This window comes from Neoarius graeffei, chromosome 9 (assembly GCF_027579695.1).
Source record: "Neoarius graeffei isolate fNeoGra1 chromosome 9, fNeoGra1.pri, whole genome shotgun sequence".
NCBI lineage: Eukaryota > Metazoa > Chordata > Actinopteri > Siluriformes > Ariidae > Neoarius > Neoarius graeffei.
The window spans coordinates 89,725,769-89,869,947 of record NC_083577.1 but is presented as its reverse complement, the minus strand read 5'-3'; the positions used below and the strand labels follow the sequence as shown (position 1 = coordinate 89,869,947).

Genomic DNA, 144,179 nt, shown 5'->3' with positions numbered 1-144,179 from the left:
GAAAGACAGGAAGGGATTTGGCTATTGGTGGCATGGTGGTGTAGTGGTTAGCACTGTCGCCTCACAGCAAGAAAGTTCTAGGTTCGAGCCCACTGGCTGATGGGGGCCTTTCTGTGTAGAGTTTGCATGTTCTCCCTATGTCTGCATGGGTGTGCTCTGGTTTCCCTCACAGTCCAAAGTCATGCAAGTTAGATTAATTGGTGGCTCAAAATTGACTGTGAGTGTAAATTATAATATCATATACTGTCAATGATTATCATATAATATCAGTAAATGATTCAAGGAATCTGGAGGAATTTTGGTGTGTAAAGGGCAAAGTGCTCAAGCCTAATCTGAACACCCGTGATCTCCAATCCCTCAGATGGCGCTGCATCAAGAACCATAATTCATCTATTCCTGATAGGACCACATGGGCTCAGGATTACTTTGGCAAACCTTTGTCAAGCTACAATACAGAGTTACATCCACAAATGCCAGTTAAAACTTTACTGTGTATAAAGAAGCCTTATGTTAACTGTGTCCAGAAGCACCGTCGACTTTTCTGGGCTCAGAGGCGTCTGGGATGGACAATCACACAGTGGAAACATGTATTGTGGTCAGATGAATCAGTATTCCAGGTTTTTTTTGGAAGAAATGGACACTGTGTGGTCTGGACCAAAGACAAAAAGGACCATCCAGACTCTTAACAGGAACAAGTCCAAAAGCCAGGGTGTGCCATGGTATGGGGTTGTGTCAGTGCCCTTGGCAAAGGTAACTTACACTTCTGTGATGGAGCATTAATGCAGAAAAGTACACTGAGATTTTGGAACAACATATACTATCTTCAAGATGACATCTTTTCCAGGGAGATTTCAACAAGACAATGTAAAACCACATTCTGCACACATTACAAAGGTGTGGCTGTGGAAGAAGAGGGCATGTCCCCTCTGTCCCCAATAGAGAATATGTGGAGAATTAAGAAATGAAAAATATGACAATGACGACCCCGTACTGTTGCACATTTTAAGACCTGTTTACAGGAAGAATGGGACAAAATAACACCTGAAACACTTCATCACTTGGTGTCTTCAGGCCCTAAACATCTCAGTCTTGTGAGAAGGAGGAATGGAAACATTTTAAATGATGTGTTTTGCTGTTCTAACTTTGTTTGAAATGTGTTGCAGGAATCAAAACTGAAATAAGTGTTTATTTTGAAAATCAAATAAAATTCATGAGCTAAAACATCAAATAATCCATCCATCCATTTTCTTCTACTTATCTGAAGTTGGGGCACAGTGGCAGCAGGCTAAGCAGGGTATTCCAGCCATCCCTCTTCCCAGCAATGCTTTCCAGTTCCTCCTAGGGATCCCAAGGCACTCCCAGGCCAGATGAGATATATAATCTCTCCAGTGTGTTCTGGGTCTACCTCGAGGTCTCCTTCCAGTTGGACATGCCCGGAAAACCTCCAAAGGAAGGTGCCCATGAGGCATCCTAATCAGATGCCTGAACCACCTCAGCTGACTCCTTTCGACATGAAGGAGCAACAGCTCTACTCCGAGATCCCTTTGGATGTCTGAGCTCCTCACCCTATCTCTAAGGGTGACCACAGCCACCCTATGGAGAAAGCTAATTTCAGCTGCTTGTATCCTTGATCTTATCCTTTTGGTTACTACCCAAAGTTCATGACCAGAGCTAAGGGTTGTAAAGTAGATTGACTGGTAAATTGAAAGCTTTGCCTTCTGGCTCAGTTCCTTCTTCACCATAACAGTCTGGTACAATGCCCACATTACTGCTGGTGACCCAATCCACCTGTCCATCTCACTCTCCATTTTACCATCACTCGTGAACAAGACCCCGAGATACTTGAACTCCTTCACTTGGGGCAGCAACTCACTCCCAACCTGGAGGGAGAACTCCGCTGTTTTCCAGGAAAGAACCATGGCCTCAGACTTGGAAGTGCTGACTCACATCCCAGCCGCTTCACTCTCAGCTGCAAACTATCCCAGTGCATGCTGAAGGTCACACTCTGAAGAAGCCAACAGAACCACATCATCTGCAAAGAGCACAGATGCAATTCTGAGGTTCCCAAACCAGACACCCTCCTCACTCCAGCTGTGCCTTGAGATCCCATCCATGAATATCACAAACAGGGGCAGCGACAAGGGGCAGCCTTGGCGGAGTCCAACACCCACCGGGAATGTGTTTTACTTTGTGCCGAAAATACGGACACAGCTCATACTTTGGTTGTACAAGGAGCAGATGGCTCATAGCAACAACCCCAATATCTCATACTCCCGCAGTGCCCCCCAAAAAAGCCCCTATGGAACGCGGTCATAAGCCTTTTCCAAATCTACAAAACACATGTAGACTGGCTGGTCATACTCCCATGAATCCCCCAACAACTCTGCCAGGATAAAGAGCTGGTCCACTGTTCCACGGCCAGGATGGAATGTGCATTGCTCCTCCTGAATCTGAGGTTCAAAAATCAGTCGGAGCCTCCTTTCCAGCACCCTAGAGTAAACTTTCCTGGGGAGGCTGAGCAGTGTGATACCCCTATAACTGGAGCACACTCTCCAGTCTCCCTTTTTCAAAAGAAGAACCACCACCACAGTCTGCTACTCCACACTTTACCCAAACTCCACGTACATGACACTGAAGAGGCATGTCAGCAAAGACAGCCCAACAATATCCAGAGCCTTCAGCATCTCAGAGTGAATCTCATCCACCCCTGGTGCCTTGCCACAGAGGAGTTTCTTGACTGCCTCAATGACCTCTGCCAGAGATATGGGTGAAACTTCCCCCGAGTCCTCAGACTCCACCTCCTCCATGGAGGACGTGTGGGATGGGTTAAGAAGATACATCAAATAATGCGCTGTTGTATTGTTTTGAGTGCAATACAAGTCAAACTTATATATATATATATATATATATATATATATATATATATATATATATATATATATATACAACCACAATTCCAAAAAAGTTGGGACAAAGTACAAATTGTAAATAAAAACGGAATGCAATGATGTGGAAGTTTCAAAATTCCATATTTTATTCAGAATAGAACATAGATGACATATCAAATGTTTAAACTGAGAAAATGTATCATTTAAAGAGAAAAATTAGGTGATTTTAAATTTCATGACAACAACACATCTCAAAAAAGTTGGGACAAGGCCATGTTTACCACTGTGAGACATCCCCTTTTCTCTTTACAACAGTCTGTAAACGTCTGGGGACTGAGGAGACAAGTTGCTCAAGTTTAGGGATAGGAATGTTAACCCATTCTTGTCTAATGTAGGATTCTAGTTGCTCAACTGTCTTAGGTCTTTTTTGTCGTCTCTTCTGTTTTATGATGCGCCAAATGTTTTCTGTGGGTGAAAGATCTGGACTGCAGGCTGGCCAGTTCAGTACCCGGACCCTTCTTCTATGCAGCCATGATGCTGTAATTGATGCAGTATGTGGTTTGGCATTGTCATGTTGGAAAATGCAAGGTCTTCCCTGAAAGAGACGTCGTCTGGATAGGAGCATATGTTGCTCTAGAACCTGGATATACCTTTCAGCATTGATGATGTCTTTCCAGATGTGTAAGCTGCCCATGCCACACGCACTAATGCAACCCCATACCATCAGAGATGCAGACTTCTGAACTGAGCGCTGACAACAACTTGGGTCGTCCTTCTCCTCTTTAGTCCGAATGACACAGCATCCCTGATTTCCATAAAGAACTTCAAATTTTGATTCGTCTGACCACAGAACAGTTTTCCACTTTGCTACAGTCCATTTTAAATGAGCCTTGGCCCAGAGAAGACGTCTGCGCTTCTGGATCATGTTTAGATACGGATTCTTCTTTGAACTATAGAGTTTTAGCTGGCAACGGTGGCTGGCACGGTGAATAGTGTTCACAGCTAATGTTTTCTGGAAATATTCCTGAGCCCATTTTGTGATTTACAATACAGAAGCATGCCTGTATGTGATGCAGTGCCGTCTAAGGGCCCAAAGATCACGGGCACCCAGTATGGTTTTCTGGCCTTGACCCTTACGCACAGAGATTCTTCCAGATTCTCTGAATCTTTTGATGATATTATGCACTGTAGATGATGATATGTTCAAACTCTTTGCAATTTTACACTGTCGAACTCCTTTCTGATATTGCTCCACTATTTGTCGGCGCAGAATTAGGGGGATTGGTGATCCTCTTCCCATCTTTACTTCTGATAGCCGCTGCCACTCCAAGATGCTCTTTTTCTGTTGTGAATACAATATCAGTTTTTGAGATTTGTAAATTATTTCATTCCGTTTTTATTTACAATTTGTACTTTGTCCCAATTTTTTTGGAATCGGGGTTTTGTGTATATATATATATATATATATATATATATATATATATATATGTGTGTGTGTGTGTGTTAATGCATGTTTAGACTGGCCTGTCACAAACACTGTACTCCCTTGGGGATGAAAACAGTTCTCTCTCTCTCTCTCTCTCTCTCTCACACACAGTTAAACACACAGTGGAGATGAAAATACTCTGCCCTGACAGAGTTTTTAATTTGGGGCCGGTTTGAGGCCCGCTGTAGGGTCAGAAGCAGGACACCAGAAGTCCTGTTTACTGTCCAGCTGCTGAATAACATGTCTGATCACACACACGCACACACACATGCACGCGTTCAGAGAGAGAAAGAGAGAGAGATGAATTAAACAGAGATTGTTTCTAATAGCTTGATGTTAATGCCTTATTGTAGATCATTGTACTGTTTTATGGTTTTTATTCTTTTGTTTTAATCAATATTTCCTTGCTTTTTAATATACTAAAATAATTTTGAATGTTTTCATTGTTATGTCAAATCCTTGGCTCAATTAAAATATACTGCACTTAATAATAATAATAATAATAATAATAATAATAATAATAATATTAATAATAATAATAGAATCAGAATCAGAATATATTGCCATTGTACAGAGTACAATGAAATTAAAAACTTAGCCTTAAAGGGCTGATGACACGAACATGACTCTATGCAATTTCTTAAATAAACTATACAAATCAAATCAAATCAAATCAAGTTTATTTGTACAGCGCTTTTAACAATAAACATTGTCGCAAAGCAGCTTTACAGAATTTGAACGACTTAAAACATGAGCTAATTTTATCCCTAATCTATCCCCAATGAGCAAGCCTGTGGCGACGGTGGCAAGGAAAAACTCCCTCAGACGACATGAGGAAGAAACCTCGAGAGGAACCAGACTCAAAAGGGAACCCATCCTCATTTGGGCAACAACAGACAGCCTGACTATAATATTAACAGTTTTAACAGGTATAACCCTCAACTGTCCTCATGGGGCCGTCCTTCACAGGAGTGGGGCGATAAAACTCCGACCAGACACAGGGCACCAGGATGGATCAAGCAGGTCCGAGGGGCAGAAGAGGCCAGCATCTCAATCCCAGGATCAACATGTAACTCAGAGGGACAGAGGGGGGGGGGGGGGGGGGGGGGGGGGGGGAGAGAGAGAAAGAAAACATGTTGTTAGGTATGCCCTAAAAATGACAAGTATTAAATCTGTGTGGTAGGCTCGCAGAGACGAGAGTCTTTACATCAGGCATGACACACAATGGCATGTTAATATGGTAAAAAAAAATATATCATGACCTGCTCTGGCTGGATGCTTGATTGGGTGATGGGAGCACACTCCTCACCAATGATGAGATGCAGATGGGACCCTTAGGGCTGGCCAAGACAATTCAGTTACATTTCACCGGGTCTGGGACATGCGACAGAATGTCTGACGGCCGATTCCCTGCAGGCTACGATAGCCAGTCGAGGTCCACACCGTCTCCACCAAAAGATTTCCTGTTGACTCCATGTAACTCAGAGGGACAGATTTGGAGTGGGGGGGGAGAGAAAGAAAACACAGGTGGTTAGGTATGCCCGATGTCACCTGAATAAGTAGGAACAGTATACATATTGCACCGAGTACAAGCAGGGACTCCGGCAACTAACTATGACAGCATAACTAAAAGGAGAGAGCCAGAAGGTAACACAGGCATGAGGGAGCCCCGGGACATAAAGCAGCCAGCCACTGCACCGTCAACAAACTCGAGTGAGCAAGCGAGTGGGGACTGACAGCATCCATACATCCCAGTTTACCAAAACACTCTATGTCTGAGGACCCTCCAGATCTACTCCTTTACCTCATAAACATCATTAATAAAAGGCTTGACTAAACAGATATGTTTTCAGCCTAGACTTAAATGCTGAGACTGTGTCTGATTCCCGAACATTACTTGGAGGGCTGTTCCATAACAGTGGGGCTTTGTAAGAAAAGGCTCTGCCCCCTGATGTAGCCTTCACTATACGAGGTACCAGCAGATAGCCTGCACCTTTTGATCTAAGTAGGCGTGGCGGGTCATAGAGGAGCAGAAGTTCACTCAGGTACTGTGGTGCGAGACCATTTAGTGCTTTAAAGGTCAATAGTAGTATTTTATAATCAATACGAAATTTGATTGGGAGCCAATGCAGTGTGGATAAGACAGGCGTGATGTGGTCATATTTTCTTGTTCTAGTAAGGACTCTTGCTGCGGCATTTTGAACTAACTGGAGCTTGTTTATGCACTTATTGGAACATCCAGACAGTAAGGCATTACAATAATCCAACCTGGAGGTAACGAAAGCATGGACTAGTTTTTCTGCATCATGCAATGACATTAAATTTCTTATCTTTGCAATATTTCTGAGATGAAAGAAAGCTATCCGGGTGATGTTATCAATGTGAGTTTCGAATGAAAGACTGGGGTCAATAATCACTCCGAGGTCTTTTACTGCTGCACATGAAGAAACAGAAAGGCCATCCAGAGTTACTGTGTAATCAGAAAACTTACTTCTAGCTGTATGTGGTCCTAGCACAAGTACTTCAGTCTTGTCAGAGTTAAGCAGAAGGAAATTTATAAGCATCCAGTGTCTAATGTCCTTCACACATTCCTCAATTCTATTAAGCTGGTGTCTCTCATCAGGTTTTGCAGAGACATACAACTGTGTGTCATCAGCATAACAGTGGAAACTAATACAATGTTTACGAATAATATCGCCCAGAGGTAACATATATAGAGAAAAAAGCAGTGGACCCAAGACAGAACCTTGTGGAACACCAAACTTTACCTCGGTACGTCTAGAAATATCACCATTTATATCAACATACTGATAACGATCAGTTAGATAAGACCTGAGCCAGGAGAGGGCCATTCCCTTAACTCCCACAACATTTTCTAGTCTATCCAGAAGAATGGAATGATCAATGGTATCAAATGCTGCACTAAGGTCAAGCAACACAAGTAGCGAGACACAGCCCTGATCAGACGCCAACAGTAGGTCGTTTACTACTTTAACCAGTGCTGTCTCTGTGCTATGATGAGGTCTAAATCCTGACTGATACATTTCATGGATGTTATTCCTATGTAAATATGAGCATAACTGCTGTGCCACAGCTTTTTCAAGGATCTTGGAGATAAAGGGGAGGTTTGATATTGGCCGATAATTGGACAGCTGACAGGGATCAAGGTCAGGTTTTTTAATCAGGGGTTTGATAACTGCTAGTTTAAAGGATTTGGGTACATAGCCAATCATAAGAGAAGAATTTATTATTTTTAGAAGCGGTTCAATTACTCCAGGCATTATCTGTTTGAATAGATGTGTCGGTAAGGGATCTAGTACGCAAGTTGAGGCTTTTGATGTAGAGATTAATGAAAGTAATTCAGTTTCTTTTAGGGGAGTAAAACATTCTAACTGATGATCTGATACAGTTATATTGTTAACTACGAGGTCACTTTCATTGTCTAACCTTAAATTAGTAGTTTGAATTTTTTGTCGGATATTCTCAATTTTGTCATTAAAAAAATTCATGAAGTCGTTGCTACTCCATACTGCAGGTGTGCATGTGTCTATAGTGGACTTATTCCTGGTTAATTTTGCTACAGTATTAAATAGGAATCTAGGATTATTTTTGTTATCTTCTATTAGGGAGGAGAGATATGTTGATCTCGCAGCACTAAGAGCTTTTCTATACTTCAGGAAGCTCTCCTTCCACGCCAATTTGAACACTACCAATTTTGTTTGACGCCATTTACGTTCCAATTTTCGAGTGGTCTGTTTTAAAGTGCGAGTGTCATCATTATACCAGGATGCTAATTTTTTGTCTCTGACCATTTTCCTTTTTAGAGGAGCTACATTATCTAAAGTATGGCGGAATGTTGACTCTAAGCATTCAGTTGCCTGATCGAGTTCTGCAGGGGCTGACAGTGACCCAATCAAAGTTGACAGCTCTGGGAGATCATTTATAAAGCTCTGTGCAGTAGTTGACGTGAAAGTACGTTTAATACAGTAGCGTGGTGAGGTGCATATATTATTACTCAGACATATTTTGAATGAGATGAGACAATGATCTGAGATAACTTCAGACTGTGGAAGTATGACTATATTGTCTACGTTTAATCTGAATGTTAGTATTAGATCAAGGGTGTGACCACCATTATGGGTCGGTCCTATGACATTCTGCTTAATCCCGACTGAATCTAAGATGGACACAAACGCTGTTTTTAAAGGGTCTTCTGGGTTATCAAAGTGAATATTAAAATCTCCGACAACTAAAGCTTTGTCTAAGGAAATAACCAAATCTGAGATAAAATCTGCAAATTCAGAAAGAAACTCAGAATATGACCCCGGGGGCCTGTAAATAATAAGTAATGGAATTAACTGGGTAGACTTATTTTTCGAGGCTACATACATTATATGAGTATGAAGAACTTCAAATGTATTAAATTTATAACCAGGTTTGTGTGTTACACCTAGATAATCGTTATAAATAACCGCGACGCCTCCTCCTCTGCCAGTTAGACGAGGCTGGTGTATATAACTGTATCCAGGAGGACTCGCTTCATTTAATGCTATATATTCATTTGGCTTAATCCATGTTTCAGTTAAACACAGTACATTAAACTCCTGATCAGTAATGAGTTCATTAACCATTAGCGCTTTAGATGTAAGAGATCTAATATTTAATAGCCCCACCTTTAGATCAAAGGTGCTGGCAGCAGCTGTACAGTCAGTCTGATCTAATTTTATATTGATTAGGTTACTGGAACAAACTCTCTGAAAATTTCTACCTTTTTGTTGAGCTCGGGGAACAGACACAGTCTCGATGTAGTGAGCCCTGAGTGACGACTCTGTGCAGCTAGCAGACAGTCGGTTTAGCCTGTTCGTCTGCTCCCTGGCCTTGGCTCTGGATTGTCAGAAATTAACTAGGCCTGTTCTGAGACTATGACCTATGCTGCAGGAAATGAGAGCAGCACCTTCCCGAGTGGGATGGATACCGTCCCGCCCTAACAGGCCAGCAGTGCCCTCAAAATTAGCCCAATTATCTATAAAGCCCACACTGTTTTCAGAGCACCACCTGGACAGCCAGCAGTTCAGCGACCATAACCTGCTGTAAGCTACATCGCCACGCCGCATTGGGATGGGGCCAGAGCATACTACAGCATCGGACATCGCCTTCGCTAATTTAAACACCTCTACAAAGTTACTCTTAGTAACCTCAGACTGACGAAGGCGTATATCATTAGCTCCTGCATGGATAACTATCTTTGAGAACCTGTGCTTGCCTAGGACCCTAAGATTACCTGCTATGTCCGGCGCCCTGGCTCCCGGTATACACCTGACTAAAGCTGCTGGTGCCCCTAAAGGCTGAGCTAATTTCACGTGCCGTATGATAGAGTCCCCTATAACCAGAGCTCTTTCAGGTTTCTCAGTGGGTGCATCACTAAGGAGAGCAAACCTGTTCGACACGTGACGCGGAGAGGAGTGGTGCTCCCGTGGGCGAGCCTCAGCGGTAGCTTTGGCTCTACGCTTATGCCGCCGAGCCGTCACCCATTCGCCCCGCTGTAAGGGCTCTAATGCCGGAGTTGGGGGATTGCTAACTCCACCTAGGGCGTCCAGACTTTCCCTAACAGAAACTACACTGTTCTCACGCTCACTAACCTGCTCTAAAGCCTGGACACGCGCTTCTAGCACTGAAATCTTCTCCGTCAGAGAGCTAACTAATCTGCACTTATCACAAGTAAAGCTAATAGAGCTATCGCTAGTGACGGAGGAAGAATGACTAAACATCCTGCACTCAGCACACTGAACAGGCTGAAGGTGTGCCATGATGAAAAGATTCACGTACCTTAAATGAAGATCTGTTGATATTAAAGCAGATCAGATGTGGATGGCCTCCGCTTGTGGACTTTACACAGGAGGAGAGAAAAAGAAAGCTTCCGGTCTCGGCGTTCTTCCGAAAAAAGAAAGAGAAAAAACCGGAAAAAAAAACCGGAAAAAGGAAAGCGAAAGTGAAAAGTACAAAAATGAAAGCGACAGTATAATAAAAATGAAGACGATACTGGAAATTTATTTATAGAAAAAAAGTTAAAAAAGGATTAGTAATTAACGCCGGCACTCGCGGGAAAAAGGACTCGGCGCGAACAACTCAGGAAGTTACAACATGGCAAACATGTTAGATTTCTGTTATAATTACATGAAAAGAAGCTGTTGTTACACGAATATCCAACTTTTAATTGCACAGCGCAAGAAAACTGGGTCCGTGGCTCGCGGCCATGTTGTGACGTCAGCGGAAGAACACGCTGCGGTTCACTGGCTGTTCTACTCTGGTTCTACTCAATGGAAACGGCGCATGAAAACGCCGGTGAACTCTCTAGTGCTAGCTCTTCCTCTTCTGGGAGTCTAGAATTGTCTTGATCTCTTCCGAATAGAATCTATGATAGCCTACCCTCTTTACCCTTTGCCTCTCGTTGCTAGGCGGCAGTTACATGAAAGCCGCAAGCTTTCACAAGCAAATACATGACTGATATCACGCCGACTTTATGATTACATTTATGATTATCATGTAGAATCTATAGCTCTACTTACCTTTATCTTATGTCGTTTCACAACACATGTTCTGACAGGAGGACTGTCTTTGGATCCGGCATAACTACTAGTAGACCCCCTCCGGAATACTGGCAGTGTTGCCAGATTGGGAGGTTTCCTGCCCAGTTGGGCAGTTTCAAGTGCATTTTGGTGGGTTTTGAACATATTTTGGGCTGGAAAACGTCAGCAGTATCTGTTGCCAGATACTGCTGACGTTTTCCAGCCCAAAATATGTTCAAAACCCACCAAAATGCACTTGAAACCGCCCAACTGGGTGGGAAACCTCCCAATCTGGCAACACTGTGTAGGCACTGCTGATGGTAATAACACACGTTTGTGCTGAACTGAACACCCAAGAGATTCTTTTAAGCTGGGAAGGGTGTCAAAACAATCCAAATCGAAGTGTTCAGAGCACAGGACGGCTGTTGGTGAGGGCTCCCACTTGTCACAAGTGCACCTGACTTGCTTCACCCACTCCGCATGCAGCTCGGGATCTCTGGGAAACTTGAATAAACTTACCCCATCCTTGTGGGTTTTGGAGCAAAAGCCGGCAACACAACGCGAAGGCATAATAACTATATATATATATATATATATATATATATATATATATATATATATAAATATATATATATATATATATATATATATATAAATATATATATATATATATATATATATATATATATAATGTATAATTATAATATATATATATATATATATATATATATATATATATATATATATATATATAATGTATAATTATAATATATGTATAATTATAATAATGTATAATAATGTATAATAAAAATACTAATAATGATAAACTGAACACCTGTCGCATCAACAACAAACTGGTAAGTTAGGAGGAAGGTTCTTTCGCTGACGTCATATAGCTCCTCCTCCTCTTTCGTCTCCTGGGTGCTGCAGCCCCGTCAAATTTGCCCAAATAGCTGCGTTTTTTATCATAACTTGTAAAATAGGCGCCTTTGTGAATTAATATATGGATCATCGGGAATTACTTTTAATGTTATAAAACATTGCCAAAGATGTCAAAAACGTGTCATCAGCACTTTAAGTGCAAGGACCACATAAAAATAAAACATACACCAAAACAATGTACGACACAATATACATTTAAAAAGTTACATAAATATGTATTGCATTTGTATTATTGCACTGTTAAAATAATAAATATTGCAAAATCAATCAAGGATGAAGTTAGTGCATGTTTGCATTCAGCAAAGTTATGACTCTAGGGATGAAACTGTTCTTGAGTCTGTTAGTCCTGGACTTGATGCACCTGTAGCACTTCCCAGAGGGCATCAGGTCAAACAGATGGTGGCTCGGGTGAGAACTATCCTTGACAATGTTTCTCGCTCTGGTGAGGCAGCGAGAGTTGTAGATGTCATCCAAGGTGGAGAAAGGGTGGCCAATGATTTTCTGTGCTGTTTTAACCACTCCCTGCAACCTCTTCCTGTCTGCTTCAGTGCAGCTGGCGTACCACACAGAGATGCAGTACGTCAACAGGCTCTCAATGCAGGATTTGTAGAAGGTCTCTAGCAGCTTACAATCCAGGTTGTTCTTCCTGAGCACCCCCAGGAAGTGTAGTTGCTGCTGGGCCTTCTTGATGACTGCCATGGTGTTTGCAGACCAGCAGAGGTCTGCAAAGATGAGGGTGTGGAGATACCTGAAGATGTCAAGTCAAGTTTATTTGTATGGTGCTTTTAACAATAAACATCGTCCCAAAGCAGCTACACAGAATTTGAATGACTTAAAATATGAGCTAATTTTATCCCTACTCTATCCCCAATGAGCAAGCCTGTGGGGACGGTGGCAAGGAAAAACTCCCTCAGATGACATGAGGAAGAAACCTTGAGAGGAACCAGACTCAAAAGGGAACCCATCCTCATTTGGGCAACAACAGACAACATGACTATAACATTAACAGTCCTAACATAAAGTCAGCTTCGTTGATGCTATAAACCCCCCACCGACAGAAACCCGAGCGCAAAAAATGTTCATGACAACCGTAGTCCCAAAGTCAGCAAATCAACTGCAGCCCTAAAGTCAGCAAGTCAACTGCAGTCCTAAGGTCAGCAAGTCAACTGCAGTCCTAAAGTCAGCAAGCCAACTGCAGTCCTAAAGTCATAAAAGCACCACTGCAAGAGTCCAGAGCGTCCTCTAGGCGTGACCCCCAACTGTTCACATGGGGCCACCCTCCACAGGAGTGATGTGATGAGACTCCAACCAGACACAGGGCACCAGGATGGATCAGGCAGGTCCGAGGAGCAGAAGAGGTTCAGCATCTCGATCCCAGGACCGACATGTAACTCAGAGGGACAGATTGGGGGGGAGAAAAAAAACACAGGTTGTTAGGTATGCCCAATGTAACCTGAATAAGTAGGAACAGTATACATATTGCACTGAGTACAAGCAGGGACTCCGGCAACTAACTAGGATAGCATAACTAAAAGAGGAGAGCCAGAAGGTAACACAGGCATGAGGGAGCCCTGGGACATAAAGCAGCCAGCCATGACACTGTCAACAAACTCGAGTGAGCATCCATACATCCCAGTTTACCAAAACACTCTATGTCTGAGGACCCTTCAGATCTACACCTTTACCTCATAAACACCATTAACAAAAGGCTTGACTAAACAGATATGTTTTCAGCCGAGACTTAAACACTGAGACTGTGTCTAATTCCCGAACTCTACTTGGAAGGCTGTTCCATAACTGTGGGGCTTTGTAAGAAAAGGCTCCTCCCCCTGATGTAGCCTTCACTATACGAGGTACCAGCAGATAGCCTGCACCTATTGATCTAAGTAGGCGTGGTGGGTCATAGAGGACCAGAAGTTCACTCAGGTACTGTGGTGCGAGACCATTCAGTGCTTTAAAGGTCAATAGTAGTATTTTATAATCAATACGAAATTTGATTGGGAACCAATGCAGTGTGGATAAGACAGGGGTGATGGGGTCATATTTTCTAGTTCTAGTAAGGACTCTGGCTGCTGCATTTTGAACTAACTGGAGCTTGTTTATGCACTTATTGGAACATCCAGACAGCAAGGCATGACAATAATCCAAACTGGAGGTAACGAAAGCATGAACTAGTTTTTCTGCGTCATGGAGTGACATGAAATTTCTTATCTTAGCAATATTTCTGAGATGAAAGAAATCTATCCAGATGATGTTATCAATGTGAGTTTCAAATGAAAGACTGGGGTTAATAATCACTCCGAGGTCTTTTACTGCTGCACGTGAAGAAACAGAAAGGCCATCCAGAGTTACTGTGTAATCAGAAAACTTACTTCTAGCTGCATGTGATCCTAGTACAAGTACTTCAGTATTGTCAGAGTTAAGCAGAAGGAAATTAATAAGCATCCAGTGTCAAATGTCCTTTACAAATTCCTCAATTCTATTAAGCTGGTGTCTCTTATCAGGTTTTGCAGAAACATACAACTGTGTGTCATCAGCATAACAGTGGAAACTAATACAATGTTTACGAATAATATCACCCAGAGGTAACATTTATAAAGAAGAAAGCAGTGGACCCAAGACAGAATCTTATGGAACACCAAACTTTACCTCAGTATGTCTAGAAAAATCACCATTTACATCAACATACTGATAGCGATCAGTTAAATAAGAGCTGAGCCAGGAGAGGGCCATTCCCTTAACTCCCACAACATTTTCTAGTCTATCCAGAAGAATGGAATGATCAATGGTATCAAATGCTGCACTAAGCTCAAGCAACACAAGCAGCAAGACACAGCCCTGATCAGACGCCAACAGTAGGTCGTTTACTACTTTAACCAGTGCTGTCTCTGTGCTATGATGAGGTCTAAATCCTGACTGATACATTTCATGGATGTTATTCCTATGTAAATATGAGTATAACTGCTGTGCCACAGCAGTTTCAAGGATCTTGGAGATAAAGGGGAGGTTTGATATCGGCCTATAATTGGACAGCAGACAGGGATCAAGGTCAGGTTTTTTAATCAGGGGTTTGATAACTGCTAGTCTAAAGGATTTGGGTACATAGCCAATCATAAGAGAAGAATTTATTATTTTAAGAAGTGGTTCAATTACTTCAGGTATTATCTGTTTGAATAGACGTGTAGGTAAGGGATCTAGTACACAAGTTGAGGCTTTTGATGCCGAGATTAATGAAAGTAATTCAGTTTCTCTAAGGGGAGTAAAACATTCTAATTGCTGATCTGATACAGTTATATTGTTAACTACAGGGTCACTTATATTGTTTGACGTTAAATTAGTAGGTTTAAATTTTTGTCGGATATTCTCAATTTTGTCATTAAAAAAATTCGGGTGTGCATGTGTCTATAGTGGACTTATTCCTGGTTAATTTTGCTACAGTATTAAATAGGAATCTCAGATTATTTTTGTTATTTTCTATTAGTCAGGAGAGGTATGTTGATCTAGCAGCACTAAGAGCTTTTCTATACTTCAGGAAGCTCTCCTTCCATGCTAATTTGAACACTACCAATTTTGTTTGACACTATTTATGTTCCAATTTTCGAGTGGTCTGTTTTAATATGCGAGTGTCATCATTATACCAGGGTGCTAATTTTATGTCTCTGACCTTTTTCCTTTTTAGAGGAGCTACATTATCTAAGGTATGGCGGAACGTTGACTCTAAGCATTCAGTTGCCTGATCAAGTTCTGCAGGGGCTGACAGTGACCCAATCAAAGTTGATTACTCTGGGAGATCATTTATAAAGCTCTGTGCAGTAGTTGACGTGAATGTACGTTTAATACAGTAGTGTGGTGAGGTGCATATATTATTACTCAGACATATTTTGAATGAGATGAGATAATGATCTGAGATAACTTCAGACTGTGGAAGTATGACTATATTTTCTATGTTTAACCCGAATGTTAGTATTAGATTGAGGGTGTGACCACCATTATGGGTCGGTCCCATGACATTCTGATTAATCCCTACTGAATCTAAAATGGACACAAATGCTGTTTTCAAAGGGTCTTCTGGGTTATCGAAGTGAATATTAAAATCTCCTGTGTTGAGCCATGCGCCTGTGAAGTGGTTGCTTTGTCTCCCCAATATATTGCGTTTGTTCCTGTTATCCTCCTTGTCCGTTATGTTCCTTTTTCTGCTCTTGATTGGCGATTGGGTTGCGCATGCACATTCTGTGCTACGCACTTCCTGGTTCCCGAGTTGTTTGCAATGAGTCTTTTTTTCTGCTCTTTCTGCTTTTTCTCAAGAGCAGAAAAAGGAACAGAATGGACAAGGAGGATAACAGGAACAAACCCAAGAACATTGTCATTCCCTACATTTCTGGTCTATCTGAGAAACTCAGGAGGATCTTCTACAAACACAACATTCCGGTACATTTCAGACCCAGTAACACTCTGAAGCAGAAACTGGTCCACCCTAAGGACAGAATACCCAGACACAAACAGGACAACGTAGTGTATGCCATTCAGTGCAGTGAGGAATGCACGGACTCGTATATTGGGGAGACAAAGCAACCACTTCACAGGCGCATGGCTCAACACACGAGAGCCAGTTCCTCAGGCCAGGACTCTGCTGTCTACCTTCATCTTAACAACAAAGGACACTCATTTCAGGATTGCAACTTACGCATTTTAGCCAGAGAGGATCATTGGTATGAGCGAGGAGTTAAAGAAGCCATTTTTGTCAACCTGGAATGGCCATCACTGAACAGAGGTGGGGGTCTAAGGCCAAGTTTACATTAGACTGTATCTATCTTGTTTTCTTCGCGGATGCACTTTCCGTTTACATTAAAACGCCTGGAAACTCCGGGAAACGGGAATCCGCCAGGGTCCACGTATTCAATCCAGATCGTGTCAGCTCCGGTGCTGTGTAAACATTGAGAATACACGGATACGCGGATACGCTGTGCTGAGCTCTAGCTGGCGTCGTCATTGGACAACGTCACTGTGACATCCACCTTCCTGATTCACTGGCGTTGGTCATGTGACGCGACTGCTGAAAAACGGCGCGGACTTCCGCCTTGTATCACCTTTCATTAAAGAGTATAAAAGTATGAAAATACTGCAAATACTGAAGCAAATACTGCCCATTGTGTAGTTATGATTGTCTTTAGGCTTGCTATCCTTCTACTTGCAAGTGGTAAGTGATATGCGCTGGGATCACACACACAGTGGCTCAGTCCCGAATCACTGCTTGTGCGCTATACTCGCGCGCTCTGTGAGCTGCGCAGGGCCGGAGTGCGCACCCTCCAGAGGGCACTCGCTGTTCAGGGCGGAGTGATTTGGAGCGCAGGATGCCTGCGGAGCCGAGCGTATCCGTGTATTGGTGTTGCTGTGTGCATGCGAATCGTGTATTGGTGTTGCTGTGTGCACGCTAATCGTTTTAAAAACGTTAATCTGATGATCCGCTGATACGGTCTAATGTAAACCCCACCTAAGACATCATTTATCACCCACCTACAATGCAGTCCTTGGCACACTTCCCAGACAACTGAATGCACACCAAAACCCAGCTGTTTTCAGTCACTACGTTTACATGCACATAGAGAGAATCGAATTTCTGCCATTGCTCGACTGAAATCGAAGTTCAAAATGCCATGTATACACCTTAATTTGGCTGAAATTGAACCGAACTTGATTTCTTGGAATCGAGCAACACAACCTAGTTTATGCGATTTCTGCCGAGCTACTTTGTGCATGTAAACCCTATCGAGCTAGTTGTCGAGCTACTTCCAGAAGTGACGAGTGACGAGACCACAAGTGGGAAACACAACAGCCTCGGTTGGCATGACAACGAATCATGACAACGGCATGAATCTTTTCTTTTTGTGGCATTGTTTGCACTGTTAAAATTTAGCTCACTTACTGTATCACCAAATACATCTGTACAGCTGTTGCATAGCTGTGAATTGTGTACATAAACAAGTCACTGTATTTGTGTGTATATATATATATATATATATATATATATATATATATATGTGTGTGTCCAACATCTGAAGAATGTCAATAAAAACAAAACAATTGAACTTTTTGTGTGTTTATTAAGACATAAGTTAAATTGTAAGCAAAAAAAAATTTTTTTGTAAGCAAAAAATGGACTTTAGAAAAATATTATTGTGCAAAATAAGTTGTCTTACAAAACAGTGGTCTGCGCCGGACAGTTTGTAGCCATACAGTCTGTTAGAGCAAGCCTAACAGCTTGAACACGGAACTGCTAGTGTTGCCAGATTGGGGGTTTTAAGTGCATTTTAGCGGATTTGAACATGTTTTGGGCTGGAAAACGTCAGCAGTATCTGGCAACACTATAGCTCTTCTTCATGACGACAACCGGAAGTGTACCAACACGATGGGGCGTGTAGCACCACGTGTGGCTCGGGTGCACAATGCACCTTGCACAATAGCCCGATTTCACTTGTGCATGTAGGATTGGATTTCTCTGGCACCCCTGCTGGGACCCTTTGCTCGATTACCAACAGCAGCTCGATTTGGACATGCATGTAAATGTAGTCACTGACTCACAGGAGGACAGAGAGAATCAGCATTCCATTGATCACCCTAACGGGCAATCCATTGATCATCCTAACGGGCAATCCATTGATCATCCTAACGACTCTCGAGGCCGTTCACAACCAGCCCCCAGTTGACCCACACCAACAGGATGACTCAATGACACCTTAGATGAGCTTTTCATCCATGAGAGGATAAATACCTGATGCTCCCTACTAGTCAGACAGAACTGAAGAAGCCTTTCGGATGAGAGGTGAAACATCTTCAAGAATCTTCAAGCAAGTCCAGTTGCTCTCTTTTACCACCCACAGTTTACCATGACCTGGATGAATGAGAATCTTCACAGACACCTGACTAAAGCTGCTGGTGCCCCTAAAGGCTGAGCTAATTTCACATGCTGTAATGATAGAGTCCCCTATAACCAGAGCTCTTTCAGGTTTCTCAGCAGGTGCATCACTAAGGAGAGTAAACCTGTTCGACACATGACGCGGAGAGGAGTGGTGCTCCCGTGGGTGAGCCTCAGCGGTAGCTTTGGCTCTACGCTTATGCCACCAAGTCATCACCCATTCACCCCGCTGTAAGGGCTCTAATGCCAGAGTTGGGTGATTGCTAACTCCACCTAGGGCATCCAGACTTTTCCCTACAGAAACTACACTGTTCTCATTCTCACTGGCCTTCTCTAAAGCCTGAACACACGCTTTTAGCACTATAATCTTCTCCGTCAGAGAGCTAACTAATCTGCACTTATCACAAATAAAGCTATCACTAGCGACAGAGGAAGAATGACTAAACATCCTACACTCAGCACTCTGAACAGGCTGAAGGTGTGCCATGATGAAAGGATTCACATACCTTAATCAAAGATCTGTTGATATTAAAGCAGATCCAATGTGGATGGCCTCCTCTTGTGGTCTTTACGCAGGAGGAGAAAAAAAGAAAATGTCCGGTCTCTGCATTCTTCTGAAAGAAGAGAGAAAAAATAAGTGGAAAAAGGAAAGTGAAAGTGGAAAGTACAAAACAGAAAGCGACAGTACAATAAAAATGAAGAGGATACTGGAAAATTATTCGTAGAAAAAAAATTAGTAATTAACGCCAACACCCGCGGAAAAAAAGACTCATCGCAAACAACTCGGGAACCAGGAAGTGTGTAGCACAGAATGTGCATGTGCAACCCAATCGCCAATCAACAATCAACAAAGATGTGGACCCTCTCTACACAGTCTCCATTAATATAGAGAGGAGTGAGGTCAGCCCTGTTCTTCCTGAAGTCGACAATGATTTCTTTAGATTTTGTGGTATTCAGTAACAGGTTATTTGCTGTGCACCACTGTACACCACTCTGTCAGCTTCAGGACCTCGCTCCTGTACAGTAGTTCACCTCATTACCTCCTGAGATCAGCCCAACCACAGTGGTGTCATCAGCAAATTTAATAATGGTGTTTCCAGAGTAGGTGGGGGTGGAGTCATGTTTGTAAAGAGAATAGAGTAGGGGGCTCAGCACACATCCCTGGGGAGAGCCGGTGCTGAGTGTGTGGGAGGAGGAAAGGTGGAGGCTGAGTTTCACTGTCCGTGGGCAATTTGTCAGGAAGTCCTTTATCCAGGAACAGGTGTGTGAGGGAAAGCCTAAATCCAGTAGCTTGACAACCAGTATGTCTGGGATGATGGTATTAAAAGCATGCAGACGATTCAGGTGTATGGGTTGTCTGGTGCTGACCCAGAGACAAAACACCACCCAGCAGCACCCTGAATGACCAAGCAGCCATTGTTAGGGAGAGCACTGCTTGTTCCACATGGAGAGGAGCCTAGAAAAGGTGGCTTAACCAAAGCTTGTCTCCATCAACCCCCAGTTGGCTAGCTGCAGTCAACGGGCATCTTCCAAGCGGTCGAGCATAAAAGAAATCAAAGAAAACTACAAAAACAACCTATCCACCCACCTTGGTGGGTATGAAAGGTTTCAAACTCACATGCTGGAATATCAGAACCATGCTTGACACCAAAGATGGTGGTTGCCCAGAACGATGATCTGCTCTTATAGCACAAGAACTCTTTAGACTAAGCATTGACATTGCTGCTTTTAGTGAAGTCTGCCTCCCAGAGGAAGGCAGCCTCACAGAACATGGAGCTGGATATACCTTGTACTGGTTGGGCAAGCCAGCAATGGAGAGACACCTTGCAGGTGTCGGCTTCATGATCAGGGACTCCATTGCAGCCAAGCTTGAAACCCTACCTACAGGTCACTCAAACTGCCTCATATCCATCTGTATCCCCCTCCTAAATTAACAGTAGGCCATGCTGATCAGTGTGTATGCTCCGACTCTTCAAGCAGAACCTGCTAAGAAGGATGAGTTCTACTCTGACATGCAGAAGCTCTTGCAAAACACTCCTGTGAATGGCAAGGTCTTTATCCTTGGTGATTTTAATGCTAGGGTTGGTCGTGAGTCAGAAGCCTGGAAAGGAGTACTTGGAAAACACAGTGTTGAAACTGCAACGACAGCGGCAGTCTGCTTCTGGAGTTTTGTGCTGAACAGTAACTCACCATTACAAACACCATTTATCAACAAAGAGACAGGCTGAAAACAACGTGGATGCATCCCAGGTCGAAACACTGGCATCTTATTGATTACATCCTAGTGCACCAGTGTGACCTCAAGGATGTCCTACACACCAGAGTGATGCCAAGTGCAGAGTGCCATATTGATCACCGCCTAGTTAGCTGCACTCTTCGCCTGCAGCTTAAGCTAAAACCAAAAAGAGGGTGAGCCCCAAGGAAAAATCTAAATGTTCGGAGCCTTCAGTCTGCTGAAGTAAAGGCAAACTTCCAGGCAAGCCTACAGTCAAGACTTGAGGAAACACACTGTCAAACTGACCCTTCCCCAGAAGTGCTGTGGGAACATCTGAAAATTACCATCCTACAGACATCGGAGGAAATACTTGGGTTCAATACAAAGAAGAACAGAGACTGGTTTGATGAGAACAATGTAGAAATCCAGGAATTGCTGGCAAAGAAAAGATCTGCACACCAGGCTCACTTAGCACAGCCATCTTGTCCCACAAAGAAAGCAACTTTCTGTCTTGCATGCAGCAACCTACAGCACAAGCTTTGTGAGATCAAAAAAGAATGGTGGACAAACATCACAGCGAAAACACAGCTCTGTGCGGATACAGGGGACTACAGAGGATTCTACGAAGCCCTCAAAGCGGTATACGGCCCCACACACCATGTCCAAAGCCCGCTGTGCAGCACTGACAGACAGTCACTGCTCACAGACACGGCATCTATCCTGACTCGCTGGCCACAACAATTCCAGAAGCTCTTCAGCACCAACCAAAAAGTTCAGAACCCAGTAATCCTCCGTATTCCACAACAGCCACTGAAAATAGAACTGGATGACATACCTACACTCCAAGACACCATCAAGGCAATAGGCCAGCTGAAAAGTGGAAAGGCTGCAGGAGTTGACAGTATTCCACCAGAAGTATGGAAATACGGGGGACCGGCACTGCACACCAAACTCCACGAACTCCTCGTCTGCTGCTGGGAACAGGGAAAACTACCTCAGGATCTCCAAGATGCAATAATCATCACCTTATACAAGAACAAGGAGGAGAAGTCTGACTGTTCCAACTACCGTGGGATCACTCTACTGTCCATAGCTGGCAAAATCCTTGCAAGAATACTGCTAAACAGGCTAGTGCCTGCAGTTGCAGAACAACATCTCCCTGAGAGTTAGTGTGGGTTCAGAGCTAACAGGAGTACTACTGACATGGTCTTTGTTCTCAGACAACTCTAAGAGAAATGTCGAGAACAGAACAAGAGACTGTACGTAATGTTTGCCGACCTCACCAAAGTATTTGATACTGTCAGCAGGAAAGGTCTCTGGCAAATAACGGAATGACTTGGCTGCCCCCCAAAGTTTCTCAACATGGTCATCCAACTCCATGAGGACCAGCATGGCCAAATTAGACACAGCAACAACTTCTCAGAGCCTTTCCCCATTGCCAATGGTGTCAAGCAGGGCTGCATCCTTGCTCCCACTCTCTTCACCATCTTCTTCAGTATGATGCTCCAGCAGGCCACAGAGGATCTGGATGACGAAGACTGTGTCTACATCCGGTATCGTACTGATGGCAGTCTATTTAATCTAAGATGACTACAGGCCCACACAAAGACACTGGAACAACTGATCCAAGAGTTACTGTTTGCCAATGATGCAGCACTTGTAGCCCACACTGAGGCTGCTCTGCAACACATAACAACCTGCTTCACAGAGTCCTCACAACTCTTTGGTCTGGAAGTCTGCTTGAAAAAGACTGAAGTTCTGTACCAACCTCTACCCCAAGAAGCATACCATGGCCCACACATCACCATCGGTCAGACAAAGCTGAAAACAGTCCACCAGTTCACCTACTTGGAGAGTGCCATTTCATCAGATACAAAGCTGGACAAGGAAATTGACAACAGACTGGCGAAAGCAAGCAGCACCTTTGGAAGACTATACAAAAGAGTATGGAAGAACAGACACCTGAAGAAATGCACCAAGATCAGCATATACCAAACGGTGGTACTGACAACACTCCTCTACGGTGCTGAGATGTGGGTCATCTACCGTCGCCACTTACGACTTCTGGAATGCTTCCACCAACGCTGCCTCTGCTGCATCCTCAACATCCACTGGAGCAACTCTGTCACCAACATCAAAGTCCTTGAAGAGGCAGAGGTAACTAGCATTGAGGCCATGCTGCTGAGGACACAGCTACACTGGGCTGGGCATGTCTCTAGAATGGAGGATCATTGCCTACCCAAGATCGTGCTGTATGGTGAGCTGTCCTCTGGTCACCGAGGCACAGGGGCTCCAAAGAAGTGATACAAAGACAATCTGAAAAGAATACTGAAGGACTGTTGTATCGATCACCGCCAGTGGTCAACATTGGCTACTGATCAAGTAGCTTGGAGACATATAATTTACCAGGCTACTTCCTCCTTTGAAGAGAGGCAAAGGTCTGAAGCAGCAGACAAAAGAAGAAGAAGGAAGGACCGTAACACCAAAACCAATGAAACAAACCCTACAGCCCAGACCTTCTCCTGTAACTTCTGCAGCTGGATCTGTCATTCTTACATTGGGCTGTTGAGCCATTAGAGGAGCTGCAGTAGCCATGGGCAACCCTCCCACTGATCTTTGTAATAGAAGCCGTGCCATACACAGTCTACGAAGAGCATTCTCACATAGCTCCCCTGCTGCTCCAGATGGCACAGGGCAGTGTGTTGAACTGTGATGATTGTGTCTTCAGTAGATCTGTTTGCATGGTAGTCATACTGGTGTGGGTCAAAGCTGGGAGGGAGACAGGCTTTGAGTTGATGTTGAACCAGCCTCTCAAAGCACTTTGTGATGACAGGTGTAAGAGCAACTGGACGATAGTCCTTGAGGCTGTCTATGGTAGGCTTCTTTGGAACAGAGATGATTGTGGATGATTTCAGGCAGAATGGGACGATAGCTTATGACAGGGAGAGGTTGAGGTAAATATTCATGACAGCTGGTTGGCACATGCCTTGAGCACCTTCCCTGGCACTCTGTTTGGGCCAGCAGCTTTCCTGGGGTTCCCTGCCCTGAGCACCCACATCACGTCATGCTCCTCGACAGTTGGGGGGGGGGGGGGGGGCTGGGTGCTAGTGCAGGCAGTGGTGGAGTGGCTGTGTGCTGTTGTGTCTCAAAACGTGCAAAAAAGCAGTTCAGCTCCTCTACCAGCAACACATCTGAGCCTCCAGGTGTCACTACATGGCCTCTGTAGTTGGTAATGCTGTGTAAGCCCTGCCATACCTGCTGTGGGTTGTTATCTAAGAGATGGTTCTCTATCTTCTTCTTATAGTCCACCTTAGCCTCCCTTATTCCTCTATTCAGATCAGCTCAGGCTGCACTATACAGTCACCTGAACTGAATGCTGAGTCTTGGGCTGTGAGGAGCATGTGGACATGGCTGGCCATCCAGGGTTTCTCATTGGGGAAGACATGTATGCATTTAACCACAGTGACATTTTCTCAATACAGAACTTGATGTAGGCTAGGACAGACTCTGTATATATTGACAGGTCCTCATGTTTAAATACTTCCCACACAGTGTGTTCAAAACAGTCCTGTAACAGAGAGTGCAGCCTCGGGCCAGACTGCGTGGTGATCACCGCCTGACGGGGGTGTATGCTGGAGCAAGCAGCAGGGAAAGATGAGATGACTGGCCTAGGTGAGGGAGGGGAATAGGTCTGTATGCATGTTTGATGTTTGAATAAACATGGTCCAGAGTATTCTTCCCTCTACTTGGGCACCTCACATGCTGGTAAAAAGCTGGGAGTACTGATTTCAGTTCAGCCTGATTTAAATTGCCAGCTAGATAATGAGCACCATCGGGATGGCTATATTGCTGCTTGTTTATAGCATTTAGCAGGTGTGTGAGAGCTGTGCTAGCATTAGCATCAGGTGGTATGTATACAGCAGTCACAATAACTACTGTTAGCTCTCTTGGAAGAAAAAAGGGATGGCATTTGACTGACATACTCCAAATCGGGAAAAGTGTGGCTATCTATTATGGTGCTGTTACTAACCCAGTCATTATGCATGTAAATACAGAGCCTTCCTCCTCTACTCTTACCTGAGTCCTGGTTTCTGTCACAGAGGTGGAGTGTGTGGTCTGCTAGCTGCACAGTAGCATCGGGGATTTGCGGGTGAAGCCAACTCTCCATTATGATCAGGATGCAGCAGTTATGGACGGAGTGGTTCCCAGCAAGAAACAGTTCCAATTCGTCCATTTTGTGGACCATGGATCTGGCATTGGTAAGTAATATGCTGGGAAGAGGAGGCTTGTAAGGTTGTTTTCTGAGTTTAGCCAGGAGTCTGGCCCTACAGCCTTGCTTCTGTTTTCTCTCCCTCCGCCGTCTTCATCATCTGCCAGGCCCAATAATGATCAATGGAGAGCCCAGAGGTCTCATTACCTTGTCCAGTATGTTGTGTATACAGTAAAAATCACTCGAGACCAGTAACTTGCATTGAAAATGGATGTCCAGCAGGTCTTGTCAAGTGTAATGTCAGTCTGCAGAAAGATGTGTACAGAGAACACACTGAAGACACACAAAAATGCACAAAAAGGGAAAGCCTAGAGCCGCTGCGAACATGCATGCTGCCATCACACCATGCACCAGCTGGACTGGTGATGTTAATAATAATAATTATTATTATTATTAAAAATAATAATAATAATATAGGGCGGCACGGTGGTGTAGTGGTTAGCGCTGTCGCCTCACAGCAAGAAGGTCCTGGGTTCGAGCCCCGGGGCCGGCGAGGGCCTTTCTGTGTGGAGTTTGCATGTTCTCCCCGTGTCCGCGTGGGTTTCCTCCGGGTGCTCCGGTTTCCCCCACAGTCCAAAGACATGCAGGTTAGGTTAACCGGTGACTCTAAATTGAGCGTAGGTGTGAATGTGAGTGTGAATGGTTGTCTGTGTCTATGTGTCAGCCCTGTGATGACCTGGCGACTTGTCCAGGGTGTACCCCGCCTTTCGCCCGTAGTCAGCTGGGATAGGCTCCAGCTTGCCTGCGACCCTGTAGAAGGATAAAGCGGCTAGAGATAATGAGATGAGATGAGATAATAATAATAATAATAATAATTATTATTATTCATTCATCTTCAGTTAGTGTGTTACTTTGATCAGGGTGGATCCAGGAACACTGGGTGTGAAGTGGGAATACACCACAGAAGGGACACTGGGACATGAGCACCATGCACACACACTCTCTGTCTCTCATTCATCCATCCATTATCTGTGGCCGCTTATCCTGTCCTACAGGGTCGCAGGCAAGCTGGAGCCTATCCCAGCTGACTACGGGCGAGAGGTGGGGAACACTCTGGACAAGTTGCCAGATCATCGCAGGGCTGACACATAGACACATACAACCATTCACACTCACATTCACACCTACGGTCAATTTAGAGCCACCAATTAGCCTAATCTGCATGCCTTTGGACTGTGGGGGAAACCAGAGCACCCGGGGGAAACCCATGCAGACACGGGGAGAGCATGCAAACACCACACAGAAAGGTCCTCGTTGGCTGCTGGGCTCGAACCCAGAGAACTTGGAAGAAATCTACAGAGACATAAGGAGAACATGAAACCCTGGTGCTGTGAGACAACAATGCTTCTTCATCATATTTATAGTAGTAGTACAGTGGTGCTTGAAAGTTTGTGAACCCTTTAGAATTGTCTATGTTTCTGCAAAAATATGACCTAAAACATCATCAGATATTCACACAAGTCCTGAAAGTACATAAAGAGAACCCAGTTAAACAAATGAGGCAAAAATATTCTACTTGGTCATTTATTTATTGAGGAAAATGATCCAATATTACATGTGAGTGGCAGAAGTATGTGAACCTCTAGGATTAGCAGTTATTTTGAAGGTGAAATTAGAGTCAGGTGTTTTCAATCAATGGGATGACAATCAGGTGTGAGTGGACACCCTGTTTTATTTAAAGAACAGGGATCTATCAAAGTTTGATCTTCACTTGTGGAAGTGTATCAGGGCATGAACAAAGGAGATTTATAAGGACCTCAGAAAAAGCATTGTTGATGCTCATCAGGCTGGAAAAGGTTACAAAACCATCTCTAAAGAGTTTGGACTCCACCAATCCACAGTCAGATAGATTGTGTACAAATGGAGGAAATTCAAGACCATCGTTACCCTCCCCAGGAGTGGTCAACCAACAAAGATCACTCCAAGAGCAAGGCGTGTAATAGTTGGCAAGGTCACAAAGGACCCCAGGGTAACTTCTAAGCAACTGAAGGCCTCTCTCACATTAGCTAATGTTAATGCTCATAAGTCCACCATCAGGAGAACACTGAACAACAATGGTGTGCATGACAGGGTTGCAAGGAGAAAGCCACTGCTCTCCAAAAAGAACATTGCTGCTCATCTGCAGTTTGCTAAAGATCACATGGACAAGCCAGAAGGCTATTGGAAAAATGTTTTGTGGACAGATGAGACCAAAATAGAACTTTTTGGTTTAAATGAGAAGTGTTATGTTTGGAGAAAGGAAAACACTGCATTCCAGCATAAGAACCTTATCCCATCTGTGAAACATGGTGGGGATAGTATCATAGTTTGGTCCTGTTTTGCTGCATCTGGACCAGGATGGGTGGCATGGTGGTGTAGTGGTTAGCGCTGTCGCCTCACAGCAAGAAGCTTCCGGGTTCAAGCCCAGTGACCGGCGAGGGCCTTTCGGTGTGGAGTTTGCATGTTCTCCCCGTGTCAATGTGGGTTTCCTCTGGGTGCTCCAGTTTCCCCCACAATCCAAAGACATGCAGTTAGGTTGACGTGGGGCGGCCTTGGGCTGAAGTGCCCTTGAGCAATGTACCTAACTCCTGACTGCTCCCTGGGTGCTCTGGTGTGGCTGCCCACTGCTCTGGGTGTGTGTGCGTGTTCACTGATTCAGATGGGTTAAATGCAGAGGATGTATTTCACTGTGCTTGAAATGTGCATGTGACAATTAAAGGTTTCTTCTTCTTCTTCTTCTTCTAGGATGGCTTGCCATCATTGATGGAACAATGAATTCTGAATTATACCAGCGAATTCTTAAGGAAAATATCAGGACATCTGTCCATGAACTGAATCTCAAGAGAAGGTGGGTCATGCAGCAAGACAACGACCCTAAGCACACAAGTCGTTCTACCAAAGAATGGTTAAAGAAGAATAAAGTTGATGTTTTGGAATGGCCAAGTCAAATTCCTGACCTTAATCCATTTGAAATGTTGTGGAAGGACCTGAAGCGAGCAGTTCATTTGAGGAAACCCACCAACATCCCAGAGTTGAAACTCTTCTGTACGGAAGAATGGCCTAAAATTCCTTCAAGCCGGTGTGCAGGACTGATCAACAGTTACCGGAAATGTTTAGTTGCAGTTATTGCTGCACAAGGGGGTGACACGAGATACTGAAAGCAAAGGTTCACATACTTTTGCCACTCACAGATATGTAATATTGGATCATTTTCCTCAATAAATAAATTTCCAAGTACAACCCCGATTCCAAAAAAGTTGGGACAAAGTATAAATTGTAAAAAAAAATGGAATGCAATGATGTGGAAGTTTCAAAATTCCATATTTTATTCAGAATAGAACATAGATGACATATCAAATGTTTAAACTGAGAAAATGTATCATTTAAAGAGAAAAATTAGGTGATTTTAAATTTCATGACAACAACACATCTCAAAAAAGTTGGGACAAGGCCATGTTTCCCACTGTGAGACATCCCCTTTTCTCTTTACAACAGTCTGTAAGCGTCTGGGGACTGAGGAGACAAGTTGCTCAAGTTTAGGGATAGGAATGTTAACCCATTCTTGTCTAATGTAGGATTCTAGTTACTCAACTGTCTTAGGTCTTTTTTGTCGTATCTTCCGTTTTATGATGCGCCAAATGTTTTCTATGGGTGAAAGATCTGGACTGCAGGCTGGCCAGTTCAGTACCCGGACCCTTCTTCTATGCAGCCATGATGCTGTCATTGATACAGTATGTGGTTTGGCATTGTCATGTTGGAAAATGCAAGGTCTTCCCTGAAAAAGATGTCGTCTGGATGGGAGCATATGTTGCTCTAGAACCTGGATATACCTTTCAGCATTGATGGTGTCTTTCCAGATGTGTAAGCTGCCCATGCCACACGCACTAATGCAACCCCATACCATCAGAAATGCAGGCTTCTGAACTGAGCGCAGATAACAACTTGGGTCGTCCTTCTCCTCTTTAGTCCGAATGACACGGCGTCCCTGATTTCCATAAAGAACTTCAAAATTTTGATTCGTCTGACCACAGAACAGTTTTCCACTTTGCCACAGTCCATTTTAAATGAGCCTTGGCCCAGAGAAGACGTCTGCGCTCCTGGATCATGTTTAGATACGGCTTCTTCTTTGAACTATAGGGTTTTAGCTGGCAACGGCGGATGGCACGGTGAATTGTGTTCACAGATAATGTTCTCTGGAAATATTCCTGAGCCCATTTTGTGATTTCCAATACAGAAGCATGCCTGTATGTGATGCAGTGCCGTCTAAGGGCCCGAAGATCACGGGCAGCCAGTATGGTTTTCCGGCCTTGACCCTTACGCACAGAGATTCTTCCAGATTCTCTGAATCTTTTGATGATATTATGCACTGTAGATGATGATATATTCAAACTCTTTGCAATTTTACACTGTCGAACTCCTTTCTGATATTGCTCCACTATTTGTCGGCGCAGAATTAGGGGGATTGGTGATCCTCTTCCCATCTTTACTTCTGAGAGCCACTGCCACTCCAAGATGTTCTTTTTATACCCAGTCATGCTAATGACCTATTGCCAATTGACCTAATGAGTTGCAATTTGGTCCTCCAGCTGTTCCTTTTTTGTACCTTTAACTTTTCCAGCCTCTTATTGCCCCTGTCCCAACTTTTTTGAGATGTGTTGCTCTCATGAAATTTCAAATGAGCCAATATTTGGCATGAAATTTCAAAATGTCTCACTTTCGACATTTGATATGTTGTCTATGTTCTATTGTGAATACAATATTAGTTTTTGAGATTTGTAAATTATTGCATTCCGTTTTTATTTACAATTTGTACTTTGCCCCAACTTTTTTGGCATTGGGGTTGTAGAATATTTTTGTCTAATTTCTTTAACTGGATTCTCTTTATTTACTTTTTGGACTTGTGTGAAAATCTGACGATGATGTTTTAGGTTATACTTATGCAGAAATATAGAACATTCTAAAGGGTTCACAAACTTTCAAGCACCACTGTAAGGCAGGACACATGAAAAGCTGAAGACATACAGGAGTGAGGTGGGAGTTCTAACCTTTAGATGACTTTATTGTTTCTATGGAGGATCTATGTATCTTGTCTGGACCTTGCGACATGCATTGGAGTCTCTTAGATCCCTTGTGGATACCCATACTCGGTCCCCAGGAGATTAAATGGATGTTTACCGTCTGTGTCTGTCTGCGTATTGCTTTTAGTTTAGGGCTACCTGTTCCAGTCACTGATGCACTCCCTTCCACACCTGTTCACTTCTATTGAACCATGAATCCACTGTTGGAATTTGAGCAGGTGAGTCATCCTAAGGAAATGAGAGTGCCTGGTTACCAAGGACACATTGGAATGGGGTGAATTGTGTGGCTGAATGCTTCACGGAGTTCTGGGTGTACTCAACCCAGGGGAGGTATTGCACCCAATCCCTTGGGTTTTACATGCAGTAGACATGGAGGAAACACATGATCTCTTGGTTGGCATGTTCCACTCGGCCATTGGATTGAGGGTGGTACCCAGATGTTAGGCTAATCAAGCCCCCCAGATTGTCCTTGAATTTGGCCCAAACTCTGGAAATGAATTGTGGGCCTCGGTCACTACTGATGTCCTCTGGAAGGCCATAATAATGGAACATATGCATGAACCGGAGTTCTGCTTTCTCGAAAGCGATGGGTAGACCTGGCAGGGGACTGAGTTTTAGTGCTTTTGAGAATCTATCAATAATGAATAGGATAACAGTGTTTCCTTGTGACTTGGGTAATCTGTGATAAAATCGATGGCAAAATGGGACCAGGGTCTCTGAGGTATGGGTAGTGGACAAAGTTCACCTGCTGGGGGATGGAGGTTTGGGCACAGGTTGAACAAGAGCAGACAAAGTCATTGACCTCCAACATCATGTTTTCCCAACAGTACTTGTTCTTGAGCAGCTGGCAGGTGCACTGACTGCTGGGATGTCCTGTGGCCTTAGATGCGTGTGCCCAGATTGTGAGCTTGCCTCATAGTTGAGCCAGAATATATATAAGACCAGAAGGACAGGTTACTGGGGGGGCTGTGTGATTGGGCTTGGTTTATCTCCTTGTCTTCTTCCGATGTAATGGCCTGGATAAAGCACTCGGGTGATAGGATAGGAGTGGGTTCAGTACTAGGGTTGGAGGCATTATGGATATGAGACAGAACATTGGCTTTGGTCTTCTTGGAGCCAAGACGGTAAGACACAATCTGAAGCAGGTAAAAAGCAGAGCCCACCTAGTCTGATGGGGATTGAGTATCTTGCCTGTCTTCAGGTACTCTAGGTTCTTATGGTCAGTTAAGATGGTGAAAGGATGTTTTGCCCCTTCCAGCCAGTGCCTCCAATCCTCCAGTGCCAGCTTCATGGTGAGGAGTTCCCAGTTGATAATATCATAATTTTGTTCTGCTGAGGTCAGTTTCTTTGAAAAAAAAAAAGATGACAGGGTGTAGTTTGGGCTTTTCTCCAGAGCATTGTGATAACACTCCTACCCCTGTTTCTGATGCATCAACCTCTATCATGAACAGGATACTTGGGTCCAGATGTTACAGAATAGGGGGTGAGGTGAAGGTAGTTTTGAGATGCTTAGTGGCTTCAATGGTGGCCTGTTTCCACTGTAGATGCTTGGGAACTTTCTTTAGCAGGGTTGTGAGGGGTGATGCTATGGAGCTGAAGTTTCTGATGAAATAATGATAGAAATTCACAAGGCCCAGAAAATGTTGTAGTTCCTTGATGATTGTGGGAGGTTGCCAAGAAGTGATGGTGGATACTTTGTTGTTGTCCATGCTGACACTTTCCACACTAATCATGTACCAAAGAAATGAAATTTGGTGAAGGTGTAATTCACATTTTTCTGCTTTGACGTATAAGTTGTTCTTGAGGAGCCGGCCTTGCTTAGGTCAGCCCACTGACTTTTATCTGACCGCTCCATTAGCACATGATTTAGTGATTTGTCTTGTATGAGTCCACTCTACAGTGGTGCTTGAAAGTTTGTGAACCCTTTATAATTTTCTATATTTCTGCATAAATATGACCTAAAACATCATCAGATTTTCACACAAGTCCTAAAAGTAGATAAAGAGAACCCAGATAAACAAATGAGACAAAAATATTATACTTGGTCATTTATTTATTGAGGAAAATGATCCAATATTACATATCTTTGAGTGGCAAAAGTATGTGAAACTTTGCTTTCAGTATCTGGTGTGACCCCCTTGTGCAGCAATAACTGCAGGTAAACGTTTATGGTAACTGTTGATCAGTCCTGCACACCGGCTTTGAGGAATTTTAGCCCATTTCTCTGTACAGAACAGCTTCAACTCTGGGATGTTGGTGGGTTTCCTCACATGAACTGCTCGCTTCAGGTCCTTCCACAACATTTCCATTGGATTAAGGTCAGGACTTTGACTTGGCCATTCCAAAACATCAATTTTATTCTTCTTTAATCATTCTTTGGTAGAACGACTTGTGTGCTTAGGGTCGTTGTCTTGCTGCATGACCCACCTTCTCTTGAGATTCAGTTCATGGACAGATGTCCTGACATTTTCCTTAAGAATTCACTGGTATAATTCATAATTCCCTGTTCCATAAATGATGGCAAGCCTTCCTGGCCCAGATGCAGCAAAACAAGCCCCAATCATGATACTACCACCACCATGTTTCACAGATGGGATAAGGTTCTTATGCTGGAATGTAGTGTTTTCCTTTCTCCAAACATAATGCTTCTCATTGAAACCCAAAAGTTCTATTTTGGTCTCATCCATCCACAAAACATTTTTCCAATAGCCTTCTGGCTTGTCCATGTGATCTTTAGCAAACTGCAGATGAGCAGCAACGTTCTTTTTGGAGAGCAGTGGCTTTCTCCTTGCAACCCTGTCATGCACACCATTGTTGTTCAGTGTTCTCCTGATGGTGGACTCATGAACATTAACATTAGGCAATGTGAGAGAGGCCTTCAGTTGCTTAGAATTTACCCTGGGGTCCTTTGTGACCTCACAGACTATTACACACCTTGCTCTTAGAATGATCTTTGTTGGTCGACCACTCCTGGGGAGGGTAACAATGGTCTTGAATTTCCTCCATTTGTACACAATCTGTCTGACTGTGGATTGGTGGAGTCCAAACTCTTTAGAGATGGTTTTGTAACCTTTTCCAGCCTAATGAGCATCAACAATGCTTTTACTGAGGTCCTCAGAAATCTCCTTTGTTCGTGCCATGATACACTTCCACAAACATGTGTTGTGAAGATCAGACTTTGATAGATCCCTGTTCTTTAAATAAAACAGGTTGCCCACTCACACCTGATTGTCATCCCATTGATTGAAAACACCTGACACTAATTTCACCTTTAAATTAACTGCTAATCCTAGAGGTTCACATACTTCTGCCACTCACAGATATGTAATATTGGATCATTTTCCTCAATAAATAAATGATCAAGTAGAATATGTTTTTGTCTCATTTGTTTAACTGGGTTCTCTTTATCTACTTTTAGGACTTGTGTGAAAATCTGATGAGTTTTAGGTCATATTTATGCAGAGATATAGAAAATTCTAGAGGGTTCACAAACTTTCAAACACCATTGTACTTCGATTGCTGGTGGAAGATGTAAGTACGGAAGAGGGCAGCCTACTTACACTCTGGCTTGGGATTAGCACCCTCATGCTGCAGACCTTCATACCTGCTAAAGTTCCCCTGCAATCATCGAATCAGTATCAGTGTCATACACCTGGGCCACCCCCAGATCAAACTTGCTTCCCGGAATTCAAGAACCCTGTCTGATGACACCACCACCACCAAATGCCAGGCTCCCGAATGCTGATCAGTGCTCTTTGCCGCTGAACTCAAGAGGTTCAATATAGATGTCGCCTGCCTCAGCGAATGCCATTTGCCCAAAGAGGGTGTGTGACAGTGGGGGCTTGGTCAAGCGTCGGTCTGTGACAGGAGGGCGGAGTCAGGGAATGTAAGTGGCAGAATCACTACACCTGATGTTAGTTAACCTGTGTTTGTGTGTCTTCCCCAGTGACCGCGCCCTATATAAGGAGAGAGAGAGCAGAGGAAGAGAGCTCTCTCCCCAACCAGATGACTTATGTGTGTGTGTATGCGTGTGGCTGGAAGAGTGTGTTTGCGACTGAAAAGTGCAAATAAAAAGTTTTTTGGAACTCAGTTCTGGCCTGCCGTACTTCTGTGCTCCACCCACCCGCTCTGATTTCCGCAGTGGTGCCGAAACCCGGGACGGAGCACAGAGGAGAACAGCCCCATGGAATCCTCCCCCTTCGCAGACCTGATCCACACCCTCACCACGGCCCACCAGGCGCTGCTCGCCCTCCGAAAGGAGCAAGAACAATGGTTCAAGGCCCTGGTGCTGGCGCAACAGGAAGATCGTCAGGTGTTCCGGCACCTCCTCGCGTCAGCGGGGTCCACCATCTCCACCGCTGCGGGCCCACTCCACCTCACCCTAATGAAGATGGGTCTGCATGACGACCCTGAGGCCTTCCTCACACTATTTGAACAAGCAGCAGAGGCCTCGGGGTGGCCGGTGGAACAGTGCACGGCGCGCCTCCTCCCCCTGCTAACGGGCGAGTCGCAGCTGGCCGTGCTACAGCTCCCCACCGACAGCCGGCTGGTCTATGTGGACCTGCGCCGGGCCGTCCTCCAGCGTGTGGGGCTCACCCCCGATCAACATCATCAGCACTTCCGCACTCTGCGCCTAGAGGAAGTCAGCCGCCCATTCACGTTTGGCCAGCAACTCCGGGACGCCTGCAGGCGGTGGCTGAGGGCTGACAACTTTGACACTGAGGGAGTTGTCGACCTGGTGGCACTGGAGCAGTTCATCGCGCAACTTCCCAAAGGAACGGCGGAGTGGGTCCAGTGCCATCACCCGGCGTCGCTGGATCAGGCCATTGAGTTGGCGGAGGATCATTTGGCGGCTGTTCCCATGGCAGGATCACAGATCCCCTCTTCACTTCTCTCCTCTCTCTCTCTCTCTCTCTCTCTCTCTCCCTCCCCTTCTGTGTCTCGTCCTCGTCCCGTTCCCCCACCACGGAGGCGGGGGCCGGCTCCCTCACAGCCGGTCCACCGCACCCGTGGTGCCCTCCCATTTCCCGCTTCCATGTCTGTCTCTCCCCCCCCCCCCCCAGGTGAGTGAGCCCCAGAGTACCAGTGCAGAGAGAAAGCCCGGGCCAGTTTGCTGGCGCTGCGGGGAGCCGGGGCACCTCCAGCATCAATGCTCGGCAAAGGAGGTGGGTGTGGTGGTCTGGATCCCTGACGCGCCAGGAGCCGCCCTCGATCGGGCTGGAGCGTATCGCATACCGGTGAGTATCCACGTCATCTCCCGAGTCGGAATCCCCAAAGAGATTCTGACTGATCAAGGCACTGTTTGGGGTGCCCACTACATTCCAGCGGCTGATGGACAGGGTCCTCTGCCCCCACGCCACCTACGCGGCCACATACTTAGATGACAAAATAATCTATAGTAATGACTGGCCGTGGCATATGCAACACCTGAGGGCCATCCTTGGGTCGCTGAGGCGAGCGGGTCTCACGGCCAACCCGAAGAAGTGTGCGATTGGGTGGGTGGAAGTACGGTATCTGGGCTTCCACTTGGGCAATGGGCAGGTGCATCCCCAAATTAATAAGACGGCAGCAATTGCGGCCTGCCCAAGGCCCAAGACCAAAAAAAGGGGTGAGACAGTTCCTGGGGCTGGCTGGCTACTATTGTAGGTTTATACCTAATTATTCGGACGTCACCAGCCCGCTGACTGATCTCACTAAAAAGGGGGCACCAGATCCGGTCCAGTGGACGGAGCAATGCCAGCGGGCTTTTTCTGAGGTAAAGGCTGCACTGTGTGGGGGGCCCACTGTTACACTCCCCTGACTTTTCTCTCCCCTTTATATTGCAGACGGACACGTTGGACAGAGGGCTGGGGGCTGTTTTGTCCCAGGAGGTGGAGGATCGCCCAGTGCTGTATATCAGCAGGAATCTGTTAGTGCTTGAGGGGCGCTACAGCACAATCGAGAAGGAGTGCCTAGCCATCAAGTGGGCGGTCCTCGCCCACCGCTACTACCTGCTGGGACGCCCTTTCACCCTCTGTTTGGACCACGCACCCCTCCAGTGGCTCCACTGCATGAAGGATGCCAACGCGTGGATCACCCATTGGTATCTGGCACTCCAACCCTTTAACTTCAAAGTGGTCCACAGGCCGGGGGTGCAGATGATCATGGTGGAGTTCCTCTCCCGTCAAGGGGGGGGTGTCGGCTGTGGGCCAGATGGCTGCCCGGCCTGAGTCGGGCGGTTGGGGTATGTGGCAGTGGGGGCATGGTCAAGCGTCGGTCTGTGACAGGAGGGTGGAGTCAGGGAAGGTAAGTGGCAGAATCACTACACCTGATGTTAGTTAACCTGTATTTGTGTGTCTTCCCCAGTGACCACACCCTATATAAGGAGAGAGAGAGAGCAGAGGAAGAAAGCTCTCTCCCCAACCAGATGACTTATGTGTGTGTGTATGCATGTGGCTGGGAGAGTGTGTTTGCGACTGAAAAGTGCAAATAAAAAGTTTTTTGGAACTCAGTTCTGGCCTGCCGTACTTCTGTGCTCCACCCACCTGTGCAAAGTTCTACAATGACATTTTTTGTAAGGCAACCTCATTTTTTCTATACTCTTACCAGTCTTAGCAGCTTGTAAAAACAATGTTATTTACTGCTTTATATAAAGAAATACAATTAATATTATGCAGAATTTAGTTCAGCCTTTTGGTCTGGCCCGCCACAAAATTTTCTGTTTCTCATGTGGCCCCATGGAAAAAATAATTGCCCACCCCTGGTTTAAGGTCTTGCAAACAAGAGAAGTGCTGCAGTACCGGGAATCTTCAGACCTGAAGGTTGCTGAGATTAGATTAGATTAGATAAACCTTTATTGATCCCTTTGGGAGGGTTCCCTCAGGGAAATTAAGATTCCAGCAGCATCATTACAGATAAACAGAAAAAAGAAATAGAGAAAACTTCTAGATAAATTAAAATAAATTAAGTATTTACATATACAAATATAAAAAGAATAAGATATGGGGAAGAGAGGAAGGGGGAGAGAGAGGAGGGGGAAGGGGAGGGGGAAGGGGAGGGGGCAGCAGGAGAGATATTGCACTTTATATTGCACATTGTCCGGTATTGCTTATTGTCAGGCTAGGCTACTGCTCCTTCCCATCCTCTGTCCTCCTGTTACCCCTCCTCCCCCCCAGAGAGGAGTTGTACAGTCTGATGGCATGAGGGACTAAGGAGTTTTTGAGTCTGTTCGTCCTGCACTTGGGAAGGAGCATTCTGTCACTGAACAGGCTCCTCTGGTTGCTGATGACGGTGTGCAAATCATCCATGATGTTCAATAATTTGTCCATAGACCTCTTCTCTGCTACCATCACCAGAGAGTCCAGCTTCATGCCGACCAGAGAGCCGGCCCACCTGATCAGTTTGTCCAGCCTGGATGTGTCCTTCTTGAATATACTGCCCCCCCAGCACACCACGGTGTAATACAGGACACTGGCCACCACAGACTGATAGAACATCCACAGGAGTTTCCTGCAGATGCTAAATGACTGCAGCCTCCTAAGGAAGTATAGCCTGTTCTGTCCCTTCCTGTATAAGTGATTGGTGTTGCAAGTCCAGTCCAGCTTGCTGTCCAGCCACAGCCCGAGGTACTTGTAGGAATCCACAGCCTCCACCTCAACTCCCTTGATCAGAACTGGTCGTGACCTTGGTCTGGACCTCCCAAAGTCAATGACCAGCTCCTTGGTCTTCGAGGTGTTGAGCTGCAGATGGTTCCTGTTGCACCACACAGCAAAGTCTCTCACCAGGCTCCTATACTCCTCCTCTCTGTCATCACTGATACACCCAATGATGGCTGTGTCATTGGCAAACTTCTGAATGTGACACAGCTCCGAATTGTAGCAGAAGTCCGCGGTGTACAGGGTGAAGAGAAGAGGGGCCAGCACCATGCCCTGGGGTGCGCCGGTGCTGCTAATCACAGTGTCAGATGTGATATCCTTCAGCCTGATGTACTGCGGCCTGTCAGTGAGGTAGCTGGAGATCCAGGTGACCAAGCAGGGGTCCACTCACATCCTGTTCAGTTTGTCCTGAAGCAATAGGGGCTGGATGGTGTTGAAGGCACTCGAGAAGTCCAAGAAGAGGATCCTCACTGTACCATTTCCCTTATCCAGATGTGAGTGGGCTCTGTGTAGCAGGTAGAGGATGGTGTCTTTCACACCGACACCTGCCCAGTACACGAACTGCAGACAGTCCTGGGCAGGAGTGGCAGTTAGGACTGGAAGAAAGTGGAGAGCAGAGGCTGGGGTGGAAGGAGCCGAGGCATGCTTGCACCATAAGGTGCTGGTGGGAGTGATTGCCAGGGGAAGAGCTGGTCTTGGGAGCTTGGAAGTTCCCAGGTTTGACAGAGTTCAAGGAAGGGAGTGAAGACAGCTGATCCAAGAGGAGATCAGAGCAGTGGTGGAGGATGAGAGGATGGGGAGAGCAGTGGCGATGAGACAACAAGGTGCCTGGACCAAATGGGAGCAGGCAATAGAGCGTAAGATCACGTGGAATGATCTTTGGAAGATGCATCCACATACCATGAAGTTCCTCATCCAAGCTGTTTATGACATCCTTCCAAGTCCATCCAATTTGCACCACTGGGGCATTGTAAAACAACCATCCTGCCCCCTCTGTGGGAAAAGAGGCTCCCTGGAACACATCATGAGCTGCCTCCCAAGAGCCCTTGCTGATGGCTGCTATCAGTGGTGGCATGACCAGGTCCTGTGAGCAATTGCCAAGGCAATCTGCAGCTCCATCAACATCTGCCGGAAGATAGGGCTAAGCAGAAGCATCACCCAGTTTGTCAAGGAGGGTGAAGGAGCAAGAGAACATCATAAGCCATTAGGGCTGCTCTTCACTGCTCAGGATTGGAACATGGAGGCAGACCTTGGCAAACAGCTCAAGTTCCGACCCCACATCACGGAGTCCACATTCCGATCAGACATCGTTCTGTGGTCAGACTCAGCAAAGCAGGTCCTCATGCTCGAGCTCACCATGCCATGGGAGGAGTGGATGGAGGAGGCCCATGAGTGGAAGAAGAGTAAATATGAGTACTTAAAAATCAGCTGCCAAAACAGAGGCTGGAGAGCCAAGTGTTGGCCTGTGGAGGTTGGGTGTCGTGGCTTTGCAGGCCAGTCACTCTGCAGTGCATACACGATACTTGGCATAATGGGAGAGAGACGGAGGAGAGCCACTGCTACCACCATAGACGTCGCTGAAAAGGCGTCAAGATGGCTGTGGCTCAAGAGAGTAGATCTGTGGGTTGCTGCTAGGGCACAGGCTGGGGTCTGATCAGCCTCGGTTGGGTCGCCTGGGCGAGGGTGTATGATGTGTGAAAGACTCGAAATACCCTGTGACCCCAGGTAACATCACTGATGATGTGCCCTAGCATAGCATAAAGTACATGATATATCTAACAGAGCAGCTTGGTGACACCATAGCTTCCAGGTTGGAAAGCATCACAATTTCCAGTCTTGAGGACCATTGGGTGTTTGTCTGTGACACTCTGTATTCCTCAGCCTTGGAGATCTTAGGGCTGCAAAAGTGGCACCACCGTGACTGGCTTGATGAGAATAATGAAGCTATCAAGAACTTACTGGAAGAGAAGCACAGCAGCTTCCAGGCAGTCCTCTGCAATAACTCGCCAAGCAATCATCAGCACTACAGAGCAGCGAGGATTAGTTGCCAAAGAAAACTACAGTGAATGCAAAATCAGTGGTGCCTTGACCATGCTAGAGAGGTGAAAGCATATGTTGAGAGACATGATGACAAGAATTTCTTTAAGGCCATGAAACTGGTTTCTCAGTGACATACATCCGGTCTCAGTTCCATCAATGATGTAAACAGCAATCATCTTATGGAAAAAGCTGACATCCTATCTTGCTGGAGAGAACATTTTGCTACCCTCCTTTACTAGCCAAATGGTGCTGACCTTTCAGTCCTGGATGACATCCCGCAGGAAGAAATCCTCACTGACCTCAAAGATCCACCAACAACCCTTGAGGTCACAAAAACTCTGCAGCAGTTCTCCAATGGCAAGGCCCCAGGCCCAGACGCGATCCCTGCAGAGGTCCTTAAAGCTGGAGGGCAGCATGTTGTGAATGACCTGCACAAGCTTCTGCTTATTTTGATTGATTGATTGATTGATTACTTTATTCTGAACAATAAAGAAGAAAGATATAAAAATAAAAATTTAAATAAAAAATACAAAAATCAAAACATCATCATAAACAAACAGAATAGCGTAGCCACAAGGCAATAACATAATGTTCAGAAAGGATTAGGAAGAAGTAATAACTTATCCAATCCTAACCCTCTATACCACCGCTAATCAAATGTCACTTTCCACCATAATAAACTATATATACAAAAGAAAACAAAAGCAATAAACAAAAAAGAAAACATACCAACATATCAAAACATACCGACATGGTATAATATTGACCAAATCAAATCATATATACAGATACTTATGTTATGCATATAGACACACATACAATACATATATACAGTACATACATATACACATACCTATAACTATACACTAAATACAAGAAGACCAGTCACAGACTTACTCTCAATTTCATCATCACCTATATAGTCTGCCTGTCCTCATTCTCATATATTTTTATTAACATGTTTTTATATAATTTTTTTAACAGTTTTATGTTGGTGCTATTTTTGAGTTCATTTTCCAGACCATTCCACAATTTCACCCCACAGACTGTTATGCACATACTTTTCAGGGTTGTTCTAACATTTACTCTCTTAAAATTCATTTCCCCTCTCAGGTTATACCCACCCTGCCTTTCCATAAACGTATTTTGTACCTCACCCGGAAGAAGGTTATGTCTTGCTTTATACATAATTTGTGCAGTCTTGTGTTTAACCAGATCAGTGAATTTCAGAGTGTGTGCTTTTACGAATAATGCCTTTGTATGCTCAAGATATCCCATATTATTGACAATTCTTATTGCTCTTTTTTGTAATGTGCATAACGGCTGCAGGTTAGATTTGTAGGTATTACCCCATATCTCCACACAGTAGTTCAAATATGGAAGTATGAGTGCATTATACAGAGTATGTAGTGATTTATAGTCCAGAATGTGTCTTGATTTCCCCAAAATTGCAGTAATCTTTGCTATTTTTGCTTTAACATGATTAATATGTGGTTTCCAGCAGACTTTATGATCAACAATCACACCCAGAAATTTTATTTCATAAACTCTTTCTATGGTTATGTTGTCAATTTTCAATTCAACTTGAGGATTAGACTTATATTTTCCAAATAACATAATCTTTGTTTTACTCAAATTCAATGACAATTTGTTTACGTTAAACCACCTTTTTAATTTATTCATTTCGGTTGTGATTGTTTCCATAAGCTGCTGTGCATTGAACAGTGCTTATGACTTGGGATGAAGAACGAGTGCCACAAGACTTTAGAAATGGACACATTGTATCACTCTTCAAGAAGAGCTGTCATTTCACCTGCAGCAATTTCAGAGGCATCACGCTTCTCTCAGTTGTAGGGAAGCTATATGCTTGAGTGATCCTGAACTGCATCTGGCCCATCATCAAGACACACATTCCTGAGGCACAATGCAGTTTCAGAAGTGGCTGCTCAACAAATGACATGATGTTCTGTATGCATCAAATGCTGGAAAAGTGTCATGAGCAGAACCAGCAGCTCCATGTCATCTTTATTGACCTTGTCAAAGCTTTTGACAGTGTAGACAGAACACTCATATAGAACATCCTACTCAAGATCGGCATCCTGGCCAAAATTGTTAACATCATCAGAAGCTTCCATGATGGCATGCACACCAAAGTCTGCATCAGTGGGGAATTAACAGACCCCTTCAAGGTTACCAGCAGTCTGAAGCAGGGATGTATCTTGGCACCAACCCTATTCATCCTGTTCTTCTCCTATGTTCTTTGTCATGCTCACAAGCCAATGCTGGACTTTGGCCTAGACATACGCCACAAGATGGATGGCAAGCTGTTCAACCTGTGCCACCTCAAGTCTAAGTCCATTACAACATATAGGCTTAGTGACTTTCTATATGCTGACAATGCAGCACTATGCACTTCCACCCAAGACTCTTCAAAATGCAGCCACAGCATTGCATGACTTGTGCAAATCTTGGGGCCTCAACATCAGTAAGCCCAAAATGTAAGTCATGCATGTTCAGTGCTCTGAATCACCCCCAATCCTGCTTGACAACTTCCAGTTGAAGAGAGCACCTAATGCATGATGAGCCATGTGAGTGACAAACAGAGCAATGCTCTTGACATGAAGGGCACTGTTCTAAATGTTCAGTGGGAGAGTGCAAGTGGTGTCCAGTCCCTTCCCAATGGGACTGCCATCAACGGTCTTTAGCCTCACGGGTTGTTGAAGGTGGGTATGTTGAGCCTTTGGACTGTCTCAAGACTGATGAAGTTGCTTTCTGCCCCTGAGGCTATGAAGGCAGAAAGGACATGGGTTGAGTCTGGTAGTTTCAGCAGCATGTGCATTTTAAATTACTGCATGGAAGTGGGTTTATGACTCACTGAGTTGGTGGAGCCGGCTTTGGCCTGACAGGAACCCTCTCATCTGGGCTTGGGTGGTTGGACAGGGCAAGTAGCAAGTAGGTGACCAGGCTCCCCACAGTAAAAACTTAACCTCTCATGATGTCTCCTCTCCCTTTCAGAACGTAGAGTGCGGGCATGGGAGATCTCCATCAGTGTTGGGGACTCTGGCAGTGGAGAAATGGCTGGAGAGTGCCAAACTGAAGGCTGGTTTTGGAGCAGATGATCTGATTTTATAGCCAGATCAATAAGTGAGTAGAGCGTGAGTTATTCATCATGACATGCCAGTTCTGTGAGCACTTCAGGGTTTAATCCCTGCCGGAACATTTCTTTTAGTGCTGGTTCATTCCTTCTGCTGCCAGTTGCTAGTGTGTGAAATTCTAGGCCATACTCTGCTACTCTCCTCTCTCCCTGTTGGATAGTCAACAGTTTCTCCCCAACTTCTACTCCTTCAGGCTGATGGTCAAAAACTCATTTAAACATTTCCACAAAGCAATCATAGGAGGAAGTGTGCTCACCACCACATTGCCAGATGGCACTCGTCCATTTCATGGCCTTGCTGGTGAGGAGGTTAATGAATTGAGCCACCTTTTGTTCTCCAGTGGTGCTAGTGAGGGTTGAGAAGAACAACAAACAGTGAAGAAGGAAGTCCTTGTGCTCAGAAACCTCCCCAGAATATTTTTCAGGTCAAGACACCATGGTGGCTGCATTCGTGGATGATGCAGGGCATGTCAGGAGGGCCTGCGAGACAACAGCAGTTCATTGAGACATACTAGTATTTAGCTCACTCAACATCTGTTGATGTTCTCCCAACAAGCGTCCCTGTGCATTGAGAACTGTTTACTTCAACTCCTCTGCTGCATCCATTGAGGTGAAGCATCCTGTCAAGGTGCAGGCACTTACAGATGCAGGTGCAGGGGAGAGTGGGTGCATCACAAACTGTAGTCCTAATCCAAATCGCAAGGTGGAAGACGTGTTCAGGGTCAGGCAAGGGTCTGTCGAGGGTCGGTCGATTTGCTAACAGAATGCCAGAGGGCAGGCAGGTAGTCGTAGTCAGGAATAAATATAAGAGAAAGTCAAAGCACTAGTAGTCAGGAAGAATAATGAAGAAGAAGAAGAGGAAACCTTTATTTGTCACATGCACACTTCAATTCATCCTCTGCATTTAACCCATCTGAAGCACTGAACACACACACACCCAGAGCAGTGGGCAGCCCAGAGCACCCGGGGAGCAGTACCTTGCTCAAGGGCACCTCAGCTCAAGGCCGCCCCACGTCAACCTAACTGCATGTCTTTGGATTGTGGGGGAAACAGGAGCACCTGGAGGAAACCCACAAAGACAGAGGGAGAACATGCAAACTCCACACAGAAAGGCCCTCGCTGGCCGCTGGGTTCAAACCCAGAACCTTCTTGCTGTGAGGCGACCGTGCTAACCACTACATCACCGTGCTGCCCAGAAGGCTTGGTATGATCAGACATGGGGACACAGAATGATACTTCACACAGAGGTGAGTGTTTTGAAAGCTTAATACTCTGGGCAGCACAGTGGTGTAGAGGTTAGCACTATCACCTCACAGCAAGAAGGTTCGGAGTTTGAGCCCAGCGGCTAATGGGGACATTTTTGTGTGGAGTTTGCATGTTGTCTATGTGGGTTTTTTCCAGGTGCTCTGGGTTACCCCCACAGTTCAAAGACATGCGGTTAGGTTAACTTGAGTACCCCCAACTGCTCCCCGGGCACTATAGTATAGCTGCCCACTGCTCTGGGTACAGCAGTGCTTGAACATTTGTGAACCCTTTGGAATTTTCTATATTTTTGCATAAATATGACCTAAAACATCATCAGATTTTCACACAAGTCCTAAAAGTAGATAAAGAGAACCCAGATAAACAAATGAGACAAAAAATATTCTACTTAGTCATTTATTTATTGAGGAAAATGATACAATATTACAAATCTGTGAGAGGCAAAAGAATGTGAACCTTTGCTTTCAGAATCTGGTGTGACCCCCTTGTGCAGCAATAACTACAACTAAACATTTCTGGTAACTGTTGCTCAGTCCTGAACACCGGCTTGGAGGAATTTTAGGCCATTTCTCCATACAGAACAGCTTCAACTCTGGGATGTTGGTGGGTTTCCTCACATGAACTGCTCACTTCAGGTCCTTCCACAATATTTCGATTGGATTAAGGTCAGGACTTTGACTTGGCCATTCCAAAACATTAACTTTATTCTTCTTTAACCATTCTTTGGTAGAATGACTCGTGTGCTTAGGGTCATTGTCTTGCTGCATGACCCACCGTCTCTTGAGATTCAGTTCATGGACAGATGTCCTGACATTTTCTTTTAGAATTTGCTGGTATAATTCAGAATTCAGTGTTTCATCAATGATGGCAAGCCGTCCTGTCCCAGATGCAACAAAACAGGCCCAAACCATACTACCACCACCATGTTTCACAGATGGGATATGGTTCTTATGCTGGAATGCAGTGTTTTCCTTTCTCCAAACATAATGCTTCTCATTTACACCAAAAAGTTCTATTTTGGTCTCATCCATCCACAAAACATTTTTCCAATAGGCTTCTGGCTTGTCCATGTGATCTTTAGCAAACTGCAGACGAGCAGCAATGTTCTTTTTGGAGAGCAGTGGCTTTCTCCTTGCAACCATGCCATGCACATCATTGTTATTCAGTGTTCTCCTAATGGTGGACTCATGAACATTAACATTAGCCAATGTGAGAGAGGCCTTCAGTTGCTTAGAAGTTACCCCGGGGTCCTTTGTGACCTCACCGACTATTACACGCCTTGCTCTTGGAGTGATCTTTGTTGGTCGACCACTCCTGGGGAGGGTAACAATGGTCTTGAATTTCCTCCATTTGTACACAATCTGTCTGACTGTGGATTGGTGGAGTCCAAACTCTTTAGAAATGGTTTTGTAACCTTTTCCAGCCTGATGAGCATCAACAACAATTTATTCTGAGGTCCTCAGAAATCTCCTTTGTTCGTGCTATGATACACTTCCACAAACGCGTTGTGAGGATCAGACTTTGATAGATCCCTGTTCTTTAAATAAAACAGGGGGCCCACTCACACCTGATTGTCATCCCATTGATTGAAAACACCTGACTCTAATTTCACCTTCAAATTAACTGCTAATCCTAGAGGTTCACATACTTTTGCCACTCACAGATATGTAATATTGGATCATTTTCCTCAATAAATAAATGACCAAGTAGAATATGTTTTTGTCTCATTTGTTTAACTGGGTTCTCTTTATCTACTTTTAAGACTTTTCTGGAAATCTGATGATGTTTTAGGCCATATTTATGCAGAAATATAGAAAATTCTAAAGGGTTCACAACCTTTCAAGCACAACTGGATGTGGTCATTGCTCACGTGTGTGTGTGTGTGTGTGTGTGTGTGTGTGTGTGTGTGTGTGTGTGTGTGTGTGTGTGTGCATGTGTGTGTTCACTGCTTCAGATGGGTTAAATTCAGAGGATGACGTTCACTGTGCTTGAGTGTGCATGTGACAAATAAAGGCTTCTTCTTAAGTAGAGCAGTAATTAGCCATAGTCTGGAGTGGCCATGCTTGGATGCCACTCTGAACATTGATTTTCTGCATTGTTACTGAGTGCAAGCATGGACTCTGGCAAGACTAACTATGACAGCATAACTAAAAAGGAGACCCAGAAGGTAATATAGATATGAGGGAGCCCTGGAACATAAAGCAGTAGCCACTCCACCATCAACAAACCCAAGTGAATGCATGAGATTGGGGGGAGGTGCGCAACACCATCCATACATACCAGTTTACCAAAACACTCTATGCCTGTGGACCCTCCAGTTCTGCTCCTTTACCTACAAAAAAGTGATTAGCAAAAGGCTTGACAAAAAAGATATGTTTTCAGCCTAAACTTAAACAATGAGACTGTGTCTGAGTCCCAAACACGACTTGGAAGACTATTCCATAACTGTGGGGCTTTGTAAGAAAAGCCTCTGCCCCTGATGTTGCCTTCACCATTTGTGGTATCAACAGATAGCTTGCAACTATTGATCTAAGTAGGCATGGCAGATCATAAAAGAGCAGAAGTTCACTCAGGTACTGTATCATGAAAACATTCAGTGCTTTATAGGTTAGTTGTAGTATTTTATAATCAATGCAAAATTTGATTGGGAGCCAGTGCAATGTGGATAAGATAGGGGTGATGTGGTCATATCTTCTGGTTCTAGTAAGGACTCTTACTGCTGCATTTTTGACTAATTGGGGCTTGTTTATGCACTTGTTGGAACATCCAGACAATAAGGCATTACAATGATCCAACCTTGAGGCAACAAAGGCATGAACTAGTTTCTCTACGTTGTGTAGTAGACACAGTTGTCTTGTCAGAATTAAGTAGAAGGAAGTTAATAAGCATCCAGTAACGAATGAACTTCACACGTTCGTCAATTTTATTAAGCTGTTGTCTCTCATCTGGCTTTGCTGAAACATACAACTGTGTGTCATCAGGATAACAGTGGAAACTAATACCATGCTCACTAATAATATCACGCAGCGGTAACATATATAAAGAACAAAGCAGTGGGCCTAAGACAGAACTTTGTGGAACACCAAATTTTACCTTAGTATGCATAGAAACTGATAGTGATCAGTTAAATAAGTCCTGAGCCAGGAGAGGGCCATTCGCTTAACTCCCACAACATTTTCTCATTTATCAAGGAGAATGGTATGATCAGTGGTGTCAAAGGCTGAACTAAGGTCAAGCAATACAATCAGGGAGACAGCCCTGATCAGAGGCCAATAGTACAGTGGTGCTTGAAAGTTTGTGAACCCTTTAGAATTTTCTATGTTTCTGCATAAATATGACCTAAAACATCATCAGATTTTCACACAAGTCCTAAAAGTAGATAAAAAGAACCCAGTTAAACAAATGAGACAAAATATTATACTTGGTCATTTATTTATTGAGGAAAATGATCCAAAATTACATATCTGTGAGTGGCAAAAGTATGTGAACCTCTAGGATGAGCAGTTAATTTGAAGGTGAAATTAGAGTCAGGTGTTTTCAATCAATGGGATGACAATCAGGTGTGAGTGGACACCCTGTTTTATTTAAAGAACATGGATCTATCAAAGTCTAATCTTCACAACACATGTTTGTGGAAGTGTATCATGGCATGAACAAAGAAGGTTTCTGAGGACCTCAGAAAAAGCATTGTTGATGCTCATCAGGCTGGAAAAGGTTACAAAACCATCTCTAAAGAGTTTGGACTCCACTAATCCACAGTCAGACAGATTGTGTACAAATGGAGGAAATTCAAACCACTGTTAACCTCCCCAGGAGTGGTTGACCAACAAAGATCACTCCAAGAGCAAGGTGTGTAATAGTCAGCAAGGCCACAAAGGACCCCAGGGTAACTTCTAAGCAACTGAAGGCCTCTCTCACATTGGCTAATATTAATGCTCATGAGTCCACCATCAGAAGAACACTGAACAACAATGATCTGCATGGCATGGTTGCAAGGAGAAAGCCACTGCTCTCCAGAAAGAACATTGCTGCTCATCTGCAGTTGCTAAAGATCATGTGGACAAACCAGAAGGCTATTGGAAAAATGTTTTGTGGATGGATGAGACCAAAATAGAACTTTTTGGTTTAAATGAGAAGTGTTATGTTTGGAGAAAGGAAAACACTGCATTCCAGCATATGAACCTTATCCCATCTGTGAAACATGGTGGTGGTAGTATCATGGTTTGGGCCTGTTTTGCTGCATCTGGGCCAGGACGGCTTGCCATCATTGATGGAACAGTGATTTATGAATTATACCAGCAAATTCTAAAGGAAAATGTCAGGACATCTGTCCATGAACTGAATCTCAAGAGAAGGTAGGTCATGCAGCAAGACAACGACCCTAAGCACACAAGTCGTTCTACCAAAGAATAATTAAAGAAGAATAAAGTTAATGTTTTGGAATGGCCAAGTCAAAGTCCTGACCTTAATCCTCATCTCATCTCATTATCTCTAGCCGCTTTATCCTTCTACAGGGTCGCAGGCAAGCTGGAGCCTAACCCAGCTGACTATGGGCGAAAGGCGGGGTACACCCTGGACAAGTCACCAGGTCATCACAGGGCTGACACATAGACACAGACAACCATTCACACCTACGGTCAATTTAGAGTCACCAGTTAACCTAACCTGCATGTCTTTGGACTGTGGGGGAAACCCAATTGAAATAATGTGGAAGGACCTGAAGCGAGCAGTTCATGTGAGGAAACCCACCAACATCCCAGAATTGAAGCTGTTCTGTACGGAGGAACGGGCTAAAATTCCTCCAAGCCGGTGTGCAGGACTGATCAACAGTTACCGGAAACATTTAGTCGCAGTTGTTGCTGCACAAGGGGGTCACACCAGATTCTGAAAGCAAAGGTTCATATACTTTTGCCACTCACAGATATGTAATATTGGATAATTTTCCTCAATAAATAAATGACCAACTATAATATTTTATCTCATTTTTTAAAACTAGGTTCTCTTTATCTACTTTTAGGACTTGTGTGAAAATCTGATGATGTTTTTGGTCATATTTATGCAGAAATGTAGAAAATTCTAAAGGCTTCACAAACTTTCAAGCACCACTGTTGATCATTTACTACTTTAACCAGTGCTGTCTTTGTGCTGTGATGTCTAAATCCTGACTGATACACTTCATGGATGCTATTCCTATGTAGACATCAGCATAAGTGCTGTGCAACAGCTTTTTCTAGGATCTTGAAGGTAAAGGGGAAGTTTGATATTGGCCTATAATTGGACAGCTGACAGGGGTCAAGGTCAAGTTTTTTTCATTAGGGCTTTGATAATTGCTAGCTTAAACTGTTAGCTTCTATCCATCCATTTTACTCTCCATCCATCCATCCATCCATCCATCCATCCATCCATCCATCCATCCATCCATCCATCTGCATTACTGTCCATCCATCTTACTGTCCATCCATCCATCCATCCATGCTTCCATATTACTGCCCATTCATACATCTGTTCATTCATCCATGAATCTTAATTCCATCCATCTATTTTACTATCCATCTTCTTGTCTATCTATCCATCCATCCATCCATCCATCCTATTCTCCTCCATTTATCCACCTACCTTACTGTCCGTCCAACCATCCACCCATAAATGACTACAAGTCTCACCAAATCATTTTCATACTTAGTTTATTATTATTATTATTATTATTATTATTCTCAAATATTAAATTATCCACAAAATACAAATAACTTATACATTTAAACTTAAAACATTATACAATTTTAAATAATAATAAAAAAAAAACCTAGAAAAGAAATGTATATTATGGGCAGAGACAAAATTTCATGTCAGTCATTTGTGGAGAACAGAGCTGCTCTGAATGTGCAAACAGTTCCACTGAGGATGATGCAGTTCATGTCCAAGACACAAAATGTAGGATCAACTCAAACACTTAGTGCTTTTGTCCAATGAATCATGAGGAGCTGTGTGTTTGTTTTCGCCAGCAAAATTCCCCTTGGTGTTAGGATAGGTTTCCCCACTTGCGCTTGTCGTGCTGCAGGTCATCGTTACGAGATTACAGTGCAACTAAAGAGCCGAGGATTTGAGGTTCATCCATGGAGTAAAGATTATAATTCGGTGATCATCATAGTCTTTTAAAAGAGAAAGTGTTCCTGTCACATTCATGCCTCATTCTTCCATCATGTTACCCTCATTATAAAGCTCCTCTATGATGGCTATGAAGCCACTATGATGTCGACCAGCTAGGTAATTGATTATGTAATGAGTACAGGTGTATCATCATATTGTTTATAGTAGAGAATCAATAATAAACTACAGCATTTGAATCCTGGATGATGCAACTGTGCGTTTTAGCTGGGTGCCAATATTTATGCTTGAAACAGCACAATGATGTACATGCTTCACACTGGCTTCATATGATTGTTGGCTAGGATGGGCAGTTAGCTTTTGAGAAAATGGCATCACAGGGACTTCTTCAGTTTTTAAAGAACCCCTAAAGAACCCTTGAAGGACCTGAGGAGGGTTTATGGTAGGTGTGCTGCTCCAGGATTTACACTACATTACTGTTAGCTTTGTGGAGAAGCTCCTTATAAACTGAACTTCATGGTTTCCATGGTAATCATTGTTAATTAGCATGGCAACATTAATTAGGGGGTGGTACAAATTTTCTGAAAAATAAAAATGCCCAAAGAAGAAAAATGATGTGCCTGTTTGTATCAGAATCCATGTGGGTATGATTTACAGTCTGGAAAATCCAGTAATCACCAAAAAGTTTGTGGCACACATTAAAACATAAACATGTAGGAATAAGCCAAAGGCTCTGTGCATAGTGGATAAATATGGTGGATGCATTTTTCTCTTCCTCATCCTGTAAGTACCAGAGGTCCACTCATCTCCATTGTGGCTATGCTGATATCTTTACAGATAAGCATTAAAGGTTAACAATGTTTTTGAGTGCTCTCTAGTGATCATTCACAATATTTTTGCATTAGTAACCTTAACTTATTTCATTGAAAAATACTTTTGCTCTGAAATAACACAGTGCAGAACTACTGAGAGTGGACTCATTGTGGGGTGAACAGGTGTGCACCAGGGGGTGGAGTTACATGTAGCGTACACCAGTTTTTACATTCCACCAAGTGGTTCTTTATTTTCTATTCCACTACAGAGAACAGAATGCTCACAGTCCGTTGGGAAAATGTCTGACATCTCTCATCCATCATCTTTGTCCTGCCCTTTTGTCTCTCCCCATCATCGGACATTTATATATTTACTTGTTTATACATGTTTTAGCTGATGTCACTTGCAGACACTGACCCACTCGTTTATCCTGCACTCCTCACACACAACATAGCAGCACCAGTGAAACTTGCAGTTGCAGCGTTCACGTCGTGTCTGCTGCAGGATGTTGTGTCCCCGCCCACAGCACAGGCTCTCACAGTTGTCCATGCCCTGGCTCGTCTTGTTGCAGATGCGTCCTTGTGTCCCTGCTGAGTCTGACCCGATGTCCTTTTCACAGAAATCTGGAGACTTCTCAAAGTAGACGAGCTCATTGGCATTGTTGCGTCGCCGCTGGTGCTGTGGGGGATGGTGGTGATGGTGGTTTTGATGATTGTGATGATGGTGGTGGTGGTGCTGATGCTGAGGTACATGCTCCACTTGGCCTGTGTTGCGGTTGTGTGTTTTGATCAGTGCAGCTACGTTGAAGCGCTCCTTCAGCAGCGAGCCCACTAGCCGGAAATCAGGGGTGACCTGCCAACATGTCTTCAGCTGGCAGCTTCCTGATGTGCCATGACATTTACACTTCCGCCGCATGTGATCCAACACCACCTAGGAGACATGACACAACCATCAACTACTAAGACGGAATAGCCAGTGAAATAGAGTTTGATCACAGCAGAGAGTGAATGGAAATTGTGTTTTGAAATGAAGCTTTATTGCCTATGCTGAGTTGAAATAGTTCCTCTCCACAGCTGGACCATGACCTTGCATCACATGCATAATGAAGCAGGGGGCAGGGTTTGGAAAAGATTTAGGCTCTACACTAACAAACAGATAAATATGTAAATATATGAACCAATCAGGGTGCTCCGGTTTCCCCCCCAGTCCAAAGACATGCAGGTTAGGTTAACTGGTGACTCTAAATTGAGCGTAGGTGTGAATGTGAGTGTGAATGGTTGTCTGTGTCTATGTGTCAGCCCTGCGATGACCTGGCGACTTGTCCAGGGTGTACCCCACCTCTTGCCCATAGTCAGCTGGGATAGGCTCCAGCTTGCCTGCAACCCTGTGGGACAGGATAAGTGGCTACAGAAAATGGATGGCTGGACCAGTCAGAACATTGCATTACAGGCATTTCACAGATGCTCTTATCCAGAGCAATATACAACATACCCAGAGCAGCAGTTTGGGGTTCAGTGCCTTGCTCAAGAGCACTTCAGCCATTCCTGCTGGTTCAGGGAATTGAAATAGCAAACTTTTGGTCCTAAAGCTGCTTCTCTAACCATTAGGCCATGGAACAGGAAGTAGATTTATTTTGTTCTCTGTTGAGAATTAAGTCAAGTGAACCTGCTATAATGAAAAAATTGAGACGTAATCTGGTATAATCTCAGGCCAATGACTTGTCTATCCCTGATAACCCACAGTACGTTGTGTGTGTGTGTGTAAACTTAGTCCTCCCTTCCTTCGTCTGTCAGCTTCACTGACCAACTCTCAGATCCAATTACTGAGAGGAAACGAGGGCCACCCTCACTCACACACACACACACACACACACACACACACACACACACACACACACACACACACACACTCAAAAAGCTCAGAAATCCAGTTCTACTGCATTGCGTTTCAGCAAAAAATGCATACAGTTTTCATGACTGTATCTAAACAACCATTATTATTATCACCTATAATAAACAGTGCTGATGTGAACTCCTCCCCAATGTAAAGTGCTTAATGCTCATTGGATAAATCTGTGATTGCTCAAGTGTCACACAAACGTAGCCAAGTGTGCATGTATTAGTCTACTACATAAGACACATAGTTCCCCAGTCGAGGGTTTAGAGAATATGGGAGTATTTAGGACACAGCCAGTTTGGAACGTGCCTAAAAGTTCTTACGCCTCTGTGATAGAACTACTATAAAAGTTCAAATAAAATACAAACAGTTCTCTGTAACCTCTGAGTGAAGCTCTCATTACCACTGCAGCAGCGGAGGAAGTGGACATGCCTGCTCATGTCCTGTGATCAGAGAAAAGGCGGCAGCTCTGATTGAAACTTTTCCCTACAACAGCACCTGGGGGCTCAGATGGTGGGGACCTGATGTAGAAACTGAACCTGATGTGTGAAACAGGAAGTACAATAGCAGTTTGGAGAATCAGTGGGGTTTGGGACAGTCCCACAGTGAACCGATGATCCTGTTTATGTGGACTATATAGAGAATAGAATGTGTAGATTGGGACACGCCCACAGTGGACTGATGATGGTGTTTACGTGGACTGTACAGTGACTAGGGAATGAGAAGTCAATTCCAATATGTGGTATGTGTTCCAGCTAAGTCTTTGAGGAGTGTGTGTGTGTGTGTGTGTGTGTGTGTGAGGTTTTGAAAGGAACACCCCATCAGCCTCATCAAAGCAGGCACGTATCACATTTTGAGAAGTGCATCAAGAGCAGTTAGATGGTGACCAAACAGGCAAATGACAGACACATTCAGCCCTGAATCAGATCTCTCACACACACAAACCTTGTTTCACCAGAGGGTATTATTATTATTATTAAAGTAGTGGCAAAAGATGCAATGTTCCTAAAGTGTGTGTGTGTGTGTGTATGTGTGTGTGTGTGTATGCCCCGCGGTCTGAGTTTGTTCCCAGCATGGTGTGTTTGATCTCAGTGTGGTGCTGCTTTATAGAAAACTCGGTTCCTCTCTCCTGCAATTAACCAGCCAGATGTTCTTCTGCTCTCTTTCTGGACCAATCAACATGCCATACACTGTGCAACACACTCTCTCTCTCTCTCTCTCTCTCTCTCTCTTTCTCCCCCCAACTTTATCATAGAGATTTATGAGCTCCTGTATGTTTTTGTCTCTGAGTGTTTAATGTACACATGCTGTTTTATTAGAATTAATACTTCCTGTAATGTGCACACACACACACACACACACACACACACACAAACACTTACTGATCTGTGTTTGTAATTGTTCCCCTGTGATCGGAGAGTAGGAAGGTGAAACAATTATGTGTGTGTGTGTGTTTGAGAAATGGCCAGCAGCTGTAATCAGGAGTGTTTGGTGTGATGACCAGAGGGTGGGCATGAGGAGGTATGTTAACCCCAATGACCACACTGCATTCCTCACTTCCTGACAGAGAGGCGGGACTTAAACTCTTACACCTGCACATCTTCTCTCTCTCAGCTCTCACACAGCCACCATCTTTTACCCACAATCCTCTTCTGTCAGGCCATATCATATATTTAATACATTACATTAGAGATGTCTGTTTTGGATTCCAATTCCCAGAATGCACTGCAGCCTCCACTGTTCAGAAGATTGCTTAGTTCGTGAACTTGCTTACCAATTAGGCTCTCAGGTGGGCACTGGCAGTATGGGACAGAGGATGGGAGTCTCTCACTTCTTACGAGAGCTTCATTGAAATGTTCCGCAGAGTGTTTGACCATGCCCCTGAAGGGAAAGAAATCAGGGAACAGCTGCTCACCATTAAACCATGGAGAAAACCTGCAGCAGAATATGACCTCAAATTTTGTAGACTCATGGCTGGGAGTGGATGGAATGAGATGATGTTTAAGGCTGTGTTTCTTCAGGTGCTAAACGCTGAGGTGCTCACTGAACTGGCCTGTAGGGATGATCAAGAAACCCTTAACTTGCTCGTTGACCTGGCTATCAGGCTGGTCTCATTCACAATCACTCCACATATCAAGTTTCCACCGCTCTAACCAGTGCAACAGACAGCTTACCAAGTTAACCCTGGCTGACCAAGACAGAACAAGAAAGGAGTGGGTATGTTTCCACTGTGGGGCTCTGAACCCCACTGTGGGGCTTTGTGACCCAGTGCCCCACCTGTGGGTCAAGCCCAAGCTCTTCCTCCTTGGCTGGGAAGGACAACACCTCTTCAAAATCTCCTTCAGTGAGTTCTTTTCAATTTATCTCTCACCAGTCATTGTCATTCAATATTCAGATAAGACACTCAGGATCTTTCTTTACTCTCGCAGCCTTGATTGTCTTCTTGCAGACTTGGTCAACCACACCCCCTCGAAACCAGATTTATCCATTATCCATCACAGAACAACAAGCTATGGAGAATTATGTACAGGATGCTCTCTAGCAGGGATAGATCAACCCATCCACCTCCCCAGCTTCTGCAGGTTTTTTCTTTGTATAGATTATAGATGGTTAAACCAAATTTCAGTAAAATACCCCTATCCCTTACTATTACTTCCATCTGCTCTAGAACACCTTTACTTGGCCAAAATCTTCACAAAACTTAACTTACACAGTGCATATAACCTCGTGATCATTTGCCATTGGGAAGAGTGGAACACAGCATTTCGCACCACCTCTGGCAACTTGAGATTCTGTGTAATGCTGTATGAGCTTTTGCTTTCTCCCCTTAGTGCTCCAGTGTCTTACTAATGATGTCCTCAGAAAAATTGTGATTGCTTACATAGATGACATAATACTTTACTCTCCTGTCCTGGAAAGCCATGTCATCCATGTCAAACAGGTGCAGTGCCATCTCCTTGAGCACCAACTTTAAGTAAAGGGTGAAAAATGTGAGTTCCACATTCCTCCCATCTCATTTCTGGGGTATAATATTAGTCAGAAGGTAACTGCAGTCACTGAATGACCTGCCCCACAGATTGTGAAGGAATCATGAACTCCTGCCAGTCAAGCTCACCTTGGGGGAATGGCACCACTGACTAGAGGGTAAGGTTCATCCATTCAAAAGCTTCATGGATCACAAAAACCTTGAGTCTGTCAAAACTGTGAAAGGCCTCAATCCACGACAAATCCACTGGGTGCTCTTTTTCACTAGATTTAACTTCATGATCTTCAGACCAGGTTCCAAGAACACCAAGGTGGATTCTCTATCCTGCATCTAGCCCTCAGACACTCAAGTCAAGGCTAAGAACCCATACTCCCTTTCTACTGTTTTTGTCCAAGCCATCATCTGGGATATTGACAGGGAGGTTGCCAGTTCCATGGCTCATCAGGTACCCTCTACATGTCCTCCTGAGTTCACAGTGTGATGTGAAGGTGAGTTTACTGCACCTTGTGGAGGTGAGTTTATAATGTGATGTGAAGGTGAGTTTACTGCACCTTGTGGAGGTGAGTTCACAGTGTGATGTGAAGGTGAGTTTACCGCACCTTGTGGAGGTGAGTTTATAGTGTGATGTGAAGGTGAGTTTACCGCACCTTGTGGAGGTGAGTTTATGATGCACTGTGGAATTGAGCTCATTGTTTATTGTGGAGGTGAGTTTATGGCAGTAAAAGCTGAGATCATGATTGCAGGATAGTGAGGTGAGAGGAGACGTGTGACAGGTTGATGGTCCTTCTTTCAGTATGTTGAACTTGTTAGGCACTGATCCTTGATGCGGCATGTGCTTCTGCTCCTCTGCTGCTAATCTCCTGCCAGCAACATGTTTCAGGTGCATATTGTTTTTTGTTTCCACTTTATCTCTCCTCCTTGTTTCCTCCTCTCATGTTCACACTCAGCCTAAATGGCTGCCATGTTTCTGAACACCATCCCACCAGCTACATGTCGTATCAACAAACTCACAGCTCCCAGCTCCCTTTTTCTTCTCTCCAACAAAAACAGCAGCCGTGTTAATCACATGTGGCAATGAGAGTGCTGTGATGAGCCAGAAATCAATCACTCTAAAATACACAATGCTGAAACATGACCTTAAATGTCCTGGCTCTTCTGTGCCAGCTTAGACAAGAGAATGAGTGCTAAGGCAGGCTAACACCAACTAAAATAACTCCAACTGTAGTTCTAGTGCCACATCTTAAATGTATGTGATTTTTCTATAATGGGGATTATTGCTGGAGCGTTTTTCCTGTGCATGCAACTCTAGCAAACAGGAAAGTTTGGTTGGTTCTCATGAAGGAGAACCCATGAACACTGTGTGACACATGTCATGAGACATGCATTGTGTAAGATATTTTCACTGCAAGTTCTTGTACCAATAAAATGGGTACATGATGAGGTACCAATTATGGTACTTGATGCCCAGCCTGAAGCGACATGTGTACTCTCTTTCACATACACAGCACACACACACACGAGCTCATGTGAAGTAAACCACAGAGCACCAACTACAGAAGCCTGGAATGGTATGAAGAAACTTGGACTGGTACAAAGAAACTTGGACTGATATGCTGTAACTTAGAATGACACGCTGTAATGATTTGTGTAACTTGAACTGACATTCTATAACCTGGAATAACTTGCTTTACCACTATATTAACCTGTCATAGCTCAGATTATGACATTATATCCAATGATAAGTGTGAAATTTAACCCTTTGGTGACTGACCCCTTGAAAATGGTTCCTCCAGGAACCATGACATTTCAGTTGTCAAGACAACGGAAAAACTAAAATACAAATACAAGAGCATTTTGTTTTGTGCACAAGAGCATTGTGACGTATCTTTCTGTTTTTGTATTTTAGTTTTTCCGTTGTCTTGACAACTGAAATGTCATTGTTCCTGGAGGAACCATTTTCAAGGGGTCAGTCACCAAAGGGTTAATAGCAGTAACATCAGTAGGGGGCGTGTCTATCAATTTACATTATTACATCATTATGAGGTTAATTTGAATAGCAATATTATTCCTAATGAAGCTATACAATAGAATGCCTTTACTGTTACTGCACAAATGTACAACGAAATTTAGTTCATCAGAGGAGAGCAAAGCCGCTGCATATGTGTGCGCTGCCACTCTTGAGTACTTCAGCCCAAGGTCATGTTAATCTAACTGCATGTCTTTGAACTGTGGGGGAAACCAGAGCACCCAGAGGAAACCCATGCACAGGTGCGGTTTTAAGGGATGTCAAAAGGTGGCAGTTGCCACTGAAAAAATATGTCTTGCCACCCCAGTTGCCCCCCTATTTTATAAAGAATTATTTATTAAAACACATTTTTGAAATTCAATTATCTATCTACAGAGATACTAAGCCCTCATCTCATCTCTACCTACTGTTATTTAGGTTATTTCACACCCCACCCCACCCCCGGAATTTTGAAATGGTTTCACCCAGAGAGAGACGTTCTTCTGTTGTGATTCTTCTGAATGCTCAACTTCTGATGAGGCAACGTGCTGGAGCAAAGAGGTTGGTCAAAGTGTTTTCACCTGATAGAACACAGTCTTGTCCTTTCTATGTTAAATGCATTTTGGTACTCAATTATTCTTTTAGCCCAGCTATGTTCATTATCAATATTTTTTATATTGGTCAGTCAGCAACTAGACTAGCATGCTAGTCTTGCTCCGCTAGCATAGAAGCTTTAGTTAGCTATCTGTCCCATGATCTGTAGCTATACCTGTAAGTTATGTTTTACTTTCTGTGTATGCTAGGCAACAAAATGAAAGCTAACAGTTTTGTAAAGTGATAGGCTTTAGAAAGTAAACAACTTGTGTGTTGTGCAGGGGTGAAAGTTAGCCGGTCCTGGCCGGTCCGGCGTACCACTAAAAGATTTGGCCATACCGGATTGAAAAATATATACTGTCTCTGAAAAAAAAAAGCACTTTCAGCATAACAACACACCTGCTAATGTCAATTTACCAAAAGCAACACGTTTACTCAATATACATTGCATATAACTCGTTCTGACCTGTCTCTGAATTATGTCTGAAGTGAATTCCTTCCGTGTTTCACTCGACAGACAGCGTGCGAGATAGTGCACGTAGCCCACTGCTTAACCATCTTGCGCCAATGTGCGCAGCTGGTATCCAAAGTGTTTTAGTAGACAGACGTTTGTTGCAAAGCCTCCCAAATAAAAACAACATATACAGAAGCATATGTTGATGTTTCAATATTCTGTTATGTGTGCAGTGTTTCGCTGGACAAACAACGAGCGAGCTACAGCGCGCATACAGCTTAACCAGATCTTGTGCTATAACGTGCACAGCTGGTAATCAAAGTGTTTTAGCAGACAAACGTTAGTTGCAAAGTCTCCCCAATAAAAAGGCATATAAAGAAACGTGTTAATGTTTCACGATAGGCTATTTAAAAATTACTTTGATCAGAATTTGTAAATCGAGTGGAAGTTGGGGCAAAGATTCTAGATTATTGTCTGGTTGGAGCGAGCAGAGTAACTAGGCTACCAATGCATAGCACGCACACTGAGAACACGCACACTTTCTCAAACGTTCCGACACACCCGTGGGAAAATACAAAGCAGACATCCCAAGTCTCCCAGAAGTTCCGGGAGCCTCCCGCATATTGATAATGGCTCCCTGATACCCACAAATTGGAGAATATCTCCCGTAATCTAGAGCAAGCGAGCAAGAGCGTGCGTGCGAAACATTAATGTCTGCATTGTGCATATGACGGAGTGCGCGAGAGAGACTGCGTGTGTGCCTGTTAGACAATAATAAATCTCATCTCATCTCATTATCTCTAGCCGCTTTATCCTTCTACAGGGTCGCAGGCAAGCTGGAGCCTATCCCAGCTGACTACGGGCGAAAGGCGGGGTACACCCTGGACAAGTCGCCAGGTCATCACAGGGCTGACACATAGACACAGACAACCATTCACACTCACATTCACACCTACGCTCAATTTAGAGTCACCAGTTAACCTAACCTGCATGTCTTTGGACTGTGGGGGAAACCGGAGCACCCGGAGGAAACCCACGCGGACACGGGGAGAACATGCAAACTCCACACAGAAAGGCCCTCGCCGGCCCCGGGGCTCGAACCCAGGACCTTCTTGCTGTGAGGCGACAGCGCTAACCACTACACCACCATGCCGCCACAATAATAAATAATTAGGTGTATTTTTTGGCGTGCACTGCGTGCATGCACTATGATTCAAAATAATAGTACTGGCAAGAAATAAAAGTTACTTTCACCCCTGTCTACAATTTGCATAAACTGCTGCATCGGCAACCTATGCCCCCCTCTTGGAACCTATGCCCCTCCTTTGCCACCCTAAGGAAAAATCTCTGGAGCCGCCACTGCCCACGCAGACAACATGCAAACTCCACACAGAAAGGCCCCCATTGGTTGCTGGGCTTGAACCCAGAACCTTCTTGCTGTGAGGTGAAAGTACTAACCGCTTTCACCATCGTGCTGCCCGTAGTGGGCCAACTATAAAAGGTCATTTCTTGAATAATGCTTACTTTCAGACTGTTGGATCAGGTTGGTAATTATTATAGTACCATACCATGTAAACTAATCCCACCCCAATAAGGCTGACCGGTAACTCACACTAATCCAGACTCTCAACTGTTGTTAAGAAAAAAAAAAATCTTGATTAATCATGTCAAACGCACCTTAACATCCTGATGCCAGAGAACCCAAACTAAACACATTTCACCCAAAACATCAACATGAGACAAAGACCTGCAGAATGAACATCAACATGTCCCACCTCAGTGTGTTTGTTTGTGTGTAACAGGAAAATAGCTTTATGGCTCATTTTGTGCTAGCGTGTACAAGTTGAGCATCTCCGACACAAATCAAGGCTTCTAGTGTGTATAATTATTATATATTTATCTACTCTTTTATTTTTCTTTACAGTAAAAATATTTGCATTGATATTCATTATGAGTTAGTGCTCAGAATGCATCCACAACTTTGAACATTCTGAGACGTATGAGTTTGGCTAAGAAGATCTGACCAATACATAAACAGCAAAATAAGGGCACTGCGATGTGTACTGGTGTGTGTATGTGCATAAGGAAATAGTTTCATGGCTCATTGAGTGTCCGAAGTGGATGACCAGTCAGTTCAGAAGAAAAGCCACCCCCTATTATCTCCCATATGTTTTGTCTGAACAATCAAGCGGAGCAGGAATGGACTGATGGAATGATATAGGGAGAAATTACACCGGAGGGAAGCAGCAAACAATGAACAGTTTCCCACAGTGGGAGCAAGCTGAGCACAGACACACCACGCCTCCATTATATCCTGTAAAATGCAATATCATGTTCATCTCATATCATTTCTTATCATCACACTCTTATCTAATAACAAACAATGGATGGTAATGAAGAAGGACATTTAATCAGGTAAACTCTGAACTGCAAGTGTGTCCAAGAAGCACAATCCAATTATGAAATACACTGGTGCTTGAAAGTTTGTGAACCCTTTAGAATTTTCTATATTTCTGCATAAATATGACCGAAAACGTCATCAGATTTTCACACAAGTCCTAAAAGTAGATAAAGAGAACCCAGTTAAACAAATGAGACAAAAATATTATACTTGGTCATTTATTTATTGAGGAAAATGATCCAATATTACATATCTGTGAGTGGCAAAAGTATGTGAACTTCTAGGATTAGCAGTTAATTTGAAGGTGAAATTAGAGTCAGGTGTTTTCAATCAGGGGGTTGACAATCAGGTATGATTGGGCACCCTGTTTTATTTAAAGAACAGGGATCTATCAAAGTCTAATCTTGACAACACACGTTTGTGGAAGTGTATCATGGCACGAACAAAGAAGGTTTCTGAGGACCTCAGAAAAAGCATTGTTGATGCTCATCAGGCTGGAAAAGGTTACAAAACCATCTCTAAAGAGTTTGGACTCCACCAATCCACAGTCAGACAGATTGTGTACAAATGGAGGAAATTCAAGACCATTGTTACCCTCCCCAGGAGTGGTCAACCAACAAAGATCACTCCAAGAGCAAGGCGTGTAAAAGTCAGTGAGGTTACAAAGGACCCCAGGGTAACTTCTAAGCAACTGAAGGCCTCTCTCACATTGGCAAATGTTAATGCTCATGAGTCCACCATCAGGAGAACACTGAACAACAATGGTGTGCATGGCAGTGTTGCAAGGAGAAAGCCACTGCTCTCCAAAAAGAACATTGCTGTTCATCTGCAGTTTGCTAAAGATCATGTGGACAAGCCAGAAGGCTATTGGAAAAATGTTTTGTGGGCGGATGAGACCAAAATAGAACTTTTTGGTTTAAATGAGAAGTGTTATGTTTGGAGGAAGGAAAACACTACATTCCAGCATAAGAACCTTATCCCATCTGTGAAACATGGTGGTGGTAGTATCCTGGTTTGGGTCCATCTTGCTGTATTTGGGCCAGGACGGCTTGCCATCATTGATGGAACAATGAATTCTGAATTATACCAGCGAATTCTAAAGGAAAATGTCAGGACATCTGTCCATGAACTGAATCTCAAGAGAAGGTGGGTAATGCAGCAAGACAATGACCCTGAGCACAAAAGTCATTCTACCAAAGAATGGTTAAAGAAGAATAAAGTTAATGTTTTGGAATGGCCAAGTAAAAGTCCTGACCTTAATCCAATGGAAACGTTGTGGAAGGACCTGAAGCGAGCAGTTCATGTGCGGAAACCCACCAACATCCCAGAGTTGAAGCTGTTCTGTACAGAGGAATGGGCTAAAATTCCTCCAAGCCGGTGTGCAGGACTGATCAACAGTTACCGGAAACGTTTAGTTGCAGTTATTGCTGCACAAGGGGGTCACACCAGATACTGAAAGCAAAGGTTCACATACTTTTGCCACTCACAGATATGTAATATTGGATCATTTTCTTCAATAAATAAATGACCAAGTATAATATTTTTGTCTCATTTGTTTAACTGGGTTCTCTTTATCTACTTTTAGGACTTGTGTGAAAATCTGATAATGTTTTCGGTCATACCGTAAAATACCAAATAATAGCCCGGGCGATTATTTGTCTCAATCACGTAAGAGACCCGGCGCGTATTAGAGACTAGGCGGCTATTTGGAACAGGCGATTAATTCCTTCTTCACAAACACCTTCCCCAAAATCTACCTCAAAACGGGGAAAAAAATCATTCTCAGATAGGCCTACTTTTAACCAGTATAACTTACAGTTTGTTTAGAGTTAGATTACAGATAGCACGGTGCCGACTTCGGGGAATTTTGAAGACGCAGAATGCATCTTCGCATGGCACAGTCGGGGTGGATAAAGGATAAATCACACACCTTTTCCTGTTAATGACTAGTTAAGCGCATGCTTTACAAAATAATCAAGAAACCACACCATTGTCTGTGCGCAGCACTGTGATTTAATTACTCTGCAAAGTTATGGTCACTTGCTATCACCCTCACCCATGCAGCCTCCACCCTTTGCGCTTCGCGATGTCTGTCAATCTGAAATTGCATGGAGGGCGCGACGTTGAAGCAACATAATTAGGGTGCGAAGTGTCAAACCAAAGGGTTTTTTCTTATGCTGAAAAATAAGTGACCTGCAGTGGCTACATACTGTCATCTTGCATCACGTTTCTCTCCAAGACGTCTCCCTATTTGGCGGATATGAGCCTATTCCCCGAGTGAGTTGGTACGGTGGCTCGACCCCGTAGAAAACTTAAAGTTCGGATGAAAGTTAGTTGAATAGGTTACTGACTTGTAGGCTACATGTTGCCTGCCTGACGCGTGCTTCTGCCCAACTTGCACGACAGATTACTTGTTGAAAAGGCCCCTTGGATTAGATTGGCCGCGAGCAGACTGAAATGCATGTTAGAACGCTCTCGCCTTTTTTGTAAAGCGTCTTCCAGATCCGAATGGGTAAGGGCAAGTGAAATGGTATAAGGTCTTTAATAAAACTCAGTGTGTGCTTTGACGCATGCATTCGGCAATTTAGGTCGTTTAACAGAAGCAGCAGTCCAACCTTGGAAACCCGCAGTCCTCAATGTCACCACACACGCTGGCTTTCGTTGGGTATACCCAAAGGGGTGGCTAAGACATCTGTCAAAAGTTACGGAGTTGCATTCCTCAAGAAATATTACGGTAGACCAAGATTATACCATTGAAATGGCATGTTTATTATCACGTAACAAAATGTTGTAAACAGTATTATAGAAATAATTTCATTCATTCATTCATTCATTCATTCATATTGTTTCGGTAGAAAACTATGCAATGCAAAATCGTTTAAACACCAGAAAACCAGAAAAGTGCTGGGCCTCAAGATTCTAGATAGAACGTTCGGACGCTTTTTTTTTTTTTTTTAAGACCCCGGCGAGTATTCGGAACCGGCCTTTATTTGTCACAACACACGCGTACACCCGGCCGTTAAAGGGAACTCGGCGGTTAATTGGAACTCGGCTATTATTTGGTATTTTACGGTATTTATGCAGAAATATAGAAAATTCTAAAGGGTTCACAAATTTTCAAGCACCACTGTAATGTGTTTCGATAAAAGTTCATGTGATTTGCCAATGTGTGTAAAAATCTGATTTAATACCATAAAACTTAAACTATATGTATTTGGCCTGATGGTTAGAGAAGCAACTTTGGGAACGAAATATTGCCAGTTCAATTCCCTGGACCAGCAGGAATGGCTGAAGTGCCCTCGAGGAAGGCACCTAACCCCCAACTGCTCCCCAGGCTGCTCGGGTATGTTGTATGTCACTGTGGATAAGAGTGTCTGCTAAATGCCATTAATGTAATAATATTTACCTATATAATCCAAATTGATACATTATAGTCCTGATACATCATACTCCAGATAGATACTGATATTCCAAATTGTTACTGATGCATGATAGTCCAGATCCATACATTATAGTCCAGATTGATCCATCCTGATGCCCTACTTCTGGCTGGAGTCTCATCACATCGCTCCTGTGGAGGATGGCCCCATATGGACAGTCTAAAGACACACTTTGAAGATGGCTCTGAACACTTACAGTTTTGCTAGAATGGCTGAGAAATACAATCACCATAAAAACTTTAGTACTGCAGTTGTCATGAACAGCTTTACACTCAAGTCTCCATCAATGAACAGTTGATAACTTCAAAAAAATAGACTTCATGCTAAAACTATAGTGAATCTCCTGGTTACACAGTTGTACTTTGTGACTCTATTGGACACAGTTATAGAAGTGACTTATTTATAATCACACTATCTGTTATCACCCAGATGAGGATCGGTTCCCTTTTGAGTCTGGTTCCTCTCAAGTTTCTTCCTCATGTCATCTCAGGGAGTTTTTCCTCACCACTGGCACCTTAGGCTTGCTCATCAGGGATAAATAAATTTATTAGGGATAAATTTATTAGTTTATATGTTTATTTTTTTCTAAAGCTGCTTTGTGACAATGTCTATTGTTAAAATTCTATACATCTCATTATCTCTAGCCGCTTTATCCTTCTACAGGGTCGCAGGCAAGCTGGAGCCTATCCCAGCTGACTATGGGCAAAAGGCGGGGTACACCCTGGACAAGTCGCCAGGTCATCACAGGGCTGACACATAGACACAGACAACCATTCACACTCACATTCACACCTACGCTCAATTTAGAGTCACCAGTTAACCTAACCTGCATGTCTTTGGACTGTGGGGGAAACCCACGCGGACAACATGCAAACTCCACACAGAAAGGCCCTCGCCGGCCCCGGGGCTCGAACCCAGGACCTTCTTGCTGCGAGGCAACAGCACTAACCACTACACCACCGTGCCGCCCAAATTCTATACAAATAAATTGAAATAAATATACAACCCCGATTCCAAAAAAGTTGGGACAAAGTACAAATTGTAAATAAAAATGGAATGCAATAATTTACAAATCTCAAAACTGATATTGTATTCACAATAGAACATAGACAACATATCAAATGTCGAAAGTGAGACATTTTGAAATTTCATGCCAAATATTGGCTCATTTGAAATTTCATGACAGCAACACATCTCAAAAAAGTTGGGACAGGGGCAATAAGAGGCTGGAAAAGTTAAGGTACAAAAAAGGAACAGCTGGAGGACCAAATTGCAACTCATTAGGTCAATTGGCAATAGGTCATTAACATGACTGGGTATAAAAAGAGCATCTTGGAGTGGCAGCGGCTCTCAGAAGTAAAGATGGGAAGAGGATCACCAATCCCCCTAATTCTGCGCCGACAAATAGTGGAGCAATATCAGAAAGGAGTTCGACAGTGTAAAATTGCAAAGAGTTTGAACATATCATCATCTACAGTGCATAATATCATCAAAAGATTCAGAGAATCTGGAAGAATCTCTGTGCATAAGGGTCAAGGCTGGAAAACCATACTGGGTGCCCGTGATCTTCGGGCCCTTAGATGGCACTGCATCACATACAGGCATGCTTCTGTATTGGAAATCACAAAATGGGCTCAGGAATATTTCCAGAGAACATTATCTGTGAACACAATTCACCGTGCCATCCGCCGTTGCCAGCTACAACTCTATAGTTCAAAGAAGAAGCCGTATCTAAACATGATCCAGAAGCGCAGACATCTTCTCTGGGCCAAGGCTCATTTAAAATGGACTGTGGCAAAGTGGAAAACTGGTCTGTGGTCAGACGAATCAAAATTTGAAGTTCTTTATGGAAATCAGGGATGCCGTGTCATTCGGACTAAAGAGGAGAAGGACGACCCAAGTTGTTATCAGCGCTCAGTTCAGAAGCCTGCATCTCTGATGGTATGGGGTTGCTTTAGTGCGTGTGGCATGGGCAGCTTACACATCTGGAAAGACACCATCAATGCTGAAAGGTATATCCAGGTTCTAGAGCAACATATGCTCCCATCCAGACGACGTCTCTTTCAGGGAAGACCTTGCATTTTCCAACATGACAATGCCAAACCACATACTGCATCAATTACAGCATCATGGCTGCGTAGAAGAAGGGTCCGAGTACTGAACTGGCCAGCCTGCAGTCCAGATCTTTCACCCATAGAAAACATTTGGCGCATCATAAAACGGAAGGTATGACAAAAAAGACCTAAGACAGTTGAGCAACTAGAATCCTACATTAGACAAGAATGGGTTAACATTCCTATCCCTAAACTTGAGCAACTTGTCTCCTCAGTCCCTAGACGTTTACAGACTGTTGTAAAGAGAAAAGGGGATGTCTCACAGTGGTAAACATGGCCTTGTCCCAACTTTTTTGAGATTTGTTGTCATGAAATTTAAAATCACCTAATTGTTCTCTTTAAATGATACATTTTCTCAGTTTAAACATTTGATATGTCATCTATGTTCTATTCTGAATAAAATATGGAATTTTGAAACTTCCACATCATTGCATTCTGTTTTTATTTACAATTTGTACTTTGTCCCAACTTTTTTGGAATTGGGGTTGTAATCTGGATTGACACATTATAGTCCAGATTGATACGTGGTAGTCTGGATTCATACACCGTAGACAGGATGATCATTGTTTATGTTTAAATTGAGTCTTATGTTTAATTTGACATTTTAATCTAACTCTTAAGTAGTAACTTACTACTCTAACTCTGAAGTAGTAACTTTAACCATAATGCTAAGTCTAACAAAAGGTCTAATTATATTAGCATAACTGAGCATAAATTTCAAGATGGCACTGTGCTAGTGGCAGCCTGTTGCAGCAGCCTGTTGCAGATGGGTGGCACGGTGGTGTAGTGGTTAGCACGGTTGCCTCACAGCAAGAAGGTTCCGGGTTTGAACTGGTGAGGGCCTTTCTGTGTGGAGTTTGCATGTTCTCCCCATGTCTGCGTGGGTTTCCTCCGGGTGCTCTGGTTTCCTCCGCAATCCAAAGACATGCAGTTAGGTTGACGTGGGGTGGCCTTGGGCTGAGGTGCCCTTGAGCAAGGTACCTGACCCCTAACTGCTCCCCGGGCGCTCTGGTGTGGCTGCCCACTGCTCTGAGTGTGTGTGCATGTGTTCACTGCTTCAGATGGGTTTAATGCAGAGGATGAATTTCACTGTGCTTGAAGTGTGCATGTGACAAATAAAGGTTTCTTCTTCTTAATGTCTTGTGTGTGGTTCTTTTTTTGTATTTTCTTGTGTTTTCTGTCATGTTCTTATTTGTCAAACACTTCACTGGTAAAACTTTTCATGCTATAATGGATACTGTGTGGCTGAACCAATCTCTTCCTGGGACTTCTAACTTTTGTTATGTTGGGTCACCAAACCAATGGCTGCAGGAGTATTGTTTACTTCCATGACCAACTGATAGTGCTCTCCAAACCCACTCTCCTGCACAGAATGAGACCCCAAATGCCTGATGATTTCAAGTGGAGATGCTGGGGATGCAGGGCTGGTTCACTGAAGGAGGAGGAACTACAAACCATTTCTTCCCTAAATTGTAATGGGGAACGTGAGGTCTCTGGTAAGATGGACAGGCTTGCGGTGCTGACAAGGGCACAGCAGGAATATTTGGAATACAGTATCATGTGTTTCACTGAGACTTGACTGCAGGAACATATTTCAGACTCCAGCTCCACTGTCCCCAGCTTTCAGACTGTACAAGCTGACAGATTGAGGACTAAGCCATAGGAAGAAAGGAAGGGGGATTGCAGCGCTTGTGAACAACAGATGGTGTCATCCTGGGCATGTTACTGTGAAGGAGCATTTCTGCAGCCTGGACATTGAACTGTTAACTGCAAGTTTGTGCACATACTATTTTCCGAGGGAGTTCACATGCACCATTATTGTTGCCATTTACATTCCATCAACAGCTGATAGCAATGTGGTGTGTGATGTCATCAATTCAGTTGCTTCCAGACTACAAACACAACACCCTAATGCCTTCAGAGTGATTTCTAGAGACTTTAACCATACTACTCTCTCTTCCGCACTTCCAACTTTTCAGCAATTTGATAACTGTCCCACCAGAGACAATAAAATGTTGGATTTACTTTATGCAAAGTAAGAGATGCACACAACTCCATGGCTCTCCACAATTTAGTACTTCTGGACTGCACCTACACCCCCATTGTTCAGCAGCAGCCTGTAACCACAAGGGCTGTGAGGAGGCGGTCAGAGGAAGTGAATGAGACTATGCAGGGGTGTTTTGAAGCCATAGACTGGGACATGCTCTGTAAGCCCCATGGAGCTGACATCAATTCCATGACTAACTGCATAACAGAGTACACTAACTTCTGTGTTGATAACACCATAACCCCCAGGACAGTGCGATGCTTCCCAATAATTAGCCCTGGATCAGGAATGAGCTGAAGGAGCTGCAGAACAGGATGAAGAGACCCTTCAGAGATGGGGACAGAGGTACTGAGGAGTGTGCAGAGGGAGGTGAAAATGAGCTTGAGGGAGAGAAAGGAGGCATACAGGTGAAAGCCGACAAGCTCCAGCAAAACAACATGAGGGATGTGTAATCAGGAATGAAGACAATCACAGGGTTTAGACTGAGGGAAGGCTGAATAGAGCCAATACATTGAATGTGTTCTTCAACAGGTTCAGCACAGGACCCTCAGCTGTCTCCTCCCCTACTCCCTCTCCCATCAGCCACACAGACCCTACACCCTCCCTGCTCCCACAGATGCCTCCTTCTCACACCTCCTTAGTGATCAAGATCAAAGACATTGTGCTCTGCCCCACACCCCTTAAGCCCTACCATGAACTTCAACTTCAACACATCTCAATCAACCTCTTCTCCCATGCCAGGAAACACTGGGCCCTGATCTACCTCCTCCACTTCCCTGTCTACAGTATTTCCAGTAATCAGCTGAAGAGACAGCTGAGAGACTGCACCAGAACAAAGCCTCAGGGCCCTGAAGGCCTGTGTGGGACAGCTGTGTGGGGTTCTTCAGCACCTCTTCAACCTTAGCCTGAGTCAGAAGGTTCCAGTGCTGTGGAAGATTATCTGCCTTGTTTTGGTGCCAAATAAGTCTTCTCCTTCTGCCTTCAATGACTATAGACCAGTTGCCTTAACATCCCATATCATGAATATCCTGGAGAAATTGGTTTTGGCCCATTTCAGACCTCAGCTGATCACTTCTCAAGACCTACTACAGTTTGCCCACTGCCCTGGGATTGGTGTTGAGTATGCCTTCATTTACCTGCTTCAGTGAGCCCATTCTCACCTGGACAAAGCTGGCAGTACTGTGAGGATCATGTTTGTTTGTTTTTTTAATGTATTTATTATTATTATTATTATTATTTTTTTTTATTTCTCCAGTGCCTTTAACACAATCCTTCCCATACTGCTGCTAGAGAAACTCCAAAAGATGCAGGTAGACACCTTCACAACATCCTGGATTATTAACTACCTAACAGACAGACCACAGTTTGTGTGACTGAGGGGATGTGTGTCTGAACAGGTGGTTAGAAGAAGAATAAATGTATTTATCACATGTACACTTAAGCACAGTGAAATTCCTCTCTGCATTTAACCCATCTGAAGCATTGAACAGATACATGTTAGCAATGAGCACACACACACACACACACACACAGAGCAGTGGGCAGCTATGCTACAGAGCCCTGGGAGCAGTTGGGGGTGAGCTGCCTTGTTCAAGGGCACTTCAGCCCAAGGCCACCCAATGTGAACCTAACCACATCTTTGAACCGGAGAACCTGGAGGAAACCAACACAAACATGGGGAGAACATACAAAATCCACACAGAAAGACCCCTGTCAGCCACTGGGCTCGAACCCAGAACCTTCTTGCTGTGAAGCAACAGTGCCAACCACTACACCACCGTGCCACCCACCTGGAACACAGAACTCCACAGAGGACTGTACTCTCAGCTTTCCTCTTCAGGCTGCATACCTCAGACTTCCAGGACAACTCAGAGTCCTGTCATTTACAGAAATTCTCAGATGATTCTACAGTTATGGGGTGTCTCAGTGGTCAAAAGGAGACTGAGTACAGAGAACTGGTGGACCACTTTGTGCCATAGTGGGAACAAACTTCTCTTAAACGTGGCCAAAACAAAGGAGACAGTTGTGGATTTTAGGAGGAGGACCTGGACTAGGTTGAACACAATTTCCATCCTAGGAGAAGAGGTCTAGGTGGTGGAGGGATACGGATACCTGTGTGTTGACCTTGACAACAGACTGGACTGGAAATGCAACACTGAGACTACAGGAGACTACAGGAAGGGACAGAGCTGACTGTACTTTTTGAGGAAGTTAAGGTCCTTCAATGTGTGCAGCAAAATGTTGCATGTATTTTACCAGTCTGTTGTTCTTAGTGCAATTTTCTTTGCAGCTATATGTTAGGGGCCACAGCATCAGAGCCAGTGACACTAAGAAACTGAACAAGTTGGTAAAGAGGCTCGGTGCTGAGGACTGCTCTGGAGCCCTGAGAGTTGGTTGTTGAGAGAAGGATGTTGCACAAACTGCTCAACATAATGGACAACACTTGCATGAACTTGTCCTACACAAACTACTAGTCAGACAGCAGAAGGTTTTCTGTCAGAGGCTCCTTCAACTGCTCTAACAAGGCCCACTACAGGAAGTCATTCCTTCCCACTGCAATAATAATAATATATAATGATTCTTATTTGTGCTGGGAGGGGAGACTTATTCTCTGAATGATATTGCACATTGCATAATTAATGTGCATATTCTAGTTTTTAATTGCACAGTGTTTATTCAATTATTATTCTATTTTCTACTATTTTAGTCTATTGTTTATCTAGTAGTATCAGTTTGTATAGATATACATTTGTAAATATTTTAAAGCCCATTTCATTGTCTGCATTGTGGAAGTTATGTGTGTTTTGTGGATTATGTGAATTTGCTGATGCAACACTGCAATTTCACTTTGGGGATAAAAAGTAATCAATCAATCAATCCCTGACATTTCACAATGAAACCCACCAACAAGGAGTTGGCAAGGAACAGCATGTACTGGTACATTCCTAATCCCACCCTACTCCGTGTGTGTGTGTGCGTGCACGGGTGTGTGTGTGCATGTGTGTGTGTGTGGTAGGGGAGTGCAGCTGTTTGCTTTAGCCTAAGCCTGTAATTGTGAATGTGTTGCTACTGGTTAAAGCATCTGAGGGGGTTTTCGGTGCAGATGAAACAGACATGTGCTGCAGGTAATCGAGCACGGATAAGGGGTGTGTGTGTGAACAAACTCTTCCTGTTCATTTACACACTGCCACAAGTCTCTATGCTTTACATAAAACAAATCTGGAGCACAAAACCACAGTAACGACCATCATGCCAAGTGTTTAATGTCCATGAAATCTGAGCATCAAAGTCAGATCAAAAAGTGTGTGTGTGTGTGTGTGTGTGTGAGAGAGAGAGAGAGAGAGAGAGAGTAAAGAAGTGCTCATCTTTGAAACATCATTTAAACACACAGTGAAAAGAACAGAAATCTGATCCACCTTCTATACACTCAAACACCTGATTCATACGTACTACATGCCCATTGTGTGTGTGTGTGTGTGTGTGTGTAGTACTTAGTGAGCATGTACTCTGACGTAGTTACATACATGACCTATATAATATATTGTACATAACCTGAGAAACGCCCACATTTTCACACATTCCAACCTCAGACATGCCCTCATTTCTATACATAACCTGAAGGGTGACAATATTTTTCTGTCACTCACTCACACACACACACACACACACACACACACACTGAGTAAAAAGTTTGTACATGTCTGCTCATCCATAGGTGTTTATGTATTGTGACTATTCAATATATTGTAGAACAGTGCTGAAGAAAATAAAAGTATGAAATACTTTTTGCAAAAGTATTCACCCCTCCTTGGTGTTTGTCCTGTTTTATTGCATTACAAGCTGGAATTAAAGTGGATTTTTGGAGGGTTAGCACCATTTGATTTACACAACATGCCGACCACTTTAAAGGTGCACATTGTTGTTTAATTGTGACACAAACAATAATTAAGATGACAAAACAGAAATCTGGACTGTGCATAGGTATTCACCCCCCCAAAGTCAATACTTTGTAGAGCCACCTTTTGCTGCAATTACAGCTGCAAGTCTCTTGAGGTATGTCTCTATTAGCTTAGCACATCTAGCCACTGGGATTTTTGCCCATTCCTCAAGGCAAAACTGCTCCAACTCCTTCAAATTAGATGGGTGATGTTGGTGTACAGCCATCTTCAAGTTATGCCACAGATTCTCAATTGGATTGAGGTCTGGGCTTTGACTCAGCCATTCCAAGACATTTAAATGTTTCCCTTTAAATCACGCCAGTGCAGCTTTAGCAGTATGTTTAGGGTCATTGTCTTGCTGGAACTTGAACCTTTGTCCCAGTCTCAAACCTCTGGCTGAGTCAAACAGGTTTTTCTCCAGAATTGCCCTGTATTTAGTGCCAGCCATCTTTCCTTCAGTCCTGACCAGCTTTCCTGTCCCTGCAGATGAAAAACATCCCCACAGCATGATGCTGCCACCACCATGCTTCACTGTAGGAATGGTGTTCTCAGGGTGTTGGGTTTGCGCCACATATGGCATTTCCCATGATGGCCAAAAAGATCAATTTTAGTCTCATTTGACCAGAGAATCTTCTTCCATGTGTTTGGGGAGTCTGCCACATGCTGTTGGGCAAATTCCAAATGTGTTTTCTTAAGCAATGGCTTTTTTTTCTGGCCACTCTTCCATAAAGCCCCGCCCACTCTGTGGAGTGTATGGCTTAAAGTGGTCCTATGGACAGATACTCCCATCTTCACTGTGGATCTTTGCAGTGCTTTCAGTGTTGTCTTTGGTGTTTTTGTTGCATCTCTGATTAATGCCCTCCTTGCCTGGTCTGTGAGTTTTGGTGGATGGCCTTCTCTTGTCAAGTTTGTAGTGGTGCCATATTCTTTCCATTTTGCTATAATGGATTTAATGGTGCTCCTGAGGATATTCAAAGTTTGGGATATTTTTTATAACCCAACCCTGATCTATACTTCTCCACAACTTTGTCTCTGACCTGTTTGGAGGCTCCTTGGTTGTCTTGTTGCTTGCTTAGTAGTGTAGCAGAGTCAGGGTCCTTCCAGAACAGGTTGATTTATACAGACATCATGTGACAGATCATGTGACACTTTGATTGCACACAGGTGGATCTTAATAAACTAATTATGTAACTTATGAAGTGAATTGGTTGGACCAGTTTTTATTTAGGGGTTTCATACAAAAGGGGGTGAATACCTATGCACCTTCCAGATTTATGTTTTTTCATCTTAATTATTGTTTGTGTCACGATAAAACAACAATTTGCACCTTTAAAGTTGTCGGCATGTTGTGTAAATCAAATGGTGCTAACCCTCCAAACATCCATTTTAATTCCAGCTTGTAATGCAACAAAACAGGACAAACACCAAGGGGGATGAAAACTTTTGCAAGACACTGAATAATCTGGAACATATCTGGAATTATGTGCTGAACAAAAAAATATTAAAAACAAAATGTGTTTGATATTTTAGATTCTTCAGAATATCCAGCATTTACCTTGATGATGCTTTACACACTATTGGCATTATCTTAACCAGCTTCATGATGTAGTCACCTGGAGCACTTTTCAATTAACAGGTGTGTCTCGTCAAAACATAATTAGTGGATGAGCTTCTTGCCTTCTTAATGCATTTGAGATCAAACAGTAAATAGTAAACAATAAAAATACAGTAAATAGCCCTGTTCAACACCACAACTATAGTAATCCATATAGCATTATGTCAAGAACCACACAACTAAGTAAAGAGAAATGACATCCATCCTTACTTTAAGACATGAAGGTCTCTCAATCTGGTGGCACAGTGGTGTAGTGGTTAGCACTGTCACCTCACAGCAAGAAGGTTCTGGGTTTGAGCCCAGCAGTCGATGGGGGCCTTTCTGTGTGGAGTTTGCATGTTCTCCCCATGTCTGCGTGGGTTTCCTCCGGGTGCTCCGGTTTCCCCCACAGTCCAAAGACATGCAGGTTAGGCTAACTGGTGGCTCTAAATTGACCGTAGGTGTGAGTGGTTGTTTGTCTCTATGTGTCAGCCCTGAAATGATCTGGTGACTTGTCCAGGATGTACCCTGCCTCTTGCCTATAGTCAGCTGGGATAGGCTCCAGCTTGCCCACGACCCTGCACAGGATAAGCGGTCATGGATAATGGATGGATGGAGGTCTGTCAATCCAGATAATTGCAAGAATTTTGTATGTATCAAATGGAATTTCAAAAAAACATCAAATCCTCTGATGAAACTGGCTCTCCTGAGAACCATCCCAGGAAAGGAAGACCAAGACTTACTTCAACTGAGAGGATCAGTTCATTAGAATTATGAGCCTCAGAAATCACCAATTAACATCACCTCAGATGAGAGCCGACATGAATGCTTCACAGAGTTCAAATATCAGACATATCTCAACATCTGAACATCAACTGTTAGGAGGACACTGCATGAATCAGGCCTTCATAGTCACATCGCTGCAAAGAAACAACTACTGAGGGAGGACAATAAGAAGATAATTGCTTGGGCCAAGAAACATAAGGAATGGACAATAGACCAGTGGAGATCTGTACTTTAGTCTTTTTTTCCTGCAGGGTCACAGGCAAGCTGGAGCCTATCCCAGTTGATTCTACTCAGTAGAAGTAAGTCTGGTATAAATCTGGGGACAAACACAACTTCACAAATTACAGACCTGTTTCTTTACTTCCTCAATTCTCCAAAATTCTTGAAAAACTATTCAATAACAGATTAGATAAATTCATTGAAAAATACAAACTACTCAGTGATAGTCAATATGGATTTAGAGCAAACAGACCAACAGAGATGGCACGAATGGAATCAATTGAAGAAATCAGTAACTCTATCGATGATAAGAAATATGTTGCTGGGATATTTAATGATCTTCAAAAAGCTTTTGATACTATTGATCATGATATATTAATTAATAAGATGGAACAATATGGGATAAGGGGAGTTGTATTAAATTGGATAAGAAGTTATTTGAGCAACAGGACACAATTTGTGAAGTTGGGTGACTCTGTCTCAACTTGTTTAAATATTGATTGTGGTGTCCCTCAGGGGTCAGTATTGGGTCCTAAACTGTTTATTCTTTATATAAATGATATGTGCAATGTATCAAATATATTTAAAATGGTATTATTTGCAGATGACACAAATATGTTTTGTTCTGGAACAAATTTACATGAGTTAGAAAACATAATCTCTTCAGAATTGTACAGGTTAAAAAGTTGGTTTGATCGAAATAAATTATCATTAAATCTGTCTAAAACAAAAATCATGTTATTTAATAATTATAAAATAAATAGGGCAATAAATGTACAGGGGCGGCACGGTGGTGTAGTGGTTAGCGCTGTCGCCTCACAGGAAGAAGGTCCTGGGTTCGAGCCACGGGGCCGGCGAGGGCCTTTCTGTGTGGAGTTTGCATGTTCTCCCCGTGTCCGCGTGGGTTTCCTCCGGGTGCTCCGGTTTCCCACACAGTCCAAAGACATGCAGGTTAGGTTAACTGGTGACTCTAAATTGACCGTAGGTGTGAATGTGAGTGTGAATGGTTGTCTGTGTCTATGTGTCAGCCCTGTGATGACCTGGCGACTTGTCCAGGGTGTACCCCGCCTTTCACCCGTAGTCAGCTGGGATAGGCTCCAGCTTGCCTGCGACCCTGTAGAAGGATAAAGCGGCTACAGATAATGAGATGAGATGAGAATAAATGTACAGGTAGATAGTGTTGATATTGAAAGAGTTTCTAATAATAAATTTCTTGGGGTAATAATAGATGATAGAATTAATTGGAAATCACATATAAAATACATACTAATGAAACTATCAAGAAGCATATCTGTGTTGAGTATAGCTAAGCACGTCCTGGACTATAATCCACTCCACATTCTTTACTGTTCCCTGGCTTTACTGTACTTAAATTACTGCTCAGTGGTGTGGGGAAATACGTATAAATGTTCACTTCCTGCAATAACTATACTTCAAAAAAGAGCTATAAGAATAATTCATAGTGCTGGTTACCGAGATCATACTAATTCACTATTCTTAAATTCAAAATGTTTAAAATTCAAGAATATTATAGAACATAAAACTGCCTTAATAATGTACAAAGTAAGGAATTATAAAGTACCAAGGAATATCCAAACAATGTTCTCCGATAGAGAGGGGGGCTATAATTTTAGGGGGAAATTGAAATTTAAAATTCGCAGTGCTAGGGCAACGTTAAAAATGTTCAGTATTTCTATTTGTGGAGTAAAGCTATGGAACAGTTTGAATGTGGAGCTCATGAAATGTACGACTATAAACCAGTTCAAAAAAAGGTATAAGGAACAGATCTTTGAGGTATATGGAGGAGGAATTACAATAACATGCTATTGATAATATAAGTGTATATATGTGGGTATGGGTACATACGAATATATATATTATATAAAATGTATTTTTGTATATATATATAATATGCATAATTGTATATAATATATAAGCATAATATGCATAATTATGATATGGGTGTCTGTGTACGTATGGATGTGTATAGTTATAGGTATGTGTATATGTGTAGATGTATGTACTGTATATATGTATTGTATGTGTGTACATATGCATAACATAAGTATTTGTATATATGATTTGATTTGGTCGATATTATACCATGTTGGTATGTCTTGGTATGTTGGTATGTTTTCTTTTTTTGTTGCTTTTGTTTTCTTTTGTATATATAGTTTATTATGGTGGAAAGTGACGTTTGATTAACGGTGGTATAGAGGGTTAGGATTTGATAAGTTATTTACTTCTTCCTAATCCTTTCTGAACATTATTATGTTACTGCCTTGTGGCTACGCTATTCTGTTTGTTTATGACGATGTTTTGATGATTGCATTTTTTATTTTAATTTTTGTTTTTTTGTTTTTATATCTTCTTTACTGTTCAGAATCAATCAATCAATTATGGATGAGAGGCAGGGTACACCCTGGACAAGTCACCAAATCATTGCAGGGCTGACACATGGAGACAAAAAAACATTCACACTCACATTCACACCTACGGTCAATTTCGAGCCACCAATTATCCTAACCTGCATGTCTTTGAACTGTGGGGGAAACCAGAGCACCCGGAGAAAACCCACACACGCCCCTTTTCCACCAAAGCAGTTCCAGGGCTGGTTCGGGGCCAGTGCTTAGTTTGGAACCAGGTTTTCTGTTTCCACTGACAAAGAACTGGCTCTGGGGCCAGAAAAAACGGTTCCAGGCTAGCACCAACTCTCTGCTGGGCCAGAGGAAAGAACCGCTTACGTCAGCGGGGGGCGGAGTTGTTAAGACCAACAACAATAACAAGACTGTGAAAGATCGCCATTTTTAAGCAGCGAGAAGCAGAAGCTGTACAAACGCGAAGTCATCCATTATTATTTTTGTTGTTGTTGCTGCTGCTGCTTCTTCTGTGTTGTTTTTGCTTTGATATTTGCGCCAAGGTTTATGCAAACATAGCGATGTAACTGACGTATACAGCGACGTAATGACATATACAGCGACATAATGACGTATCTTCCCTTAGCACCGCGAGCTATGGAAAAGCAAACTGGTTCTCAGCTGGCTTGCAAGTTGAACGAGTTGTGAACCAGCACCAGCACTGGCCCCGAACCAGCCCTGGAACTGATTTGGTGGAAAAGAGGTAACAGACACGGGGAGAACATGCAAACTCCACACAGAAAGGCCCATGTTGGTCACTGAGCTCAAACCCCGAACCTTCTTGCTGTGAGGCAACAGTGCTAACCACTACACCATGCCACCCTGTACTTTAGCTTGACAAGTCCAAATTTGAGATTTTTGGTTCCAGCCCTCATGTCTTTGTGAGATACAGAAAAGGGGAGTTGATGGTATCTGCTTGTGTGGTTTCCACAGTGAAGCATAGAGGAGGAGGTGTTATGGTGTGGAGATGCTTTGCTGGTGACACTGTTGGCAATTTATTCAAAATTGAAGGCACATCATCAACATCACTACCACAGCATTCTGCAGCAACATGCCATCCAATCTGTTTTACATTCAGTGGACCATCATTTGTTTTTCAAAAGGACAATGACACAAAACACAACTCCAGGCTCTGTAAGGGTGATTTAACCAAGAAGAAGAGCTGCATCAGATGACCTGGCCTCTACAATCAGCCAAAATAAATCCAACTGAGATGGTGTGGGATGAATTGGACTGCAGAGTGAAATAAAACCAGCCAAAAAGTTCTCAACATGTACAGTGGTGCTTAAGCTAAACTAAAAGCAATACACAGACAGACAGAGTGGAAACACCCATTTAATCTCCTGGGGACTGAGTATGGGTCTCCACGAGGGATCTAAGAGACTCCAATGCACGTTGCAAGGTCCAGACAAGATACATAGGTCCTCCATAGAAAAAATAAAGTCATCTACAGGTTAGAACTCCCACCTCACTCCCGTATGTCTTCAGCTTTTTATGTGTCCTGCCTTACAGTGGTGCTTGAAAGTTTGTGAACCCTTTAGAATTTTCTATATTTCTGCATAAATATGACCTAAAACATCATCAGATTTTCACACAAGTCCTAAAAGTAGATAAAGAGAACCCAGTTAAACAAATGAGACAAAAATATTATACTTGGTCATTTATTTATTGAGGAAAATGATCCAATATTACATATCTGTGAGTGGCAAAAGTATGTGAACCTCTAGGATTAGCAGTTAATTTGAAGGTGAAATTAGAGTCAGGTGTTTTCAATCAATGGGATGATTATAGCTTCTCCCCAAACTTGCTTAATTGCAATTAATAATGAAGATATGGAGTAATTAAGCCCTAATGAGCAGTTTCCACACAAATCGCTACTTCTCCTTAATACTTCATCGATTTTGATTCTTTCTGGCATGAAGGTAGGGGTACCTAGGGTGCATATAACTTCTACCCAGATTAGCTTCATTACAATTATTAAATAAGTTATGGACTAATTAATCTTTAATAAGCAGTTCAACAAAAATTGCTTTTCTTGGTCAATTACCGTTTTGGATTCCGGTAAATAGGTCAGTATTCCTAGTGTGAATATAGCTTCTATTTATAGCTTGTATATAGTGTATATAGCTTGCAACATTTATTGCACAAGGTGGCCGACTTTAGATGGTTCCTTCTGGATTAGACAGAGCCAGAGTTAGTTACGCCGTCATTGATGGGCTTGTGATAATTGTGGAAGCATATGCACATTGCATATTACACATTTAATACAAACAATAAACTTATCTTAACGGAGTCATTCTAACACATTATCGTTTCTATAATAACAGTTTATTCACAGGGACTTGTATGGTAATCCCTCCACATAATCCAAGACTAATAATAAACACAGTCAGTGAAGCTGTGAGCTGTATGTTCTGGAGCTGTTTTGAGGTTTCAATGGCTTCGAAAGAGTTTGAGTTTATTGAACAAATAGCTCAATATTGCAATGAAATATGTGACTGATGGATTTGCTAAAGTTTTGAATATTTCAATGCTGCATTTTACTGAAATTGTAGCACAACCCAGGCTCCTAAGTTGTCTTAAATCAGTCACCTGTGAAATTAACCAATTACAATTTAACCAAACTCATGTTAAAAAGTAATTATCATACAGTGCAATGGCACCATTTTTTCTTGACATCTGCTTGGTTTCATCTGACTGCGGAAGCCGTCATCTGGAAAGAGCTTAAAAAGCATGTCCAGGATCTTGCCAAATTTCTGTTGAAAAAACACATCCACACCCACCTGCATCACCCCAAACCACGTGGCAAAATGTGTTTGGGTCTGCTGAGACCATGGTATAAGTTTTTGGATATAATTCTAAAAGCTATGTTTGGTGCGGAAACAAGACGCATATATAGTGCGCATACGCCAGCTCGCATGCAGCCTGCAACAAATGCTCCTGATCCTTTTTCTCTATTTTTCCTACTTGCCTTATCTTCGTTTTTATTTTCCGTTACCATAACACTTTAATCAAGCCACTATGAGGGTTGCAAGAGTTTTGGTGTTTTTGCTCGCAGTCGTAAAACTTTTTTTCAGCGCAGCCATGCAACAACTCTGCGCCGCCCACATTGTTTACACCAGGGATCAGCTGATTGAACTGAAGCCGGCCACTCTAGCGACAAGACCGGAAGAGATCCCTGCGGTAATTTGGCGGAAAACACATAGAGGATGCAGAGGAAATAAGAAGCTATGGAGGAAGAGGGTGGCTTTGAGACAACGGAAGCTTATTGAAAAATCTTATAAGCCGTGTCTCCCCTCTATCATCATGGGGAATATGAGGTCCCTCGGGAATAAAATGGACGAGCTGACGGCACTGGCCCAGAGTCAGATGGAGTATTAGGAGTGCAGTTTAATGTGCTTCATGGAGACATGGCTGCACCGGGATGTTCCCGACGACAATGATACAATCAGGGGCTTTCACACGGTGCGTGCAGACAGAGACTGTGCCAGGAGTGGTAAGCGCAAAGGGGGAGGGCTTGCCATTCTTGCGAACAACCAATGGTGTAACCCAGCTCACATCACTGTGAAGGAGCGCATCTGCAGCCTGGATGTTGAACTGTGTGCTGTCAGACTTCATCCATATTATCTGCCCAGGGAGTTTTCTAATGTTATCATGGTGGCTGTTTATGTTCCCCCCGCTGCAAACCCGAACACTGCTTGTGACACTATTCACTCTGCAATAGCCTGGCTACAGACTCAACACCCAAGTGAATTCATTGCTATCTCAGGTGACTTTAATCATGTTAATTTGGACAAAACACTTTCCACTTTCACCCAATTTGTGAACTGTCCTACCAGAGAGGGAAGAACAATAGACCTACTGTATGCTAATGTTAAAGAGGCTTACAGCTCTTCCCCCCTCCCCCCACTGGGCAGGTCAGACCACAACCTGATTTACCTCTCCACCTGCTATGTGCCTCTAGTGGAGAGACTGCCCACCACATCAAAGATAGTGAGGAGATGGACAGATGAGGCCAGTGAGACACTGCAGGGATGCTTTGAGGTGACAGACTGGCAGACACTGTGTGAGCCCCATGGAGACGACATTGATGGGCTCACAGAGTGCATCATGGGATACATCAACTTCTATGTGGACACCATTGTCCCAGCTAGGACTGTCAGCTGTTACCCCAACAACAAGCTGTGGGTAATGAAGGATATCAAAGCCCTCTTAAATGAGAAGAAGAGGGCTTTCAGAGCTGGCAACAAGGAGGAGGTGCGAGGAGTACAGCGTGAACTGAGAGCAACGATCAGGGAGGCCAAGGATAAGTACAGGAGGAAATTGGAGTAGAAACTCCAACAGAACAACATGAGAGAGGTGTGGAGTGGAATGAAGACCATCACTGGTTACAAGCCAACCAACAGTGAATGAGTGGATGGCAATGTGGAAAGGGCGAATGAGCTGAATCTCTACTTTAACAGATTCGATGCCGTGACCCCAACCCACCACCACCACTCTTCTGCAGGATGGCTACAACCATACACTTTACATTCTCTCCCCTCCCCCGCCTCTTCTTGCCCAACCTCATCCCCATTTCATGACCTCGCTTGCACCTCCTCAATAGACCCCCTGGCTGAATACAGCCCCCCAAGAAACACCTTCATCCCTCCCCCACCCATCACCCCCACACCGATCATCAGTGAGGAGCAAGTGAGAAGACAGCTGAAGAGACTCCATCCAGGAAAATCAGCAGGCCTGGATGGTGTTAGCCCCAGGGCCCTGAAGACCTGTGCCCTCCAGCTAAGTGGAGTACTTCAGCATGTCTTCAACATGAGCCTGGGTCTTCAGAGGGTCCCTGTGCTGTGAAGATGTCATGCCTCATCCCTGTACTGAAGAAGCTGCATCCCAGTGACCTCAAAGACTACAGGCCCGTGGCATTGACGTCACACATTATGAAGACCCTTGAGAGACTCATCCTGGAGCAGATCTGGCCTATGGTCCAACCACTTCTTGACCCCCTTCAGTTCACCTACCAGCCCCATCTTGGAGTGGAGGACACAATCATCTACCTGCTCAACAAAGTCTACAGCCACCTGGACAAGCCAGCCAGCACTGTGAGGATCATGTTTTTTTATTTCTCCAGTGCTTTTGACACCATCCGGCTGGCTCTGCTGGGTGAGATATTGACAGCGATGCAGGTGGATGCCCCACTGGTGTCCTGGATTGTAGATTATTTGACTGGCAGACCACAGTATGTGCGCTTGCAGTGCTGTATGTCAGACAGAGTGATCAGCAACACCGGGGCTCCGCAAGGGACTGTCCTTTCTCCTTTCCTTTTCACTCTCTACACCACTGATTTCAACTACTGCATGGAGACCTGCCACCTCCAGAAATTTCCTGATGACTCTGCAGTGGTTGGACGTATTACCGGTGGTGATGAGAGCAAGTACAGGATGGTAGTGGACAACTTTGTCATGTGGAGCAAGAAGAACCACCTACAGCTCAACGTGATGAAGACAAAAGAACTGGTGGTCGATCTGAAGAGAATCAGTGAACCCTGTTAACATCCAAGGGATCAGTGTGGACATGGTGGAGGAATATAAGTACCCGGGGGTGTACTTGGATAATAAACTGGACTGGTCCAAAAACGTGGACACTGTATATAAAAAGGGCCAGAGCTGTCTCTATTTTCTGAGACAGCTGAGGTCCTTCAACATCTGCTGAACGATGCTGTGGATGTTCTATGAGTCTGTGGTGGCCAGCGCCATCCTGTACACTGTCGTCTGCTGGGGCAGCGGCTTGAAGGTGAAGGACACTAACAGACTCAATAAGATCATCAGGAAGGCCGGCCATGTTGTAGGCGTGTAACTGGACTCTCTGACAGTGGTGTTGGAGAAGAGGACGCTGTCCAAAATAAAAACAATCTTAGACTGTCCTTCCCACCCTCTACATGAGGAGCTAATCAGCCACAGGAGCACATTCAGTAAACGGCTAATTCTTCCACGCTGCACAACTGAGAGACACAGGAAATCATTCCTACCTGTTGCTGTCAAGCTGTACAATGCCACTGTATAACTGTGGTACACTGTCTTACCATGTATACTGTATCCTTAACTCAGGTGCAATATGCAGGTATGTACAGATATATAGGAATCACTGTATATAAAATCACTTCATTTTACTTAAGTTATTGAACTTATTTACATTTATTTTATTTTTATTTATTCTTTTTAAGACTATTTTATCTTCTATTTTTAGACATGTTTACTTCTTCTTTGATTCAGGAGCTTGGTTGCAAATTTGAATTTCCCTTCAGGGATTAATAAAGTAATTCTGATTCTGATTCTGAAGACAGCTGCTCACCCAAAGAACACCATAGCTGCAGTGAAGCATGGTGATGGCAGCATCATGTTATGAGACTGCTTCTCTTCAGCTGAGAATGAATATTTCCAAATACCAATCTACTAAAAATCTGAAGGCCTGTGTTTAACAGCAGAAGAAGAAGAAACATTTTACATTCCAGCACAATAACAACCCAAAGCACAAATCCAATTCAACAAAGGAACGGCTTCAGAAGAAGACTGATGTTTTGGAATGGCCCAGTCAGAGCCCAGATCTAAATTCTACTGAAAGTCTGTGACACGAAGAGGGCTGTGCACAGGAGATCCCCTCACATGAGATTTGATAAATCTGGAGCATTTTTGTAGTTAAGAGTGGAATAAAATTGTCAAATCAATCTTTTTTCCTCTTCTTGTTTTGAACTTGAATGCTGTTGTTGTTTGCTATATCATATTAAATTTGTAAAAAGACATACATATTTACATACATAGAGTTACACACCTGTCGTCCTACACGGTTGTTGTGCAGTCTCATCCGGGCGTGGATGTCCCTGTAGGTCTCTCTCGAGTCCAGGAAGTCTTTAGAGAACTTCTCCCCGAATTCCACGTTGGGACTGCACCCCCCCCACTCCCACTCCTCCATGGCTCCACCCCCTCTGGCTCCCCCATTGTCCTCCAAGACACCCCCTCGCTCCTCCATCACCCCGTGCACCATGCCCTTACCACGATGGATGGCCTCTAGCTGCAGTCGGTTGAGTTTCTGACGGAAGACTTCTTCATTTCCACGCCGCTTCTCGTCACAGCTGCATGCCTTCAGTTTTCCCATAGAGCAGGCATTAGAGACGGAATGTAACACACCTGCTGCAGCAATAGCGTATGCAAACGCACTCTCCCTGAATCCTGATGTATACACACAGAAAGAAAATACACACTTAAAACACTCAGCACTCACTTGTTTTACCAATCAGTACAGAAATCCTCATTATTATTATTATTATTATTATTATTATTATTATTATTATTATTATTATCTCATCTGGCCAACAGATGATGAGCTTATGCCATCATGTGTTGTCCATCGTCCGTCCATCATCCAAATTTCATGAAAATCACTTATTCTTTCTCAATCTAAACCCATTTTTATTCGTTTTGGCAGGAAGGTCGGTCTGCCTGGGGTGCATATACCTTCTGCTCAAATTTACATAATTGCAATTAATAATGAAGATATTGTGTAATTAAGCCCTAACGAGCAGTTTCCACTCAAATCGCTTCTTCTCCCTCAATTTTTCACTGATTTTGATTCTTTTTGGCATGAAGGTAGGGGTACCTAGGGTATGTCAGTAAACCTGCCAATTTTGACCAAACTACAAACATGGACTCTATGAACTACACTTCCAAGAACTCACAGTGCCCTCTGTCTCCTGACTATTAACCACAGCTGTCACTCATCACCCTATTAGTCCCTCTGCCTCCCCACTCTTACACCACTTCACTGTGAAGTATCATTCTGCCTTTCCCAGTACATACCGAGCCTTGTTTATTTCTGACTGATGCACGTTTTCTCGACTTTAGCTTCTTCTCTCTCGTTTACTCTCTTGCCTGTCCTCGTTTGCCCTGTTTGCCATTCACCCGACCATTCCTAGTTCTTTGACCCTGATTCATGTCTCACGTTTTGGCTTGTTCACTGTTTGCTCTACAGTCCTCTTCTGCGTATATGTCCATAAGTGCCTGCACCATGACAGGATACTTTGCCATCATGGATGTAGCAGAAGAGGCAAAGCAGACAGCTCTCAAAGCTCAGGGAGGCTTGCTAGGAGAGCATCAGCAGATGCTAACTGACCTCAACACCAGGGTGTCACAACTAGCAACTATGATGTCGCAGGCCCTCCTACTGTGTTCCAAACCAGCTCTGAGCCCAGCACTACAACTCCCTGCCCCGGAAAAATTCAGTGGAGAGCCGCTCGCATGTAATGGTTTCCTCCTCCAGTGCTCAATGTACTTTGCTACCATGCCAAACCTGTCTGATGAGTACAAGATGGCTAAATTTTTCTCTCCTTTCTCATGGGTAATGCCCTTTGATGGGCCAGTGCCATCTGGAACAATGGCAATGGACCCATGAAAGCCTATGAACCGTTTCTTGCCCAAGTTAAGAGGGTTTTCGATCATGAACCTGAAGGCATTGAAGTAGGTGAAAGTTCTTCACTGGGACAGAGATAAAGAAATCAGAGATTCTCAACCCCAAACACTTCCCAATGATCTTCCGCCCAGTCTCCTATATGTACCCAAGCATCTTAGGAGCAAACTGATTACATGAGCCCATGCCTCACCAGCCACTGGACATCCTGGCAGCCAATGCACCCATCAGATGATCAGGAATAAGTACTGGTGGGAAAACATGCTCACAGAAATCAACCAGTTCATCTCCTCATGTTCCACCTGCGCCCAAGCCAAAGTTCCCAGCACACCTCCTGATAGCAAACTTTGTCCCCTCCCTGTTCCTCAGAGACCCTGGTCCCACATTGCCATTGATTTCATTACAGATCTCCCCCCTTCACTAGATAACACAACCATCATGTTAACCATCGACCGTTTTTCCAAAGCCCTCAGACTCATTCCATTACCTGGCATCCCCACAGTGTCCTAAACTGCAGAACTGTTGTTCTAGCAAGTGTTCTGTTATTATGGTCTCCCAGAAGACATTGTCAGTGACAGGGGTGGACAGTTCACTTCACGCTTCTGGAAGAACTTCATGGAGAGATTTGGAGTGTCGGTGAGTCTTACATCTGGATACCATCCTCAGTCCAGTGGCCAGGTCAAAAGGGCAAATCAGGAGATTGGCTGTTTCTTAAGAATATTCTGTATACACAACCAGAGGGATTGGGCATGCTTCCTTCCATGGGCCAAGTATGCACAGAACTCCCTCAAGCACTCGGCAACCCAGTTAACACCATTTCAGGACATACTCAGCTACCAGCCACCCCTGTTCCCTTTGGATGACTCATCCAACCAGGTTCAAGCCATAGAGGACTGGGTCTCATGCAGCCAAACAGTTTGGGAAGAAGTACACCAACTTATTGAGATGGTCAATGCCAAGTATAAAGAGTATGTGGACAAACACAGAGCAGAAACACCCGTATACAACCCAGGGGACAGTATGGATTGCAAGCAAAAATCTCAGAGAATCCAATTCCTGCAAGAAATTACAACCAAGCAAGAAATTACAATCAGGCCATTCAAAGTCACAGAACGCATCAACGAAGTGCTGTATTGGCTAGAGGTCCCCCCTCACAGCAGACTATCACCCACGTTTCACGTATCCTGTTTGAAACCTGCCAGCCTGGGCCCTCTCACTACTCCTACTCAAGCGAGTAGGACGCTTCTTTGCTTTGCTCCTGCTTTCTTGATCTTTATTTCTATACTTTACTTTCTCATTGAATTTCCACTATTTTTTTTCTCATTTTATTTTTCATCTTTATAAGCTTTTAATTTAATTTAAATTTAATTTCCACTATTTTTAAAAATGCCAGGGAGCAAAAAATCCTGCAGAAAATGCATGGAACTAGAACAGAGGATTTCTATTCTGGAATCAAAGATTGATGCTCTGCCAAAGACGGACGAATTAAAAGCGATATCTCAGGAAAGGAGTACAGAAACAGTGGCTGAGAATGCAGAGATTGCACTCCGACAGACCGAGGACATTGCAGATCAAGTGGAAGAATTCATCAATCAAGCTGGGCAAAATGTGAGTACAGAAAACTGGCAAATGATGGGTGGTAAGCCCAAAAATAAAAACAGAAGAGTAATTACTTCAACACCAGCTCGTTCTACAAATTACAATAGGATCTACAATCCTATGGAAAATCCACAGCCCATAAGGCTTCAGAACAAATTTGAATGCCTCAGGGATGTGGAAGAGGATTTTTCAAGCGGACAAACACATAGTAGAAAGAGATCGCACCAAGATCGAAGAGCTGTGAGAAGAGGCAAAAAGCAGCTCGTAACACCACCTGATCCCACAACCCTTGTTCTTGGTGATTCCACTGTAAGACAATTAAAAGGTTATGGGATGATTATTTGTTGCCTGCCAAATGCATCCATCTCTGACACCAAAGACAGCATTTTGAAACTCATGTCCGAGCATAAAACTATTAAACGTATTGTTGTGCATGTGGGAGCAAATGATGTTTTCAGAGAACAGCTGTTTGTCCAAGATGATTTCAGAAAACTTTTTTCTGAGCTCTATAAGACTGGAATTCAATCTTTTATCAGTGGCCCACTCCCAGCGAGAGGAAGTTTTGCTTTTTCTCGACTCTTCAGTCTTAACACCTGGCTTGGAAAAACTTGTTTTTCATTTGGTATGAACTTCATAGACAATTTTAACCTTTTCTGGAATCACAGAGAATTTTACAAGCCAAATAGCACTGAACTCAGCTGGATTGGAGCCAAAGTCTTAGTAGACCATTACAGACTTGCAATCTTTTCTCAGCCAGCACTGAGGAAAACAGTTGATAAGATGTCGCAGACTGACATAGTTACAAAGCCTAAACAATCATCTTTGCAAGTCGTCATCAAGGACACACAGACATCTGACCTGCAAGACTCCCAACATTCAAAGACAGATGACTCCACTTCCCCTCGGATGGATTTCCCAAATAGCATGAAAAAATTGCTCCCAATGGCTACACTCTCTTTTTCCAGCCCAAATCTGTCGCGACAAGCAGTGTACCCAGTTCATCAAAATGGTGTTCACCCAGGACTTTCAGCTGGCTACAAATCTTTTTCACCATCCAAAAGATACATGTCATCTCCAATCCTTTCACCCTCAAACCAAATGGAACATTTAGAAAGTCTTGTTTGATGTACTCTGGGTCCCTGCAAATGGATGTAGTGTTGAAAACCAGCTGGGACCCAATGTGCCTATGCCACTCTCTATTCCTGTGTTGATAAGAAACAGAAAACATAGACCACATTTAACCCTGGGGGTGAACCAATCTAATCTCCTTCCTGTTTTAAAACAGCATCAGAGTGCACAAGCAGATATTACTTCTAGACTTTCTGTAAAGCTAGCTCTTCTGAACATTAGATCACTTTTAAACAAGTCATTTTTAATTAATGATCTTATTTGCAAACACAATCTTGATTTTTTGCTTCTAACTGAAACCTGGCTGGATCAAGCAAATAGTGCTACCACCCTTATTGAAGCAACTCCCCCAAATTTTAATTTTTTGAATGTTACCCGACAAGGGAAAGGTGGAGGGATCACAAATATATTCAAAGTCTCTTTTCAATGTAAACAATCCTCACTTGGTGATTTTATGTCCTTTGAACACTTATGTGCACTTGTTACATGCTCTCCTAACATATTATTATTAACTATTTATAGGCCTCCGAGACATTCAGCCAAAGTCTTTCTTGAAGAGTTTGGTGAATTGTTATCAGTCATTTGCTTAGAGTTTGATTGTCTTATTATATCTGGGGATTTTAACTTGCATGTAGATAATACTGATAAAATTTATGCCAAAGAACTACTTGCAATTATTGACAACTTCAACCTAGTACAACATGTACAGGGGCCGACCCACTCTCGTGGTCATACTCTTGACCTCGTCATCACAAAGGGTCTTACTGTTTCTAATACTGTTGTTGACCTGGCCTTATCGGATCATTTCTGTGTTTTCTTTGATGTTTCTATGTCTCCTCACATTCAGAACAGCTCAACGACTATAGGTAGGAGAGTCATAAAAGACAACACATGTGCTCTCTTTGAGCAAGCTCTCTCTCAGAACTCAACCAAAATGTCAGACTCTGTAGATGATTTACTGGAATTTTTTTAATTTAAATATGACCCAAATTATGGATGATATTGCTCCATTCAAAATCAAAAGAGTCAATGATAAGCAGAAAGCACCATGGAAGCAGTACCCGGCTGTTAAACTGCTAAAGAGAGAATGTAGAAAGACTGAAAGAAAATGGCGCAAATCTAAACTTCACATCCATTATCAAATCCATAAAGAGATGCTTTGTAATTATAATTATGAAATTCGTAAAGAAAGACAGTCTTTCTTCTCCAACATCATCAGCAGGAATATGAACAATGCCCGTGTGCTATTTTCAACAGTAGAGAAGCTAACTAATCCCCCACCACAATTAGCACCTGAACTTCTCTCAGTTAATAAATGCAATGAGTTTGCATACTTCTTCAAAGGTAAAATTGATAAAATACGGCAGAATATTCCTCATAATATATCTCAGTTGCAAAAAATTGAAAAACTGCAATCACCAATGACACAGATAGATAACTTCAACACAATGTCAGAATTTTGTTTAATTGATTATGAGACTCTTGAAAAAACTGTACAAAATCTCAGTTCCTCAACATCTGAACTGGACATTCTGCCCACCAACTTTTTTAAGTCTGTTCTTCATCTTATAATTACAGATGTGCTTCAAATTATAAATACATCCCTGGAGACTGGCGTTGTTCCTGTGTCCCTAAAAAAAGCCGTTGTAAAGCCCCTTCTTAAAAAAAATAATCTGGATCCTTCAGTGTTAAATAATTACAGGCCAATATCAAATTTACCATTCATCGGAAAAATCCTTGAAAAAATTGTCTTCAATCAATTGACTGCCTTCTTGATATCAAACAGCCGTTTTGATAATTTTCAGTCAGGATTTCGTGCCAATCATAGCACTGAAACAGCGCTGATTAAAGTTATAAATAACATACGTCTTAATACTGATGCAGGCAAAACATCGGTCCTGGTGTTACTGGACCTCAGTGCAGCTTTTGATACTGTTGATCACAACATACTGCTATATCGACTTGAACACTGGGTTGGATTGACTGGTAAAGTTATCAATTGGTTAAATTCATACTTAAAAGATAGAAGCTTCTTTGTTACCCTGTGAAATTGTTCCTCAACGTCAATGTCCTTGACCTGTGGTGTCCCCCAGGGGTCGATTCTTGGACCATTACTTTTCAACCTTTATATGCTCCCACTTGGGCAAATTATCAATAAAAATTCAATTTTGTATCACTGCTATGCAGATGACACCCAAATTTATTTTGCTCTATCACCTAATGATTATGCCCCCCTTGAATGTCTCTACCAGTGTATCGATCAAATCAATAGCTGGATGTCACAAAATTTTCTTCAGCTGAACACAGATAAAACAGAAGTAATTCTATTTGGAAAAAAAGATGAAAGACTCAGGATTACCACTATTCTTGACACAAAAGGGATTAAAACTAAAGAAATGGTTAAAAATCTTGGTGTTTTCATTGACAGCGAGCTAAACTTTGACAGTCACATGAAAGCAATCACTAAAACAGCATTTTATCACCTAAAAAACATTTCCAAACTAAGAGGACTTATGTCAAAAAATGATCTGGAAAAACTGATACATGCCTTCATCTCTAGTAGGGTTGATTACTGCAATGGCCTTTTCACAGGCCTGCCAAAAAAGACCATCAAACGACTTCAGCTGGTTCAAAATGCAGCGGCTAGGGTTCTCACACGAACAAAAAGAACAGAGCACATTACTCCAATTCTAAGGTCCCTTCACTGGCTTCCAGTAAGCTACAGAATTGACTTTAAAGCATTGCTGCTGGTGTACAAATCTCTAAATGGTACAGGGCCCAATTACCTCTCTGATATGTTGCAGCGGCCTAACCCAATCAGATCTACCAGATCGCAGCAGAAAAATTTACTATTAAAACCAGTTGTTAAAACAAAGTGTGGTGAAGCAGCTTTTAGCTACTATGCAGTACAGCTATGGAACCAACTGCCAGAGGACATTAAAAATGCTCCTGCTGTTGGCAGCTTCAAATCTAGGTTAAAGACCAAGCTGTTTTCAGATGCTTTCTGTTAAATAATTAATATTGTCTTCTTTACATTTTTTATAATCTTTACTTTCTCTGCATGTTTTAAATTTACTTTAACTTTAACTTTATTCTATTTTATTCTTTATTCTATTCTGCTGGTTACTTTTTTCTCCTCCTATTTGAACTACTACTTCATTTTATTATTTTATTTCTACTATTGTTTAATTCTTATTATTTTCTTTTAATTCTTTTAATTTCTTTTAATTAATTGTTTTAGAATAAAAATAAAATTATTTTATGTAATTTTATTTCTCTATTGTTTACTGTTTTTGTTTTTACTTCTGTAAAGCACATTGAACTGACATTGTCTATGAAATGTGCTATATAAATAAACTTGCCTTGCCTTGCCTCACTGAAAACACACCCAGCCAGGAACACCCAGCCCTCAACCTGGAGGACAAACCCATCTACTAGGTCAACAAGATCATCAACTCTAGAAGACAAAGACGGCAGATTGAGTACCTGGTAGATTGGGAGGGTTACGGACCTGAGGAACAGAGCTGGGTTCCTGCCAATGATGTCCTTGATCCACTTCTCAAGCAAGAATTCCATGCCACACATCCCGACAAACCTGCACCCAGACATAGGGGTCACCCTAGAAAATCTGTAGCTCTCAGTGGTAGCTCCTCGGGGTGGGGGGGCTCTGTCAGTAAACCTGCTGATTTCGACCAAACTGCAAACATGGACTCTATGAACTACATTTCCCAGAACTCACAGCACCCTCTGTCTCCTGACTATTAACCACAGCTGTCACTCATCACCCTATTGGTCCCTCATCCTATTTAAACCCCACTCTCACACCACTTCATTGCAAAGTATTGTTCTGCCTTACCCAGTACATACCGAGCCTTGTTTATTTCTGACTGACACGTTTTCTCGACTTTAGCTTCTCCTCTCTCATTTACTTTCTTGCCTGTTCTCATTTGTCCTGTTTGCCGTTTGCCTGACCATTGCTAGTTCTTCGACCCTGATTAATGTCTCACATTTTGGCTTGTTCACTGTTTGCTCTACACTCCTTCTGCACATATGTCCGTAAGTGCCTGCACCATGACAGGGTACATATTACTTCTACCCAGATTAGCTTCATTACAATTATGAATGAAGTTATGGACTAATTAAGCCTTAATGAGCAGTTCAACAAAAATTGCTTCTTCTCAATTCTTTACCGTTTTGGATTCTGTCTGGTAAATAGGTTGGTATTCCTAGGGTGGATATCACTTCTATATATAGCTTGTATATAGTGTATACACATCCACTCCCCCAGTCCCCCCATCTTCACTGCAGACCAAGTCAGGAGAGAGCTGAGGAGACTCCACCCCAGGAAGGCAGCAGGCCCGGACAAGATGTGTCCCAGGATGCTGAGGGCCTGCGCTGCCCAACTGGGGGAGCCCCTCCAACATGTCTTTAACCTGAGCCTTCGCCTCGGGAGGGTTGCTGTCAGGTGGAAGACATCGTGCCTCATTCCAGTTCCTAAGAAAACACATCGAAAGGAACTGAATGACTACAGGCTGGTCACTGTGACATCACATGTGATGAAGACCATGGAGTGACTGCTGCTGAACTTCCTCAGACCCTAGGTCCACCATGCTGAGGACCCACTGCAGTTCACGTACCGGGAGAAGGTGGGAGTGGATGATGCCATCCTCTATCTTCTGCACAGGACTCACTCTCATCTGGACAAGGGGAGCGGCGCAGTGAGGATCATGTTTTTTGACTTCTCCAGTGCCTTTAACACCATCCAGCCCCTTCTACTGAGAGATAAGCTGCAGGAGATGGAGGTGGACACACATCTGGTCTCCTGGATCACAAACTATTTCACCAGGAGAACACAACACATCAGGATCAGGGACAGCATTTCTGACATGGTGATCAGCAGCACAGGAGCACCACAGGGGACTGTGCTCTCTCCAGTTCTGTTCACTCTCGACACATCAGACCTCAAATACAACTTGGAGTCTTGCCACATGCAGAAGTTCTCGGACGATACTGCGATTGTGGGATGTGTTCATGATGGACAGGAGGAGGAGTACAGGAGCCTGATACAGGATTTTGTGTTGTGGTGTAAATCCAACCACCTGCAGCTGAACATTGGCAAAACAAAAGAAATGCTTGTGGACTTTAGAAGGTCCAGGCCGACTCTGCAGCTGATTTCTATTGAGGGGGTCGATGTGGAGATGGTCAGGACCTACAAATACCTGGGTGTACATCTGGATGACAAGCTGGACTGGACAGTGAACACTGACACCCTCTACAGGAAGGGTCAGAGCAGACTCTACTTCCTGAGGAGGCTCAGGTCCTTCAGGATCTGCCGAAAACTGCTGCTGATGTTCTACCAGTCTGTGGTAGTCAGTGTCCTCTTCTGTGCTGTAGTGTGTTGGGGAGGCAGCATTAAGAAGAGAGACGCTGGACGGCTCAACAGGCTGGTGAGGAAAGCTGGCTCTGTGCTGGGAACTGAGCTGGAGTCCCTTACATCAGTGGCAGAGGGAAGGGCCCTGAGCAAACTGCTCTTAATCATGGACAACATACACCACCCTCTGCACAGCGCCATCATCAGGCAGAGGAACTCGTTCAGTGGCAGACTGTTGTCCCTGCCCTGCACCATGGACAGATTCAGGAAGTCTTTTGTCCCTGAGGCCATTAGACTGTTCAACTCCTCCTGGCTCAGTAAAAATAAGACTCTGTGACTCTGCTGTACTCAGGACTAGTTACACTGCTCTTTTCATGTCCATTGCACTTTTCTGCTGCTTACAAAGATCTACATTATAGATGGGTATATACAGAGATTTGTAGATAAGCTGGTATGTTGTACTTTACCTTAATATATACTTTATTATTATATATGGTTATGTACCTACTTATACATACTGCTATATATACTAACAACATTTATATACGAAATATTATATATCGTATACTATCACACTATTACATATACTATATGTACTGATATATATTTTAACTATACCTATCATCTAATATACTATGCTTTTTATCTACCATATACCACTAAACACACTGCACATGTATGTACACTAACTGTCCACAAAGTATTTGCACTGCTCATTACACTCTTATTTGCACTGTGACTGATTACTGCCAACTGCACGACCTCACTATCTCCCACACTGAGAGCTGTATATTCTAATACTTTCTCTTATTGGTAATGTTTTATTTCTTTTGGTATTTTGTATTTTATACGTATAATGCTATTTAGTTTTTGTATTGATCTTGTGCAATGTGGAAATGTTACCGGATACCTTGAATTTCCCTCTGGGATGAATAAAGTATGTATGTACGTACGTACGTACGTACGTACGTACGTATCTATCTATCTATCTATCTATCTATCTATCTATCTATCTATCTATCTATCTATCTATCTATCATAATATTTATTGCATAAGGTGGCCCACTTTAGATCGTTCCTTCTGGACTAGGTGGGGCTGGAGTAAGCTATGCCGTCATTGATGGTCTTATTATTATTATCAATTTCACCAATTATTATATAGTTTTTATCAATTTTAATTTATATTCCCTAGTTTAGTTCTTATCATATATAGTTTTTATCATACTTGTTATATATTATTACAGTTTTTTATGATGTCAGACTGAATTGTGTGTAACTTTGAACAATTATAGAAATAATTTTATACAGTTATATTATAGTTATTTGAAGTTTATTTTTTTATGAAATAAAGACTGTCGTTATTAGTTTGAAAAAATATATATTATTATTATTATTATTAGGGGTGGCACGGTGGTGTAGTGGTTAGTGCTGTCACCTCACAGCAAGAAGGTCCGGGTTCGAACCCTGTGGCCGGTGAGGGCCTTTCTGTGTGGAGTTTGCATGTTCTCCCGGTGTCCGCGTGGGTTTCCTCCGGGTGCTCCGGTTTCCCCCACAGTCCAAAGACATGCAGGTTAGGTTAACTGGTGACTCTAAATTGACCGTAGGTGTGAATGGTTGTCTGTGCCTATGTGTCAGCCCTGTGATGACCTGGCGACTTGTCCAGAGTGTACCCCGCCTTTCGCCCGTAGTCAGCTGGGATAGGATCCAGCTTGCCTGCGACCCTGTAGAACAGGATAAAGCGGCTACAGATAATGAGATGAGATTATTATTATTATTATTATTAGGGAAACATCAATAGTCCTATCTGTACTCATGCTTGTAAAACACCAGTTCCTAACAGAGCACTGACACATGCACTTCCTTTCTGCGAGGTGCAATTCACTGCATCTTGTGCGCATTTTTAATGATCATGTTCATTGATACTGCTCTGCACGTTTGGCTTGGCTGTCCTCATGTTTCTCATCATAAACAGAGCTAAAACGTGTTCTGTGATATCCCTGAGTGAGTAAGAAAAGGTAGGTTACAAATTTCAATATTAGTTTGAATATTGACAAGTACCAAAAACCCGTACTCTTACTCAGCCGACATAAATTGGTATTAATGCAGCCCTAGTTTTTATATCAGGAACTGAGTAAATCAACACAACAACTTCTGTTGATACAGACTGAGTTTGATTTCAGTTATTTCAAACGTAGTTAATTTAGATTCTTGAACATGTGACTCAGTTTGACCAATCAAATCAGAATTAATCTTCATGTCAGCTTTATGTATTTGTACTGTAAGATTCACATTTCTTCCCCCCCTCCAAAAAAAAATACAATTAAGATGCAGTATTAAGGGCATTAGGGGTTGCAGGTCTTGCTTAAGAGGTCTTGGGATTTAAACACTGAATCCTGGACTCTGATTGGTCAGAAGGTGTTGATTAATTCTCTATAAAAATAGCTCTGACATGAGTGTAGGTTTATACTGTATTAATGCACTCGTTCTCATACATTATCGTTTCTATCGTAGTTTCTTAGCAGTTTCTCAGTAACATGACAAACTGGTTTTTTTGGTCGTATTAACTTTGAGAGATTATTAGATTAGATTAGATTCAACTTTATTGTCATTACTCATACAGGGTAACGAAATGCAGTTAGCATCTAATCAGAAGTGCAAATAGCAGAAGTGCAGTATAATACAGTATGTACAGATAAGCAATATGTACAGATGAATGCAGCTATGTACAGCTAGTGCAAATGAGATGGTTATAGTGAGTAGAGAATGTTCAGATAAATAAATAGGGTGTTCAATAGTTCTGTGCAGTATATGTACGGTAGTTAAGGGAGAAGTAACTACAGGTAGGGCTATAAAAAAGGGTGGTTATAATTATAATTATCCTTAAGGCTATATACAGAAGTAGCTAACTTGCTATGCAGATGTCTTGTGAATATAAAAGGAGTTAAATAGGCATTCAGAATATACACATATACTGTACATACATATATACACCTATACATGCACACCTAAACTTAAGTGTGGATGTAAGCATATACATATATACATACACATGCAAGACTGGCTGTGTACATAGATCCAACAGTAGAGAATATTGATGAATATGTACAACTATGGAACCAGATGTGCAGTTATCAAGTGCAACAAGAGTCAACACAGGTAGAAGGAGGGTGTGGGATCATCTGCTGGCAGAATTCAGTAGGGTGACGGCTGTGGGGAAGAAGCTGTTCCTGTATCTGCTTGTTTTGGTCTGCAGACTCCTGAATCGCCTCCTGGACGGGAGGAGCTGAAAGAGTCTATTGGCTGGGTGGGAAGAGTCTCTGAGGATGCTACGTGCCCGGCGCACGCATCTCTTCTTGTAGACTCCCTCAATGTCTGGAAGTGGAGCACCTATAATGCGTTGGGCAGTTCAGTTCAGTTGGGCAGTTTTCACCACCCTCTGGAGTGCTTTGCGGTCAGCAGCAGAGCAGTTTCCATACCACACTGTAACACAGTTAGTCAGGATACTCTCTACTGTGCAGCGGTAGAAGTTGCCCAGGATGACAGCAGACAGGTGGTTTCTCTTCAGTGTTCTTAGGAAGAAGAGACGCTGATGGGCCTTCTTGATGAGGTGGGAGGCATTGGTAGACCAGGTCAGGTTCTCTGAGATGTGGGTCCCCAGGAATTTGAAGCTGGAGACACGTTCCATCTCCATGCTGTTGATGTGGAGGGGGGTGTGGGTGCCTCCCTTCTCCTTCCTGAAGTCCACGATGATTTCTTTTGTTTTGCTGGTGTTAAGGAGCAGGTTGTTGTCCGCACACCAAGCAGCAAGGTGTTTAACCTCTGACCTGTACGCCGACTCATCATTATTGCTAATTAGTCCGATCACTGTGGTGTCGTCTGCAAACTTTATGATGGAGTTGGATCCATACATAGGTCTGCAGTCGTGGGTGAAGAGGGAGAAGATGAAGGGGCTCATCACACATCCTTGCAGAGTTCCTGTGCTGAGTGTGAGAGTGGAGGATGTGATGTGGTCTGACCTAACATGCTGTGGTCTGTTGGTCAGAAAGTCCAAGATCCAGTTGCAGAGGGAGGTGCTGATTCCAAGGTCTGTGAGCTTTGTGATTAGCTTGGCGGGGATGACTGTGTTGAATGCTGAGCTGAAGTCCACAAACAGCATTCTTGCATAAGTGTTTTTATTGTCCAGGTGTGAGAGTACACAGTGCAGCGCTGTGGAGACTGCATCCTCTGTACTCCTGTTACTGCGGTAGGCGTATTGGTGTGGGTCGTGTGTGGGGGCAGACAGTCTTTGAGGTGTGCCAGGACCAGTCGTTCGAAGCACTTCATCACTATAGGAGTAAGTGTCACTGGGCGGTAGTCATTTAGGCACTTTGGGGAGGAGTGTTTCGGCACTGGCACAATGGATGTTGATTTAAAGCACGCCGGTACTACTGCTTGGGCCAGGGACAGGTTGAAGATGTCTGCGAATACTCCTGAAAGCTGCTCAGCACAAGCTCTGAGCACACGTCCTGGAATACCATCAGGGCCCGCAGCCTTGTGTGCGTTGATGCGACTCAGTGCGTTTTGGACGTCTGTGTGTGAGAGAATGAGTAGCTGAGGGTTAACAGAAGGTGTGATCTTTATGGCCTTTTCTTTGTTGTCCTTATCGAAACGGGCATAGAAGTCATTGAGCTCATTTAGGAAGGACACATCTATGGTAGCTGATGAGATATTGCTGTTCTTGTAATCTGTGATGGCCTGGATGCCCTCCCACATGCGCCAGGGGTCGTTGTTCACAAAGTGTTCCTCCACCTTGAGCTTGTGTTTGTGCTTGGCCTTCTTGACGCCCCTTTTCAGTTCTGCTCTGGATGTACTGTAGGCGAGTGCATCACCCGATCTGAACGCATTGTTATGTGCTTTCAGCAGGAGCCGCACTTCCCTGTTCATCCAAGGCTTCTGATTGGGGTATGTGGTGATCTGTTTTTCTGTGGTAACACTATCAATAGTGGTGTTGATATGCTCCACTACTGCGTGAGTGTAAGAGTCAATGTCTATCTGGGAGCCACAGGTAGCCTGGGAAGCAAACACACTCCAATCTGTGTCATTAAACCTGTCCTGGAGTACCGAATCTACCCCCGCTGGCCATACCTTAATGGTCTTCACAGTTGGTTTCACACGTTTGATGAGTGGTGAATAGGTGGGGGTGAGGAACAAAGGCCCTGTTTACATTATTTCGAATCAGAGGATCATCAGATTAACGTTTTTAAAATGATTCGCGTACACACAGCAACGCCAATACACGATTTGTGTGCACACAGCAACGCCAATACATGGATACGCTAATCACATGACTAATTAGACGGCACGTCACATGATCCCAGTGCATATCGGGCATGCGCAAGTCACTCACCACTTGCAAGTGGAAGGATGGCAAGCGAACACCTTCTCCAGCAGATAAACACACCTGGCTGTGATGTTCATGTTCTCACTGAGTTTAAGCGCCTGAAGGAGGTTGAAATGTGTAAATAAACCTCAGTGCGGCTCAGCGCTTCCTCCTGCGCTCCAAATCACTCCGCCCTGAACAGCGAGTGCCCTCTGGAGGGTGCGCACTCCGGCCCTGCGTAGCTCACAGAGCGCGCGAGTGAAGCGCACGAGCAGTGATTCGGGACTGAGCCGCTGTGTGTGTGATCCCAACGCCAGCGAATCAGGAAGGTGGATGTCACAGTGACATTGTCCAATGACGACGTCAGCTAGAGCTCAGCACAGCGTAGCTGCGTATTCTCAATGTTTACACAGCACTGGACCAGACACGAACTGGATTGAATACGTGGGCCCTGGCGGATTCCTGTTTCCCGGCGTTTCCCGGTGTTTTAATGTGAACGGACAGTGCATCCGCGAAGAAAACGAGACAGATACAGTCTAATGTAAACTTGGCCAAAGAGAGATGGTCAGACTGTCCGAGGTGGGGAAGGGGGGTAACCTTGTAGGCTCCAGGTATGTTGGTATATACATGATCCAAGGTTTTGTTGTCTCTGGTGTGGCATGAGACATATTGATTAAATTTGGGAAGTACAGTCTTTAGATTGGTGTGGTTGAAATCGCCAGCTACGATGAATGCAGCCTTCAGGTGTGCAGTTTGTTGTTTACTGATGGCTGTGTGGAGTTCAGACATTGCTTGTTTGCCATCGGCATCCGGGGGTATATATGCAGCTGTAATGATAGTAGATGTAAACTCTCTCAGCAAATAAAAAGGTCTACATTTAACCAAGAGAAACTCTAGGTTCGCTGAGCAGTGGCTTTCAACAATGACAGAGTCTGTGCACCAAGCCTTGTTGACATAAATACACAATCCACCGCCTCTTGTCTTACCGGAGCCATCAGCTGATCTATCTGCTCAGAGAGTGTGCCGCCCGACTAGCTGGATAGCATTGTCAGGTATCTCGCTGTGTAGCCACGTTTCCGTGAATATCATGACATTACAGTCCATAATCCGTCTATTGCTTGTAATCCGAAGTCGTAATTCATCCATTTTGTTTGCCAGGGACCGCACGTTTGCAAGGAAAATGCTGGGTAAGGAGAGTCGATGTGGTGTTAGCTTTAGCTTAGCTCTCACCCCTCCATGTCTTCCCCGTCTTTGTTTACGGTCCCTGCGCCACCTGCGAGTACTTCCTGTCGGCTTGGTAGTCCCCGGAGTGTCCGGTGATCTCCGTAGCTCAGGGAAGAGATGAAGATTGCTGATAAAACTGTCCAATGGTTGAAATCTGATGTCCAGAAGCTCTTGTCGGGTGTACGATGTTAGGGAGATGCTGTTCTGTACGAACAGACCCGAACAGAGTATGAGAAAAACTACTAATTTGCAAAATCTGAAGAGACGCTGAGCCTTGCTCTGCAATACAAGCGCCGCCATCTTGTCACCATTCTTTTATAAATTATATATAAATAAATAGATTATAAAGAGAGGCTGGTGAGGGAATAATTGTTTATAGCTGCTATAACATAACCAACAACAGGAACTAATTTGTTTCGCTGTGTAGTTATAGTGAGCTGTGATCTGCTGTTTGTAGTTTTTTTTAATAATTAAAGTTATATATCTGATATATTTATATATTCTATTGTGTTGAAAATGTCTCTTAGCTTTATTTTTCATACATATTTGTAAACACAGTATCAGCAGAAAACAAGTGGCACCACATTCGTATGTTACCGTGTTCACATTTAATTAAACACATTCCTTCAGACACAGTAGTGAAACATTACAGCACTGAGTTAGTGAACATGCCTTTCTTTTATTCTCTTTTCTTTTATAGGGCATACAGAGAGAGAGAGAGAGAGAGAGAGAGAGGTGACCACAGGGGATCGGGAGCAGCTAATGGTCTCAAACAATAATAAATGTAGAGCTCATAAAAGCTGCTTGCCTTCTTAAATCACTTTCAAGGGCAGATGGAGAATTAAAGAAGGACATGAAAGAGCAACTTACGGCTAAATAGGCGACAGTTCCTCAGGCCTGCTGGAATCAAAGGCTTTTAACAAGGGAAATAGGGAAAGAGGGAAAGAGCTGCCACCACTGCCGCCGCACGTAAAACACTTATTTTTGAACTTGGGGAATGAGAAACACTTGGCTAGATGTGAGGCTAACGTGTGTTTAAGTGACATAAGGCTAGTAGGTTGGTGTTCCTCATTCTCTAGCTTTCATCAGCTCTTTAAAGCAAAAACAAAAAGAAAAAAGTTTAGAATTCTGCATTCGCTGCATTGTTTTGAGCATCCAGATTTCATAAGACATACTCTGATTTCATTGAGCAACATTTTATCTTAAAAGGAACATGAAAACTTCTTGCACTCTATACATTTATTTGCAATTGACCCTATTTGAACATCTTACATGATAATCCCAAACTAGCAGCAGCTAGTTCACTGTATAGCATACCATAGCAAGGCAAGATTTAATAGCTAGCTAGAAATCTCAGCTCTACTATCCAGTCTACAGTACATAATCTATAAAGGAGCATTATGTTACCTATGGAGTGATTTAGGTGATTTATGAACACTTTGTGGTGTCTTTACAACCATGCAAACCACACATAGGTGTAAGATTCAAGAGAGCTTTATTGTCAATCTGTCCATATACAAGGATACAGTCCATTGAAATACCATTTCCCTCAGGCTCCCTATGGTGCATTTATATAGAAATAGAAAGATTAGAAAACAAGGTACAGTATATACAAATTCTGTCTATAGCTATCTAAGTAAACATCTAGCTAGCTTCTTCTTTTGGCTGTTCCCATACATTCAGGGTCACCACAGCAGATCTCATCCACTTTGATTTGGCATAGGTTTTACACCAGATGCCCTTCCTGACAAAACCCTACCCATTTTATCCAGGCTTGGGACCAGCACTAAGTATGCATTATCTTGTACAACCCCAGTGACTGGGTATTTTACCTAATCTTCATGTCTTTGAACTGTGGGGGAAATCGGAGCACCCAGAGGAAACCCATGCAGACATGGGGAGAATATTCAAACACCGCACAGAAAGGCCCCTGTTGGCCATGAGGTTCAAACCCAGAACTGTCTTGCTGTGAGGTGACAGTGCTAACCACTACACTGCTGTGCTGCCCAAGCATCTAGCTAGCTAGCTCGATAAACATCTACTTATCTAAGTACAACAAACAACAAATGACAAGACAAAGACAGGTGCAAAGTGAGCATTAGGCATTTGTGTGCAAATGAATGAGAAACTGTTGTTTCGATTTGACCTGTCAGTTCTTCAGGGGTAACAGTGAGTTGAGGACTCTGACTGCCTGGGGGAAGAAGCTGTTGCATTGTCTGGCAGTGATGGTTCAGATGCTACAGTACCTTCTGCCAGATGGTAGGAGGGAGGACAGTGCATGTGATGGGTGGGACATGTCCTCCACTATGCTGTTGGCATTGTGGACAATGTGCTTCTTATAGAGATGGGTGGGAGAGAGACCCCGATGATCCTCTCTACCATCCTCACTATCCACTGCAGGGACTTTTGTTCAGTGACATTGCAGTTCCCGAACCAGACAGTCTTGTAACAGCAGAGAACACTCTCAATTGTCCTTTGGTAGAAAGATGGGAGGAGAGAGGCTGGCCTTCTTCAGCTTTGACAGAAAGTGTAGAAGCTGTTGAGCTTTCTTGCTGATGGCAGTGGTGTTCAGGGTCCAGGAGAGGTTGTTTTCCATATGCACTCCCAGAAACTTCACACCACTGAGTGTTTCAACAGTAGAGCCATTGATGTGCAGTGGGGAGTGAGCAGCAGGATCCTTCCTGAAGTCAACAACCATCTCTTTAGTCTTCTCAACATTTAGACTCAGGTTGTTGTCCTAACACCATTCCACCAGGTGTTTGATCTCTTCTCTGTATGCAGACTCATCATTGTTATTGATGAGCCCCATCACTGTTGTGTCATCTGTAAAATTAATAATGTGATTTGAGCTGTGATGGGGAACACAGTTGTGCATTAGTGGAATAAACAACAGTGGACTGAGCACACAGCCCTGGGGGGCATCTGTGCTCAGTCTGAGGACCTTGGAGGTGTTGTACTATAGAAACCAACTGGAGCCTTTCAGTCAGGAAATCCAGGATCCAATTACAAAGTGAGGTGTTCATTCTCAGTAGGTCCAAATTCTGTACCAGCTTCTATGGGATGATTGTGTGTTGAATGCTGAGCTAAAGTCAATGAACAGCATTCTGATTTAACTGTCCTTTTGGTCCAGGTGCAAGAGGGTCAGGTGGAGGGCAGTTGAAATGATGTCATCTCTGATGCGGTTCTGGAAGTAAGCAAATTGTAGGGGGTCTAAGCTCTCTGCCAGTTGTGCTTTCATGTGCCTCGATACCAGCCTCTCGAAGCACTTCATGATAATGGATGTGAGTGCGACAGGCTGGTAGTCATTGAGACAGGACATGGTAGACTTCTTTGGCACTGGGATGATTTTGATGGTTTTGAGGCATATTTTGGTGGTAAAGGTGCTGACACATGACTGGATTCAAAATCTTCCAATGCTCAGTTTCACATTGTGTTCCTATTAAGAGAGTGTCACACCTCCATTCCAGCCTCAGCATAGCGTAGCGTTCAATTTGGTTTACCTTTGACCCTGTTGACCCCACTGACCTTTCTGAGTGTAAAGCTACAATTACACTACAACTTGCGATGCTTTGGTTATCGATGAAAATGAGGCGTTTTGGTGGTGATACATGGCGATATACAAGTGAGCTAAAAGTTGTGGTCACACATCAGGCAAACACTTGACTGTCACTTCTTCGCACGCTCGAGCAGCCACACTCACTCACAGGACCCAATCGTTATGGGAAACACCTGATGCTGATTTGAGCACAATCAACATGCACATATAACAATGCTGTTTTCACAGAGACTTTACGAAGTATTATCATTGTTACAGTCACATTTGGTTCTAGCTGTGTTTATGACTCTGGTTAAATACTCTGCTTTCTGACTCTGCTTTTGGTTTCATTTGTGTTTTGTTGCTCTGACCTTGCCTAATGTTTTGTTTTTGTAAATATCACATCTGCTAATAAACACACTTCCTGCACTTACATCCATCTACTACCACATACATGACAGAATACTTGCAAAGTCTCTATGAAAACAGTGTCCTTGTATGCGCATGCTGATTGCACTCAAATCAGCATCAGGTGTTTCCTATAATGACTGGGTCCCAAGTGTGTGCACAATGCACTCTGAAGGATCCCCGAATGTAAATGCACTTTTCAAGTCTCAGCGGAGTTTAGGCTATGCCGAGCCACTGTGTTGATGAAGCTCCTGTGAGCATCAGGGACATGGATTCAGGACAAATACATCTCAAGAGGCTCGACAAAGGTTCCCTGAGCTTCGGGAAGTATTCCCAAACCCAACTGCGAGTATTTGCTTCTTAGTTTTCTGACAAAGACATCGCCACCAAATTTCAGTGCATGCATTGAAATTTTTCGCAACATTTTTGGCCACTCACGAGGCGGAGTCTCACCAAAAAACAACTTGCAAAGCTTGAAAAACATTCACCATGTATCACATGATTGGTGGTGATGCTACCAATTTTTCATCACCAAGTATTTGCAAGCCTATTGCAAACTGTAGTGTGACCAGGGTCTAACCAGTGATTCTGCAGTGTGATGTACTGGAACATGGGTGGTATGAAATATAAACATGGAATTTAAAGATTCAATCAACATCAAAATGGAGGATAAACTGGATAAGCTTATACTGTGTGTCAGGCTTTTCAGAGTTGTACGACACCACTTTGAAGTGGTACCATGACCTCACAAAAAAAAAAAAAAAAATGCATGACGCAAAGTTAGCATTGAGATGGTCTGACCAGGTTTGTAGACTCGGCTGTTGCTGGATTATTTGTTCTGCAAAGCATCAAAGTCAAATGTGAACTGTAAAGTATAAATGTTACAGAACTACAAAAAAAAAAAAACTAACCCTAACCCTGTAAGCACACATACATTTCTCCCTACTCCCTGCTTGAGCATCATGTTGATGCCCCAATGCTAGTCATGTTTAAGTGCCTTTTGGCCCCAGAGATCAGGAGCGCCCCCTGATGGCCACAATCAATTAGTTGAATAAACAAATTAACAAAATAAATTCAATCTTTCTTTCTTTCTTTCTTTCTTTCTTTCTTTCTTTAACACCAAAGATATACTATAACACATTAGCTAGCTAGTCGGGGCTTGCAAAAGCAAGCACGAAAAGCTTGTATCCTAGAAAATTAATGAAAACCAGTATAATACAGAAAAAAAAAATCAATTTTCTTTGCAGCAACAAGAAATGAAAATGTGCTGTAAAAAACTATGAGGTCATCAGATAGCTAAAATCATTAGCACTATTGTTTTCCCCAAGACTTTACAGTCACAGCAGTTAATGCTAAATGAGGTGGTAAGCAAAACTAACTTTACTATTCTTTCTGATGTCCTGGCACTTTGATGTGAAATGAAATTGTCAGTAAAGGATTTTGATTTTTTTCCTCAAAATAATTTACCTCAATGATTTTTACCAGCAACAGTTAACACCTGATAAATAAAAAACATCCAAATTGGCCAGTTTGTTCACTGAGTGGCAGTTCAGTTCTACTTCTGTAGCACAGTAAGTGTAGATATTCAGAAGCAGAGCACACCATGCACATACTGTCTACAGGTGTGACTTAGCAAAGAAGCTAAAGAGAAGCACATGTACTTCCAATGCGTCTGCCATTTCTGCAAACATCAGCAAAATGTGACATCTCATGAAATTGGAGCTTTCAGAAAATTTCCACTTCCATATTCATGAATACTGCAAGACAGGTGTGTTCATATGGACTCTTCTCATGAACACGGCAAATGCAACCGCATTTGAAGGAACCATAACACACTGACTTCAACTCATGAAGAGCTGTTAATTAGCTGATTAACACCTCAGATCATGTGTTGTGAATCACCTGTCTTCTTATCACTTATTCCCAGAGCTACAGTTTGCGTATTGCCCATTTCACAGTAAGGAAACGGTGCTGATGCATGTGCACAATGATATTCTGATGCATATGAAAAAGCAATACATCACTCTATTGGTTTTCTTAGACCTCAGTGCTGCATTCGGTACTGTAGACCATAGTGTATTATCACAAGTTTGGCATTTTGGAGGGTGCACTTGATTGGTTAAGATCATATTGGGTGGATAAAGCTCAACGTATTGTATTATGCAATGAATGATTGACCAGTTTTGATTTAAAGTGTGGCATTCTGCAAGGCTCCTGTCTGGGTCTGCTGTTGTTTCCTGTGTACACTAGTGAGCTGTTCACCATCATCAGCCACCATCTACCTAGTGTTATGCAAACGATACTCAACTCTATCTTGCATTCAAACCAGATGACAGTACAGCACAGGACACAGCCACCTCTACAATAGAAGCTTGTTTGCAGGACATACACCAGTGTATGATAAGGGATAGATTGTTGATCAACAATGATAAAACTGAGTTTATGATGATCAGCACCAAGGCGCAGCTGGAGAAAGTATACACAATCAGCCTGACAGTAGGTGAATTTGAGATCCAATCCACTAGTAATCCTGTCAAGAACCTGAGAGTCTGGTTTGACAGTACTTTCAGTCTCAGCACATATTATTAAAACCTTCAAAAGTGCATTTTACCACCTGCACAACTTCAGAAGGATCAGGAAATACCTCAGTAGAAAATCTATGGAAAGACTGGTACATGCTTTTGTCACCAGCAGGCTGGACTATTGTAATGGACTCTGATATGGACTACCTAGAAATTTGATAGCAAAGCTACAACACATGCAAAATGCAGCTGCTAGGGTTTTATACCGTGCACCTTGGTTTTGCCATATAACACCACTTCTTTTATGATTTGCATTTGCTTCCAGTTATATTTAGGATAGATTTTAAGATTATCAGTTTTAAGTGCATTCATAATATGGCCCCAGAGTATCTTTATAGCTTGCTAACTTTCAAATCTAACACAGTTTATAGTCTTAGATCCAACAATAAGTTCTTCCTGTCAGCACTGAACTATAGAACCCTGCTTACTCTTGGTGACAGAACCTTTATGGCTGCTGCACTGAAACTATGGAATTCTTTGACATATGATCGCAGATGCACCACTGATTTTAATGTTTTCAAGACTAAGATAAAAACAGTCCATTTCCAGCAGGCATTTGGATGAATGCACTCTTTTAATATATGTATATTTACTCATCTCATCTCATTATCTCTAGCTGCTTTATCCTGTTCTACAGGGTCGCAGGAGCCTATCCCAGCTGACTATGGGCGAAAGGCAGGGTACACCCTGGACAAGTCGCCAGGTCATCACAGGGCTGACACATAGACACAGACAACCATTCACACTCACATTCACACCTACGCTCAATTTAGAGTCACCAGTTAACCTAACCTGCATGTCTTTGGACTGTGGGGGAAACCGGAGCACCCGGAGGAAACCCACGCGGACACGGTGAGAACATGCAAACTCCACACAGAAAGGCCCTCGCCGGCCACGGGGCTCGAACCTGGACCATCTTGCTGTGAGGCGACAGCGCTAACCACTACACCACTGTGCTGCCCCGTATATTTACTTTTAGACATTATCATTAGTTATATTTAGTAATTTGTTTTAGTTGTTTGGCACTTTTGAAAACTGTACAGTTGAATTTGCATAGTATAAGTAATACTACTACTACTACTACTAATTATTATTATTATTTGTGAAGGGGTAATCCAGGAACAGGGTTGGGAATACTGATGACACTCATGATGCTGCCTTCAAATTTGGCCAAAGTAAGAGGCTTTCAAAATGGGACCTTATGTTGCAAAAACATAAATACACCTCTTAGCTATGAAACAAGCACTCTTTCACTTTTTATTTGGTTTAATGAAAGCCATGTCTGTGAAACCTTTAATGAAACAAAATTATGGGCTTGCATACATTGAAGACACATGCAACTCGAATGTTCGCAAATTTTGCCCAAATGAGGAGCTTTCCAAATGTTGCAAATGCTTCCATAAATGTGTGAGAAACAACATAATAAACACTGTCAGGCTACATGCGTCCTTTACACTTTAGGGACATTTGCCTCAGTTACAGTGCAAAACCAATGAAGCAAGCTTCACATGCTGAACATGTCGTGGCTGATCATGTGCGTTTCCCATAACCCTTTTGCACACATTTGTGTGTGTTACCTTGCACAAAGCTCCAGAGTGCTGGGCCTCAGTGTTGGCTTGCCATCAGTCAGAAAGCACACTGCTTGCAGATTGGGACTTGTCCTATTCAGTAGTGGCTTTTTGCCTCTGTGTCCTGTTTTGTCTGTTTTTAACTTGTGACTAATGAACGTATTAAGTACAAGGTGCGAAGCCGCCAGCCTGTGGAATGTGCTGCATTCAGAAGATTGCATGTTGAACCACGTGCGCCCTCGGGGACAGGATTTGGTACAAAATACTTGGATGACATTCAGTTATCATTTTAAGCCTATTGACCCAACACACACGCACATGCACAGATAGAAAGAAAATCCCACACAGAGATTTGCACACAATGTTTTCCGTGCCATGATTCTGCAGGGGCTAAAGGACGGATGGCACTTTCGACCATGACACTAAGGAGGACATGGAAATGCTGTTTTAAGGCTCCCACCAGAGCAGACAAGAGCAAATCAATCAAGCGGATAATTTAGAGTGTGAGACACGGCCGGCTGCACTGATGGCACAGGAAGTGGGAAAACGAATTAAAGTTTGAAGGAAACTGTCACTCTGGGTTACGAAGAATCAACTAAACAGGTTTATGCTGCCAGCCGCTGAGAGTTGGGAAAGTGCTGAGAGCAAATTCACAGCACACACACAACTGCACAGTGGTGACACACTACGTTTTTTCCTGGCCCAAGATCCTCAGCCAGATTAAGTCTCCATCCAAACTGCTAGTATTCTGCTGTTAGTTTGTGCATCTTTAAGCTACCTAGTAAATCTTCTCTGCACACATTAGCTAGCTATCTCAGCTTACTAAATCTGTCTATTGTCGGGAGGATGATTTGATACCAGAGACAAAGGCTGCATTTGAAACAGAATGTTGCCTCACTGCTGTAATAGACAGGCGTCTCATAAGGCAGGATTTACGACATAATCTAAGGATGATGGTTTAGAATGACCTTTTAGGACAGTATTTACGGTAACGTGTGGCATCAGCCAGCCCTGTAACTAAACCAAAGAGTTAGCTAGTTGGCTAAGACATGCCTCACAAATCATATCAAACCCATGTACTTGGTTACAGTCATGGGGTTATAAGATAGTACACTGTTAATTTCTTCATAACATTTCAAAATCTAAGCCAAATAATTCCTTAAACTTATATTTGTATACCAGTTCACTTTTCTATGAAGTTCAGTTCACTACCTTTTTTTTTTTCATTGCTTGATGGAACTGCTGCACAGACTTATGGGTAATACACAGCATTGAGGATACATCAAATCAAATCAAATCAAATCAAGTTTATTTGTACAGCGCTTTTAACAATAAACATTGTCGCAAAGCAGCTTTACAGAATTTGAACGACTTAAAACATGAGCTAATTTTATCCCTAATCTATCCCCAATGAGCAAGCCTGTGGCGACGGTGGCAAGGAAAAACTCCCTCAGACGACATGAGGAAGAAACCTCGAGAGGAACCAGACTCAAAAGGGAACCCATCCTCATTTGGGCAACAACAGACAGCCTGACTATAATATTAACAGTTTTAACAGGTATAACCCTCAACTGTCCTCATGGGGCCGTCCTTCACAGGAGTGGGGCGATAAAACTCCGACCAGACACAGGGCACCAGGATGGATCAAGCAGGTCCGAGGGGCAGAAGAGGCCAGCATCCATGTTTCCTTCAACTGGGGACAGTTTGAAGGCATCTTAGAAGACAAGAAATCAGTGTTTGGTCCTTGATGCCTTGCTGTCTTGTTAGACATCCTCCCGAGACAGCATTTTCCCCATTTCAAACACACCCTATGTATCTATACAGCTGTGATTTCACTGGTATGCACTATGGAATCTACATTGTGCCAAAACCCCAAGAATCCAGATAAGTCTTTTTTTTTTTAATTCTTGCAAGAATCTGGATCATATCTAGAGTTTTTGGTGTTTATTTATTAAATATTAATTTTTTTGACAATAATGTGATCAGAGAGTACCCAACAGCATGGGCTTTCATCATATATGGGTGATGAGTTTGAAATAGGCGGCACGGTGGTGTAGTGGTTAGCACTGTCGCCTCACAGCAAGAAGGTCCGGGTTCGAGCCCCGTGGCCAGCGAGGGCCTTTCTGTGTGGAGTTTGCATGTTCTCCCCGTGTCTGCGTGGGTTTCCTCCGGGTGTTCCGGTTTCCCCCACAGTCCAAAGACATGCAGGTTAGGTTAACTGGTGACTCTAAATTGACCGTAGGTGTGAATGTGAGTATGAATGGTTGTCTGTGTCTATGTGTCAGCCCTGTGATGACCTGGTGACTTGTCCAGGGTGTACCCTGCCTTTCGCCCGTAGTCAGCTGGGATAGGCTCCAGCTTGCCTGCGACCCTGTAGAACAGGATAAAGCGGCTAGAGATAATGAGATGAGATGAGTTTGAAATATTTGGCAAAACCATCTCTGGATTCTGGGGTATTTTGCGCAGTGATATGTATCTCCCCAGTGTTCTACAGTACACTAGGGTATGCATGAGAATGAAATTTTACTAGTTGACCAGAAATAAAATGTATCAACGTTTCAAGAAGAAACTTTCAGAACATGACTATTTTTATGCTGTTTTACAACATATTTGTGCAGCCGAGAAAGACTCAAATGGCACTTCCTTGCCACATGGCCACAGGCTTGCTCACTGGGGATAAATTAGGGATAAAATTAGTTCATGTTTAAAGTCTTTAATTTTCTGTAAAGCTGCTTTTTGACAATGTCTGTTGTTAAAAGCACAATACAAATAAACTTGTATTACGTTACAGTCATTTAGCAGATGCTGTTATCCAGAGTGGCATACAACATACCTAGAGCAGCAGTTGGGGGTTAGGTGCCTTGCTGAAAGGCACTTCAGCCATTCCTGTTGGTCCAAGGATTCAAACCAGCAACCTTTTGGCCGAAAGCTGCTTCTCTAACCATTAGGCCATGGCTTCCCCATCACTTGACAACTTATCAACCACAGACAGGCTACAAATGACATTTCCAGACTGGTGACTAATGAAGCCATGGCCTAATGGTTAGAGAAGCAGCTTTGGAACCAAAAGCTTGCTGGTTTGATTCCCAGGACCAAGCAAGGCACCTAACCCCTAACTGCTCCCCAGGCTGCTCTGGGTATGTTGTGCGTCACTCTGGATAAGAGTGTCTACTAAATGCTATTAATGTAAATAAACAAATCAACTGGTATAAATGTGTAAAATAGTTGTAATAAATCTGTGTCCCATATTACACCATTTAAAGATGCACTTGTGTGGACGAGCTGGCGGCTGAGCTGAAGTCCTTGATTCTGAAACTGAGAGTGCAGCATGGAAGCTCATGTCCATGAATAACAATTGCTCTCCTTATAGCCCAAAGAGTCAGACTTCCTCAGATGAAGGATGTGATGTCTACAGGAGCATTTGGGAGGTTTTTCCATGATATTCAACTCTGGCCTCAGTAGCATCTGAAAATGAGTCTGGATTTGAGCTGATGTTGAATAGTGATCTGCAGCATGTGGCTCTGAAAACACTCAGTGCTGGTCATGATGGCATTCACTACCACAGTGCATATGGGAGTAGGATTTAAAAAAGTCTTGCACACAATTCTACACTTAATACAAAGTGTATGAAAGTGATAATCCTAATCATTCAATTGTGCTAGCAGCACTGGCACAAATTGTTACTCTCACCCAGGACCTTTCAACTTTATTATTATTATTATTATTATTATTATTATTATTATCCTAACATTTTAGGATGCTATTTCTCCCTCAGTTTTCAACCAATCATCACCAAATTTCACATGAAAAATACCTCTGGGCTGAATTACTTTGTGATGACTTTTGGTGCTGATCAGGATCACCGAACCAGAATAATCCATGAAAAACAAGCTTTTTTTTCCCAATCACTTATAATTCTGTCTGTTAGGGGCAAGGATCTCTGGAGGAGTAGTACCTTTCTGGTTGGGCTATATCAGCTGGCATCCCAGACTGGTCTCCCCATATCCAGCACCATGCGAAGCGTAACTGATGGTCAATCCTTCATCAGTAAGGGACCATACCACCTAGCCTCTCACATGGTGAAGACTGTCTGCAGTGGCTCTCAGCGCTGCCCCTAGTGTTGCAGAATGCAGCGGATCTAGGTGAGCAAACCCCGAAAAAAAAAAAAAAACAGGGTCAGCCTTACACGGGTCAGCCCACTGACCCTTTCAATCTGCCTCTTTGGCAAAGTTGTGGTGATATGTGTTTCTTTGTGATTCCACTCCACAAACAAACCACTGAGGAATGCTACAGACCCAAGAACATTTAAGTTCAGATGCTACTAGTGCTCTGCATTGCTCAGGGGCCTGGTGCTCAGAGGCCACACCAAAAATTCCTGCATCATAGTTTTGGACAGCATAACAGCAAGCATGACGGACCACGGGTAAAGTCTCATGGACCCCTTGGTTCTGACCAGTCCAGACCTAATTGTAATTGCTCTAAACAAGTTAAGTTAGCTTGTTGGAATGTACAAACTTTGTCTGACACAGCAACATCTAAATGCCAGTCCCCTGAATGACGCACAGCACTAGTAGCATCTGAACTTAAATGCCTTAACATTGATGTTGCCTGTCTCAGCGAATGCCGGATACCTGGAGAAGGCGAGTTTTTTGAAGAAGATTACACCTTCTTCCACTCAGGGAGAGCACCTGAACAACCAAAATTTGAAGGAGTTGCTATCATGATAAAGAACAGCATCCACCCACATGTTATCAGCTGGAAGGGAATCAGCTCCAGGGTGATGAGCATGTGACTCTGAATGAGAAATTTTACAGTCACAGTCATAAGCATATATGTCCTGACTCATAAACGTCCACCAGACGAGAAATCTTTATTCTATGATTAGCTGTCAAAAGTTCTGTTAACAGTCCCTCACTTGGACAGAATATTTTTGCTAGGCAACTTCAATACCCGTGTGGGCACTGATATGGAAGCCTGGCCAAATGTAATTGGCCATCATGGTCTCAGAGACGTAAACAAACAAGGAACCCTCTTGCTTGAATTATGCACTCGCTTTGGCCTTTGCATCACAAATGCCCTCTTCTATCATGCAGACATACATAAGGGGACATGGCAGCATCCAAGGTCTAAAAGATAGCACCTTACTGACTATATTATAGTCCATCAACACTACAGGAGTGATGTCATAGACTCAAGAGTTTGTCGCAGTGCTGACTGCTGGATGATCACAAAATGGTATGTGCTTGCTTGAACCTCCGATTTCACACTTCCGCACAAAGGTGGAAAAACAAAATGCCAAAGCGACTCAGTGTCAGCTGTCTAAAAGACCCAGTGATAGCCCAACAACTGAGGGAGACTTTAAATAACAATCTGCCCAACAACTGTAGTGAAAGCCAGCTACTTAGCCAACATTGGGAGTGCTTGCAGGACACTATTTACAAAAGTGCCAAGAGCACAGTTGTCCTTCAAAGGTGCAATCACTGGGATTGGTTTGATGAAAATAATGATACCATCATGAGATTGCTGCAGCAGAAACACAATGCATTCCAAGCCATCCTAAGAAATGACACCCCATCAAGTAGGGAGAGTTACAGGTCAGCTAGGAACACCTGCCAGAAAGAACTATTCCATTTTCAAAACCAATGGTGGCTGGATCGTGCCAAGGAGATTGAACAGCATACCAAAAGGCATGATTCGAGATCCTTTTTCCAGGCTGTGAAATTTTTATACCAGCGGTGCCAAAATGGTATTAGCCCCATCAATGATGATTAGGGCAACAGGTTGACTGAAAAAGAAGAGATCTTGGGACGCTGGAAACAACATTTTAGTGACCTCCTGAACCAACCAAGAGCAGTAAATACCAGTGTTCTCAGTGAAATACCACATCTAACTATCCTCACTGAACTTGAAGCAGCACCATCCATGGAGGATTCCACTCCACAAACAAACCACTGAGGAATGCTACAGACCCAAGAACATTTAAGTTCAGATGCTACTAGTGCTGTGCATTGCTCAGGGGCCTGGTGCTCAGAGGCCACACCATAAATTCCTGCATCATAGATTTGGACAGCATAACAGCAAGCATGACGGACCACGGGTAAAGCCGCATGAAGGAGGAATTTAAGACAGCACTCAATCATCTAGCTAACAATAAAGCCCAGCAGAGGTCCTTAAGGAAGGTGGGCCAACCCTCCACAAGGAACTCCTGAATCTCCTTCTCTCTGTTTGGAATGAGGAAAGAGTACCACAAGACCTGAAGAATGGCATTATTATTACCATCTTCAAAAAGCATTGTTGCATTGTTGTTATTACCTGCAGTAATTACCAAGGAATCACATTACTTTCTGTCATTGGCAAATTATTTGCCCATGTGATCTTGAACAGAGTTTGGCCTAGCATCGAGAAACATCTCCCTGAGGCACAGTGCAGCTTTAGAGGGGGGTGCTCCATGAATGATATGATGTTTGCCATCTGACAGCTCCTGGAGAAATGCAGAGAACAGCATCAAGAGCTGCATATACTATTCATGGACCTAGTAAAGGCCTTTGATACTATAAGTAGACCTCTCATGTGGATACTGCTGCAGAAGATCAGAATACCATCCAAGATAGTTAACATCATACAGAGCTTTCATGATGGCATGGAAGCAAGAGTATTGATTGGAGGCTAGTTTACTGAACCATTTGAAGTATCTAATGGCCTGCACCAAAGGTGCATTCTGGCCCCTACACTTTTCATTGTCTTCTTCACTTTTGTCCTCTGCCATGCCCACAACTCAGTGTCAGAGTTTGGTGTGAAGATCAAATACAAACTTGATGGCAGGCTCTTTAACCTGCAGAGGCTTAAAGCGAAGTCAGTATCATGTACAGATCTTGACGATCTCCTGTATGTGGATGATGCAGCACTGGTTACATCGACTCCTCAGTCCCTACAAGAAGGTGTCACAGCATTGCATAATTCTTGCAGTGCTTGGAGATTGTCTATCAGGAAACCAAAGGCTGAAGTGATGCATGTACAATGTGAGCATCCACCACCTATTATGATTGATGGCTCAGAGCTGAAGCATGCCGAACGTTCACATACCTTGGAAGCAACCTGAGTGATGACTCAACTCTCGACTCAGAAATCCAGCACGAGGTGTCCCGTGGAGTGGCCGCCTTCAATGAACAATGATCTAGATGCTTTGACTGGAAAGGTATTACACTGTCGACCAAGCTGACTGTGTATAAGGCTATAGTTTTACCTTCTCTCCTCTACAGGTCAGATACATGGCCAACTCTAGCTCACCACATTCTCCACCTTGAAGTTTTCCACCTGAGGTATCTTAGACAGACCTTGAATGTCAAATGGTGGCAACATGTGACAAATCAAGTGGTCCTGGAGCAGGCAAAATCAACTTCCATAGAAACCATCCTCCATAACAACAGACTCCGCTGGCTCAGTCATATCACTAGGATGGATGACACCAGAATCCCCAAACTGCTACTGTTTGGAGAGCTTAAGTATGGTAAATGCTCTAGGGGCAGACCCCTTAAATGGTGGAAGGATTGTGTTAAAGAAGACCTGAAAATCTTTCGTATCGACGTCAAATCATGGTACCAAGCTGCGCTGAACCGCTCAAACTGCCATGTTAAAGTTCAAGATGGGAAATGTCTCTGCGAGGAGAAACTGAACAGCAGAGGAAAGAAGGCACAAGAGAAAGGGCTGGGAGGGTACCCCATCATCAATATATTGACAGGGACTGTAAGTAAGTAAGCAAATAAATATAATTCTGTCACATTTCATGATTTTTTCAATCAGTTTTTTTTTTTTATTTTGTTCAGGGTGGCAGGGTGCAACTTTTCTTCACTAAATGTAATTCTCTATCTCTTACCACTCCGGATCTACAGGGTATGGTGACCAGATGTCCCAGTTTGTAACAGCTAGCGCAAATCACTGTGACTTTAATCATAGTGTCTATCTAGTTAAAGTTTGTTCATAAATCTGCTTCATCTAATCTGTAATATTTTCACACTAACAATGTATATTCATCTGCATCCTTCAGCTTTTTTTTCTTCAACAGTGGCCACTTGTGAATTAATTTGTCCCTTAATCTATGGAAATATTACTGTATATGTATAGGCAATGTATATTTTCACTTGTAATTAATCAAACTATTCTACTGCTGCACTTTATACATAATGACACTGTGGTATAAAACTCATTGAGGTCATCAGCTTGGACTGATCTGAAGTTGTTCTGTCCTGGTTCATCCCTCCTCTGTTCATAATCCTAATTAAGTTTAACATCTTGCACATGACCACAACAATTGTCTTTTCTCCATCTTCAGAGGACACAATAAAAACTTTCACTCACATGTCTGGCCATGAAATCTTTTTCACATCTTTTAAACATCCGTGACACTGGAGACTTTCATGCGGAGCAGGACGACGAGGCAGTGACCACATTAATCATCATACAGTGGGTGAGGTCATGTCTAGCAGCAGTAAGTCAAAGTGACTGGACTTGTAAACTTGAAGAGGTTTCTCCACTCAGCTCAGGCTCCTCATCAGTTTCCCAACAGGCTGAGTGAATGAGTCAGGCAGGTCACTTTCACAACATCATGACATTGAGGATAGAGTAAGAAGAACTTCAGATGAGTGGAGAACAGAAGATCAGGACTGGTGACATCTCAGCAGTTCTTTCAGATCCTGATCACAAGCACTTTATCAATTAGAGGATTACTCAAATGGGATTAGTTTTCCAGACATATGTCTACAGTAATTCTGATCAATTTCATGCCGACTACACACACCTCATTTTGGTATAAATGGATTGTTTTTATCTTTATTATAAGTGCTTGTTGGACAGGGTGTGGCTCATCATTACTTGGAGACATCACCATAACAGGTCGATATTTGGTAGTTTATTGTTCTATCTCATTTTGCTCATTTTGGTTTTCAATAGAAAAGAGAGAGTGCTTCCTGGAGTGACTTTACACTGAAGAAGTGCATGACATCTTTTCCTGTCAGATATAGTTCAGTTCAGAGGGCTTGATATTATCTGGAGTTATTTCCACTGCTTATTTTAATCCAGCCACTGGGGGTGCATAAGCGTACTCTTGGTGCTGGTCCCAAGCCTGGATAAATTGGAGAGGATTGCGTCAGGAAGGGCATCCGGTGTAAAACCATGCCAGATCTAACATGCGGATTGAAAAGAGAAATACCATGCCGGATCGGTTGGGGCCCGGGTCAACAACGGCCGCCTCTGGTACTGTTGGTCAACAGGGTACCGGTGGAAAGTATGCTACTGTTGTGTCAAAACAGAGAAGGAGAAAGAGGGGGGAGGCATGTTAGGAGACAGCATGAAAGATGGAAGGAAAAGAGCTTAGAATTGAGGGTAGAAACACTGAATGTGGGAACATTGACTGGCAGAGCAAGAGTGTTAGCAGGTCTGATGGAAAGAAGGAAGTTGGACATTTTGTGTGTGCAGGAGATGAGGTGGAAAGGAAGCAAGGCCAAGCACATTGGAGGTGGATGCAAGTTGTTTTATTATGGAGTCGATGGAAAGAGAAATGGTGTTGGTATTGTTTTGAGGGGAGAGTTGGTCAACAGTGTGATTGATGTGAAGAGGGTGTCAGATAGAGTGATAGGCATGAAGTTGGAGATTTAAGGAGTGGTAATCAATGTTGTGTGTGCATGTGCCCCACAGGTTGGATGAGAGAATGAAGAGAAAGAGTCTTTCTGTTAAAAGATGGATGAAGTGGTAGAAAGTATTCCGAGGGAGGAGCATGTGCTGATAGGAGCAAATTTCAACAGACATGTTGGCGAGGGAAACAGAGGAGATGAGGATGTGATGGGCAGATATGGTGTCAGAGAGAGAAATGTGGAAGGGCAAATGGTGGTTGATTTTTCAAAGAGGATGAATTTGGCAAAAGTCAATACATACTTCGAGAAGAAAGAGCAGCACAGAGTGACGTTTAAGAGTGGAGGAAGATCTACACAGGTGGACTACATACTCTGCAGAAGGGGTAACCTGAAGGAGATTGGAGACTGTAAAGTGATGGCAGGGGAGAGTGTAGCTCGACAACATCATGTGGTTGTGTGCAGGATGAGCTTGAAAGTGAAAAAGAGGAAGCATGAAATAGTAGACCCAAAGATTAAGTGGTGGAAACTAAAAGAGATTGATCATCAGAAGGAGTTTAGGGAAGAAATGAGATGAGCATTGAGTGGTAATGGAAGTCTGCCAGAAGATTGGGATACAGTGCCTTGAAAAAGTATTCATACCCCTTGAACTTTTTCACATTTTTCCACCTTACAACCACAAACTTAAAAGCTTTTTATTGAGATTTTATGTGATAGACAACACAGAGTAGCACATAATTGTGAAGTGAAACGAAAATGATAAATGGTCTTCAAAAATTTAAACAAATAAAAATCTGAAAAATGTGGTGTGCTTCAGCCCCCCTGCGTCAATACTTTGTAGAGCCACCTTTTGCTGCAATTACAGCTGCAAGTCTTTTGTGGTATGTCTCTACCAGCTTTGCACATCTAGACACTGAAATTTTTTCAGCCCCCCTGCGTCAATACTTTGTAGAGCCACCTTTTGCTGCAATTACAGCTGCAAGTCTTTTGTGGTATGTCTCTACCAGCTTTGCACATCTAGACACTGAAATTTTTGCCCATTCTTCTTTGCAAAATAGCTCAAGCGCAGCCAGATTGGATGGAGAGCATCTGTGAACAACAATTTTCAAGTCTTGCCACAGATGCTCAATGGGATTTAGACGTTGGACGTTTTGGACGTTGACTGGGCCATTCTAACACATGAATATTCTTTGATCTAAACCATTCTATTGTAGCTCTGGCTGTATGTTTAGGGTCATTGTCTTGCTAGAAGGTGAATCTCCTTCCCAGTCTCAAGTCTTTTGAGCCTCCAACAGGTTTTCTTCCAGGGTTGCCCTGTATTTAGCTCCATCCATCTTCCCATCAACTCTGACCAGCTTCCCTGTCCCTGCTGAAGAAAAGCATCCCCATAGCATGATGCTGCCACCACCATGTTTCACAGTGGGGATGGTGTGTGCAGGGTGATGAGCAGTGTTAGTTTTCCGCCACACATAGCGCTTTGCATTTAGGCCAAAAAGTTTAACTTTGGTCTCATCTGACCAAAGCACCTTCTTCCACATGTTTGCTGTGTCCCCTACATGGCTTCTGGCAAATGGGACTTCTTATGCCTGTCTTTCAACAGTGGCATTCTTCTTGCCACTCTTCCAAAAAGGCCAGATTTGTGGAGTGTATGACTTATAGTTGTCCTGTGCACAGATTCTCCCACCTGAGCTGTGGATTTCTGCAGCTCCTCCAGAGTAATCATGGGCCTCTTGGCTGCTTCTCTGACCAGTGCTCTCCTTGTTCACTCTGTCAGTTTAGGTGGATGGCCATGTCTTGGTAGGTTTGCAGTTGTGCCATACATTTTCCATTTTTGAATGATGGATCCACGTGGGTTTCCTCCGGGTGCTCCGGTTTCCCCCACAGTCCAAAGACATGCAGGTTAGGTTAACTGGTGACTCTAAATTGACCGTAGGTGTGAATGTGAGTGTGAATGGTTGTCTGTGTCTATGTGTCAACCCTGTGATGACCTGGCGACAAGTCCAGGGTGTACCCCGCCTTTCGCCCGTAGTCAGCTGGGATAGGCTCCAGCTTGCCTGCGACCCTGTAGGACAGGATAAAGCGGCTAGAGATAATAAGATGAGATGAGATGAGATGAATGATGGATTGAACAGTGCTTCTTGAGATGTTCAGAGCTTGGGATATTTTCTTATAACCTAACCCTGCTTTAAACTTCTCCAGAACTTTATCCCTGACCTGTCTGGTGAGTTCTTTGGTCTTCCTGATGCTGTTTGTTCTTCAGTGTTCTCTAACAAACCACTGAGGCCTTCACAGAACAAGTGTATTTATGCTGAGAGTAAATTACACACAGTAGGACTCTATTAACTAATTAGATGACTTCTGAAGGCAATTGATTGCACTGGATTGTATTTAGAGGTATCAGAGTACAGGGGGCTGAATACCAATGCACACCACATTTTTCAGATTTTTATTTGTTTAAAATTTTGAAGACCATTTATCATTTCCGTTTCACTTCACAATTATGTGCTACTCTGTGTTGGTCTATCACATAAAATCTCAATAAAAACTTTTAAGTTCGTGGTTGTAAGGTGGAAAAATGTGAAAAAGTTCAAGGGGTATGACTACTTTTTCAAGGCACTGTACTACTGCTGTACTAATAAGAGAAGCAGCAAGGAAGGTGCTAGGGTGGTCATCAGGAAGGAAGAAGGAAGACAAGGAGACATGGTGGTGGAACAAAGAAGTGCAGGAAATTATAAAAGAGAAGAGGCTAGCAAAGAAGAATTGGGACGATCAGTGAGATGAGGAAAGCAGGCGGTTATACAGAGAGAAGAGACAGAAGGTAAAAAGAATGGTAGCGAAGGTGAAAGCAGATGCATACTAGGAGTTGTACAAAAGACTGGAAACCAAAGAAGGAAAGACCTGTACAGACTAGCTAGACAGAGAAACAGGAAAGCGAGGGATGTACAGCAGGTAAGAGTGATGAAAGATGTAAATGGAAACATGCTGACAAACAAAGAGAGTGTATTAAGAAGGTGTAAAGAGTACTTTGAGGATTTATTAAATGAGGAGAATCCAAAAGAGAAAAGGTCAGATTCGTTGGAGACAGCAAATCAGGAAGCAGAGTTGGTTAGTAAGGATGAGGTGAGGGCAGCCATGAAAAGAATGAAGACTGGGAAAGCAGTTGGACCAGATGGTATCCCGATTGAGGCTTGGAGATGTTTGGGTGAGACGGCTGTGGAGTTCCTAACGAGATTCTTTAATAAGATCCTAGAGAATGAGAAAATGCCAAATGAATGGAGAGTGTGCTAGTCCCAATATACAAGAATAAGGGAGATGTACAGAGCTGCAGTAATTACAGAGGAATAAAATTGATGAGCCACAGCATGAAGCTATGGGAAAGGGTATTGGAGGCGAGATTGAGAAGAGAGGTAGCAATCTGTGAACAGCAGTACAGGTTTATGCCAAGGAAGAAAACATCGGATACAATTTTTGCTTTAAGAATATTAATGGAGAAGTACAGAGAAGGCCAGAGAAAGCTACATTGTGTGTTTGTAGACCTGGAGAAGGCATACGATAGAGTGCCGAGAGCTGAGTTATGGTATTGTATGAGAAAGTGTGGAGTGAATGAGAAGTATATTAGAGTGGTGCAAAACATGTATGAGAACAGTGAAACAGCAGTGAGGTGTGCAGTTGGAACGACTGAACGGTTCAAGGTGAAGGTGGGACTCCATCAAGGATCTGCTTTGAGTCCTTTCTTGTTTGCCATAGTGATGGATAGCTTGACAGATGAAGTGAAGCAAGAGTCACCATGGAACATGATGTTTGCGGATGATATTGTGATATATGGTGAAAGTGGAAAGGAGGTTAAGATGGATTTAGAGAAATGGAGGGATGCATTGGAACAAAGAGGAATGAAGGTGAGCAGTAGCAAAACAGAATACATGTGCATCAATGACAATGGGCATGAGAGTGTAGTGAAGATGCAAGTAGACGTAAAGAAAGTTGGTGAATTCAAGTACCTGGAGTCAACTGTGCAGGAAAATGGGGGCTGCGATAGTGAGGTGAGAAAGAGAGTGCAGGCAGGGTGGAGCAGTTGGAGAAGGATTTCGGGAGTCATTTGTGATAGGAAAGTCCCAACAAAAGTGAAAGGTAAGATGTATAAGACAGTAGTGAGACCAGCTGTGATGTATGGATTGGAGACCATACCCTTAATGAAGAGACAGGAGGCAAAGTTGGAGGTGGCAGAGTTGAGGATGTTAAGGTTTGCGATGGGAGTGACAAGGTTGGGCAGGATAAGGAACGAGCACATCAGAGGGACAGCACATGTGGAGAGCTTGGGAATTAAGCTAAGAGAGATGAGACTGAGATGGTATGAGCACATCCTGAGAAGAGATGCAGAGCATGTTGGAAGGAGAATGTTGAGGATGGAGCTGCCAGGCACACGAAAATGAGGAAGGCCAAAGAGGAGATACATGGATGTGGTGAGAGAGGACACGAAAGTGGCAGGTGTGGTAGAGAAGGATGTGGAGGACAGGGAGCAATGGAGATGAAAGATCCGCTGTGGCGACCCCTAATCGGGAGCAGCCAAAAGAAGAAGAAGAAGATTTCTACTGCTTATTTTATTGAAGGTTAAATAAGCTCCAGCTTGCCTGCGACCCTGTAGAACAGGATAAAGTGGCCAGACATAATGAGATGAGATGAGATGAGATGATGGACGAGACTAAAACGAGACTAAAATCCATCCCTGGGATAATCTGGAAGTAATTACATGAACTAATCCTGTCTAAAGATGGCTTAGGGTTGTAAGTTTTAACCCCAAATGCAATATCAAGTCAGGTCAAGGCCCTCGAGCTTTTACAGACTCGCTTCCATATCTCACCTCGGCTGAAGACGATGCTCTCATAAGGAATCTTGTTTCGCGTCTCAAGGCTTGAGCAGTTCCAGCGATGCCCCCTGAACTGATGCTGGCACTCGTGGATGGCAATCTGGATGCCCTGGATGGCTGAGGCTGTGACGTCTGGGTTTCTCATGCACATGTCCATCTGCTTCTTCGTCAGGCCTGGGAGGGTTAGACACACCGTGTTGGCATTGAGGATGGGCTCGATGTGCTTGGACAACCCAATGATCGCGTTCAAATCTGCCCTGGAAGAGAAGTGACAAAGAATGAGGATCAGATCTTTCTTCTTGCGTGTTTTCTCGAGGCCCACACTGTTCATTCTTATGATTGCGCTACAGTGACAGGTGATTGTTCATTTCCTGTGTTAGAGCACAATGCTGTAAAGAAGCGACAAATCCAAATGATCCTATGGTGCAGGTGATCTGACTTTCCTTCAGTCCCTGCTTACAACTTTAATACCTGCAATTAGTTCCCTTTTACGCACAGAAAGTGTCTAAGCATGGTTTCAGCTTATCCTGTCATATTTATGACCTCTTATTAAATGTGTATAGAGACTTTAGGAAGAAAAATAAAGCTTGGAAGGAAGCAGCAAAACTCGCTGGGGCATCAGTTAGCATAGCTTTACTAAAATAAATCAGTGAACAAAGCTTGAACAAAGTAACACCAAATTCACACAACTGATTTTCACACTGATCAGTGCATTATTTAATTTGAGTTAAACTATTTAGCTTTAGAAGATACAGCAGAATAGATTTAGGTTTATAAGAACAGTATACTTATTTATATATGTTTAGTAGCTACTACGGTTTTTCATGGGAAGTAAAAACAGGCCACACCTACATGAGGCAAAGCAACATGAGTGTAAATGCAAGTTTAGCTACAAAGTCAATAAACTTAATGAACTGTTCACTCACTTCAATGAAAGAGTATACTGTTAATTTTGTTTCCTTATTTATTTTCAGACTCTTGGCAGTGTTCTTGAGATTAGCTGGGATGGGGTAAACACCATTTCCTGTACAATTATCATAATAGAAGTAAAACAATATCAAGTGATTGCTATCGTTTCTATAGTAACAGATGATTCACAAAGACGTGTCCAGCTATCGCTTCATATACGTAAACATGTGCAATCATCGATATGGTGACGTTTTATTAAAGTAAGGAGACGTTGATTTATGTAACATTTCTGTAAGGAGTCTTCAGTGGCAGCACTGTGGAGCAGTCAGAGGTGAAGCTGTAAGTTTAAGTTTTCTGACACAGGCGTTCTGATGTCATTAAAAAGGTGTTGTTGTTGTTTTTCCCTTGCATAAATGGAAAAAAGAAACAAAGAAGGAAACAAACAAAGAAAAGCTAAAATGACAAATAGGGAGGGAGAGAGAGAGCATTGTCTGAGATCTTCAGGATGGAGGAGTTCACACTCTGACTCCAGGAGAGAGAAGAATAGAAAAGGTGGTGAGAGAGAGACTGTTAAATCTGCTCTAACTCCAGAATATGGTGATGAACTCTCACTGGATGAAATGTCCCACACCTGTTGATCTTTAATAAATAAAACATACACCATTGGAAATCACTGCGTTCTCAGAGGAATAAAACACTGGGTAGGAAAATAAAGTCCACTGTGCATTGGGCTGTGTCACACCCTGCAGCGTGGATTAGTTCCTCATCCTGTTTCACTCTGAATTAACTGAGGAAGTGAAGTTTGAATAAAAAAATAACGATCTAATTCAGGAATGATTCACGAGCTGAAGTGGTGAAGTGCTGCACTCAGATTATAAACTGATGAGAGAAAGGGTGACCTGGAGACTGATGGGTTACAGAACTTCATGAGTTAGTGAAGTTTAAATGAAAATCTGAGTGAGACAGTTTATCCTCCTGGCCAATGATTATTTTCAAAAAGAAGTCAGTTTCTATAAATCTGCAGCTGAATTTCCAGTGTGGTTGAGCAGCATTTCCATTTCTATCATTTCTTTAATTTATTCTGTCCATTCTGATGATGCTAAAGGTTCAGGAGAGCTCGTGCAGGTCTCAGTGATCCTCTGATTTTCATCTTAATAAGTCATGTTTAACGCCTGGCCACGATACACATGATGCTGCTCGCATCAGCCACCAGCTCTGAAATGGAGTTGAATGTTTGAAGCAGTGTTTCCAGTGTTTCTAGTGATTCCAGTGTTTCCAGTGATTATTACATTAGGTCCTGGTTATGGTTTCATGCATCTGATATCTGAAGGCAATTTCCTCCAGCTTTCTGACACTAATGTAACTCAGACCTGAGACAGAGATGCGAACTCGAGCCCTCATACCAACACTTCACAGGAACCTGTACACTGACCATGTGACAGATCCTGACTCACATATCACTTAGGGCTTCTTTAAAACTGTCACAGAGAACCGTGACTCAAAAACCAGGACCGTAAATGCATTCATACACAGCTTCACTGTTTAACAATCAGAACAAAATACAGAAAGGGAAAAGAAAGAAAGAAAGAAAGAAAGAAAGAAAGAAAGAAAGAAAGAAAGAGACAGACAGACAGACAGACAGACAGACAGACAGACAGACAGACAGAGACACACAGGGAGAGACAGACAGACAGACAAACAAGCAGACACACACACACAGACACATAGTGAGACAGACAGATGGACACACACACACACACACACACACACACAGATAGACAGGCAGACACACAGGTACAGACAGACAGACATAGAGAGACAGACAGATGCACACACAGAGACAGACAGAGAGAGAGAGAGAGGCAGGCAGACAGACAGACAGATACACACACACACATATGCACACACAGACAGACACACATAGAGAGACAGACACACACAGACAGGCACAGACAGACAGAATAATAACATCGTGATGATACATGCAGCTGTCCTGTGTCCCTCAGCCCGGGGTTAAACATCACTGGAGCTCTGTAACGAGTGTCGCGGCTGTCAGCAGGATCGATGCTGTTTCCTGGTTGATGTGATTGTTTAAACAGAAGTATGGCTTTGTTTTGGTTCATGTCAGGCCACTGGTTTAACTTCCGAATGTGTCATGTTTGTTGTCACTTGTTTTGCATTTGTTCTTGATTAGCTTGTGTATTTAAGCCTTTGTTTTTCAGTTGTCGTTTGTTCCAAAGCCTTGTTTCTTTCCCAATTATCGTACTTCTTTCTCGGGTTTGTTTTTACATCTTACTTTTGACCCACGCTGTCGTCTTCCCAGGATTAAATTTGGATTATTCGAGTCTGTCTCCGCCTGCCTGGGTTTGGACTCCTGCTCCAGACTGTGATGGTGAACGATTATTAAGGATGTGCCTTAATAAACACATTTATCTGAGACACCTGGAGATTTAAAGAATAAAATAAAACCAGGAGGTGGCATTCACACTGACACATGTTAAGAGCTTAAGCATGTGCTGAGAAGTCGAATACACACCAGCAGGGTTATACTGGACAGATCAGATTATTTAATTTGATTCCATTATTCATCATTTATCAGATTCATGTTTTTTTTTCATTATGGGGTTCAAGCCCCGTGGCTGGCGAGGGCCTTTCTGTGTGGAGTTTGCATGTTCTCCCCGTGTCCGCGTGGGTTTCCTCCGGGTGCTCCGGTTTCCCCCACAGTCCAAAGACATGCAGGTTAGGTTAACTGGTGACTCTAAATTGACCGTAGGTGTGAATGTGAGTGTGAATGGTTGTCTGTGTCTATGTGTCAGCCCTGTGATGACCTGGCGACTTGTCCAGGGTGAACCCCGCCTTTCACCCGTAGTCAGCTGGGATAGGATCCAGCTTGCCTGCGACCCTGTAGAAGGATAAAGCGGCTAGAGATAATGAGATGAGATGAGATAATGAGATGAGATGAGATGTTACATCATATTACATTTTACCGCAAAGAAAAATAAACTCTACTTCCTTCTTCAGTCTGTATTTTCTATCCCTGATTATTGAAAAGTCCACATCAATAGTGACGTACTGTACAGTAACCCGACTCTGAATACGAGCAACTTTCCCTGCGTAAACATTCATCATTAAGTGAAACATCACAAGGTTTTTAAAACAAGAGAAATCAAATCAACCCAACGGATATTTAATCAGAATCTGATGTCACACACAAAATCTCTCACAGGTGGAATCTAAACACTACATTAAAAAAAAAGTTTACCTTCTGAATAAATAATAAACGATAACCAGACACTAACGCATCACAGATTATTGTGCTGTACACTTCATTTTTATTTATCGTATGCACAAGGAGTGCAGATGTGGTGTACAGATGTGGTGAGGGTAATGAGTGAGGTCACACAGGCACATTACACCGACATTAAATGAGTGTTAATGTGCAGGAGAAATGCCTCTGGCGTGACGCTGAGGGAGTCAAGGGCCTGATAAACCTGAATGAGGAGCAGTAAGACCAGAAACATCCACCACACAGCTGCCACACCGTGATATCGTCGCAGCAGCTCGTATTCAACACACAGCTGGGGAAAGGCTTTCAACAGGACAGTGCTGGATCTCTCAGACAAAAAAAAAAAGATCTGCTTAAATGTTCATCAGACAATCTTTTTATATTTTGGATTAAATAAAAAATAGATAGATAGATAGATAGATAGATAGATAGATAGATAGATAGATAGATAGATAGATAGATAGATTCCTTATCACAGAATCTGCAAATGTTCTCTCAGCATGTATTTTAACCCGAATATCAGTAGAAATGACATCTTTTTCTTCTTCTTCTTCTTCTTGGCACTGAGTTCACGGAGCCTTCAGAAGTCTTCTCAGTGTAAAGTCACTAAACCTGTTCCATCATCTGAAGCTGCACTTAAAGTTATTTGTATGTTTGTACACGGCTTCATTTAGCTCTGATAATAAATGCATTATTAGACACACTGTAAAGAGATTGACTGCTTCTCACATGCGGCACAAAGAAAGGATTTTATTCTATTCATTTTTGTTTTCACTTTGCATTGTTCTTTCTGGTTATACACGTATCTACATGTGAAGTGAGAATTAAAACAAAAACAAAGATTAAAAAGCACTTGATCTGAAATGGCACTTTTTTCTTGTTTATGGAAAATAGTTTGTGAGAATGTGAGAGAGAAGAGGAGCCGAGGAAAAGAAGAGGAGATGAAGAGAATAGAAAAAAATAACCAATAAATAAATGAAGAGGTGAAGAAGAGCATCAATCTGGAGAAGAAAGAAGAGAGGAGGAGGAAAAGAAGAAGAAATGGGAGAGAAAAACCAGAAGAAATATAGAAAGAGTGAGAGAACAACAGCAAGGCAATACATAGAGGAGAAGAAAGAAAAAGAATAATAGTAGAAGAATAAAAATGAAAGAATAGAAGAGAAATAGAGAAAAACGTGAGACAGTGTAAGAGGAGAAGAAAGATGTACAGAAGAAAAGACAGAAAAACAGAGCAAGAAGAGGATGAAAGAATGAAAGAGAATAGAAAAAAGACAACAAATAAATGAGGAGTGGATGAAAAAGGAGAGATGAAGAGAAGAAAAGGAGAATAAAAGATAAAGGAAAGTAGAAAAAACAAAATGAGGAGAAGAAGAAAAGCAAGGAAGATGAAGGAGATAAAAGAAGCAAGGAGAAAAATAAAAATGAAGATTTTTTTAATAGTCCTGAACTAGATGAGAAGGCAGAGAAGAAGAGAAACTCCAGAGGAGAGGAGAAGAGGAATGAAAAGATAAAAAGACAGAGAGATTAAGAAGAGAACAAAAAGGTGAAGAAATAAAGATGGAGAAAATTTGATAATTATACAAACTGAATGAAGAGGAGACAAAAAGGAAGAAAAGAAGAACAGACGTAGAGATAAAATGAGAAGAATAAAAGATGAAGGAGTGAAGAAGAGCTTACCTGTGGAGGAGAAAGGATAAAAGGTGGAAGAGGAGGAACAGTCTCATCCTGAAGCTCTCCATCCACAAATACATTACTCTAACAATAACGTAAAAAATGGTCCTGTGGAGTGTTCCAGTAGAGGTTCCGCTACAGATCCTCTCAGATGAGATCAGTAGCTGTTCCTCAGACGAGGTTCTTCTGTGAGATCAGTGTGGAGAACTCCAGTGCTGTTCCTGCAGGAGATCAGACCTGCTGAAGGAAAAGAAGAAGCTGCAGCTCGGCAGCTTTCATCGCTTTCAAAAACTTTCCTCCAGGTGAGTTCCTTCTGCACCTTTATGGGGTGTGTGTGTGTGTGTGTGTGTGTGTGTGTGTGTGTGTGTGTGTGTGTGTGTGGTGAGCAGCTGGAGCAGAATCTATGCAGGATAACTGGTGTGTGTGTGTGTGTGTGTGTGTGTGTGAGAGAGAGAGTGTGTGTGTGTGGAGTGTACTCTAAACCTCGTGCTTGTGTTGTTGGTCGCATTCTGAGCCTCATGTAGCGCAGGGAGCTTCTCCAGCCAACAGCGTCATCTCTCACACACACACACACACAGACACACGCCCCCACGTGCACACACATGAGCAGTGCGGGCAGCAACACGCACAGAGAAGAGAGGAAAAACCCCTGCGGAGGAGGTGGTGTGTGTGTGTGTGTGTGTGTGTGTGTGTGTGTGTGTGTGTGTGTGTGTGTAAGTGAGTGAGAAAGAGTGTTTTAAGTGTGTTTTATAAATTATTATTATTATTATTATTATTATAGTCTATGAGTGTGTGTTCATGTGTGTTAGAGTCTATGAGTGTGTGTTAGAGTGTGTTAGAGCCTATGAGTGTGTGTTAGAGTGTGGTAGAGTCTATGAGTGTGTGTTAGAGTGTGTTAGAGCCTATGAGTGTGTGTTAGAGTGTGTTAGAGCCTATGAGTGTGTGTTAGAGTGTGGTAGAGTCTATGAGTGTGTGCTAGAGTGTGGTAGAGTCTATGAGTGTGTGTTAGAGTGTGTTAGAGCCTATGAGTGTGTGTTAGAGTGTGGTAGAGTCTATGAGTGTGTGTTAGAGTGTGTTAGAGCCTATGAGTGTGTGCTAGAGTGTGGTAGAGTCTATGAGTGTGTGTTAGAGTGTGTTAGAGCCTATGAGTGTGTGTTAGAGTGTGGTAGAGTCTATGAGTGTGTGTTAGAGTGTGTTAGAGCCTATGAGTGTGTGTTAGAGTGTGTTAGAGTCTATGAGTGTGTGTTAGAGTCAATGACTGTGTGTTAGAGTCTATGAGTGTGTGTTAGAGTGTGTTAGAGTCTATGAGTGTGTGTTAGAGTGTGTTAGAGTCTATGAGTGTGTGTTAGAGTGTGGTAGAGCCTATAACTGTGTGTTAGAGTGTGTTAGAGTCTATGAGTGTGTGTTAGAGTGTGTTAGAATCTATGAGTGTCTGTTAGAGTGTGGTAGAGTCTATGAGTGTGTGTTAGAGTGTGGTAGAGTCTATGAGTGTGTGTTAGAGTGTGATAGAGTCTATGAGTGTGTGTTAGAGTGTGTTAGAGTCTATGAGTGTGTGTTAGAGTGTGGAAGAGTCTATGAGTGTGTGTTAGAGTGTGTTAGAGTCTATGAGTGTGTGTTAGAGTGTGTTAGAGTCTGTGAGTGTGTGTTAGAGTGTGGTGGAGTCTATGAGTGTGTGTTAGAGTCTATGAGTGTGTGTTAGAGTGTGGTAGAGTCTATGAGTGGGTGTTAGAGTGTGGTAGAGTCTATGAGTGTGTGTTAGAGTGTGATAGAGTCTATGAGTGTGTGTTAGAGTGTGTTAGAGTCTGTGAGTGTGTGTTAGAGTGTGGTGGAGTCTATGAGTGTGTGTTAGAGTGTGTTAGAGTCTATGAGTGTGTGTTAGAGTGTGGTAGAGTCTGTGAGTGTGTGTTAGAGTGTGGTGGAGTCTATGAGTGTGTGTTAGAGTGTGTTAGAGTCTATGAGTGTGTGTTAGAGTGTGGTAGAGTCTATGAGTGTGTGTTAGAGTGTGTTAGAGTCTATGAGTGTGTGTTAGAGTGTGGTAAAGACTATGAGTGTGTGTTAGAGTGTGTAAGAGCCTATAACAGTGTGTTAGAGTGTGTTAGAGTCTATGAGTGTGTGTTAGAGTCTATGACTGTGTGTTAGAGTCTATGAGTGTGTGTTAGAGTGTGTTAGAGTCTATGAGTGTGTGTTAGAGTGTGTTAGAGTCTATGAGTGTGTGTTAGTGTGTGCTAGAGTCTATGAGTGTGTGCTAGAGTGTGTTAGAGTCTATGAGTGTGTGTTAGAGTGTGTTAGAGTCTATGAGTGTGTGTTAGAGTGTGGTAGAGTCTGTGAGTGTGTGTTAGAGTGTGTTAGAGCCTATGAGTGTGTGTTAGAGTGTGTTAGAGCCTATGAGTGTGTGCTAGAGTGTGTTAGAGCCTATGAGTGTGTGCTAGAGTGTGTTAGAGTCTATGACTGTGTGTTAGAGTGTGTTAGAGCCTATGAGTGTGTGTTAGAGTGTGGTAGAGTCTATGAGTGTGTGTTAGAGCCTATGACTGTGTGTTAGAGTGTGTTAGAGCCTATGAGTGTGTGTTAGAGTGTGGTGGAGTCTATGAGTGTGTGTTAGAGTGTGTTAGAGTCTATGAGTGTGTGTTAGAGTGTGTTAGAGCCTATGAGTGTGTGTTAGAGTGTGGTAGAGTCTATGACTGTGCGTTAGAGTGTGTTAGAGCCTATGAGTGTGTGTTAGAGTGTGGTAGAGTCTATGAGTGTGTGTTAGAGCCTATGACTGTGTGTTAGAGTGTGTTAGAGCCTATGAGTGTGTGTTAGAGTGTGGTGGAGTCTATGAGTGTGTGTTAGAGTGTGTAAGAGCCTATAACAGTGTGTTAGAGTGTGTTAGAGTCTATGAGTGTGTGTTAGAGTCTATGACTGTGTGTTAGAGTCTATGAGTGTGTGTTAGAGTGTGTTAGAGTCTATGAGTGTGTGTTAGAGTGTGTTAGAGTCTATGAGTGTGTGTTAGTGTGTGCTAGAGTCTATGAGTGTGTGCTAGAGTGTGTTAGAGTCTATGAGTGTGTGTTAGAGTGTGTTAGAGTCTATGAGTGTGTGTTAGAGTGTGGTAGAGTCTGTGAGTGTGTGTTAGAGTGTGTTAGAGCCTATGAGTGTGTGTTAGAGTGTGTTAGAGTCTATGAGTGTGTGTTAGTGTGTGCTAGAGTCTATGAGTGTGTGTTAGAGTCTATGAGTGTGTGGTAGAGTGTGTTAGAGCCTATGAGTGTGTGTTAGAGTGTGGTGGAGTCTATGAGTGTGTGTTAGAGTGTGTTAGAGTCTATGAGTGTGTGTTAGTGTGTGTTAGAGTCTATGAGTGTGTGTTAGAGTCTATGAGTGTGTGTTAGAGTGTGTTAGAGTCTATGAGTGTGTGTTAGAGTGTGGTGGAGTCTATGAGTGTGTGTTAGAGTGTGTTAGAGTCTATGAGTGTGTGTTAGAGTGTGGTGGAGTCTATGAGTGTGTGTTAGAGTGTGTGTTAGAGTCTATGAGTGTGTGTTAGAGTCTATGAGTGTGTGTTAGAGTGTGTTAGAGTCTATGAGTGTGTGTTAGAGTCTATGAGTGTGTGTTAGAGTGTGTTAGAGTCTATGAGTGTGTGTTAGAGTCTATGAGTGTGTGTTAGAGTGTATTAGAGTCTATGAGTGTGTGTTAGAGTGTGTTAGAGTCTATGAGCGTGCGTTAGAGTGTATTAGAGTCTATGAGTGTGTGTTAGAGTGTGTTAGAGTCTATGAGTGTGTGTTAGAGTCAATGAGTGTGTGGTAGAGTGTGTAAGAGTCTATGAGTGTGTTAGAGTGTGTGTTAGAGTCTATGAGTGTGTGTTAGAGTGTGTTAGAGTCTATGAGTGTGTGTTAGAGTCTATGAGTGTGTGTTAGAGTGTGTTAGAGTCTATGAGTGTGTGTTAGAGTGTGTGTTAGAGTCTATGAGTGTGTGTTAGAGTGTGGTAGAGTCTATGAGTGTGTGTTCATGTGTGTTAGAGTCTATGAGTGTGTGTTAGAGTGTGGTAGAGTCTATGAGTGTGGGTTAGAGTGTATTAGAGTCTATGAGTGTGTGTTAGAGTGTGTTAGAGTCTATGAGTGTGTGTTAGAGTGTGTTAGAGTCTATGAGTGTGTGTTAGAGTGTGGTGGAGTCTATGAGTGTGTGTTAGAGTGTGTGTTAGAGTCTATGAGTGTGTGTTAGAGTCAATGAGTGTGTGTTAGAGTGTGTAAGAGTCTATGAGTGTGTTAGAGTGTGTGTTAGAGTCTATGAGTGTGTGTTAGAGTGTGTTAGAGTCTATGAGTGTGTGTTAGAGTGTGTGTTAGAGTCTATGAGTGTGTGTTAGAGTGTGGTAGAGTCTATGAGTGTGTGTTAGAGTGTGGTAGAGTCTATGAGTGTGTGTTAGAGTGTGGTAGAGTCTATGAGTGTGTGTTAGAGTGTGATAGAGTCTATGAGTGTGTGTTAGAGTGTGTTAGAGTCTATGAGTGTGTGTTAGAGTGTGGTAGAGTCTATGAGTGTGTGTTAGAGTGTGTTAGAGTCTATGAGTGTGTGTTAGAGTGTGTTAGAGTCTATGAGTGTGTGTTAGAGTGTGTTAGAGTCTGTGAGTGTGTGTTAGAGTGTGGTGGAGTCTATGAGTGTGTGTTAGAGTGTGTTAGAGTCTATGAGTGTGTGTTAGAGTGTGGTAGAGTCTGTGAGTGTGTGTTAGAGTGTGGTGGAGTCTATGAGTGTGTGTTAGAGTGTGTTAGAGTCTATGAGTGTGTGTTAGAGTCTATGAGTGTGTGTTAGAGTGTGGTAGAGTCTATGAGTGTGTGTTAGAGTGTGGTAGAGTCTATGAGTGTGTGTTAGAGTGTGATAGAGTCTATGAGTGTGTGTTAGAGTGTGTTAGAGTCTGTGAGTGTGTGTTAGAGTGTGGTGGAGTCTATGAGTGTGTGTTAGAGTGTGTTAGAGTCTATGAGTGTGTGTTAGAGTGTGGTAGAGTCTGTGAGTGTGTGTTAGAGTGTGGTGGAGTCTATGAGTGTGTGTTAGAGTGTGTTAGAGTCTATGAGTGTGTGTTAGAGTGTGGTAGAGTCTATGAGTGTGTGTTAGAGTGTGTTAGAGTCTATGAGTGTGTGTTAGAGTGTGGTAAAGACTATGCGTGTGTGTTAGAGTGTGTAAGAGCCTATAACAGTGTGTTAGAGTGTGTTAGAGTCTATGAGTGTGTGTTAGAGTCTATGACTGTGTGTTAGAGTCTATGAGTGTGTGTTAGAGTGTGTTAGAGTCTATGAGTGTGTGTTAGAGTGTGTTAGAGTCTATGAGTGTGTGTTAGTGTGTGCTAGAGTCTATGAGTGTGTGCTAGAGTGTGTTAGAGTCTATGAGTGTGTGTTAGAGTGTGTTAGAGTCTATGAGTGTGTGTTAGAGTGTGGTAGAGTCTGTGAGTGTGTGTTAGAGTGTGTTAGAGCCTATGAGTGTGTGTTAGAGTGTGTTAGAGCCTATGAGTGTGTGCTAGAGTGTGTTAGAGCCTATGAGTGTGTGCTAGAGTGTGTTAGAGTCTATGACTGTGTGTTAGAGTGTGTTAGAGCCTATGAGTGTGTGTTAGAGTGTGGTAGAGTCTATGAGTGTGTGTTAGAGCCTATGACTGTGTGTTAGAGTGTGTTAGAGCCTATGAGTGTGTGTTAGAGTGTGGTGGAGTCTATGAGTGTGTGTTAGAGTGTGTTAGAGTCTATGAGTGTGTGTTAGAGTGTGTTAGAGCCTATGAGTGTGTGTTAGAGTGTGGTAGAGTCTATGACTGTGCGTTAGAGTGTGTTAGAGCCTATGAGTGTGTGTTAGAGTGTGGTAGAGTCTATGAGTGTGTGTTAGAGCCTATGACTGTGTGTTAGAGTGTGTTAGAGCCTATGAGTGTGTGTTAGAGTGTGGTGGAGTCTATGAGTGTGTGTTAGAGTGTGTAAGAGCCTATAACAGTGTGTTAGAGTGTGTTAGAGTCTATGAGTGTGTGTTAGAGTCTATGACTGTGTGTTAGAGTCTATGAGTGTGTGTTAGAGTGTGTTAGAGTCTATGAGTGTGTGTTAGAGTGTGTTAGAGTCTATGAGTGTGTGTTAGTGTGTGCTAGAGTCTATGAGTGTGTGCTAGAGTGTGTTAGAGTCTATGAGTGTGTGTTAGAGTGTGTTAGAGTCTATGAGTGTGTGTTAGAGTGTGGTAGAGTCTGTGAGTGTGTGTTAGAGTGTGTTAGAGCCTATGAGTGTGTGTTAGAGTGTGTTAGAGTCTATGAGTGTGTGTTAGTGTGTGCTAGAGTCTATGAGTGTGTGTTAGAGTCTATGAGTGTGTGTTAGAGTGTGTTAGAGCCTATGAGTGTGTGTTAGAGTGTGTTGGAGTCTATGAGTGTGTGTTAGAGTGTGTTAGAGTCTATGAGTGTGTGTTAGTGTGTGTTAGAGTCTATGAGTGTGTGTTAGAGTCTATGAGTGTGTGTTAGAGTGTGTTAGAGTCTATGAGTGTGTGTTAGAGTTGTGGTGGAGTCTATGAGTGTGTGTTAGAGTGTGTTAGAGTCTATGAGTGTGTGTTAGAGTGTGGTGGAGTCTATGAGTGTGTGTTAGAGTGTGTGTTAGAGTCTATGAGTGTGTGTTAGAGTCTATGAGTGTGTGTTAGAGTGTGTTAGAGTCTATGAGTGTGTGTTAGAGTCTATGAGTGTGTGTTAGAGTGTGTTAGAGTCTATGAGTGTGTGTTAGAGTCTATGAGTGTGTGTTAGAGTGTATTAGAGTCTATGAGTGTGTGTTAGAGTGTGTTAGAGTCTATGAGCATGCGTTAGAGTGTATTAGAGTCTATGAGTGTGTGTTAGAGTGTGTTAGAGTCTATGAGTGTGTGTTAGAGTCAATGAGTGTGTGGTAGAGTGTGTAAGAGTCTATGAGTGTGTTAGAGTGTGTGTTAGAGTCTATGAGTGTGTGTTAGAGTGTGTTAGAGTCTATGAGTGTGTGTTAGAGTCTATGAGTGTGTGTTAGAGTGTGTTAGAGTCTATGAGTGTGTGTTAGAGTGTGTGTTAGAGTCTATGAGTGTGTGTTAGAGTGTGGTAGAGTCTATGAGTGTGTGTTCATGTGTGTTAGAGTCTATGAGTGTGTGTTAGAGTGTGGTAGAGTCTATGAGTGTGGGTTAGAGTGTATTAGAGTCTATGAGTGTGTGTTAGAGTGTGTTAGAGTCTATGAGTGTGTGTTAGAGTGTGTTAGAGTCTATGAGTGTGTGTTAGAGTGTGGTGGAGTCTATGAGTGTGTGTTAGAGTGTGTGTTAGAGTCTATGAGTGTGTGTTAGAGTCTATGAGTGTGTGTTAGAGTCTATGAGTGTGTGTTAGAGTGTGGTGGAGTCTATGAGTGTGTGTTAGAGTGTGTGTTAGAGTCTATGAGTGTGTGTTAGAGTCAATGAGTGTGTGTTAGAGTGTGTAAGAGTCTATGAGTGTGTTAGAGTGTGTGTTAGAGTCTATGAGTGTGTGTTAGAGTGTGTTAGAGTCTATGAGTGTGTGTTAGAGTGTGTGTTAGAGTCTATGAGTGTGTGTTAGAGTGTGGTAGAGTCTATGAGTGTGTGTTAGAGTGTGTTAGAGTCTATGAGTGTGTGTTAGAGTGTGGTGGAGTCTATGAGTGTGTGTTAGAGTGTGTGTTAGAGTCTATGAGTGTGTGTTAGAGTCTATGAGTGTGTGTTAGAGTGTGGTAGAGTCTATGAGTGTGTGTTAGAGTGTGTTAGAGTCTATGAGTGTGTGTTAGAGTGTGGTGGAGTCTATGAGTGTGTGTTAGAGTGTGTGTTAGAGTCTATGAGTGTGTGTTAGAGTGTATGAGTGTGTGTTAGAGTGTGGTAGAGTCTATGAGTGTGTGTTAGAGTGTGTTAGAGTCTATGAGTGTGTGTTAGAGTGTGTTAGAGTCTATGAGTGTGTGTTAGAGTCTATGAGTGTGTGTTAGAGTGTGTTAGAGTCTATGAGTGTGTGTTAGAGTGTGTTAGAGTCTATGAGTGTGTGTTAGAGTGTGTTAGTCTATGAGTGTGTGTTAGAGTGTATTAGAGTCTATGAGTGTGTGTTAGAGTCTATGAGTGTGTGTTAGAGTGTGTTAGAGTCTATGAGTGTGTGTTAGAGTCTATGAGTGTGTGTTAGAGTGTATTAGAGTCTATGAGTGTGTGTTTGATTGTGTTAGAGTCTATGAGCGTGCGTTAGAGTGTATTAGAGTCTATGAGTGTGTGTTAGAGTGTGTTAGAGTCTATGAGTGTGTGTTAGAGTCAATGAGTGTGTGTTAGAGTGTGTAAGAGTCTATGAGTGTGTTAGAGTGTGTGTTAGAGTCTATGAGTGTGTGTTAGAGTGTGTTAGAGTCTATGAGTGTGTGTTAGAGTCTATGAGTGTGTGTTAGAGTGTGTTAGAGTCTATGAGTGTGTGTTAGAGTGTGTGTTAGAGTCTATGAGTGTGTGTTAGAGTGTGGTAGAGTCTATGACTGTGTGTTCATGTGTGTTAGAGTCTATGAGTGTGTGTTAGAGTGTGGTAGAGTCTATGAGTGTGGGTTAGAGTGTATTAGAGTCTATGAGTGTGTGTTAGAGTGTGTTAGAGTCTATGAGTGTGTGTTAGAGTGTGTTAGAGTCTATGAGTGTGTGTTAGAGTGTGTTAGAGTCTATGAGCGTGCGTTAGAGTGTGTTAGAGTCTATGAGTGTGTGTTAGAGTGTATTAGAGTCTATGAGTGTGTGTTAGAGTGTGTTAGAGTCTATGAGTGTGTGTTAGAGTGTGTTAGAGTCTATGAGCGTGCGTTAGAGTGTGTTAGAGTCTATGAGTGTGTGTTAGAGTGTGTTAGAGTCTGTGAGTGTGTGTTAGAGTGTGCTGGAGTCGATGAGTGTGTGTTAGAGTCTATGAGTGTGTGTTAGAGTGTGGTAGAGTCTATGAGTGTGTGTTAGAGTGTGGTAGAGTCTATGAGTGTGTGTTAGAGTGTGGTGGAGTCTATGAGTGTGTGTTAGAGTGTGTTAGAGTCTATGAGCGTGCGTTAGAGTGTATTAGAGTCTATGAGTGTGTGTTAGAGTGTGTTAGAGTCTATGAGTGTGTGTTAGAGTGTGTAAGAGTCTATGAGTGTGTTAGAGTGTGTGTTAGAGTCTATGAGTGTGTGTTAGAGTGTGGTAGAGTCTATGAGTGTGTGTTAGAGTGTGTTAGAGTCTATGAGTGTGTGTTAGAGTGTGTTAGAGTCTGTGAGTGTGTGTTAGAGTGTGCTGGAGTCGATGAGTGTGTGTTAGAGTCTATGAGTGTGTGTTAGAGTGTGGTAGAGTCTATGAGTGTGTGTTAGAGTGTGGTAGAGTCTATGAGTGTGTGTTAGAGTGTGGTGGAGTCTATGAGTGTGTGTTAGAGTGTGTTAGAGTCTATGAGCGTGCGTTAGAGTGTATTAGAGTCTATGAGTGTGTGTTAGAGTGTGTTAGAGTCTATGAGTGTGTGTTAGAGTGTGTAAGAGTCTATGAGTGTGTTAGAGTGTGTGTTAGAGTCTATGAGTGTGTGTTAGAGTGTGTTAGAGTCTATGAGTGTGTGTTAGAGTCTATGAGTGTGTGTTAGAGTGTGGTAGAGTCTATGAGTGTGTGTTAGAGTGTGTGTTAGAGTCTATGAGTGTGTGTTAGAGTGTGGTAGAGTCTATTAGTGTGTGTTAGAGTGTGGTGGAGTCTATGAGTGTGTGTTAGAGTGTGTGTTAGAGTCTATGAGTGTGTGTTAGAGTGTGTTAGAGTCTATGAGTGTGTGTTAGAGTGTATTAGAGTCTATGAGTGTGTGTTAGAGTGTGTTAGAGTCTATGAGCGTGCGTTAGAGTGTATTAGAGTCTATGAGTGTGTGTTAGAGTGTGTTAGAGTCTATGAGTGTGTGTTAGAGTGTGTAAGAGTCTATGAGTGTGTTAGAGTGTGTGTTAGAGTCTATGAGTGTGTGTTAGAGTGTGTTAGAGTCTATGAGTGTGTGTTAGAGTCTATGAGTGTGTGTTAGAGTGTGGTAGAGTCTATGAGTGTGTGTTAGAGTGTGTGTTAGAGTCTATGAGTGTGTGTTAGAGTGTGGTAGAGTCTATTAGTGTGTGTTAGAGTGTGGTGGAGTCTATGAGTGTGTGTTAGAGTGTGTGTTAGAGTCTATGAGTGTGTGTTAGAGTGTGTTAGAGTCTATGAGTGTGTGTTAGAGTGTATTAGAGTCTATGAGTGTGTGTTAGAGTGTGTTAGAGTCTATGAGCGTGCGTTAGAGTGTATTAGAGTCTATGAGCGTGCGTTAGAGTGTGTTAGAGTCTATGAGTGTGTGTTAGAGTGTATTAGAGTCTATGAGTGTGTGTTAGAGTGTGGTAGAGTCTATTAGTGTGTGTTAGAGTGTGGTGGAGTCTATGAGTGTGTGTTAGAGTGTGTGTTAGAGTCTATGAGTGTGTGTTAGAGTGTGTTAGAGTCTATGAGTGTGTGTTAGAGTGTATTAGAGTCTATGAGTGTGTGTTAGAGTGTGTTAGAGTCTATGAGTGTGTGTTAGAGTGTGTTAGAGTCTATGAGCGTGCGTTAGAGTGTGTTAGATTCTATGAGTGTGTGTTAGAGTGTATTAGAGTCTATGAGTGTGTGTTAGAGTGTGGTAGAGTCTATGAGTGTGTGTTAGAGTGTGTTAGAGCCTATGAGTGTGTGTTAGAGTGTCTTAGAGCCTATGAGTGTGTGCTAGAGTGTGGTAGAGTCTATGAGTGTGTGTTAGAGTGTGTTAGAGCCTATGAGTGTGTGTTAGAGTGTGGTAGAGTCTATGAGTGTGTGTTAGAGTGTGTTAGAGCCTATGAGTGTGTGTTAGAGTGTGGTAGAGTCAATGACTGTGTGTTAGAGTGTGTTAGAGCCTATGAGTGTGTGTTAGAGTGTGGTAGAGTCTAGGAGTGTGTGTTAGAGCCTATGACTGTGTGTTAGAGTGTGTAAGAGCCTATGAGTGTGTATTAGAGTCAATGACTGTGTGTTAGAGTCTATGAGTGTGTGTTAGAGTGTGTTAGAGTCTATGAGTGTGTGTTAGAGTGTGTTAGAGTCTATGAGTGTGTGTTAGAGTGTGGTAGAGACTATGAGTGTGTGTTAGAGTGTGGTAGAGCCTATAACTGTGTGTTAGAGTGTGTTAGAGTCTATGAGTGTGTGTTAGAGTGTGTTAGAATCTATGAGTGTGTGTTAGAGTGTGGTAGAGTCTATGAGTGTGTGTTAGAGTGTGGTAGAGTCTATGAGTGTGTGTTAGAGTGTGATAGAGTCTATGAGTGTGTGTTAGAGTGTGTTAGAGTCTATGAGTGTGTGTTAGAGTGTGGTAGAGTCTATGAGTGTGTGTTAGAGTGTGGTAGAGTCTATGAGTGTGTGTTAGAGTGTGTTAGAGTCTATGAGTGTGTGTTAGAGTGTGTTAGAGTCTGTGAGTGTGTGTTAGAGTGTGCTGGAGTCGATGAGTGTGTGTTAGAGTCTATGAGTGTGTGTTAGAGTGTGGTAGAGTCTATGAGTGTGTGTTAGAGTGTGGTAGAGTCTATGAGTGTGTGTTAGAGTGTGGTGGAGTCTATGAGTGTGTGTTAGAGTGTGTTAGAGTCTATGAGTGTGTGTTAGAGTGTGGTAGAGTCTGTGAGTGTGTGTTAGAGTGTGGTGGAGTCTATGAGTGTGTGTTAGAGTGTGGTAGAGTCTATGAGTGTGTGTTAGAGTGTGTTAGAGTCTATGAGTGTGTGTTAGAGTGTGATAAAGACTATGAGTGTGTGTTAGAGTGTGTAAGAGCCTATAACAGTGTGTTAGAGTGTGTTAGAGTCTATGAGTGTGTGTTAGAGTCTATGAGTGTGTGTTAGAGTGTGTTAGAGTCTATGAGTGTGTGTTAGAGTGTGTTAGAGTCTATGAGTGTGTGTTAGAGTGTGCTAGAGTCTATGAGTGTGTGCTAGAGTGTGTTAGAGTCTATGAGTGTGTGTTAGAGTCTATGAGTGTGTGTTAGAGTGTGGTAGAGTCTATGAGTGTGTGTTAGAGTGTGTTAGAGTCTGTGAGTGTGTGTTAGAGTGTGGTGGAGTCTATGAGTGTGTGTTAGAGTGTGTTAGAGTCTATTAGTGTGTGTTAGAGTGTGTTAGAGTCTATGAGTGTGTGTTAGAGTCTATGAGTGTGTGTTAGAGTGTGTTAGAGTCTATGAGTGTGTGTTAGAGTGTGGTGGAGTCTATGAGTGTGTGTTAGAGTGTGTGTTAGAGTCTATGAGTGTGTGTTAGAGTGTGTTAGTCTATGAGTGTGTGTTAGAGTGTATTAGAGTTTATGAGTGTGTGTTAGAGTGTGTTAGAGTCTATGAGCGTGTGTTAGAGTGTATTAGAGTCTATGAGTGTGTGTTAGAGTGTGTTAGAGTCTATGAGTGTGTGTTAGAGTCTATGAGTGTGTGTTAGAGTGTGTAAGAGTCTATGAGTGTGTTAGAGTGTGTGTTAGAGTCTATGAGTGTGTGTTAGAGTGTGGTAGAGTCTATGAGTGTGTGTTAGAGTCTATGAGTGTGTGTTAGAGTGTGGTAGAGTCTATGAGTGTGTGTTAGAGTGTGTGTTAGAGTCTATGAGTGTGTGTTAGAGTGTGGTAGAGTCTATGAGTGTGTGTTAGAGTGTGTGTTAGAGTCTATGAGTGTGTGTTAGATTGTGGTAGAGTCTATGAGTGTGGGTTAGAGTGTATTAGAGTCTATGAGTGTGTGTTAGAGTGTGTTAGAGTCTATGAGTGTGTGTTAGAGTGTGTTAGAGTCTATGAGTGTGTGTTAGAGTGTGTTAGAGTCTATGAGTGTGTGTTAGAGTGTATTAGAGTCTATGAGTGTGTGTTAGAGTGTGTTAGAGTCTATGAGCGTGCGTTAGAGTGTATTAGAGTCTATGAGTGTGTGTTAGAGTGTGTTAGAGTCTATGAGTGTGTGTTAGAGTGTGTAAGAGTCTATGAGTGTGTTAGAGTGTGTGTTAGAGTCTATGAGTGTGTGTTAGAGTGTGTTAGAGTCTATGAGTGTGTGTTAGAGTCTATGAGTGTGTGTTAGAGTGTGGTAGAGTCTATGAGTGTGTGTTAGAGTGTGTGTTAGAGTCTATGAGTGTGTGTTAGAGTGTGGTAGAGTCTATTAGTGTGTGTTAGAGTGAGGTGGAGTCTATGAGTGTGTGTTAGAGTGTGTGTTAGAGTCTATGAGTGTGTGTTAGAGTGTGTTAGAGTCTATGAGTGTGTGTTAGAGTGTATTAGAGTCTATGAGTGTGTGTTAGAGTGTGTTAGAGTCTATGAGCGTGCGTTAGAGTGTATTAGAGTCTATGAGCGTGCGTTAGAGTGTGTTAGAGTCTATGAGTGTGTGTTAGAGTGTATTAGAGTCTATGAGTGTGTGTTAGAGTGTGGTAGAGTCTATTAGTGTGTGTTAGAGTGTGGTGGAGTCTATGAGTGTGTGTTAGAGTGTGTGTTAGAGTCTATGAGTGTGTGTTAGAGTGTGTTAGAGTCTATGAGTGTGTGTTAGAGTGTATTAGAGTCTATGAGTGTGTGTTAGAGTGTGTTAGAGTCTATGAGTGTGTGTTAGAGTGTGTTAGAGTCTATGAGCGTGCGTTAGAGTGTGTTAGATTCTATGAGTGTGTGTTAGAGTGTATTAGAGTCTATGAGTGTGTGTTAGAGTGTGGTAGAGTCTATGAGTGTGTGTTAGAGTGTGTTAGAGCCTATGAGTGTGTGTTAGAGTGTGTTAGAGCCTATGAGTGTGTGTTAGAGTGTGGTAGAGTCTATGAGTGTGTGTTAGAGTGTGTTAGAGCCTATGAGTGTGTGTTAGAGTGTGGTAGAGTCAATGACTGTGTGTTAGAGTGTGTTAGAGCCTATGAGTGTGTGTTAGAGTGTGGTAGAGTCTAGGAGTGTGTGTTAGAGCCTATGACTGTGTGTTAGAGTGTGTAAGAGCCTATGAGTGTGTATTAGAGTCAATGACTGTGTGTTAGAGTCTATGAGTGTGTGTTAGAGTGTGTTAGAGTCTATGAGTGTGTGTTAGAGTGTGTTAGAGTCTATGAGTGTGTGTTAGAGTGTGGTAGAGACTATGAGTGTGTGTTAGAGTGTGGTAGAGCCTATAACTGTGTGTTAGAGTGTGTTAGAGTCTATGAGTGTGTGTTAGAGTGTGTTAGAATCTATGAGTGTGTGTTAGAGTGTGGTAGAGTCTATGAGTGTGTGTTAGAGTGTGGTAGAGTCTATGAGTGTGTGTTAGAGTGTGATAGAGTCTATGAGTGTGTGTTAGAGTGTGTTAGAGTCTATGAGTGTGTGTTAGAGTGTGGTAGAGTCTATGAGTGTGTGTTAGAGTGTGGTAGAGTCTATGAGTGTGTGTTAGAGTGTGTTAGAGTCTATGAGTGTGTGTTAGAGTGTGTTAGAGTCTGTGAGTGTGTGTTAGAGTGTGCTGGAGTCGATGAGTGTGTGTTAGAGTCTATGAGTGTGTGTTAGAGTGTGGTAGAGTCTATGAGTGTGTGTTAGAGTGTGGTA

At 43.0% G+C, this 144,179-nt stretch overlaps 1 protein-coding gene across 1 annotated transcript; it reads right to left on the bottom strand.

The window, feature by feature from the left end:
• Positions 1 to 50,149: 50,149 nt before the first annotated feature.
• Positions 50,150 to 130,333, bottom strand: wnt10a (wingless-type MMTV integration site family, member 10a). The gene is made up of 4 exons (XM_060930438.1): positions 129,825 to 130,333; positions 123,947 to 124,209; positions 85,060 to 85,457; positions 50,150 to 52,276 (listed from the first exon to the last, which is right to left on the bottom strand). The coding sequence occupies exons 1-4, from the start codon at positions 129,896 to 129,898 to the stop codon at positions 51,746 to 51,748; spliced, it is 1,266 nt and encodes a 421-aa protein (XP_060786421.1). The 5' UTR covers positions 129,899 to 130,333; the 3' UTR covers positions 50,150 to 51,745.
• Between the last annotated feature and the right edge of the window lie 13,846 nt (positions 130,334 to 144,179).

Coding starts and splice junctions, on each gene's coding strand:
- wnt10a (XM_060930438.1), bottom strand. CDS start 129,898: ATGTATTTGTGGATGGAGAGCTTCAGGATGAGACTGTTCCTCCTCTTC. Junction 85,458..123,946: donor GAGCATCGTCTTCAGCCGAG/GTGAGATATGGA, acceptor TGTATACATCAG/GATTCAGGGAGAGTGCGTTT. Junction 52,277..85,059: donor ACAACCGTGTAGGACGACAG/GTGTGTAACTCT, acceptor CATGTCTCCTAG/GTGGTGTTGGATCACATGCG.